This window comes from Vanessa atalanta, chromosome 7 (genome assembly GCF_905147765.1).
Source record: "Vanessa atalanta chromosome 7, ilVanAtal1.2, whole genome shotgun sequence".
NCBI lineage: Eukaryota > Metazoa > Arthropoda > Insecta > Lepidoptera > Nymphalidae > Vanessa > Vanessa atalanta.
The window spans coordinates 437,433-559,328 of record NC_061877.1 but is presented as its reverse complement, the minus strand read 5'-3'; the positions used below and the strand labels follow the sequence as shown (position 1 = coordinate 559,328).

Genomic DNA, 121,896 nt, shown 5'->3' with positions numbered 1-121,896 from the left:
GAAATTGTTATAATTTCTTATTTTGCCAATGTTTATACCAATAGTGACCAATAAAAAACATGTGGTCCATCATTAGAGTACACTATTTATATTACCGAGTTTTATTAACAATAAATCCATTACATTATAATGCTAAACCTACTTTCCGCTCCAATATTATACAAATCCATTAATATATTAACCTTAGCTACATGTAATAAACAAAGGAATATAATATAAAACTATATCTTTTAGTTTAAAATAAGAATAATTCGCAGACTAGTTTATACTTGACCTTATAGTTTCGCAAGCGATATCGAGCCTTCCCCCAACCGACCACGCCACCACACTCGCTCAAACAACGTCACACGGCACGCACGAAGCGTTACCAGTAAACATGTTTCCAAATCCGTTCGACAGAAAACATTCAACAATAAGACAAGTGTTCGACAGATTTTTAGACGGGAACAGGAGTGTGCATAAAAATGCATTGTCAAGAAAAGATAGCAAGTGTAGCAACAATTCGTCTTGTTCGAATTCGTCAAATTCGAGTCGTAAAATTTTCGGTGGATTTTCGATTCGCTTCAAGTGAATCCGTTTTTGTTCGTCGTAAACCTGGTCCGAAATGTATTTCGCAACTAAACTTTTGGTAAGTCTTATTATAATATTTTTATTATATATAATTCTAGTGTATATTAATAGTCTATTTCAATGTGTTTTTTATCTTCGAATAATAATAATAATATCACTACAATTAGGTATTAATGATCGTTTTTATAGCGTTTTCAAGTATGATTATTTTGAACATATATTTAGTATAGACTTAAGTGTAACTATTCTATAAGGGCGAACAATAAACTTAAAGTAAAAAAAGCGCCTAATCGAAAAGTAATATGCAACATTTACTAAATAAAATTATAACATTTAATAAATAAAGTACAAATATTAGTATTATAGTATAAAGCGGTTCTTTAGCTATACAATGTTTTGTCTTGCTCTTACAAATATTAAATTACTGATGGTAGAAAGAGTAAGTAATTTATGCGCTATACAACGTTTATTACTAAGACCGATAATGTTTTTAAGTTATAAAGTATATACGAATCAAAAGGGCGTATACGATTTTCAACTCTATAAACTCGTACTGAACGTCGTATGTTAACTTTGTCTGTGATTGTTATTTCGTGATTATGGTGTAAATAAATAGTCATTATTGTTAGTATGTATATTCGTGTCCTGTCAACTCCGCTCGCCTAAACGAGGAGTATCTAAAGCCTATTCCAACCACAATAGGACAAAAGCCAAATAAACAACGCTTGATTTCAAAATGGCGCGATATCATTGGTCGAGAGCTGCAACAATCTGTGATAGTGATTATGAATTTGCGAAAAAAATAGGTTTTGAACGTCGACTTGAATTAGTAGTATATGGATAATTGTAATGTTATTCCTATGAAAATGATATTTCTATGAAATTATCAAAAATCGGTATGATCAATGTCACCGTGTGGTCACTGTTGTGCGAGCATATGGGCCACCTGATGGTAAGTGGTCACCACCGCCCATAGACAAAGCCGCTGTAAGAAATATTAACCATTCCTTACATCACCTATGCGCCACCAACCTTGGGAACTAAGATGTTATGTCCCTTGTGCCTGTGATTACACTGGCTCACTCACCCTTCTAACCGGAACACAACAATACAGTGTACTGTTATTTGGCGGTAGAATATCTGATGAGTGGGTGGTACCTACCCAGACGGGCTTGCACAAAGCCCTACCACCAAGTAAATTATAATAAAACTCATCCATTAATTCGCACGAACTAATTTTTTTACTAAATCTCCAAAATTTTAAATGTAAAACATTTGTATCCATAAGGTTGTAAAAATATTAGTATATGTATTTGACAACACTTTGTGAATGAATTGAGCCGAGATAGCCCAGTGGTTAGAACGCGTGGATCTTAACCGATGATTACGGATTCAAACCCAGGCAAGCACCACTGAATTTTCATGTGCTTAATTTGTGTTCATCATCTCGTACTCGGCGGTAAAGGAAAACATCGTGAGGAAACCTGCATGTGTCTTATTTCAACGTAATTCTGCTACATGTGAATTCCACCAACCTGCATTGGAGCAGCGTGGTGGAATATGCTCCAAAACCTACCTCTCAAAGGGAGAGCAGCAGTGGGAAATTTACAGGTTGTTAATGTACATATGTAATGTTGTCAATGAATCGTTCTTTGTAAATTAAATGAACTCCCGACTATTTCTTCATGATATTGATAATTGTTATTTGTAAACAGTTACAAATACTAGAACATTCGCTAAGTTTCGTTCACCCGTTCTCCTAGGCCCGGATATTTCTTTTTCCGCACTGGTTGTAGTTTTTACTTTATATACCAGTAACTAACTGTGATGCTGTCTTATTGAATAAATTTGTTTTTGATTTTATCAACTATACATTTCCATTGACATCAAGTTTATAATAATTTGCTGAATCATATTAGTCGTCGTATATGTTTAGCTTAATTTAAATCCCATCAAAAACATAAATGTAAAAATGAGAGCCAAGTTAAATATTATGATATATACCTTGGTTGTTGACTTCAACGACAAAAGAAGTGAGATCTAAATTTGTGCCAAGTTAAATAGTCCTTTCTGAAATTTATTTATAACTACATAAATATCATTTCTTCTTATAACTTGGGATAATATATTGTTGCCTAAGGTCTGACTTGGCTAGTTCCCATATACGAATTATATTATAGCCTTCGTAAGTTCTAAGCCTTTACAAATGAATTATAAACACAAATTAAGCATGCAAATATTCAATAGTACTTGTCTAGATATGAACTCGCAATATCTGGTTAAGATTCATGTTTTCTAGTGACTGGACCATCGCAGCTCTTAATGTACGTTAATACTAACTAAGCAATACTGAGCTGTCCTCCATTCTATTAGATGTTCTGAATTATAATTTGTTATTCTAAACACAAACTACAAGTTGTGTTTATAAGCATATAAGAACTAGCCAAGTCAGACCTTAGGCAACAATATATTATCCCAAGTTATAAGAAGAAATGATATTTATGTAGTTATAAATAAATTTCAGAAAGGACTATTTAACTTGGCACAAATTTAGATCTCACTTCTTTTGTCGTTGAAGTCAACAACCAAGGTATATATCATAATATTTAACTTGGCTCTCATTTTTACATTTATGTTTTTGATGGGATATCACTACTTTTTGTATATAAATTATTAGTAGGTACTTATTAATAACAAAATTAATACCAAATGGTTTTTGTTAAGCTATTCTATTTTCCTACGTTTACGGGGTAAAATTGTCTTTTTTTTTATACGTTCTTATTTTTCTTGTAGGTACCTCTGAAATGTTCGAGTGAATTGCCCATTCAGTGTCCGGATTTTTTTTACGCGTTTTCTGTTTATACTTAATTTGGCCAAGTAGGGGTGGTAATACGTGCGCAGACGGTTGTACTCTACAATAGAGTTCTCTTGTGTTTTAATTTGACTTGGACCTAAATTGATAAGATGTACTCCATCTAAGGTTTTAACTCTGGAGAGGCCAACGTAAGCCTGCTCTTTACTTAATATAGAGGAGCCTATGTCGAAAAGAGCACCGTCAAGGCGAAGGCCTTGTGATTTGTGTATAGTAGTAGAATATGCTAAGCAAATAGAGAATTGTTTCTTTTGAACATATCTGTACATTACTTAATATCTGTAACTTGGTTTGGCTTCTAGTTCGCAAATTAAATTATGTTTAAATTGAATTGTTATTTTACGTGCACTATTGCTGTTGTCGACGTCCTCAATGTACTTTCTCTATTTTTCCATTGGACCCATTCACCAGTCCTTTGCTGACATCAGCATGCTCGCTCGATACTGTTCTTCCAAGCAATAAGGATCCCCGTTTGTAGCGCTAGAGTACAAACTTAAGTCATTCCTGTTACGATATACATACTCTACTACAGTCTCACGAAACCTATTTTATTGTTGTATACTAGTATACTCAAACAAAATATATGCAGTCGAATAGACTAGGCAGCTTCCATCGGAAGGCATTGAAATAATTCTTATGAGCGTGGTTGCCACTCGCTCAGACATGTCCGCGTTAAGGTTTAATCGCAACGCTCCTTTCCCGCTGCTCTGGCGTCGCATCGCGCGCCGTGTACCGAAATGCCTATTATTATTATTTTTTTAAGTATAATGATTTTGCACCATTGATGTGCGCTAAATGCCAGTTAATAACGTAATAAATACGAAAGTCGGCTATACTCATAAGTACTAAAACGGAAATATTTGGATTTAAAAAACTTAAGGGTGGTATTCAACTTGTTATATATTCACGTGAAGACCTTAAAATCCACATTAAGACGGGCTGTCATAAGTTTTGATTGCTGGTTCTTACATCATTTTTTTTATTACAGTTATTATAGGATTATAGGAACTAAGTATATATTAAGTGTTCCTAAGAGACCCAATAAATGAAAAATTATAATAAAATGATAAAAAATTACCAGTTTCAGATTTTTTCCTTTATATTGGCCTAATTATCTACCTGCATGCCAAATTTGAACTTTCTAGGTCACCTGGAAGTAGGATATAGTTTTGATCTATAGGTCAGTCAGTGATAAAAATGACGATTTTTAGACGTTAATATCTAAATAACCATTTGAGATGCGTTTATGAAATTTGGAACACATATGTATCTCGCGAGTCTCAATATATGAGCAAATTTGACACATTTATGTCAAATAGTTTTTGAGTTATGAGGAGGTCAAAAGTGGCTCCAAATGGTTCGTGTAATATTACACACGGTGCTGCACGCCAGTTCTGCTATACTAGAACTTGGCTGACACGCTACCGCGTGTCTAGATTTAATGCAAATGATAAAATAATCATATAAACTGTACTAAAAAAGTTGTTTTTTTTTTTAATGTCTATGTAACAAAGCTACTGTACCGATATACATAAAATCAGAAGAAGATGCAGAGTGCTCGGAGTTTCTAACCTAGCCAACTGCGTAAAATATAACATTATATTCTGTCCCGTTGATAATAATAATCATTAATGAGCCGCTAAATTTTATCGACCACACGGAGCCTTACTCAAAATAATTTAAAAACTTAGTGGTCCTTGCCCGTATTACCATTTTTTTTTATACAACCAACAACTAAAATTAACAGCCATAAAGAGCATCATGTTGGGTTTTGAAAACCAACTTGGTAGCTGAATGGTATACCTATTTGGAATCATAGTTACAAATATTGATTGATTGAATTTTGGTTTGTTTTTTGTAGACTAAACAAAAATGTATTTTTTTATATAAAATATATTTTTATTTATTTGTGTTATTACTTTGTATCTAAAACAACCTTTTTGATATTTACTTTAGAAGCTTAATCCGAGGTTTAATTCCTTGACTGGGTAAATCACAACAAGCCTTTAATACATTTCTATCAGGAATTTATTTTTGAATCTATTTCGAACATTTTTTTCGCTTATGTATATTCTATTTACGTTGAAGTGACTTTTCGTGTTCAGATTAAGTTTGATATATTGACATGACTGTTCAATGGCTTGTATTAAATAGCTCCGACGGATTACAATTATTCAAGAATATAGTATTTTAGCTGTAGCTCATAGTAGTTAAGAATTAATTATTAAGAACAATAATTTTATTAATAGAACATTTGTTAATTTCCTATAAATAAAACAAAAAATAATAGAAGACACGATCTAAGAATTATATATCCTCGTCTGCTATTTGAAGATGACAAAGATTATATGTTAGTTTAAACAACAGTACTCAGTATTGTTCTGTTCCGATTTGAAGGGTGAGTCAGTGTAACTACACGCACAAGGGCCATAATAACTTCGTTCCCAAGGTTGGTGGCGTATTGGCAATGTCGTTACATTAATATTTCTTAAAGCGCCATTGTCTACGGGCGGTGGTGCCCACTTACCATCAGGTGGCCTATATGCCAACTTATAAAATAAAAAAAAACTGTGAGTATCTATTTTTGAACGAACTCCCCGATTTTTTTTTATGAAAATCGAACATCAGTAGAGAGAAATACAAAAAATCCACTCGCTGTGTTGTCTACTTTCCCATTCATAGTATTATGAAGTTGCCTGACAAAAATAGATCCACAGACGTTAATAATATACCCAAAAGCCTGTCACAACAGTTACTTCGATATAAACGATATAATCGCCTTTTATTCCTGGAATGAAAATGTCGTGTCCCCATGAACTAGATTGCTCCAGCAATTACTCGCCCAACCTTTAAAAGTTATGACGCTCAAATTATTGATTCCCCGGGGAAATTGTGTTATATACAATTAAATATACGTTAATATATATTTATACTATACTATTTACAAGCTGCTCTACTTTAAACGTTACTGCTCCGGCCTCTTATGTCGAAACGGGATGTTGTACAAAATAAAACTTTTCTCAATATACGAGCAGACTTACGCAAAAAGAACTATTTCAAAACGGACTAATATTGATCCTAAGACCAGCTCGTTCAAACAAACTCTAATATCTAATTAAAATCTTTAAATCAATAATAATAATAATAATAACAATTGTTTTGTTTTTGTTTTTGGGAATAAATTCGTTAAATCTAAATGTATACATACATTCGTCCGTATATTTTTGCCTAAACGGAATATTTCATAGACATAAATTAGTTAAAGTAGTTCATAAATTTGGCAACAATTTTTCAAGTAGAACTCGGCAAGTTTCAACTTATTTTGTAATACGGCATTTTATATGACATGGCATAGTAATAATATATATGTTAAAACTTCCATGCCGACTTGTATATTATACTAGTGTCCAATAAGTTGTTCAAATGCGACCATTATCGTTGCGGAAAAACTCAATTACAGTTTTTTTTTTTTTAATGACAACATCTAAAGTCGCCTCTATAACTGCCAATTACTGGGGACCTCTTATAGGTTTAACCACTTTTGTACTGAACTATTGTCGTTTTATATGATATATGCCAAGTTTCGCTTGTTGAATTTTATCTTAATAAAATACAAATCAAAATTGATTTTAATAAACCTTCTCGAGTAAAGAATATGTTAATATGTTGTAATGGCAACAGGACAAACGTTACATACAACATTTCGCCAGATTAATATTTTGCTGCGCAATTTGTAGGTCAATGTAAAGGTACGAGTTTATAACCTTCGTTAATTCATTACTTATAGCATCTGCTGCTGGTTATATTTAAAAAGGTCAGTGCACTCACATTTAAAGACACGAGACTTGTTATCAAGAGTGACCTCTGCCATTGTCTTACTTTCGTGAAAAAACCAACTTATCTCGACTTGACCCCTGTCATGGCTGTATGGTGCAATACTTTTGCCTTTTTCCGAGAGAGAAAAAAAAAACATATTTAAAAGAAGGATTCAAAATATTGACAGAATAATTCTCAGAAACAAAAGCGGCTCGCAACATATTTAAACTTTTTCCATTAAATATCGCAAATATTTGTTAAAAATTTTTGTTCAATCATACTGTGTATTATATGTGTTTAGTACAAGTAGCGTGTTGTTAGCTCTTAATGTCAGCCTAGTTCGAAAGGAAATTGTTAGTTCCGCTGCTTTCTTGGCGAACGCTGTTATAACAGTAATAGATACATGAAAAATTGTGATGTCAGTTTTGTAAGTCTTTTTAAGGTTCATGGAAAAGGAATAAAGTTATAATTATTTTTTTATAAAAATGGAACAATACATATATTAGTGGAGTTCAATAATTAATACGTGTGTAACTGGCAGTTAAATTCCTTAACCGTAACTGAAACCAATAAAAAAAATATTTATAAAAAAATTGTTTTTCATAGTATTACTACTACTACTTGAAGAGAGTAGCTGATTGTATTTACCACATAAAAGCCTACAAATAACACCAAATAAATATCTTGTAATTTTTTTTTACAATTTCTAAATATCCAGTATCATTATCCGAAACTATCCGGAACAATCGGATAATCCGAAATAATTTCTTATCCGTAAACGTATCTGAAACTGGTAAAATATTTTTCATATAACCACAACCATATCCAACTATGAAATGACATATCCATAACATCCCTAGTAATGTGTATGACAATGAACTTTTCCTGAACGACTGGATAGATTTTTATGAAATTTGTATAATTGGTACTGCTATAAATATAATTCTTATTCAATCCGTACAAAGTCGGAACGGGCAGTTAAATTAAAAATATCATTTACATTTTACTAACAGTATTTAAAACGGGATATTTACCATGTTTTTTATTTTTATTTGGTGGAGATATTACGCGATGTTTCGAAAAGTATATAATAAAAAATGCATGAGGCGAATGGGAGATGTATTATCACTAAGTACGAGTAAGGAAATTACTTTGCATGACGCCGATTGTAACATAATATTATATGGGAAAAAATTTATAAAATAATTTAAAAAAAAATATATCCGTGTGAAATCGTGTCTGGCAAAATATAACAATAGTAAATGCCGCTAGTATTCTTGCAATCAATGAACGCGGTCATGATTTATATAGAAACTCTTTTAATGCTTATTTGTATATTTAAGGAAATAATGTTAATGCGACTTATGTAAATAATAATAATATTTGTAAAATTATTTTATAATCAGCTGGCGTCGTTGGACTTGTAGTTTATAAGGCTGTACTTAGACGCTATCGTCCTGAATTCAAATGCTGAGTCAGAATAGTAAAATCAAGGAGGGTTTTCTATTATTATGAAATTTTCAGTATGTCATTGTTTGAAATTTGCAGTATTGTTGTCCACGGCCTCGGAAAAGGTCAGCTCTCTTTGTCTCTTTGTCATTTCAGATTGCCGTCCTGTTTACGATTTATGAGAGGCGGTTAATAAAGAGGTCACCTTTTAGCGGACAACAAATTTAAAGGATAGCAGTAATAGTATAATGTATTTTTCTTAATTTAATAATACAAAAAAAATATCATGAATTCTTTGCCTGTAAAAGAAAACTAAACGGCTAAGCCTTACTTGTTGTATTTACTTTGAAGATATATATATATTCAATAAAAATTTATTAATTTTATCTGATTGTGAAATTATTTGATTAAAATGTAGTTTTTTTTTTATTAAATATATTTCGCCCATTATAGGCAAGAAGATATATTGACATTGTATTAATTTTTATAGCAATATTATTATATATTGAAAGAAACCTAATTATTTAAACTATATGTTAAAATAGTATCATTTAACAATAATAATTACGTTCAATTAAATTACAATAAAATTAACTCTTTTTATATTATAAGGAAAAAAATTAAAATTAATTCATACTAAAACATTGATAGCAAAATATATTATTGAATTGATTTTTAAAACAAAAAAGGTTTGGATGTCAATCTGGCCGTAACAACATACATGGAGCTCTTAATCCAAGTCTTAATCCTGGTTGAAAACAATAACAAAATATTTTTCATCTTTAAATGGATTCATAATCCATGTTACAAAAATTGCATTTTTTTGACGCTCGGTCTTAAAACATATTTAATATTTTATTCAACTTCAAAGAAGAAGGTTATCGATTTAACCTAATTTTTTTTTGTACATCTAGTTTATCAATTTAGCCTATATTTTTATAAGAAGACGTATCGCAAAATTAACGACGATTGTGGTATTTTATTGAATAAGTACCATTTATAAAGACGGTCCCATTTAAATTAAATGGACGTAATCCATTGACATACAGGAGTGTAAATGGATTGTTTCCGTGTGGAGCGAGAGTCACGACGGTATGTGTGTGTGTGAGTCTATTAGTTTATAATTTCACCAATTGTAAACTAAATTGAATCCTTCTTTGTTGAATAAGAAGATTTGAAGAAAATTCTAATTAGGTCAACATAGCCAAAATTCCATTCTTATTAGAGAAATCAGGGAGTTAGTGATTTGATATATTCTTAATAAAATATAATAGGTATTAAAAATGCATAAGATTAAATAAAAACACGATACGGAAACCAATTGACTTGAATAGTATAAACAATTAAAGTCGTTTTACGGCACAGCGTAAATAATTTATTCTCTAAATACAAAGAGTCAAGGAGATAGTTAAATATTTGCGGTCATCTCCAACGGAATATAAACTTTAAATTGTGTTCATATAACCTATATTTTTAATTTAATTACCGTTTGTCACAGCATTTTCTTATGTAAGGCAGATTTATAATTATACTCTAATAGTTTCTATTATTTATGAGTAATTTATTTTTTCCTTGCAACAGCTTGTAATCAATAACGTCTAAATATTTAAATAAATGAAAATAGCTGTAAAGCTAAAAAGCGCTTTAAAGAGCAATAATTAGTAAGATTATAACATAATTACTGATGACCTTAACACGTCAATTACATCCTGTTCACAATTGCGTGACAAAAAATACTTATGTAACTATAATACAGATTAATTATTAAATTATTATTATTAATAATTATTAATATCCTTCGTTCGATCGATGAGATCTATTAATATGTTTTTTTTATAAATAAGTGAGATTAATTGCATTTGCCTCATACCTAAGTGATATATGAGCCGAGATGGCCCAGTGGTTAGAACGCGTGCATCTTAACCGATGATTTCGGGTGCAAAATCAGGCAGGAACCACTGAATTTTCATGTGCTTAATTTGTGTTTATAATTCATCTCGTGCTCGGCGGTGAAGGAAAACATCGTCAGGAAACCTGCATGTGTCTAATTTCAACGAAATTCTGCCACATGTGTATTTCACCAACCCGCATTGGAGCAGCGTGGTGGAATATGCTCCAAACCTTCTCCTCAAAGGGAGAGGAGGCCTTTAGCCCATCAGTGGGAAAAATTTACAGGTTGCTAATGCATACCTAAGTTTACAATCATTAAAATTAACAAGTTTTTTTAAAAATTAACTTCAACTGTTGAGTTCAAGAAACCTGAAAAAAAAGTTGGATGAATCAACGGAATTACGATAGCGCGTCGATAGCTTATAATCGTGTAAGTGATTGCCGCACAAAGAAGAATAAATCATTATATATGTATATATAGATAAATAATATAAAAACAAGTCACTGACACAAAGTCCTGATTCAATCTGACGACCTCCGTGAATAGTGTGTACACCGGTTTTCATGGATACGCCACTCCGAGGTCCCGGGTTCGATTCACGACCGAGTCCATGTAGAAAAAGATCATTAGTTTTCTATGTTGTCTTGGGTCTGGGTGTTTGTGGTACTGTCGTTACTTCTGATATTCCATAACACAAGTGCTTTAGCTACTTACATTGGGATCAGAGTAATGTATGTGATGTTTTCCAATATTTATTTACAGGTTCAGGACTTTTCTTGTAATATTAGTTCAAAACAAAAGACTCGTCACGAATCAGACTGGTGGTTGGGTTTCGTGCTGGTCCGTCTGTGGTGACAGGTTCCCCCCACTCACTAATTATATTAGTTATTGTACCGCCAAACAGCAATTATAGATTGATGAACTTAAGTTTTAATCGCGATTGAAACAAATTTGTGACAGTCACAAACCAAAGAAAAAATATTCCATATTAAAATAGGCTCATATGACTATTTCTCAATAGTTATTGTACCTAGTTTAATTTTATGTATATCTAGTTTGGAATGTAGATTAAAACAAGAGGAATACGTAATACATTTTCTACTACACTTTCACAAACATATTTTATGAATTACAAACATAAAAAGGTCATTCGAACCTTCGTGAATTAATAAAACGTAACTGAATTCTAACAAGGACTGTTGACTAACTTCCTTTCGTGGCTCAACTGTTGTTTTTCGCTAGAATTTTCTAGAACCCAATTTAATAATTTACGTTTAGGCCTTTTACTTGATCATTTTTAATTCGTTTCAATATATTTTTGATGCGATCTTATCTGTTATAATGATACTCGTTTAAGGAGACAGTTAAATATAAACTTTTAAAGAAAAAACTTGCATTTCTAATTTACGTGGGTTATATTTGTGTATGTTAGGTGACCACCTGATCATATGTCAACTCCACTCATAGCCTTTGATCTAAAATAAATAGACACCGCTTTTGCCTTTTCAATGCTCCAAATGCGAGATATCACGTCCCTTATTTATTTGATTAGACTTAAACAACGAATGACTGACGAGCACGAGATGGTTTACAAGCACAAATTAAATACATAAAAATTCAGTAGTACTTCTTCAGATTTGAACCCGTTTTCTTAGGTCTGAAGTCACGTGTTTCATTTAAAGTTTAACACTGTTAAGCTGTGTAATGAAATCTTTATAAATAAAAAAAAATGCACAACGATCTTTATATAAATAGTTTAGTATCTTGTCTGCTATGACCAACCAATTTTCTGGTTTATTTTTGCTAGCATTTGAAAAGAAGTACTACTACTTCAACTATATAGTAATTTAGTTCATTGTTAGCGTTTAGAGCATTTGATAGACGTCGTTAAAATCGATTTTCGACGAACGCTAGTTTTAATAAAATAACGCTAAGCGTTTCATAGTTGTTAAAAAAATAATTAATATATCGTCTATATATAAAGACGTTAGGGCAATGAACTCGAGTCTTGCTTGGTTGCACCGATAACTGGTCTGAAACGCATGCAATAGGCCGACTGTCGAAACTATACTTTCTCGTGTTTTATATGCTCCGGAAGATCTGCCCTTGGTAACTTAATACGTAACACCACACCTGACTACTAAATAGTACGAAATATTTTCATCGTTACTACATTTCTTCTTATACAATTATGATTACGAAAATGAGTTGCTTATATATATAACCGTTTTGATTCCTACCACAGATAACATGAGAATTTTATTCGTAAATGTTTTTCTATTTTTAAAAGTTTGAATTACGAATTTTCGAACGTGTTATTTTATAAATTAACATTTAGAATGTCATTCGAACATGAAATAAACTTAAATATAATCATTAAATGTTATATGTACCTTATCGGGTAGCGTGCGTTAATTGACGACGTAAATTTCACGTTCCAAAAATCGTATAGCATCGGAATAATTATTAAATTATTATTAGATTTTAGATACACACACTGATGCCTTTTTTAATCTGTTAAACTGTTCTTGTATAAGTATTTCTTCCTCGATTTTCAACTTTGAACTTCAATGTTACGTCTATGAACCAATCGCTTAATAAAAGCCGTTATCTGAATATAAATCACAAAATTTTGCAGCTCAAACCGCACGATTACAACATGGCTTGCGATCGTATTTACCGCTTGTCTGAATGAGCTCTTATAGCATGCAATTGCAATTATTGATAATAAATATTTTATCTCATGTGTGCGGAAGTGCTACCCTTGGATACGAGGAGCTGATAGAGCCAGATTGATTAAAGTTTATTAAGTTCGTCAGGACGCAGCCAATTACTGTAATATAATTATTATACGCACAAATCATTAGCATTCATTATTCATTTTGCAATATCGAAGATACAGATGAAACTTTAAACTACGGAAATTTTATGCATTTAATTAAATTCAAGGCTTAAAGAGAGCGAAATCCGAAAAGCAATGTTGTTCGGTGAGAATTGCATTTGTCATTCGATTTTCGACCCAATCGTGTAAAATTAATAATAGACGAACGATATTCGTCCTACTGACCGATTTGTATAGTCCGACCGACGCCACAGAACGTATTATAGTGTACAAGTATTCCCTCGCTCTACTAAGGAGTCGTCCATTCATTACGTGATGTTTATTAAACACTTTTTATACCTCACCGCGCCCCCTTCTCCCTTGTATTATTTCGATTTTTTCCGAACCACATCTTCCTCGCGTGATTACTGGACTAAAAAGAGATCAGACGAGCATTAGAGATGTATCCAGGACATGCGAGTGTAAACATTGCCGACTATAACTATTACGAAATTCTCAACGAAAGAAACCCGATAACTTTTTGTTGGTAACCCTGGGTTTTAATTCAGGACTTTGAATCTGTGACCTTACACTCTAGCCACTAGAAACACAAGGCAGGCAATGTTAACATTCATTATTGCAGTCAATGTCGCATGTCTAACGATTGTGTCCATGTGGAGTAAATTTTGTTCTTACAGCTCCGCTGCACTATGAATGCTCAAATAAAACCACAATTAAACAAGCAGTGACAATGTTAAAGTAAACTCTAAATCAATATCAATAACGCTTCAGATTGTTCGAAAAAATACACCTTCCGTCTTACGTGTTTGAGATTAAATTACGTAGTATACAAATTATTTATCAATGAGTTAGAATTAATGAACCTTGCCTTACAAGCAAAAATTTTGAGAGGTCAACGGAGGGCACTAATCCAAATAGATACACTGGTTATAAACAAAGTAATTATATTCGAGGTTTACTAAACGCAAGCATGTATATCTCCTAGAAAATGTAATTTGTTGTGTGTATTAAATAATCGTTCTGCGTTGTGATCTCTTTCGGATTGCTTCCGGCCAAGCTTTTTACAGCGCCTTTGTCTATGGGCGGTGGTGACCACTTACCATCAGGTGGCCCATGTGCTCGTCCGCCAACCAATGACATAAAAAAAAAAAAAATCTTGCAATTTCTCAGCTGAACACAAGACACTGTTATGCAAGAATTTCTTAGGTGGTTGAGCCTCGTGCAAGCCCGTGTTGGTAGCTACCACCCACTCATCAGATATTCTACCGCCAAACAGCAATACTTAGTATTGTTATGTTCCGTTTCGAAGGGGGAATGAGCCAGTATAACAACGAGTACACTTTAACAACTTCATAGCTGAGGTTGATGGACTGACGAAAGAAATCGTTAAAAAATATTATGCATAGTGACACTTTGTCCACGTATCTATTGTATAAAATAGGGCAAGTATCTGCGAAATCACAATGACAATATTCCCCGATTCTGAGAACCCGACGGGACGGTTATATACGCCAGGAGAGCGGTGAGCTGGGCCCGCGCCTTTTCTTACCTCTCATGAGATGAAAGTGCAACAAACATACACTGCCTGGCTCTACTCAGTCTGTCAAAACTTCAATATTTTTTAGTGACCATATTAATACACTATATTAACCCAGTGCTTCAGGGTCTATGGCTTGATTTTCTAGCCAGTAGACTAACCAGGTAGTCGATGTACCCACTACACATCACTGCGTACTATAGAATTAAATAACCATGTTACTAAAACTTAGGTTTCGCTTCCGCTACGGTACCACTTGATCATCAGCTACCCACCAACTGGTGGCACATTTTTTCTAAACTTAGAATAAGTAATAATTATTCCTCTTCTTCTAAGCGATGAATAATTTAATTCGTTATAGTAATTCGATCAAGAATTGAAAAACTATTATTTAATGACATTTTTTGCCCATACGATCGAGGTTGCCCTTCAATGGAGACATGCTAGCATTCGCCACCATAACTGGCTTTCATGATTCGTACAGCATTTTTTTTAATCTTATATATCTGATGTTATGTCCTCAGAGCCAATAGTTCAAATAAAAATACAGCTTATTTTAATTATGCTCTTATTTTCAGGTACGTGAAATAATAAACCAGGCACAGGTGATGTCAAAGAAAAGAAATAACGGAGAATCGACCGTTATGAAAATCGGCGTCTTAAGATACTCACCGTCAAATAACGGTAAGGGGGACGGTATTTAAAACCTCCTTGGTTAGGTAAGGCATTATGAAATTGACTTCGACCATGTTGGTACCAAACCGTTATAACCGACGTTTTCTTTAAAGTGATTACCAAAAATGTTTGATTAATTGTAATCTCAATATGAACGTTTTATTAAATATCTGTGGAAATTGATAAATAAGTAAATAAAGCAAGGAAAATTGTGTATCGAATCAGTCTGTCAGTCAGTCACTATTTATAAGTAAAGGACAAAACTCGATATGACAAACAAATAACAATGTAAAGTGTTAATAAAGGTTAATTGAAAATGATATGGTTTATTATTGAACTATTTTTATACAATAAAGACATGTTAAATTTACTTATAATACGTATATTACTCATAAGTAAGCAATTTAGAGTATTAGTTTATTAAGCTGTATTCACACTGTCTTAGTTCATTGACAATCATTTTATAAATTTGGAATCGTGATCCGAGAGTAATTTCTACTCAAATAGCCAATGTGGATGTGCCATAGACAATAATTATATTTTTGTTTCATTTTCAATCAATCTTGCTGTATGTCCGTGGATACAAATTCAACTGTCAGAAATAGTTCTTCCATCTTTATAAACGTAATTCTTCTGTAGGGTTCGTGTATCTGTACGTATTGTGTTATTCAGTGGGAAGCAAATGAAGTTCTCATTTTGCCCGGACGAAGTCGGGATGAGACGCTAGTTTTTATATAATCTGATTCTTTTGTATATGATGTAATGTTATTTTTAAAATGCCATTCAAAGCTTTAAATAGATTTAAATATGTTTATTATTTTTCCAACATAATAAAGTGGTTTTTTTTTTATCATCAACTTTGTTTTATTTTACATTGAATATATTTTAGCATGTTCTACCATTATAAATTTTACAACTTCTTATGACATGAGAAACTAATTATAAAAGTCATTAAAATTAATTATTAACTTTTTTTTTATTGCTCTTTATAATTATAACATATTATAAATATAATAAATTATGTTATTATATATGATTGAACCCTAAGAATAGACATAGGTTTCACCTTTAATACCTAAAACATACGCCTTAAAAGGCTGAAGTCGCGGGCGAAAGCTAAAATATATTTGAAACTGTCGGTGGCCCACTGCTGGACTATATAGCCTCCTCTTCCTTCTGAGGAAAAGGTTTTTGGAGCTTATTTGCACCACTCGTCGGATCGTTCTTGCTAGAACTAAAATAAAATATATCAGATTTTAATGCCCAGCGAACACAGGTGACTTCTTATGTATTCAATTTTAATTTAATCTTGAAATTTGTTGTGAGTTATTTTTTTTATTGTTGATTAGAATAACATTTTTACACTTGGCATTTGAACGAATATCTTTAGATATTTATCAATGTATGCGAATTATTCTTACAAACAAACCTACCATTTTAAATGTTATCTGTCATGTCAACAATTTTTAACACAAATTAGAATAGAAGGTACTTGCAAAGGTTTCGACCCAAATATCATGTGCATCAACAAAGTTGCTGTTGCTGTATGCTATAGGAAAACATCGTCAAGAGATCCGGTTTGGATGGTGTTGGAATAAGGAGATTTATCTAGCTGTGATTAATGTATATCAACTATCAGGTATAATACTATAAATAAATTCTTATGAGTGATGTTGTTAAACATCCTACAAACTTACTTAAGATTTGAGCTGTGGAATACAAAACGTTTTTACAAATCCAGTTCATAGTTCAAGATATCTCTTTAGATTTATTGTATTAATATTATTGTAAAGTATATTTAGAATGAAATCAAAGCTGTGTAGATATTAACCAAAGGTACTTGCGAATCTGCACTGGACACGATATCATATGTAATTATGTCATAATTTATACAAAATATTAGCCGATGTGCTCCAGTGGTTAAAATACGTGACTTTGAGGTCAAAAGGACAGTAGTACTGAAATTGAATGCGCCTAATTAGTGGTTGTAATGCATCCTGCGCTCGGCGCTAAAGAAAAACATCGTGAGGATACCTACATGTGTCGGAACAGTCGGGTGTAATAACCCAATAACCTTTATATTAGAATTATATGTTACTTTATATAATATGCACCAGGGGGTGAAGTACTACCCGTCCGAATTAAGAAGCAACTACAATACAAATTACTAATACAATTACTTAACATAAGTGTTTATTCATAGATACATTTATTTCAGCAAGTTGTAAATCAGCGCCAAACAAATCGAAATTAATAAACGAAAAATCGATTTAAGCCCTATGTATTTAAGCACAAGGTCTAATTTTGCTTAGAAGTTGAAATCGAGTCGCAATATACTGGATTGTATTGCGTACGAAACGATGCAAGCCTTACCTTGATATCTTGAGCCAAATATGCAATTTGTTTTAAATTATTACTTGTTTAGACATTGACTGCGTTTACGTATTTATTAGCTGAGATGGCCCAGTGGTTGGAACTAGTGTATTATATTCGATTATTGCGGGTTTAAAATCCAGGAAAAATGTAGTTGTGTACTAATTTTTTATGAGCTCTATTTGTGCTTGTAACACATCTCTTATACATCGTGGCGAAACCTGCTGTCTGTATGTCTCATTATCCAGTATCCTGTTCCTCCACCTTCTTCTTATAGAAAGTGGAGGACTATGTGGATAAGTCCGATTTGGCAATGTTTACATTTACTTTACTTACCATATTTATATATTTTTTAGTTTTTATTCCACTAAGAAGTTTAAAGCATCCAAAAATAATGATTGATGCTACGGTACAGTATACTGTCCTCTTGACCGTATTTCGGCAACCTCAAAGACCTGCGTATACACATACAAGAACGTGTTGTATAACAGTGTAATAGTGTGCGTGCAAACACAGACGTACTCTATATTAGAAAATGAGATGGCTCTGAAGAAACGTGCTAATAGCTTGTCCGTACAGCAAAACTGAATTATAAAGAGGAAGTCAGACATCCGACTTCAGATGGCGCTATTTGCAAATTTTCTGTTATTCAAATTAATGCATTACACTTACTAAAAGTGTAAACCTTGGCTAATGTAGCGCTTGACAAGTTATGACAATTTTATTTCTAACGTTTCGATGTACATTTTTTGGGATGCAGGCCTTTTGATCCTTCCCATATGAGAACCAATAGCATTACGATCTTTTCGATGTACAGATTAACAGAGCGAATTGTAGAAGGCCAGATTAAGCATATTGCTCCTTTACCCTTTTGGACTGTTATTGAAATATTCGTAATGACGTTATTCTTTGTGTTTGATATAATGTAATGAATGTTTCTACTTAATAAGAAAGGTATTCTATCTCTAAATCAAACAGGAGAAATATTTATCCCAACAACTATATTAACAACGAATTTTATTTCGCAATTTATACCCTGCCTAGGGACCCCAAGTCGATTCTGATCTGATAATCTACGATGCCATATAGATAATCCGGCCTGAACGATACACCATAGAATAAAATTCCCACATAGAACTCTCTAGAAAACTAATTTAATTTTAAATTTATCCACAAAAATATATAGTTAGTATTGCCAACTTAAACAGGAATCAGTTAATTAAAAATTATAGGAACATGTAAAAAAATTACAAATGTACAAATTAATTAATTATTTGAACAATTATTAAGCTTAAGAAATGGAAATACAAATTAATACTAACATCACTAAAATGAATTTACAACAAGCTGAGAGGTTCTAATGACTAGAATATTGGGATATTGACGTGGAGTCAAACGAGTGAAATTATGATGTACTAAATTAGTGTTTATAATAGGTAATTTTGTGCTCGACGGGTTAATCGCGAGAAAAACTTTTTGAATGAAATTTTGACATGTATATCCAACAATCTGCGTGATGAAGCATTTTGAAACTTACTCCTAGTTTCAAAACCTAAAAAGAAGAGGACTTACTTTACTTTTATATATACATACAATTAACCTTAATATTTTACTTTTTAAAAGTTCACGATTGTTCACACTTTATAATTAATAGCGATAAAATGTATGATTTTTTTTTTTCTTCAGATTATCATTACCATATTTTTGCACATATGTATAGTAGCACATACATGGGTATATATATACAATGGACACCAAACTCAGTCGTACGTTTTGAACATCATACTGCTATCGCTATTTGTGAAAAAAAAAACTAAAGAAAAATGTCTGTAATTAGATAATTAGATTTTTTTATCCTCTTTTGTCGTGCTTGAAAGTAAGGCCGAATCGTATGCCGTGACGGTTAACGACAAACGCTCTCTTGGGCTGTCAAGGACGATCTCGGCCAACGCTCTCTACTCCCATTTTGTACGTATTGTGTATACTATATACTTCGTTGCTATATTATTGGTATAAAAATAAGAAAATAATATTTATTTATTTTATAATGAATTCTTTCTTTGATCATAAATTACGTAAACAATTGCTGAGCGTCCCGTGTAAAGCAGTTGAGTAAATTGGAGTCATCACCCATTAAAAACTTTAAAAAATCAGAAAATATTTCCTAAAGCGTTTTATATATACTCGCAAGGTACAGACACTCAGACCTTGACATTTTACTAATCGCACCAGAAGAAGTTTTCTTATAAAAAAATTAACGCCTCCACACCAGCTACAAAAATCAAATCGTCAGTGGAAAGAAACAACCGTTAAAGCTCCAAAATGACACTATTGGAAAATGAGAATTAAATTAGAAACTTTAAGCCTTCATTTCCTACGTACCACTTTGGGCGCTTCAGCTCTTCTTCCACTCCACTGACGATATAATAGGAGCAATTGTGTTTCAAATTGTCGTTTCATAATGTAACACCAGTTCATATATTGCACACCAATATTTTAAATAAATAAAACGATATTATGAATAAATTATAGCGGTAGGCATAAGACGTCGCTGTCTTCATTATAACATTTATTTACGTATAAGAATTACACATGTCTTAGTTGATTGCACACCTTGAGGAAGAGATGATAGGCTCCAGGCTGTTTCAAAAAAAAAAAAAAATTTATTGCTATTGTATGAAAAAAAAATACATTTCAAAAAATCCCGCTGAATTTCTTTCGCAGGTTCTTCTCAGGTCCGAGGTGTTAATTTCCGAACCGGTGCAGTGGTAGTTTTTTGACTATCAATAAGCAAGTGTAACATTTCTATATTACATAAAGGATTTTTACTTTGACTTTTTTACGTACATAAAATAACATTGAAAACAGCTGACAGTTTGACTTTCACCGATTTAAAAAAAGAATAAGGTTCTCAATTCGGTTGTTTTTTTATGTTACTTCAGACCTCCGCCATTTATGAACAGATTCAGATAATCCGTTTCTTGCTCAGGAGGGTATATTGCCATTTATATTTGACGTTAAAATTGTATTTTGTTATTTTCTAATTAGCTTAATAACAAAAATAACAGAATGTCTACTATTACGCTGTTTTGATAATATTGACGGCTGCACTTATAATAAAACAAAATGTTTTTTCTCTCGATATCAACGGATTCAATTCTAATTTCTAGCTCAGCACCACTTATGTTTTCCGAATTTCGTATCTAGACGGCAATTATGGCATATTACTTTAGAGTAACGTAGTACTTGCTAATATTCAGGTAGGAGATTTGAATTTATTTTTATTCTTTTATACTGACGCAATTTTTTTATTTAATAGATGGAAAATAATAACTACTGAGTTTTTTGCCTATTAAAAGCGATACAATCAACATTCCTACGAGAGCTACGTGTATTTAATATAATATTCTATAATTACGGTTGAGAAGTTCTAGCCTATTTGAATAAAGTATAGATATATATTTTTTTAAGTTTAACAAAAATCTAATATCGTCGAAGTATAGCCGAACGGTTGAAAATGAACATATCTCCTTAAAAATATTATAAAAAAATACATTTAAAATGGTTTATATTCTCCTTATCTTTAGGTAATCTATTAATATATAGTTTGTTTGTTTAAAGGTGCTAATTTCTGAAAATACCTATTTAAAAAAATGCACAGGCAGCATGTTTATTGAAAAAGATAAATAAATAAATATTCGATTTACATCACGCTCCGACCGACGGACACGAAGCAGAGAGAACTACACGAAACATTTTTTATCTATGTATTTCTATCATTATTATTTTATATGCTATTGCCCATTTATATTGTATTTGTTATCTGTGGAAATTTAATTGGCATATTTAGTTGATGTTTTATTATGTTTAAGAAAGTATTTTTTTTTGTTTTTCTTGAGTATAAAATAACAACATGAATGAATGCTTGGATATATAATATAAATATCCTTATGAGTTTTTCTTTCAGAGTTCGAAATCAACTGGAGAGGAAATGATATACCGGAAAGTTAATAATTAGGAAAAAGTACGAAAACAAAAAGGTTATCTTCCGAACTCCAAACTACAATTGGCTTAAGACTTTCGCGTTACATTCATTGGTTACATTTGGCGCCCATTTTTGTTTATCAGGATATTTTTATTGTATTTTTTTTTTGTAACTTGTAACCTTAGGTCAATGGTATCAAGTATCACAAATTCAGTAGATACATCCTTTCTGGGGCATTGTATTTGTTTCTTAAACATGATTCCCTAGTTATTGAAACGTAGCCTATCCACGAAATTAAATGTTATGTTAAAACGAATGTATTACCATATATGAAATAAGTCTAAAGTGATTTTATTTTCTTTTGTGGCTATAAAAAAATATAATTGGAGATGCCGGGGATCGAACCCGGGGCCTTTCACATGCAAAGCGAACGCTCTACCACTGAGCTACATCCCCGTTTAATGGTTGAATGAAATTTTAATATCAAAATTGTATTAATAAGAATTAAATGTTGTATAATATGATCACTGAATGGGATGGGCCTGTACCATAAGGTTCGGGTTTTACCTTACTTTTTTACTTTACGTAATGATTGGCAAATGGACAACCTGATGATAAGTGGTTAACACTGGCCGTAGGCATTGGTCCTGTAAGAAATATTAACCAATCCATACACCGACCAATACGCCAACATTAAAAGAAGCTAAGATATGTCTATTGTACCTGTTACCCTTGAAGGCGGGACACATCAATACTAAATATTACAGTTTGGTAGTAGTTTTGATAAGAGGGTGCTACCTACCTAGACGGGCTTGCACAAAACCCTGTCACCAAGTAGGTACTTTCAATCACGCAAATTTCAGCAGTACAGTGCAGTACAATACTTTCAAACAACAGACAAAATATGGTAGTTGAAGCCTTGGGTCTTGGATTTGAATTCTAACTATTATTGTCGGATGCGTTTGTGTTTGTGAAAATTTCCCAGTCTCGTATTTGAGATTGACCGCCGCGCCGCGACGAAAACTCGGTCAGGACATATTAATTACATACACAGATACAAGTACTGAGAGCCGAGATGGCCCAGAGGTTAGAACGCGTGCATTTTAACCGATAATTGCGTGTGCAAACCCAGGCAAGCAACACTGAATTTTTATGTGCTTAATTTGTGTTTATAATTCATTTCGTGATCGGCGGTGAAGGAAAACATCGTGTGTCTATTTTTAACGAAATTCTGCCACAGAACCGCATTGGAGCATGGTGGAATGTGCTCCATACCTTCTCCTCAAAGGAGGTGGAGGCCTTAGCCCAGCAGTATGAAATTTTCAGGCTGTGAATGTAGACAAATACTCTTTACTGTACAACACATTAAGTAAAAACCATTGCAAATGAAGAGGTAAAGTTCACACATTAATTACGTATACAAAACGATACACTTTTAATCGTCTCATCATTATTTATTCATTACAACCAATTATCAATTTAAATATAACGACATACAAATAAAGAGTAAATGAATTCAGATATATTCAAGTGATGTACAATATTTACATTGTATTACCAGCAAAGGAGTGACCCAGTGTAATTACTGAGGACAGAAATAAAACATTTAAGGTCACGTGAGAGGAACAATAATATGATTTTAAAACTATTATTTCGTGAAAATATGTTTTGGTGTTATAACTATACTTGAAAATATTTAATCTATAAGGATGCTATTTATTGATTTAACGAATTATTTAATATTAAAAAATATCATAGAAATTAATTTTATAAAATAATTTTATACTTGAAAAATAAACTGGTTTCATGAATTCGACCCTATTTAATTTCGCACTACTACTAATGAATCATAATTAATCAAAATTCTGACGCCCTAATATCAACTAAAACCATCCACTTCCGCTATATAATCCTAAATACCACAAAGACTAATATAACCATGGCACACTACTAAATTAACAAAAGACAAACTTCAAGTCAATGAAGAAGTAATTGTCGTAGCCTTTTTGACATCAATAAGCAAACCAAAAATTCAGATAATGATTCTGACAATACAAAATTAAACTTATAATAAAATGGTAAAACAATGGCGCGGACAGCACGTGTGTGGAGAAATTATAATACATTACAAGAAAAAAACAACATTAAATACAAAAGGAAATCGCCCGTTTTCGCTATACTTCCGCAACTGGTCACTCAAGTCTATAAAATAAAGAAACAGCCTATTGATCTACCGGTTTTACCTCCTCCCTTTTTAAGGAGAAGTTTAATCTATTAAGTAACCTATAAACTTTACCCTGTTAAGAAAATAGCTTTTCCCTTTAAGAGGAAAAGATAAGTGTTACACCGGAAACACATGGCAGAATTACATGCGGCATGCAGTTTCCTGATGATATTTTCCTCTACCGCCAAAAACGTGATGAATTTCGAATACAAATTAATAAACAAAGAAACTTATTGATCAATTGCACCTTTAGAATTAGGTGTTGACATCATAAATAAATACACATTATATCAAATCAAATAAAAAAAAAAACAAAATATACTTTATTCAAGTAGGCTTTTATAAGCTAACACCGTTCGTCATTTATCGTCATTTAACAAACTATTTTAAGTAAAGATACCACTGGTTCGGAATGTAGATTCTACCTAGAAGAAGCGGCAAGAAAATACAGTCATGTTAGTTAAATACAATAATTAAACCTTGTTTATTTATGACGTTCAAATACATCGGGACTTGGTGGCGGCGTATTGTGCTCTGGTTCAGTACCAGCCAATCATCATGTATTCTATTGCCAAGCAGGAATACTTAGCATTATTGTGTTCCGGTTTGAAGGTTAAGTGACCCAGTGTAAGCACAGGCACAAGAGACATAACATCTTAACTCCCGGTTGGTGATATGGGCAATGATTAATATTTCTAGCAGTATCAACAGTGGTTACCACTTACCATCGGGTGGCCTATTGCCAATCGGCTTACGAATATCATCAAAAAAATACTAGTATTAAAATTAAACACGTCACGATAAACGCATAATATTTCCAATAATTCGACTCATTAATACTTTTAAACATAACCTTAAAACTGATGATGAGAGTCCTTCAGAAAAACCGTCTTAACAACTATATAGAAACTGTTACCGGAATGTTTCATGTCTCTAGGTCGAATAAATGAATCAATATTTCGATTTATGTTTTTCATAACTTACACGTCGTTATCTTGAAGGCAAACCCTACATTACAAGTGTATCATACCGTGCTTGGAATTGGTAATGGCCGTATAAACTCAGAAGGCGATTTTATGTCAATCGTATGATAATTATTATGTATATACGTCTTTCTGTACAACCAATTCAAGGTTAATATTGAAAAAATAACGAGATGCTCTTTGAATGGGAGATGGTCAGACAACTCCTGTTTTTGTTTAAAACAAAAATAGGAGGTGGAGGAGGAATACCATGTGGTAGGGTACCACTTCGTGGGTGCGTATTACTTACAATTCAATTATCTTAAATTAAACTAGTTGAAGAGTGCGCTAGGGCAATTACAGGCAAATGAGATATGACTTCTTAAACCCAATGATTGAAATCTCATTAACAGTGTAAGGAATGTTTTATATAGTTCATTCGAACAAAGATAATGGGTGAAAATGACCACTCACCATCAAGTCATTACATATGATCAACTATCGCAGTATAATCATTTATAAAAAAGCGTAAATGAAAAATTATAATTGCAAAACTTTACTAATAAGCGATTCTTTCTATCAACAGACAGAAACCTATTAAATTTTTAACACTGGCAATACATACTACAATAGTATAATATATAGTAATTTATAGTATAATATCCTCCTCGAAGCCTCGCACTTCACTCTTGGTCACAATATTGTCTTTAAGCGGCTTAGTACTATAGAAATACACTAATTATTTACAAAAAATAGCCGTAAAATATAATGGCCGTTATTAAAAAACAGATAATTAAGAGTTATGCTTGCTTAAATTAGTATAAAAAAAATCATTATTTAGATATTTTTTTCTTTAAGTATTTTATTCATGTTCATTCTTTAAGTAACATTATTTCAAATTACTAGAAGCGATAGAAAACAGTACATTATTATATTAAAAATTAAATCATCAAGTTAAATAAAGCAAAATTAGAAAAAAAAAACTTATTTAATTTCATAAATAAATATATCACATTACGGAACTAATATATATAAATATAAAAAAACTAATTATTAAACATCTATTTTACGATTTTTACGAGTATTTCCGGATAACCACTTAGATGTTTCGTGGCAAATAAATTCTTTGAATAATATATCGAAACTTTGAAATATATAACTAATACGCTTCTTGACTCTAGTTTGTGACCTCTTGCGACTATACATAAATTAAATTATTAATTAAAACTAACAAAAAAAAAGGAACATACTTCACTGATTTTTAAATTATTAATTTATTGCTGGGGATTAAGATTGGCCAGTCATTAACAAACATGAATATTAATTATTTGATCACAGGTTCAGATGCGAGAAAGCAATCTTCAAACAAATCTTCACAATTAGAGAAAATCTTCAATGTCAGAATCATTTGCCAGCTTTTTTTACATCTAGGAAGACTAAATTGAATAATAGCTTGCATACTTTAATAATGATTATTGAATTGATTATTCGTATCGTATTTAATAATAAGCGGATACAGTTAATTTAAAAATGCATGTTAACTCAAAGTATTCCACTCGTTACGCTCCCCACTTCCATGAACTGACCTTAGGTTTAAGTTTCACGAGTTAATAAATAATATGTAAGGAAGTTATTTATAGTTAAATATAGGTTTAAGTATTTAAATAACCATTGTATCTACAAGTTCATATTGTTATGGAAAAAGAAGCATATTTCTATACGAACATTTTTTTTTATATTATTAATTTAACACAGATTCAGAATAGATTCAACTAAGAAACCGGCTAGAAACTTAGTAAATCCTTTAAGAATTATAGTAGAGCTGCTATAGTATATCTTGCATAAAGAAACGTAAGTATAGTATTTTATAATTACAAAATGCTCCGTTTTCTTCTTCTCTCGATTATCGACAGCTGATGACAGAAAGAGAAAAAGTTACTTTATAATTAAAACTTCAGTAAGGTCATAAGTAATCTTTTATCGAATCGGCATTGCCCGTTTAAATTTATGAAGTGGAAAAAAAAGGTATGTTGCGTGATTTTGTTATAAAATCATGCATGCCCCAGTAAGGGTTTATTGACCTTGTTGAGTCGTAAACATTATCTTCTATATTTACTGTCAAAATGATTTGGAGGCGATAGTAATTGTTATTGCTAAGTCTGTGCATTCTAAAGCCAATTATAGAACTCGTTTAAGTACCACTCTCTCATCAATTGTAATACCAGCAACATGCAATCATTTGTATTACTGTATTTCGGTTTGAAGTGTGCGTATGGACAAAAGACACAAGAATATAACACATTATCACTGACATTGGCGCATTAAGAAATATGAACCATTACATACATCGACAATGCGTAGCCAAATTTAGGAACGAATATGTTATGTCCCTTATGCCGGTAGTTACACAGACGGGCTTATACAAAGTTTATTTACGCTGTCAAAAAAACAATAATAAAATTATTTTAATAAACTAGCTGAACCTGCGGCTATACCAGCGCGAAATTTATAAAACACAAACTTCCAACTCCCGTTTTGCCCCCTTAGGGGTGGAGTTTCGTAAAATCCGTACTAAGCGGATTTCTACACTATATAACCTACCTGCCAAATTTTAAGTTTGTAGGTGTTATCGTTTCTGAGATTTCGTGATTAATCATTGAGTGGTATTTCGCTTTTACATATAAAGATTAGGAGATCTTTATTTGTAGTGCTTGTGAAAATATTAGATACAAAACCAATATACAAAAAATATATATCAAAAGATGTATCTCCTATTGTAATAGGTTTTAGTATATAATATTATTATGTCAGTGAATCCGCTTGGCAGTTTCCCCCGCTTTTAATTTAGACTGTGGACGTGATAAACATGATTTTCAACTTATGTATAAATATATGCCAAGTTATATTCATGGTATTTTAAAATAAGCTAACAATAGAACACTTGTGTCATCTCTTATTTACATCAGTCTGGTAAATGTTTACTCGTCTTTTTCCCAATCGTCATCACATTGTCTAATAAAAAACGCTTAAGCCACGTAACTGTGAACCTTGTGAAGTGATAATTGGTAAAGAGTCAATAGTGTCAATCCTATAAACAGCCTCTAAAATAAACGAAATTGGACGAGAAAATAACAATTTGAATTTTATATTGTATACCCAAAGTCCTGGGTGCAAATTAATAGTAAAGCAACAGCTGAACGACAGTTTATAACCAGCAAAGATCCGGGCAATGACGAAATCATAAGAGAACTGCGTAAACCAGGCGGGACCATATTATTAAAGCCATAACCTTTAATAAGTACACTGTCTAAATAGTGCTTTGATTTACATTCCCCAAAACTAATCAGAACTCATAAAATGCATAAATTAAAAATCACATTCACAATCGTCATAAATGTAAGTAAATATTGACCGCCTCTTTAAAGGAATCTTCCGTTATCGTGAACACCAATAAACGTCTTGGGTAAAACCGTATCGAGTTTGCATGAATGATTGTTATGATTCTCGCTCGTGAGTGACCACAGCGAAGGTCGTGCAAAGGTAAACATTTTAGTACCACGGAAAGTGCGTTTTATTTTTTTTTAAATTATGTGTTGCTACATTTGCATAGATAACATATGTATATTGTACACCTTGTGTAAAACCGATCAAGCGCGAGTCGGATTCTTAAATCTTACTTAATTTCTTCTCATCAAACCGACTTCGCTTTCGCTCGTCAAATAAAGACTTTTTTCTAAAAAATCACACCTCGTATTTGATACAGATTAATTAATTATTTAAGTGCTATATATAACTGATATAATTTTGTGTTCCGGTTTGAAAGAGTGAGTCAGTGTACTTATAGGTACTTAGTTCCCATGTTTGATAGCGCGTTGGATATATAAGGAATGGTTAATATTTCTGATTAATAGCGTAAGCCAATCTTTGTTCCAGTGATTATGGGATGATGGCTGCACATAAAGAATCAGTTATGGTATCAATTTGAAGAGCTCTAGCCGTGAGCAAAAATTAAAGACGATTCTTGATTACAAAATACTAAAGAATTAATTTTAGTCAGCAGAAAATATATATATAATATAAAGAGCGGTGCTACGGCTTTATATATATAAAAAAAAAATGAAGTAAATTATTTGACATTAAAAATTTCATTTAAATAAAGTTTCATCATTTTGGCGCCAGTGACTTAAAGTTTACAATGAAATGGAATCAAAACAAAACCTGTCATAGGTTTCGAAATTCCTAAAAAATCTTTTGAACTAACGCGAAGTATTTCTGATAGTGCTAATGTCTATGGGCCATGGTGACCACTTACCATCAGGCATTTGTCTGTCCCACAACATATGTCATAATAAAGTTGGAGTGGTGCGGCAGCGAAACATACGACCAAAAATTAATTTTAAAAAAAAATTGGGACAAATTTTTGAATAGGAAAAAACGAAAGTAAAGGTTGTTTGTTATTTCAGCGACAATGTTGACCTTAAAACACAATTATATAACACAATGACCTTCGTAAAACCGAAAAATCTACTTTGATTTAAAGCTACACACACGAAATACTTTGTAGTCTAAATAAATGTTATAGAACTTCCGAAAACATAGATAGCGCTTATTTATTCTTCTCCGAAGCTATCATCTAACAATTAAATAAGTATATAACTTCTTTAAATGAAATAAATTGTAAACAAATCGTGTATAAACAGGAAGTGCTAATAGTCAAAAGATTCGTTTATTGCAATTATAATACTAATGTTTCGAAATATTCGACCGTGACCTTGGGCGGACTTCCTGGGTCCACATATAAAAGATACTAAGTGTCCGATGTCATACATTACAGGTTTTAAGCTATTCTCGTTTATAGGTGAAATGATTACCTATGTATATGTAACGATTAATATGCGGAAAACAAGTTCTGTTCTAACCTAACAAAACGCAGTTTAAAGAATTGATAAATATTTAACTATAATTTAAGAATTTATTTCGTATTGTTATCATATATGATATCATAAATGGCACAAAAAGCTGTGCTGTTGCCACTTGCTAGCATTATTAAAAAAAAAAAAAGCAACCACCGCTGCAAAGTTGGTAATCTAATGGCGTGTGCCGTGCATATACATAGGTGAAACGGCTTCGTTTGAGTACCGCTACGCTCGGCAGGTGGGTTGGCAATCGCAGTAACTTGATCATAGTACTCAAAAAGTACGCTGCTGCCCATTCTCCGGTAAATATTCCTTCGGGACGACTTTAACGCAATCATGGTAAATGTATCATAGAAAAACATTGATTGACCATGCATTAACGAGGTAACATGAGCGCGATAGGAGTGTCCCTGCAAATTTAAATTTAAACACAGAAAAAAAATTACAAAACTATTTATAGCTTAACCTTATTACGTTCAATATATTTACATAGAAATTTACAAAATGAAATTCTATTTGTTATCAGACATAATTATTTTTATACTTCAACTCTAATTCAAAGACTACCTACAGGTAAATTGAAATTGAAGAATCAATCAAATGTCAAATTTCCGCAGGTTCGTCTTGATCCAGGATGCAAGAGGTGTAAAAGTACCGAGCGCAGCACCACCGATGATGGTGAAGTCTTCGAAGAAAAAATCGGTGAACAGGTTTCTTAAAATCTTTTGTGCAGATTATCTTCAGCACTTAGTATGAAAATTAACTAAGTATAAACATAGTTAATCATGTTTTCTTCTTAAAAGTTTTGGGGTCAATGGCACCGCATGCTGCAACAACAGCAAAATCCGATTATCCTTCACTTATATTTGTAATTCTAACGATGAAAGGTTTATGACAAGACTCTCCTCTTGAGACTGTAAACAACATAGTAAGTATTATGTATCTGTGTAGTTATCATGATCAATAAAATACCTAAGAAATTTATTAATTATGAAACACCCAACCACACAAAACGGTCTTCGCATCAGTACATTGTTTCAAGCATTTGCTTCATTTGACTTCCATTTTACGATACCAGTTTTCTCGCAATTTACTTTTGAGAGTTCGAAAACAAATCACCCTGTATTTTTTTTTATTGCTTAAAATTGTTAAGTGTTGAAATGATGTGTTAGGTTATTAGTTATATACCCAGAATTTGTTTACTGTGATACTCAAAGATTTTTCCCTTGACTAGAGTCTATAAATTATAAGCTTCCTTCCTGGTCCTGTAGTTTTTAATTAAATTATACTGTCTACTTCCGAGTTCCGACGGAAGACACTTGACAGTTGACTGGCAGTCAGAAACTTAATACCTATTTTTATATCTTATGACGCCTGAGGCAACAGTGCAAATTGGGGTGATCTAAGCTAACATCGTCTTTAGAACGATGAAGGTCAATGGAATTTTAAGGAAAATATAATAAAACAATTGAAGACACAAGTGGATGAAGATGATATGTTACATTTTGTAAACATTTAATTTGATGTCATCACCTTCATCTATAACATAAACATAAATTTTAATCACGTATTTCTTCAATTATATGGCTATTCTTAGTTAAAAAGTCTAATTAATAAGCAACACTATTCCTATGATATGATTTTTCACTTAAACGTATAAAAATCTTAGTATATATTATAATTATTATAATGTGTATTTAATAAAAAGGTGCTTTAAATTTTTAATGTCAATTGTCACGTTACGCCATCTTTCGGTGTTAACCGAAACAACCGAATGTTACGATTTGTTATTTTTTTGTTTTTTCTTTGCTTGGATTGTATTTTGTAGATTCCATTGTGATAATAAATTGTGTTGTGGATGAGGTCAATTTTTTATATCACTTATAGTTTACATAGCTATCGAGAGAATTTATCTCGACTAGCTATAATACGAAATCAAAAATTTGTATAGCTGTAAATAAAATTACAATAAAATAATATTTGTTAAATGCAAATTCAATTCAATTCATTCCAAATTACATGATTCCTGATTATTATGTTATTTGCGTTTATCACAATAAGAAAACAAACGATGTACGAAATTAAATCTTGAAAAAAAACAACCTTACTTGTATCCGCCTTACTAAAAGGAGAGGAAAATTAACTATTTTAAATAAATTCTACCAACAATAAATATCGTAACTTATAAAATAATTACCTACTGTTTTATTAATATGGACCATACTAACAGGAACGGATTTTGTTCAAATGTAAAATTTTTGGTGACCAAACTTAAATAATAACATTATCTAGATTTCAGTACCTAAGTTTTCACATGCTTTAAGTAATTACACAACCTTAATATTAATTAATACTTAGTTGCTTAACTTATTTTATTAAAACGCAATTGATTTATTATGATTTAATCATACTAATATTACATTTAAATAGTTTAAAAAACAATTGTGTTACTTTCGATATGTGATAATGCTGTAATAATTATTATTATAAGGTATAAAATTATATTTATGCCTATAAAGGGCGAAATGTTTTAGATACATATACTACACCTAGCACTATAGTTACACTAGGGGAACAATTATCTTCCAAAAATGTATAATTAAAAACAGAATATTATAATAGTATTTCTTTATAAATAAGCCATTTTGTTTTTAATGTTAATAAAAGCTTTATATAGGCGCCAATTTTTGTGCCTAACGGCAAAGGAAAAGGTTGCGTCTGATACTTTAAATGATTATTATTATTATTATTAATTTTGAGATAAAACAATTTTGAATGTTATTCTGCTACATTTAATACCAACAATATGCAATACAAAAGTGGTCTGTTAAAAGTTTTAGGTCAACACCTTAAACACTATTGGAACATTACATATTGGGCCCATGTTATTTTAACAGCAACAATGCCGGTTCAATAAAAATCATTTTGGGCTTTCATTTGTTTATTACCTTAGTACATCAATCATATCTTAGAATGAGTTATCTAGTTTTTTAAAATATATTTTAATGGTATATCGACACAAAAAAAAATTAACCAAAGCAACAATATGGAATAATGATTGTTTGCAGAATGTACATCAGACATAAAATTAGATTCATAATCACCATTGATCATTATGACTCTGCTCTGCAACTACACATTAAGTTAAAACACTTGTTAATTGCAATATTCAATTATTTATCCTTACATTTTATTAACAGGTTACCCTGATGACTTCCATTTTAACTTGGTACAAAGAGATTAGTTATGAATACCCGAGACTCAATGATCTATGGTGATTACATTAACCATACTTATGCTGTTTACAATATCAGAAATTATATTCTAATAATTCTTGTAAAATTTCAATCTGTACAAATAGGCACAACTCTTATTATTACCGAGAGCCATATAACCACTGTGAGGTGAAAAGTTTACTGCCTCGACATGTTGCAAATTTTGATTTGGGAAATTTTGGAATACATGATATGAAGGTATGTGTACAAGCTTAACTGCATTCGGTAGGTAGCTTGATGACATTGATAAGATCTCCGACGTAGGATTAAAACTAAGATTTGTTATTTTAGTTGTAAGATTTGAAATTGTTTTAAGCGGCAATGGTTCTCTTGTAGTTAAATTATTTGTTTCATATATATTAACAATTCCTTCACCGCTTCCGGTGGCTAAAAGCTGCCCACAGTCGCTCATTGTTATACAGGATGCTGTAACACAGCCATTGTCATAAAACTTCTGAACTGACCTATATGTTGATAGATCCCACACTGTAACTTCTCCTTGAACACCATAACAATACAGTAATTCAGAATGATGGCTAAATATCAATGATTCAACATTCATATTGTGTTTCAATGATCTCAACAGTTCTTTAGACTTTGCACAAATTATAAATACTTCGTCCAAGCCATCACTAACAGCTATATATTTGCCATCCGGAGATAACTTAAATAATTTGGGTTTCTTTATTGCTTTTGGTAACTGAACTAATTTAGGTTCAGCTTTAACAAGATTGTAAACACAGTAGTTGTGTTGCAATTTTGATGCAATAAATGCCTCTGAGCCATCGGGTGTAAACTGAGCTGTCGTAACCTTCCATTTATTTAAATTAAAGCTATGTAGTTTGTTATTGACATCACCGCCAATAGAGAAGAGTGAAACAATACCAGATTGCCCAGCTACGAGTACAACACTGATCTTAGGATGAAAAACAACAGTAGAAATTCGTGGACCTTCGTTACCAGTCTCTGAATTAACTTTCGGAAATGTTTTGAATTCTAGATTATCTTTTCGAAGGCCTTTTGATTTTTGTTTCTGCAAATGGCCTACAGTGCGAAGTATTTCTTCTGACTTTTTCTTGTCGCTAGATGCATTTGATACTTTAGCCCAACTTGGAGTCCCTATCAACGTTTCATATTTTGTTTTAAGTTTCTGAACATAAAGAGCTTTGCTCTTTGTCCCAGGAATAATATCAACACCGAACTGGTCATCATCGTCGTCAATCCATGCGGGTTTCAAATCCAAATCGTTTTCAGTTTTCACAGACGTTGAGAGATTGTCAACGAATTTTTTGGATTTATTAAACAACAACGATGACAACCTGAAATTTATTAATAATAGAATATTAATGTAAGTCGGTAACATCATAGTTCATTAGTTATTTTTTCATGACGGCAATAGAGAAAAATAAAAACAATCAAATTACCTGCTTTCTTCGTCATCTAAATCTTTAACTTTGCGTTTCATTGTAACGTATATTTATATTTTAAAAAGATAATAATAAAAACAGAATTAGTATATTCAATTCGTAACAATAAGTTATAACCTAAAACACATAATTGACACACTCAAGAATAACATTCACACACATTCTGCTTTGAAGTTTGAATTGACACTTACAATAGTATTGCCATTTGACAGTCATTATTCTCTGAATATATAATATAGTATGTATAAACAAAGTAACATTGAACAGATTTTGGTCACTGTAACAATTAGTACCGTAACCATTTAATTCAACTAAATGTTATGTAATATGATCATAATTTTAACAAAGTAAACTAAACCTACACATAAAATAAGTACTTTCATCTTTTTACATTGCTTCAACAGGCGAATTATTTATGAAAAAAAGTACTAAGGAAGTTCAGATTTATTAGGAAAGTTTGAGTTTGTTAATAGGTCAAATTTATACGATAAATTACTAAAATCTATCTTTTTATTTTGCATTGCAATTAAAATAAAGTATAAGTCATAAATGTCGTAATGTAAAAGATAATAAAATATTAGACATTTTTTTAAATTCACGTATCATATGATCATTGTCAAAATATAATAATTAATACTTTATTAAATGATTTATTAATTCTATCAAATTTTAAAATTATATATTTTCCATTCATGTATACGTTTGAGATAAATACGGTTCTTAAATGTTATCATTCCTTAATATATTATTTGTTCGAATTTGCACTATCGTCTACATAAACACATTTATTATTTTCATGTGTATTAATATTCTTAATAAAATATAGTTGAAAATTTTCAGCCACCACATAGGCTACCGAAAAACCTATAAATATTGTATTCTTAGCTTTAATGTCGATAAAGCAGTTCAAATGCATTTTAGTTCGCGTTGTTGCCGTCTTAAAGAAGCAAAACACTTTTTTGTTTTTTATCCCTGTCTCTCCCGATGTAGTTTCATTATAGCCAGTACTTAAAGTAGAAACAGTAAATTTAACCAATCAGATGTAGGACAGCAACAATATTTACAGGATTTTATTGGTTATTTTATCTGTACTAGGTAGCCATAACTTTATTATAACCCAACTGATCGTAAAGCTTATAGAGGAACATTCAGAAGAAATAGTTTTAACTACCTTTAACTGTTAGTCGTATATCATAGCTGGGGTGATTTCATTCGTTGTTCTTCACAGTGTTTCACTTTGATGGCATCGCATTGCGAATCCCAGATTTTTTTTTGTGTTTTTAGTGTTAATGAAAAACAATAATTTGTGTTATAGTATTAAAAACGACAGACAAAAAGAATATTATAAAGTTCGTGGAACTTGTCTTACATTAAAGATGAAGAAAATATTTTTCATTTTGTGACCTTTTTACATTTGCAAGTGTCAATATGGATTCTAAATGATTTAAAATACAGTAGTGAAAAGTGATTCTAAACGTTTTATGACCTATTTTTTTATACAATGGGGCCGAAAAAGGCTCCACCATAAAACTATTAGACCCTGTTTGTTTTGCCCGCCATAAAACAATTAAGATAAGATTGATGACATTAATGCACAAGAAACGAATAATCGAGGATGGTGCAGTGGTTCTGGAACAAAGTGAGGGCATCGAGCGATGATCGGAGGGTGGATAGCGATGCAAGGTGGGATCACTTTTCGTCTGCTGGTACATCGGCAGATTATCGGTTGGTCGCGTTCAGCTAGTAATCGGGTGGCTTATGTGGCGTGTGATGTGTGTACGAGATGTCCGGCAAGCCGGCGAGTGTGGCCGCGCCGCGAGCGGGCGTGGCTGGCGCGCCGCGCGTGCTGGTGTACGTGGCGGAGGCGCGCCAGCTAGAGGCGGCCGCCGCGGGCCCAGACCCGCCGCCGCAGACCCATCCACCGCTTGACACGCTCTACCTCCACGACAACGTGTCTCAGCATCTCGCTCTCCCCAGAAACACGCTCTATCGACAGCAAATTGAACAAAACGACCAAGGAAGCACACCTGGTACAGTTTACTATAAGCCATTTAATGATTCTGAAGCCAAACTAAATTCTTTCGAGTCATCAGAGAACATCACAGCACACCGGGACGAATATTTCACTGCTACACAATCTTATCTGAAGGAGAATTGTATGAGAAATGATGATAATAAGGCTATTGATAGGCCGAGCAGTACAGCTGTGAAGACGGACTGTGAGAATCCCGACTGGAGTAACTTAGATTCATACAATGTTAGGTTACCGTTGCAGATAGGAGAGTTAAGTGCATACCAGACAAGATGTGGTCCTGTGAGTGATAATATGCCATCTATGTTACCAATAGGAGTGCATGGTCAGGCCCAGTTCAATGATAATGGTGTGGTGCAAAGTGGTGATAATGAAGGAATGAACACCGGTGAGCGAGAGCTATCTGTAGGGAAGAGTTTTGTGAACTACCAGTTGTTAGAACAAAGTGTGTCACATCAATCTATTGTGAATCAGAGCATAAATATACTGAATCAGCAAATCGGTGTGAGTAGGTCGATAGTTAGTGAAGGAGATGGTGGTAGTGCACCACAGCTTGTCCGGACAGCTGACGGTGTGGTGCTGGCAGTGCTGCCATCGTCTGTACTTCCTCAGTCATCAGAGACGCCTGACGTGAGGAATGTGCATAGTGAATTTCCACAAACAATAACTGTGCCCCTTGGTTGGAGAAGAATTGTAAATGGTTCATCAGTTCTCTATATCAGGTATGTATCTTGCAATATTCTTAAAAATGTTTATATTTTCACAGGTAACTTTTAATTAAACTATTTGTTAACCAAAACATAATGTTTAGTTACTGAATGTTTTAAGTAAATTTAAACATTATTATGATTTATCAAATAAACCATAGTCCATTCCAAAAAAAAAAATTTTTTTATATAATTAAAAAAAAACTTTTTTTTATTACTTATAGTGGACAATATTCTCAAGTACATTAAAAAGTTACTAAAATACACATTTCTTATGGCAATAGACAAATGCTAACAATTATATTTTACAACATAAATAATTTATAAATCTGTAATAAATGTCCTATGTTTGTTTATATTATGTAAAATTTTAATATTACCCAAGAGTCTGAAGTTTAAAAGGAAAAATCTTAATTTTTTACTTATTAAACTTTAATGTATATATTTACTATTATAATATAAAATTTGACATTAGTATCATAATTAATTACTTAATCATGTAATACAGTCCTCTGACATTAATTACCTAATGCAATAGAACCAATTATATAATAACAACATTATATTATTTATGAATATATAACCATGATATAAATATATAAATGATATGACTTTGTGTATAAAAATCTCTTTATTTTTCTTACTATTTGAATCAATCTCATGAGCTATGACCTCAGATTTATTCCACAAATATGACCAATGAATATGAATTTTTAACCATGAATTATACCATAATCATTCTTCAACAAGCTTCATTTATAAACATAAACAGCTTAAAAGTATATAAAAAAATATAATATGCTTTTAAGTATGTTTCACATTGTCAATAGTGAATGAGAATTATTGACTGACTCCTAGTTGCAATACATAAGACTAGTTTGTTGTCTTGTGAAGAAAAATACTATTTTAGATAAATCCTAGATAGAGAAATAGTTTAAATAAATTCCAAGATAAAGCCAGGTTATAAAGGAAAATGTTCTGTCATTTAATACTAGTTTTATCTTAAGCAAATTAAACACAGACTAATCAACCAATAAATTAATTATTTTTTATGTATCATGATACACATAATATCTAACATAAAATCGAGATTTTAATCGATACAAATTATAATTAATAAATGTCACAAAATATCTTAAAAGTTGAAAACAAGTATGTAGGAATTTTAGTAATAGAGTTTATAATTAATAAATCTGATATCCATAATACAATTATAACATCCACTAGAATCTGATTATAATAAAAGAAATTATGGCATATAAATTAATCAATTAATTTTCAATAAAATTATTAGATGGTATTGATAATTTATAAATCGATAATGAAGTACCAGGAGAGCATACAGACGAAAGAGGTTGAGATCGCGCGTTTACGTTAAATCAATCCGGCACAAGTGGACAAACCAGTCGGGCAGCTGTGCGGACGTAGGTACTGGCGCAAGTGACAAGAGATGTAATTTTTAACTGTAATCCTGTTATCTAAAACTATAATGAATGCTAAGATTTACTCCGATAACGTTTTATGTTATATAATAAAGCAATTAAATAAATAAAAAAGATGTTCGAATCAATAAAAATGATAATTATCATGAAAAAATGATTATCTCAAACGTTCACGTTTTTAAATTGTAATGATTATCACTTCGGTTTTTTGTTCGAGATGTACAGACTCATGCTACGATGGCGACTTTATTCGCGAATGAAACGAGAATCGAGTGTATTTGAAATCGTTTTCGTTTTGTTTAATATAAGAGTACAACATTTTATACAAACAGCCAACCGACCGTAACAGGAACGAGCTCATTTGAAAAAGATTATCCTCCCACTATTTGATGTGCTTACGTTTATTTTGTCTACTTGTTTGGTAAATTAGATTTAACTCGCATGATTATATTCACATTGTTAAATGATAATATGTTTGGATTTATAGTAATAGGTATCGTTAGTGGTATTATCGTTTTATTTAAATTTATGTACCAAGTCTCGCATGGGGCATTCTAGCGAGATTCCATTGTAGGTCGCAGAGCTCATTACATTGCTCTTATCTGTCATTGGCAGCACAATGCTTTGTCGAACAATACTGTTACTCGCGCATCTTGGGCGGTGTATAATGCCTTAAATCTAAATGTAAAGTAGAGTAGGTATTTGGGAGGATATTTCTTTAAGTAGAACGTTTGAATTACGGCCCCATCGCAAATAGATTCGAGTGCTTTTTTAGATTGTGTATTGGTCTGAGAATTAATTCAGATTTGTCCTTATTGTTAAATGAATATATTTTTCGCGTTATTATAAGTACCATTAAAGAGTACGCCCGAACCCTTAAAGACATTTTATTCCAGAAGATACAAGAAAGAAAGAAATGGATTGAATAATGAGTGGTAGGAACGTGCAATAACACATAATCTAAATTCCGATGTACAATAGGAAAATCCGATATATATTCAGTTATATATTTTTATTATACTTTACAAGCAGTTTGTAAGAAACGACAAAGTATTTCCCTGTCGTTCATCGCACAGCTGTTCGACAGCGAGGAATTCTTTTAAGTTATCTTTTATCTTATTTGCTTCCACTAACCAATTGATTTATAGTCCGAATAATAAGCCGAGGTCGCTTCTTTTAAATTTGGGATTTATTAAACTCTATGGAGTTTTGGCATCTTTTGTAACGTCATACAATCGTGAGGTTTGGTATTCAGAAACCACACGGGGCATCAATTGTTTCGACGTATTCGATGGGCGTCACCGGGCATTCTGATCCGATTTACAATTCGTTCCGACTTTCTTTACAAAAGTCACAATGGGTCTCGTTCGTAATTTCATTGCGTTTGTCGCTGCTCACCGCCCGCCGTGTGAACATTTTCAAATTTCTTTGTTTTTGCGCAAAATAGGCAATTGTGATTTCTTTATACTTTGTCTAGAGCGTACTTTTGCATTTGTTCTTTATTTCGTTGAAGTATTAGTATCTGCATGATGTATGGGCTCGAGTATGCTAACGGTATTGTCCAATTTTTTTTAAAACGTAGCGGTTCAATTACGTCACTCTCTGAATTTATGGCACATCGCTGTCACAAATCACGTGGAATGTCACTAAGTCGAGATAAAGTATAAAGTAAAAGGAACGAGTACAAAAATCCTAACAAAGAAATTTTACGTAAGTAATATACACTTTTTTTAGTCGCCTATTGTATTTTCTTTAAGAAATTCGAGCTTTACCTGCGGTCGTTAGAAGCCGATAAAACTTTACAATGTTCCTAATTTGAGATTTACGGTCTTCGCTCTTGATGAATGGCTATTGTGAAATGCAATATAATGAAAAAACAAAGTCCAATTAAATTCAGAACACTTTGTTCAAAATAATGTTGTTCTTCTTTTTAACTTTAACCTTTTGATATGCCATGATTGTATAGTGTACTGTGGTATTACATAAACGCTTCAATACGGCTTTGGGAACACGGACTCAAATTGATGCTAAGACTATCTTGATGGATACTTTGATATTTTGGTTGATTTTGCTGATAAATAATCATCGATAGCGATGTTTGTCCTCATCAGATGTAAGAATGACTTGAATGAAATACCTATTGTTTATTCGAACAGCGAGAGGACGAAAGCCAAATAAACAACATTTAACATAGAATTGAAAATGTATACGTCAGCTTGAATTGAGCTTGAATAATCTATAATATTTATTAAGGATTTTCGAAATTGCGTTTTAAACATTGACGACGCTGTTATCGAAACTTTGGAAGTAAAATTAAAGTAGATAAAAGTAGTTAAGTGGATTGATGTTGTACAAATTATAATAAATACATATCAATCAAGAATTACTAGTGTACAATATAGCTGAGCTATTAGCAAATCGTGTGTAATACGTGAATCTAAGGTTTGTTTGTCTTTATTTCTTCATCGATGGGAATAGACTACAGATGTGTACTGCTGCTGATAATTTAACTAAGGTGCTGTACAAATTGGGTCAGATTTACTTTTTAATTTATTTATTATATAGAATACAGATATGGTCCAGTGAATAGAACACTTGTCTGTACTCGTGCTTAACTATTCTCATTAATTAACATCTCGAACGCTGATGTAAAGAATAACATCGTTAGGAAAATATGAGGGGTTTTGATGAAATTGTTGGATAAAATTAACCTCATTAATATTTATTATGTAGATTTTATCAATTACATAATTTATGATAATTATGATATTGATTTACTAGCTTATGATCTAATTTTAATTTTAACATAAAATTAAAATGTTTTATTGGGCAAAGTTAAAGAGTTGCGGAATTTTATTACTGAAACATTTACTTTGCTCCAGTAAGGACTTATCAACAGCACGAAGTCGAAACTTCCCTACACATTGTAAAGGGTTCCATTAAATTACATTTCGCGATTTAAAATTATATCCCGATTTGTAATATATACATATAAATATTGGACAACATCACATACATTACTCTGATCCCAATGTAAGTAGCTAAAGCACTTGTGTTATGGAAATCAGAAGTAACGGCGGTACCACAAACACCCAGACCCAAGGCAACATAGAAAACTAATAAACTTTTTGTACATTGACTCGGCCAGGCATCGAACCCGGGACCTCGGAGTGGCGTACCCATGAAAACCGGTATACACACTACTCGACCACGGAGTCGTCATATATATATAGGACTGGACTGGACCTCGTCTGCGGTTCCGTATCGTAGGTTTAGTTGTAAAAAGTGTGTGCTTCCTTAAAGTTTAAGCTTGCCTCATGCCAAATTTGATCAAATTCGATTCAGTGTTTAGCCGTGAAAGCGTAATAGACAGACAGTTACTTTCTCATTGATAATATGAATGTAGATCACACCTAGTATATATTATTATGCCATACTTGTACTGTTGATTATTGTCAAGGACTTTGTATCGAGTTATAAAACAATAAACCATTTGAAACCAATAAAATACGTATCTAGTTTGCTTATAAATTTTATAATATATAATAAAAGTGTGCCCAAGGTCAACGACGCAATTGTGAACGGCTATAAATATACCGAGTACTTTCAAGGTCTTAAATATTCGTTATACTTTTAATTTTTTTACGAGATGTTTATATTTTAGAGATAATTCAATCTAAAAATATATTTTTTTTAAATATCTAACACACATTCCATGTTTATTTGAGTGGTTAATATTGAATATTATTATTATAGGTCGGATGTAGCTTATCAAGATTGTGATAGTAAAGGAATCTGCGAATACGTTTTTTTAAAGTTAATAATCAAAGACCTTTGTTGCTGTCTGTTATGGTCAACTTTGATTAAATATCCTTTGATAATAGTTTAATAGTTACGTAGTACTTTCTTTTTCGCATAAAGCGGTAGGCCGACTACCGGTGAGAGCTTAGCTGCAGAACGACAACTTTAGGCTAATGTACCACTGTTGTTTTCCTAAACCTAGGTTGATTTTTTGGTTCTTGATTTGAACCTTGCGGTCTCGTCTCTAACATGTTAGCCACTAAACCAACGAGACAATTGTTTGTAGCGAAAAGTAGTAAGTAAACAATAGGTGATTAGTAACCAATCACTTATTGTTTTTTGGTCATAAATTAAATATAAAAAAACTTTATTGGGTGTTATAGATTCTTGTTTACTTTTTCTTATCATTTTATTAAATAACTGGTTGGGATCGTCTAATTGAATTGATCGTATCAAAATTTGAGATATATTTATGACTGGCGAGAATTTACCCGGCATACATTGTAATGCCTGGTCACCTTTTCTACATTGATACTTTATCAGACCCCTCGCAATAGCTACTCCTAGTCCAGATATTCAACTCGAATCTTTTCATATAATGAGAACAATAACCTTGAGTTAGTTTATTTTATTTAAGTTCAAAATTTAGAATACATTGAATTATAATTCAAATTTCGAATAATTCATCAAACTTGTTCAGAGTTTAATTTATAATGTACAGTGTTTAATCGTTCAAAATAAAAGATTAGTAGTGTAATAAGATCATATGCGCGTTGACCTCTGTCGCTGCTCAGACACGGAAATAATACAAGTTACGTAAGACAGTCGAACGTTTTTTATTGCCGCATATAATGAGGCACACTGCCCACGCTGGGTGGAGACTGGGACCCGAGCAGTTTAACAAATATACGATACGAGTATTTCGTTACGCCTGTTCGTCTTGATAATTGAACTTTTGTTTGTGGTGATTATTAAAGCGCGTTTTGTAATTTTATTACCATTTATATTTGTGTATTGTATACAAGCTGACCAGCATACCATGAGATAAATCACTAAGAATTGCGCTTAATTACTCCGCGTGTTATTTCATTAATTTATTAATATCTCTTAATTTTTATAAAACGTATTGTTCGCCCGCGACTTTTCTTGCGTTTTAGGGGTTGCTTATCTAGGTATGAAAAGTATGTCTGCGGAGACTTGAGAGTTTGGAGAACTTGGAGTTCAAGCTTGCTTCGTACCAAATATTTTTAAATTCCGGTTCAGTGGTTTGCTCCTGAAAGACCAACAGATAGACAGTTACTTTCGCATTTATAATATTAGTATAGATGAGTATAGATATTTGTTTCATATTTAAAACATACGTATAGTTACTGCAGTTTAATTTGTATGTTGGTAATATCGTTTCGGTCGAATTGAAAGCACCCGGATCGATAATGTTAGATATAAAATGTCTACATTAATATAATGAACAAAAAAACGCCCCAAAACTAAAATTTTAAATAATATACAGGTTGATATAATTAATTCGATTAACTGCTTCTGCGTGAAACCGTAAAAATCAATCGAATTAAATGCACCTCTATTATATTTATATGATTTCGTTTATCTTGTAAGCGATTTTTCTCGGTCATTGATTACAGATTGATTTATTCTTATCTCATGAATTCCAAGTTATGTTAATAACGATATACATTTAATTGACGAGATGAGTTTATTAGTATTTTACGTTTTGGTTTCCGTTAAGTGTATTGTTTTTGCAAACTTCGAAATTGTTTTTACAAATAAACTAAAACGTATGCGAATTTTGTCCTTTTTACTTCGTGTTAATCGATATTAAGTTTCGATACGGACGCTTAAATATCAAATATGCGGTCAATGATATCATTTCGTTTTTGTTTTGAAATATAAGTAGGTACTTTGTTTAGTACAATATCTTGTGTAAATTGTAATAGATGTACATAGACTTACACGTTAAAATTGGACCAGTAGTTACAATAATATTTACAAGATCGGAGTAAACACAGGAAAAAAGAATCGGTGAATTGTCAATCGGATTCGTGTGGCTTTTGTACCATTGAAATCATTAACATCGAGAAAATGTCGATAACACAACAAGGGCACATTATTAAAACAAAAGCTTAAGCAAACTTGCAATCTCACGCTCGATGCGAATGCATAAAAATAATTCTGAGACAAAAACAAGCCTCATTTTTTCATATGCTTAAACCAGCACCGTAATTCAGCAACAGTGACCATTCTCAAGAGACTAGCCACTGCTGGACTTATTATAGTGTACAAGTGTGTACAGTAGGTACAGGTGCACTATCTATTGTCTCACTCTAATAATCCGATGGGACGGCGGAACCGACACGACCGGAATGAGTTCAGGCGCAGGACCAACGGCTTTACGCGCTTTCCGATCACGGTAGTGTAAACACACCAATTACTAGACTGCGGACTGCGGCCTGCTACTGAGAATTTATTAACAGAACAAACGAAATAACTTTTTTTTATTCTGCTGTTGGACCGTTTCGGTTTGAGGATCTGTGGCTTTATAAGTTAGACACTATACTAGATCAAATGTAAACGTAATAATGAATTAATATATAATTTATTGTTCATGGTTGACAAACTAATCGACAAGCGAATAGATTTGCGGTAGCGTTTTGGTTTTAGTTAATCGCGATTGAACGGATAACGCCAAACTGATTAAATCTAAATTGCCTTTATATAGCATGCAACGAATGTTAGTTGGTACTATGTTTAATAATTTATATATTTGAAACGTAATAATTAAAAAAGTTATTTTACGTTACCGTTAATATGAGGCTTAATAAATGTATTATATACTTTATTGTTGTCGTGTCGTTTTGAGTTTCCCTTTTTTATATCAGGTATAGATCGTGGCTTCGCCTAGGTCTTTAGGATGTGGTCGTAGGTTATTAGTAAAATAGTAGCCTGTCCTATCAAGCAAGATTAGCCGTGAAAGCATAACAGACAGAAAGACAGAGTTGCTTTCGCATTTATAATATTAATAGAGATCAATTGATCTCTATTCTTATTTTATTTTTTAAGCCTAAAAAAAAATTATTATATTTAAAGACTCAAGTTGACTGAAGAGCCGAGATGGCCCAGTGGCTAGAACGCGTGCATCTTAACCGATGATTTCGGGTTCAAACCCAGGCAGGCACCACTGAAATTTCATGTGCTTAATTTGTGTTTATAATTCATCTCGTGCTCGGCGGTGAAGGAAAACATCGTGAGGAAACCTGCAAGTGTCTAATTTCAACGAAATTCTGCCACATGTGTATTCCGCCAACCCGCATTGGAACAGCGTGGTGGAATATGCTCCAAACCTTCTCCTCAAAGAGGAGGCCTTTATCCCAGCAGTGGGACATTTACGGGCTGCTAATGCTAAAAAAGTTGACTGATCTTTACATTATTCGAATACTCCTTATTTACATATCGAGACAACTACGCCATTCTTATTAGTCTACAGACTTTCGTCTTAATGATATTTCGAGTTGACAGTTTGTGTCATATGTTTTGATCTTTTACGATGCCATGATATTCTTATTAATAATTAAATGATCTATATAGGTATCAATTTAATTGCAAGGTTGCATTGCTATTTAATAATGATCATCACATCGATACGTGTTTGCGTCTTTATAACACAGCTGTGAGATAACGATGCTTACGTTAAGCCATAAATTGTATTTGTAACCGTCTTGGGTTTGTGAGAATTATAAAAAAAAACGTATAAAATGAGCAAGCTTTCTTATATCACAACCAAAATTGTATGCAAAATTTCAGCTCAATTGGTTGGAACGGGTTTGAAATTCAGTACCAAGATTGACTCATGCATACTAACATATGAAGATAAATAAAACTTTATAAAACTAATAATAGCCAATAGCTATCAAATACAACATCGGTACACAATCGGTAACAATACTAATATTATATTAGCTTAATGCAGAACATCTTGTCTCTGCGTGTGTAGCCGCCATTAATCATGTATCGCATAACAAAGACTGACAAATAAACACTCAATGTAATGTCAAGTTACAATGTGAGTCTGCCGGATGCTTCGTGCTCACATGGGCTGCAGACGGAGAGAACAAAACGAAACGTGTGCTCTCGATTCGTTCCCACAGACGTTGCTAAGAGGATCGAGTCAAGGCTATTAAGCGAATCTAACGAAATGTATTTACGTTTTACAATGTGGACATGCGTTCAGGCCTCGGGGCCGGACGCGTTCGATACCGGCCACCGTTCCGACGAGTGGCAGGTGCTCGCTGAAGACCTGAACTTGACTAGACGACATTTCGTGTGTCGTTCTCGGTACGGTTTTCGCATTAATTAATTTTAATTTCAGAGCTAAGATGAGTTGTATACACCATACACATGTCAGTGTAGACATGTTGAAAAAACTACTACACATATATATATCTTGGGTATTTAATTATTCTGAACGTTCTAAAACCAGTATTTATCATAAAGGGCTTTAGTCTTTTTAATAGGTTAGCATTTCGATAAAAACAATTGAGAATAGCTCGTGAATGTATGTATGAATCTTTTGTTTTATTTCTAATATATATCGTTGAGTATAATTAGCAAATCGGTGCAAGCAGGTAGCTTGCGCAGCTCGTGTGCCTCTTGTAGGCCATTCACCCGCTACTACGATAACTGACGTGTTTATTAGATACGTACTAACCGTGTTGCTGCGGTTATTACTGGCAATTTGATATTTGACAAAATTGAGGACACGACAGTTAAATTACAAATGATATATATCGAGATGGAATAAATAAGTCACATTGACTTTAAGAATACGGAACAACGAAAAAAAAAAATTAATTTGATAACAGTTACTTAAAAACAAATTCTTATACCGCATGCTTTAGATTCGTCAAGTTACAATATTAAATTAAATGTAAAGCTACTAACTACTCGGAATGTAGATAATACTAAAAGGAACAAGCAAAAAGCCCAGTAGATTCTCCTTTCCAACATTGATAAACATTAACATTATTATTGCAAGCTTGTACATGAAGAAACGAAGTTACTTATTACCTTGTATTATTTAACAATGCAACCTTATAAAGCCAATAGGGTGTAGGGACGTTTCGTAACACGATAATCGGTAAATAGGGTAAACGTAACAACAGGATTTATTTCCCCTTCGTATTGAATACATTATTTGTGGTGTCACATTGATTGTGTATTGACTGACAATTGAACGCTTAAGGGGATTTGTCGACGAGATGTTACGACAACGTTGATGCACTTTTGAGTGACGTGCCATCTCTATTGTCCGCCATCTATACAAATGTGTTCTCTTTAGTAGCTTAATCTGAACTATTATGTCCTTTTATTTATGTTTATATTGTGTGCTTCGTGCAACTCCGTCTGAATTGGTATCGCCCACTCATCTCCTATTCTACCGCTAAACAGTCCTACTTAGTACGGTCGTGTTGCAGTCGGTAGGGTGAGTGAGGCAGTGTAATTCCCAATTCCCAGGTTTGGTGGCACTTTTTTAGTAAATATTTCTTTCAGTGCTAATGTCTGGTCGAAGAAATATTGAGGAAAACCTTAGAAAAGTAAATTGTACTTTATATTATTTCTGAAACATTAAAGTTAGTATTTTAACGGTTTCCCATAACAATAAGCGACTATTTTTTTGGCTTCTAAGGATGTTTATTTTAAATAAGAATAACGAATGCTTGTGGCATAACAGACGTGATAAGATAAACACTTGATAATCACAGCGTAGGTAATGGCGCCTATGAATGTCTTAAATTAGTGACGTATGTACGTAATGAGGTTAAACCTGTATAAACATTGCTCGCTTAACATGGGCCGATTTGGAAAAGTGTTAGAGACTTGATTTTAGAGCATGTTTCATTTGTCCCCCCGAGGGATTAAAAAATGAAGTTTTTTTCTCGAGTATTCGAAGGAGATTAGAGCCAGTGTTAGGTTCCGAAGTTGTTGAGGTATTAACGGTGTATGGAATTGTTTTATATTTCCTATACTAGCTTTACAAAATATTTGCTTTGTGCCTTTTAAAATAAATGGTAATAAAAAACTTAACAGTAAAATAGTCGTACAATCACCTGTTAATCTACGCTTTTTTTTGACGACTTATATACGATTTTTTTTGACGACTATCTTTTTCTCTCGTATGTTTTCCTCGTGTGTAAATAAAGGTATCATTCTTACCCATATGGACAGACTTTATATTAGGTAGTTTTTTGTCTCTATATAATTTATGTTATCCTACCGGATGTTTGATTCAATGATACCACAACTTATTACATGATTTAAAACGTCAAATCGATTAAAATTTTATATATTTTTTAATTCCACGACGATATTAATAAAACGATACGTTAAATGTTTTTATCCTGCGATATTTAGAAGATAAAATACCTGTTTCTTATGCAAAAATGTTTGTCGTGAGACGAAATAGACCTTCTGACCTTTAGCACAATAGTCGCGACGTCCGTTGAATAGACTAAAGTCGGTATGTAAACGCGGTTACCGCAAATTATTACGTAATGAGGATATTTAATTTGAATATTGCATGTTTATCGAATAAGCGATATGATACAACATATATCAATAAAGTAATTATTTTACAATGCGATTGCGTATTGAGTCACGTAAGGGTTTCCCGATGTGACTCACTACGCAATCGTACAAATAATATGAGAACACGGCCGAGTCACACGCGACTAGTCATTTACTTTTAGGTTTTACGGTCGGGGCTATTTTGCTCTGATAGGAAATGCAGTCGTTGGACGCCGATAAGAATCGTTAATTTTGTACCGGCTATGCAAAAACATGTTTATGGACGATAAAAGTGGGATTTAGTTTAACGCGTGTCGACTGTCGACTGTTAAACTTTTGTTTAATATTCTAACTTTAAAATGACATTTTGTTACTTCGGTTCCGGGGTAGGTAACCCGTATTAAATAATGAAATTCATGTTTAGAATATCGAATGCTTGTGTGGCTGTTGTTTGTTTGTTATCATACAAAAATTGTACGTTAAATAAAAAAAAAATAATGTTATTTAAATGGATTTTTTTAGTTCTATAAAGATTAATATCAAATATAAATTCACTAATTCGAGAAATGAAGTAGAACTCATACTGCTAATATTTTTTTGTTAGCAAAAGTAATTGTTATGAAGGGAGAATATACGTTAAACCTCTTTTTTCTCCGACCTGTGTATTGCCGTTGGCCCTAATGACCTCTACAGCGTCACATGGAGGCAATCTCTTATACTAAAGCAGACCTTCGCGTAAATGCTCTCAGTATACAATTTTAACTCATTCGAATGAATAGGTAAGAAAGCATACACAAAACGAGGATTTTTTTTATTTTTATATACTTAGGAAACCTAACAGACCTCCTGCCTGTACATAAAACAATAGCCATGGTGATCAGTTGACGATATAAAGTTGATGTACTGTAATGTCATATTATACCTTTCTCAAAAAAATTCATATCATATATACCAACTATCATGATAGATTAGTCCGATAGTGTCTAAGTCTATTTCCTTAAACATATATATACGAACATCTATTTGACATGTAACGTGTATAATAAAAGCAATATCTACACACGAACATCTAATTAATAAAACGACTGATCGAGATTCAATAAATTATAAGCATGTATCCATTTTATGTTTGCAAATTAAATTTAATTCATTTATTACGTAATATCTTCATCAATAACGACGTCACCGATGTATTATGTAAATAACTCGTTCCTGATATTCAAATTGATAATCCCCCTCCATTAGGGCGACGCGCCATTTGATATCTGTTTAGTATTATCTGTCTGTAAATTATTCATCTTTCAACCATGCTTAGTAGAAAATAAAAATGTATATTTTATAAATGCTTAATTTATTTTAATATTAAATTATGATTACTGACTATTGTTTTTGTTGCTTTCTTCGAATGGCAAATCGATGTTGACAGAAAGAGATACGTATATGCATATCAGTGTCTCTCGCAAAATATTGTAAAGGTAAACGGAAATAAGTGAATTATGTTGGTATTTTTTGGCACCGATTTCTATACTGATATTATAAATGCGAAAGTAACTCTTGTCTGTTTGTTGCTCTTTCACGACCAAACCACTTAACCATTATTATTAAGGCATGAGGTTGAACTTGAACCCACGAATTATATATTAAATAAGGGTACATCGATTTTTCAAAATATTGGTCAATTAATTAAAAAATAAATACTTCTTATAAAGACACGTTTTAATAATTAAAATACTTTACATTTATTTCATACTTATTCCTTTTACAGCTCGACCTTTATGTAAAGATAGGTCCTATAAATAATAAAGTGAACCATTTAAAGTAAATTACCATATATTATCCAATTTTTCGTCATCATACGATTTATTAAACAAAACTAAACAAGGGCAAGCAACATTCGAATGCGATCAAGTTTTACATAATTTGTCCAAAATATCGAGAATCGTCGTTCCATTGTTGAATAAACAATTCTCGACTTTATTCTTCACGTGTAACGATCTGGTCGAATTGGTTGGGTTCATTTAAGACCGGTGATGGTATATCGATGCGTCGGTTAGGCGCGCGAGCTACAAATTGAGCTTGTATTTATTCATGCGAAGGGGACAAGGTTGATATGGGTCGGGGTCGTACGATAAAGGACGTTAGTCGGCCCATCAAAGAACTCGTACCACTGTCTAAAGTTCCGATGCGAATATCAATCAGCAAATATGTCACATTCGCTCTGATAATGTTGTTAGAACCTTTTAAGTAATTGTTTTGACACAGTCGTTACAGATTTGGGATGTGTTGATCATTAAGTCTGAAGAGGTTGATTCAGGTAATTTTCCTGATTTAAGTAATACAATTTTAGCGCGCTATGCTTTGTATTTATTTATTTAGAAACGAAGAAACTTCTCGATTAACTCTAGTTGTAACATAAAGTAAATTTTCAATAACAATCTTATCCATAATTTTATATGGATATCTTATAAATCTCGATCTGTTTTAATACATGTATGGCAGTTGAATTGGCCGAGTGCCAAAGTATTTTAGCCATTATATGCCTAGCCCATGGAACACAAAGGAAATGAGATCAATCACCGAGCACGTAGCTCTACATCTTTTTTATATGTCCATTACATGACAGCGGCAGGTCGAATGTTATTTGTTTTCTGGACAAATGTTATTAACTTATTTCGTAGGTAGCGATTCTAATGGTCATACTGTTTCGTTTGTCTTGTCTATTATTTGTGGGGTAATTCATACAAATTAATTCTAACTGAATTTGTATTTGTTTAATCTTATATTGTTAATGGTCCACAAACCCATTACGTAGCTTAGCGTGTTAATCAGAATAACATTCCTCGGAAATAGCGACATAGCTTTCAAAATTTGCAGATTCAAGTTGTAATCAGCTCGTCTCGTATGCCAAAGGATCAATGGCCGTTAGAGCGAGTGAGTCCTAGAGTAGAGATCGCGGATCGGCAAACGCAGCGTAGTATCCTTTAAGTAGATTAACCTGAAAAAGGTGATGGAACCCGAGAAACGAAAACGATATGGCGTGTTTAGGAAGCGTCCTAATTCCAGCAAGTGACTATGATTTACTAAGTGATGATGATGAATGGAATATCATCATTATATTTATTGTCTTATATATAGCGTTACCGTATACTCAATTTTCTATTTCAAGTTACTAGGAGTAAAGTTATTTTCTCAAAGACAGTTGAAAGTAAAAAAAAAATAATTAAGAAATTACCTACCGATCCAATCATTATCAAATCTCTTTTGAAAAGGTTAATAAGCTGATAGCAAATTACCTAGCGTGTTCAATCAAACTTGGCTTGACAAGCGTTGAAGAACGTTCCTCTAAACAATTGTCATGCCAGACGAAAAATCAAGGCAGGACAGAGAACAAGAAAGAATCGAGAGAGACAGTTATAATAACACTCCTATTCCATTAAAGCCAACAACACGTCGTTTAGCAGTTAAGTGCGCCTGTGTAATATGTTATTGTGTTAGAATTATTTACACTGAGAAGAGATACCATATACGCGTAGAACGGTGCCAAGAATGTTTGATGATAGGTATTTTATTAGCATATCTAGAATTTACACCCAATTAAATAATTTCACTTCGATCTGAATTGTGATTGGTCAATGGCAATGACGCGATAGACGACCAATCGTCATTCATTATTTAGTCGGATTAGTTAATCTAACTTTGACAATCGTTTTAGAATGTGGAGGTAAATTTAATTAAGACGAATTTGTACGAAGTCTTTGTTCTCATATACTTAATTATATTATCTAAAACCGTCTTATATGTCTATGAGACTTTGTAATTAGTGATTGGATTTACACTTAATGGATGTCAAATTAAAAACTACGATGTCGAAAATTTGTGCGCTTAAAAACTTCGACTATAAACATTAAAGAAATGATTTAAAAAAAAAAACGGTTTGACAAAAATTACGACTTTGATGATACTATAATATAGTATTGCGGCGTAAGTGAATATGTCATTATTTGGGTCTTTATTTTTTGTACATTTGCATACCAAGCTATCGTAATCATTAAATAATTTGTAAGTAGGTTATAAAATTATATTTATATTCCGTTATCAATAATTAAAGTTATTTATATTTTTAATTGAAACATTGTTGCAATCTTGGCTTGTTACCGACTTAAGAAAGTTTTGTATATTATTATTAAAAACACAATTAAACTATTTACATTTTTTAAATTTTTATACTAGTTGTTGCTCGTGAATTCTCTCGCATTTTAGGAATGGGTCGTCAGATTTGTGAATAACATTAGCCTATGTCCTCGAGATTCATGTTCGCTTTACATCAGATTTTTTTATATTTGATTCTGAAGTTTGTCTGTGAATAATATTTGTATAGATATTCGCCTTTTTTAATGACGTATAATGTATTCTGGTATTTGAGAAGTATTTCTATGTTAGGTTGAATATAAATATGAATTTAATTTGACTCGTAATAACACAATAAAACCTTAAATAAATTTTCATTATATTCGATTAAGGAGTATCTCCAGCCACAAAACTATGAGATATATAGATCGATATCATAGATGTGGATCAAATTACATCGACGACGGAATTAAGCAAATATAAATTTATTATATTTGCTTAATTCCGTCGGATCTGTTAAGATTATAAGATATAATTGTAATTACACTTGCGACGTTAATGGTTTCACGATAACGCTAACTTATTGTTACTTAAATGGGTAAATAGTTATTCTACCTGAGTAATAAATAATACCCGATGAGTTAGACGAGCGTAAAGAAAACGCGTTTTAAAAAAATCGCGTGCTTCAATCCGGGCACGCATCAAATGTTTATGTTCTTTCTGTTTATAATTGATCTTAATCTTGATGTTGAAAAAAAAAAAATTCAGGAAACATGTATGTGTGTCAGATTAGAATCTGCCGCATGCATTTATTTGGTAGGGATTTGTGCAAGCCCGCCTGGGTACGTGCTACCCATACATCAGATATTCAGTAGCAATGCTTACTAGGAGACTTTCACACGTGTGGGTCGAGTATTTCATTGATTTTTTGTGGTTTGGTAAAACAACCTAAGAAATTGTATTAGAGTTAATTGGGCCCTATGAACTTAATATATTAGCCTGTAGCCTAGTAGCGTGTTAGCGGAATCTATGGTCTCGTGTTCGCGACCCGACATATTTTATTTATTTATTTTTAATATATTTGTATCAATATTGCGTAAAATTATTACTTGGTATTGTTGTGTTCCGGTTTCAAGGATTGTCGGAGCATTGGCGATGTATGGAATGGTTAATATTTCTCACAACGCTGTGTCTTTGGGCGGATGTGACCACTTACCATCAGATAGCCCAATTGCCCGTCTGCGTACCTATTAAAAAAAAAACATATGTATCAATTTTAAATATCGAATTCTATACGTCTTGTGCTCTCAACGAACGAATACGTTTCGCCGAGGCCCGCTAGAACGGTTTCGACATGCATTGCATCATATTCACAATTTGTGAAGATACTCGCGGCCTCTTTAACAGGTGGTCTGTCGTATCTTTGCTATTATTAGATGTAATAACAGCTTGCAACTTAATCTTATGTTAATGTTAGTAAATATGTGTTGAACCAGTAATTTTCCATTCGATTGATGTAATTTATTCACGCTAATTGTACGCATGGAATAAGATCAACACGAGAGTGTTTAATAAATATGCTATTTTATTGACTCCACTTACCTCCGCCGGCTAGTTCTTGTAATGGTATGAAAATGTAGCCCGTTCGTGTTATGTGTGTATGTGTATCGTGTAACTAATTCGCTTTAATCCGCTATGATAACATTCGCCACCTACTAATTATTCGCTACGTATAATACGTATCTTGTCGGTAATTGATGTTTTGTTACATAATTGTTAAAGTATCAAATTCATGTTACTATTGAATATAAAAGCATTATACGATTATTGAATGTCATATTAAAAACTAGCAAATATTTAGGTATTTATATAGAGAAATAAAAAAAAAATTGATATGTGGAAAACTAACTATAAACAATAAATAAATAACAAAAAAAAACAAGATGTCCAAAAATCACGGTTTTTTTAATTATAGTGTTGCAAGTTGCGACGCATGTTATAGGTATAGACTTTGGTAACTTGCCTGAATAAATATACCTACAAAAAAGTAAGAAATATAAACCAAATGCCTCTTCTTTTAAGACGGTTTGGAGTTCACTGTGCACTTGCTGTTTTCCACGCTGTTCTAATGTGGGTGGTTACACTTTTTTGATTATCATACGCTACGTGAAGGTTTCACGAGGAACAAAAGATAAATAAACATAGATTCATTCAGTATTGCTTTGCACTCAGTATCATGGGATAAGATTCGTGTCTTGTACTCACAGGACCATTACTGCTTAGTATACATATTATCGTTAAAAAAAATACAATCTACGTGACTCGTAATGAAACAAACCAAACGAGCCCAAAGTCAGAGTGGTTTATAATTAATTATTATGATAGTAATCTAATAGTTTTATCCTATATTTACCTCTAGGGTCTCGTCAGATCAGCTCAATGATGAAATGATTGTTAGTCATAATGTAATTAAAAAAATTATATGAGAATTGTGACAATTTTAAACCATAGAAAAGTGCAAGTCAAAAGTCTTGTTAGATATGATATTGAATTTTTCTTACAATCAAGTCAATTTGTGAAGCTGATGGAGAGCGTGTTTAATGTATAATCTGATGACCTAAGGATCGCTACGCTGAGTTTCATTGAAATGGGTTTAGTGGCTTACGTACCACGCGTACCTAACCTAATACGATAATAAAGTTACATACATAAGTACTCTATACAATGTATATTTCGAACCGGTGGTATCTTCGCATTTAATCTCGTAATGAAGATTGAAAAGTTCTCGTAAGAGCCAACTTGAATTATTTATATTTTCTTATCATCTTATATACAACATAATGATACCAAAATATATTTTAAATATTACTGTTAGTTGTTCAAATTATACAAACAAATTTTTAAAAATAATATTACATTATACTAGTATTTAATTGTGTACTTGCAATGAATCTCGAACAATAATCACCACCAGAACTATTGATAAATTTCTATAAATAAGTGATTTCTCGTACGTTACGCATAATAACCATGAATGTGCAAATATAAAAGTCGATCGCTATTAAGTAACGTAGGTAACGTTTGGAAATATTGAAAAAAAAAATACATATGTATGCATCACTATTGGGCAAAAGCTCTCCTCTCCGTTCAAGGAGAACTTTTTGGAACATGTTTTGCATCGACATCATTTCATCCGACACATGCAGGTTTCCTACCTGACCTGGATGTAAGACTTCACCGCCAAGCTGATTTACAAACAAATAAAGCCAAGTTGTGTTTGGGCGAATTTATATTCATTATCTTCGGTTAAGATTCACGTGTACACAAGCCACATAAAAAATTTATATATAATGTTGTCTTAGATTTTCGCGATTATTACACATCGAAATAAAACTTTTAAAATGTTCGTTCGTTCGCAGACTCAGTGTGCCCGTGACCACGAACACTGCAAAGTGCTCGAAACGTCGGGATGTTAAAATAATTAATATACGCGATTAAATCCGTTAAAAACTAGTTTTATTTCAAAGTTATATATATATATATATATATATACATATTTAAAGTATGAATAGTTAATGACGTGAAAGTCTATCCGCCATCCATAAAGAGTCAAATGAGTATTAATATTAATATACAGACAGTCTAGGTATCGTTCTAAACATCAAGGACATCAGTCGACAGATGTTCGTAATTGCTTAAGCATTTCTTGTCGGCGCCGTTTTCTTGGAAACGTCTCTTTGAATCATCGTTTTCAATAGTTCATTATTCCTATTTTGGACGGACGATTCCTGCGAATCACCAGGAAAAACTAGCGATTATTTCTATTCCATTAGATTCGATACGGGAAATATAGCGTATCTTTTAAATGACTTCGTTTAACTTCCACGAGCTGATATTATTATAACTTAATATTAAAAACCTAAAAGGGTCGAATTGCGTGACTTAACGGGTAAATTGATTTAAGTAATATGAATTAATTTATCCAAAAACGATACCGTAATAACATGCTTATTTAGTCAGCGGTATTTCGTTTCATACAACTCATACACGTTATTTATGTTAAAAAGTTATAAATTACCCGTGTTTGGCGGAAACTAAGCGATACAACGCGTGCAAGGTGTAAAAGGGTTCGTGTGCTAAGTAATTATTATCGGCAGCTGTCTATGTACACGCTCCCCCAAACGTTTCATGCGATGCAAAAAGCAAATTTCGCCGCGCACTGGCTGACCGACCGCGAACACGCATATATAGTGGTCAAAGCCGCATAGGCCTCGAAAGAAAAAAAAAAAAACAAACAGAATCAAAAAAAGCAAACAAATCCCTTTTTTGTGGTCGCGGCTCACGTTTACCGCGTGTTCCAGACCGTGAACAATCACCGTGAATTATCATGTGAGGCGTTTATGAAAGAGGCTGTTGTAAAGCGAAGCGAGTACTTACGCTGACAAGGTATGTTCTGTCATCGTAAAGGGATTGTGTTGTTTGCAAATTAGAGTTAATAGCTCCGCGAGGTGTGGCACATCTAGATAAAGATTGTTCACGGAATAATTCCTTTGCGATTACTCATACTGTAATCAGAACAGTATCCAATTTTTTATTAATCCTTACAGACAGAAAGAACGTTAATTAAAAATCTGTAAATATTCCACTTCTGGGCAAAACATCACTATTCTTGAGAAGAAGCCTTGAAGCTATTAATGGAGATATTTCATCACGCTGCTCAAAAGCGGGTTAGTGGACCCATGTGGCAGGTCCATCTGTTTTAGCTATTGGGCAATCTCGGCTCAGGAGTAATAAAAGTAAAAAAGGAAATACTTTTGTATGTGTTAAAAACGTAGAAGATAAAGTCAAATAGGGTTCGGAAATCAATTAACTGTTGTAGAGTCACTTGGCAGCAGTCAGTTGATCACAGGACGCAGCGAACATGGATGACTAGAAGCCTGCATCGTTCCCTTTTAGCAAATACCCTTTCAATCGCTTACACGAGTCACTGCACCTCACCCTCCCCAGTTCACTATATTAATTAGAATCTACATCTACTATGTCCAATATAATGAAATGTTTATTATAGATGTATTACTAGCTTGTAAGTGGAGCAGAGCTTATTGAATGCACTATTTAAATGTTAGTTAATTTAGCTCGAACAATGTACAGTACAAGTATAAGTATGACTATCGTCAGTGTACATCCAATACTGGATAAGTATTTTTAGAAACGTCAACAAGACGAATTGTTAATTGTCTCGTCTTTCACATCAACGTGAACGGTTAAAAATAATACGATTCTCGTTTGTTTTGTTTTGTTTTTTTATCCGTATCGCTGTAGACGTTTAAAAAATATACTGTCTCAAAAGTAAATGCTATAAAATCATACCGGATAAATGTCAAGTTACATTATGATAAAATAAGTCGTCCTTTTTAAATCAGCAAGGAGAAGCTTGCTTGGCTTAATGTCAGTTATTATCATTCTTTTTATAAATGGTATGCTTTATAATAATAACTTGATAATTTACACTTTATTATACTTGTAACCGCAATGACAAGTTTTTGTTGCATAATTATAATAACACAGGCAACGGGTATTATCGTCTTTGTATTTTTTTTTCGTTTTTTAAATTTGTATAATGTTTTTATTTGTCTTCGTTACTTATTGAATCCAATTCTGTTGTATCTTGATGTGCTTCATCTGTTGGTGTGACTGTGAGAGTAAGCCATAACGTATCGAGACGGCCATCAGGATGCTCTGCCGACGCTCCTTTCCCTGCTGCTGCTTCGTTTACTTCGTTGCTGTATATTATTATAATTATATGACAAATCTATGTATTATATGAATGAAATTCCTATGCTTTATTTAAAGGTCTAATTGCCACATTTTTTTTTGAATAAAAATGTCTCCAAATTATGTAAGGAAAGTAATATTGATATTATTAACTCGTAAGCGCAATGTCATGCGAAGAAAATTTTTCCAGACGTCCCGAAAAGTATTTTTTCTTTTCGACTTTAAAGTGGGATACGTTCTGGCCGATAAAATTCCTTTTGAAATATTTATCGTGACTTGGGTATGTAATGGTACACGATTTTCACTAAGTCTGCAAAAAAGGCGGCCGCGTCGGAATTCGCAATCACGTAATCTCGATTCTCTTATTTGATCGACTCACTTAAAACACGTTTCAAATTAAAAAATAACTGTGATGTAAGACAATTTGCCTTTACGTTTATTATTATCACTTTTTTCTTGTGTTTGAACTAATTTATGTATGTTTTATTTAATTGATTTAAATGATGTATAAATTTGAATCGATTTTGTTTCGGTTTTATTTCAGTTAACTATAGGTTCCACTTTCGTAATTCATCTTCTAAATAATTTATGTCTGTGTTATTTCTAATTATTACTACTCTATTAAAGTTTGATTGTGATTTCTATAAATACGACGTAATGATAGTCCATCTTGTATTGTGATGTCTAGTAAGACATGTGGCGCTAATCCTTTATCCCCGCCTTTTAATTAACTCTGTCTAGTTCTATTAGGTCTTTGTTCTCATTTGATAAAGTCATTTACGATTGAAATATATTCATTCAATATCAGATTCGTCTTTTAATTGAATGTCTGTACAAATATATTATGAACATTTAATATTACTTTCTCTTAACGTTTAGCTTAGAAGTTAATTATTGAGTTTCATTATAAGTTACTGATATTATCTTTATTAATTGATAAAATAATAAGTAATTTTGCCGTTGGTGATCTATCAAGTGTATGTATATGTGTTGTATGAACTCTTTTCAGGGTTCGTATAACTTTCAATAGGTTTATTATTAATTCAAGCGCAACTAAGTAAACGGAATGTTTTTCTTCCAGTCCCAGTGGAACAGCGTTGAGTAACCTAGCCCAGCTCCGGGAGTACTTGCAAACGACGGGTACATGTAAGTGCGGCCTGCCCTGCCCTCTGAGACCGGAGACAGCCTTTAGTTTCGATTCTAAGGTAATATTTATTTATTTTCAACGTTTGACAAACGCCTTTATATTTAAGATAGCGATTGTGTTTTATTTTATATCGATTCCATTCGTAATTTAATCGATATCAAAAGTGATTAAGTAAGTCACTCGCTAATACTAAAAATGAAAAGTTTATGATGTATCAACTATTCGGTGATTTTTTTTATATTTAATTTATTGTGCACATCTACATAACCCGATAGTTGAAGTTCATAATAATTCATTCGCGTAAAACCGTTAGAAAATTTTACATTACGAAAAAAATGGTATGTTACTTTGAAAAAGGAGTAAAAATGGCAACTTAAGATTAGTGGACTCTACCTTAGATTTGTCTATGTTTTTTTTATGTCAAAAACTGTAGTTAAAGCCATTGAGCGATGTCGTATACAATTTGAGGCCGTGGCACAATACATATACAATCGATGGAACGGGAAAACGACAAGTGGAGACGTAGCCTTTAATACTAGTTAGCTCGTTGAGTCAGTCAACTTTTTTCGCTATGGGAATGATTTGGCAGAAGCCGGTTGCAGATAATAATACTTTTTGTAGCCGCATTGACGATCTCTCTGAACGCAAATGTGTCGTTTATAACCATTTGTGAATGTTTATGGTACGGTTTAAACAAAAAGTGGTACATTATGGTAATAATGTTATCGATATTAAATCCATCTTTAGTGTTTTTTTTTATCGTCCAATGTTATGATTAATGGATGACAATGTTAATAAAATCATTCTCAATGTAAACCTGTTTATCATGAATTAATAGATTGTTCTGATATCTCTTGAACATGGCATTTTAATATTTACGTAATGATCAATTGCGTCGCTTATGTGTCATTTCATAGAGTGTTTATAAGACTTTTTTAAATCTCGATGCGTGAGTACCAGTAATTAGTAGAAGCGAGACAGATAAATGGGCCATCTGAGTATAAGTGGTCACTACCGCCACTTGACATTGACGCCTACAAACTTGGGAACGAAGATGTTATGTCCCTTGTGCCTGTAGTTATCCTGGCTTACTCACCCTAGAAACGGGAATACAACCACTATGTATTACTGTTTGTGTGGAAGTTAGCGTATTTAAATGTATGCGTGATATCTTCGTGCCCATATCTGTATCATAGTTTTATGTTTAATTTATCTATTCGATAATTTGAATCTCCATAGATGTGGTGCCCGTGCCATTTGTGTATCTATATTATCATTATGTACTATTTGAATTTATTAGTTGGTCTGTCTGTAATCTGCATATTGTATAATTCATCATCGACAATCGATGTTTCTAGATTCAATTTGATTACGATATACTCATCATATATTTGATCTTTTTTTTTTAATTTATTTTTAGGCACAATAACCATAACACATATTAAAAATTTACAACTATGTTACATTTGAATAATTTCTTCACAAAATTTGCTTAAATACTTATTGTACATATTTTTGATTAACTAAACAGTTTAATAACTAATACGATATTTTAGAATCTAAATAATACTTTAAATGAAAAATTTAAATTCGAATCGAAATAGTTGCCAAATCATAGGTATATGGCTCCTGCAGCATGTCTATACGTTACGAGTAATATATAATCTTAACAGCCAATATCCGCAATATCCGTTATGTTTCGTAAAAGTTGATCTGTCGACAGCAAAGTTTCGACCTTAATACAATAATCTATTCGTAATAAATGGCATGTAATTAGAGTTGATTCGTCAGAACGGCCGTGATTACTCTCGTTCTCAATGGATAAACAAATATTTTTCCTTCTCGTTTCTAGCTCTCGTTAATTTACCTTTTTTCGACGTAAACCTTACAATTATCGTGTCTTGTATTCGTTCCAATTAACGCGGACAAGTAAATGAAGATTTGATTAAAAAAATACGTTATTGAGTCGTGCGAGTGGCGGGTTTAATTGTACAAACGAATGCGACAATAAACTACGTCTTATCTTTAATGTTTAATTTGTTATAAAATTAATTGGAAAGTTATTTCAATTTATTATTTTTTTCTAGTATTTTTGTGTCGGCCACATCGTTATGACGCTAAATTAAATAAAAACGGCTCTAAGTCTAAGATTAATTCAGTCTGAGAGACTCATTAACAAATTCGTATAATTTAATTGCCGAAATACTCGAAGGTTTACTAAGAATAGATTGAAAAGCACCAATATTTATTGATATATTTATATTGAAATATTGATTTTCTTTTTTTGGATGTTGTGTAAACCATCAATTAATATGTATATTGTTAGTGTACTTATTAAATAAAATAAAAATAAAATAAAATATTCATAAAAATAAATTAACTTCTTATTTTAGCGTTTTTCTCAAACTGTGGTTACGAACACATGCCAGTAACAAGTGTGAACATCTTCTAATCTTCACAAAATTTCAAAATAGTTGGTAAACGATTAAAAATTATTGGAACCGTTCAATGAATGATTTTGTATTGGTTTGAATCATTTATAAAATTATCAGACTGTAACTGTCCGGCTGCAAGGCAAGTATTTCTTTTGAAGGAAAATATTTGGAGTTTATTCCACCAACCTGCTCAGGTGAATATTCAATTAACTGCCTAGCCATTCAATTAAAGGCAAATTTATATTAGAAACGGAAGATATATTGGATTAATGTATTGCCTGCGACAGAAATACCATGGGGCAAAATTTCTTAACCGAATTTCTAAATGTGACTAACAAACGAATCAAGCGCCTGAAAATGTAATGGGGCATGCCTGAATTTGAACCCTTGGTTTTCAGTTAAGATACAAGCGTTCCTCACTGGCCCATCTTGGTTCTTAAACAATTATACAATGCAACGAATTCTCCGTTCCACGAAACGACGATGTAGAAAAAAGGAAAGAAAACAAGTGTCGGTTTATTTTTCGATACATTTATAGGCGACATCAGCGAACCAGTGGACAAAAGATCGTAATTAATGCCCATAAATGTTTTTGGTGCTATCGGTATTTAGTCGGATCGGTTTCGAACTGGTTCCCCATCTGTGACGTACGACGTCACCGTCGGATATGAGTAATGTTAACAATGTGGTTCGATGTGAAAGCAAACATGTTTCGAATTATTTAGCTCAGACGTTCGGTATTGTTTCGTGTCGTCTCTGTATGCTGACTGGTGTAGATTAGTATGATTTTATTTGTCTGCTTTTATTGAAATTTCTACTGTTTGTGTGTGTGTGTGTGTATGTGTGCATGTGTCGTGTGTCAAGATAATCAATGGAGATGAGATTTTTCAAGTATTCTTGCACTAGTTATAGTATTACAGGACATTTATTGCTACCGAAATATTTATTATTTTTGTATTCAGTTTTTTTTTTTATTCCCAACTAGTCGTCCGAGTCTCCATTCCCGTTATAGGGGTTGGTTAACAGGTGTTGGACAAAAATTTATCTTGTATCCTTCCTTGGAGTTTAATCTCGCTTAATAGCAAATTCAACTATGACACTATTCAATTCAAATACCAGTTACTTTCGCATATATAATATTATGTTCAATACTAGCCGTATTTTACATCTTAAGAACATGAATAGAACCAATTCTATGCCTATTCATCCCAAGAAGAATTTCGAAAAATCCTAAAAAATTTACCGTTTCCATAACATTTATCGTTGTCGTTCTTTGCTCTTTTCAATATTACCCCAACAAACAAACAAAAATAGGAAAATTATCATTGGTACCTGGCAAGAGCAGTATTGACTTAATAGAAATAGTTACTAATTTTATTCATTTATTTAGATTTAAATGATTATACGAAAATATTTAACGTGTATCAATTACGTAGGTGTCGTTGATTGGTTATATGTAAAAAATATTCTCATATCGATTGCAATAATTAAATATTTAGTAACATAATATGACCTTCGCACTTGAATCAGAAATATTAGCTAATATTCACCTTCACAGACGTCTGTTGACTTAATAATATTGCTCTATAGTTTTCGTGTACTTTTGCAATTTTTTAATGGCACAACTCCGCTTTGAATCCAGGTCTAGTTAGCCACTAGTCTATAAAGACAGTAAATGTTATATATAAAAGTATGTTAAAATCGGTGTTTAAAATCTCGCTTCGCTAGTTTCGTACAAGTAAAGCTAATACAAGTATGTTATTTTTTTATCTCAAGTTATTCATCGAAGGTCATTTTTTCGCAACGAAAGTATTATTAAGTAACCGTATACTTAGGTTAATGAAATGTGCATCTAAAGTGCGTAAAAATATATTTTAAAACAAGCAGGTTTTTGTAAACATGATTCGTGTCTCTGTCGTCTGTTGACAAGTTTACCCTTATCATAAAAATGCATCGCCATCTGAAACAAACGTGTAAATTCTAACCACGTGTTAGAATTTAAACACAGTGATTCTAATACATTAACTAAATAAAATAAGAAAAAATTGTAAGTCATGTGTTTACAAGTAGTACATAGGCGGCCAGCTATTGTGGCATATAATAACTATTCTCAATGATATTTATCTTAGTGATTTATTTACCAATAACTTATTTCTATAATTCATTAATATTAATAATTTCGTTAATCTTTATAGTAATAAATTACGCTATGAAGAATAATTTAACCTTACTAGTTCGTATACTGACTTCCTATTATTATTGTATAAAGAAGGTAGGACGCGCTAAAAGAAAACATTCGACTGTTTTAATAATTCCTGGCACAACGTTACGCTCTCCGAATATTATAAATTGATGTGTACCAATTATTGGACTGTGTATTATTTTCATAAAACTCAGAAAACCCTTACAATTATTAACACATATAAAAACTCATCAATTCATATTAATGGGACCGAAGTCTAGGGTAAAGATTATATAAAATTAATTAATACATTTTATTTATATTATTATAATGTCCGGCCTACTCAAAGTACGGTTCGGGTTGAGTTCGTCAACGTTTCGTCGCGTGATGTGCGTCATTCAATATTGAAACGAATAAAATCGATAATCTGTTATATCACCAATAAATACATTTCGTTATGCAAACGAATAACATAAACTGGTTTGAATATTTCATCATTCATTATTTAATAAACGAATGAATGATTTGATTTCTTTTATATATAACATCTTTATGATAATAGGAGTAGCGATGACGAGGCGATTGTTCCAGATCGTATGTGACGTCACAATGTCAAATGTGCCCCTATATGACGAAATGATATGATTCCTGATTTATTCATTTATACTACGTATCTGTTCTTGTTGTCTGAAATTAAGGGGTTTAGTACTCCGTCATATTTTTTTAAATAATTAAATATATGTATATAAATATCATGATTTAAATCAGTACCGAGCGAAGCGATCTATATTGAATGGTATCGCACTTCCCACGTCTTTACAAAATCTATTATTTAAACATGCAATGTTTGCTACTTGGTTTAGTTTAAATCTTGCGAACTTAATTAGGCCCATTTTCTCTTATACTGTAATGGATATAAAACGTTTTATACAAGAGTCAGGTCTTGTTTAACATAAAAAATCTAATGATTTTTTATGTTAAGAGTCAGGTCTTGTTTAACATAAAAATCTAATGATTTTTTATGTTAAACAAGACCTGACTCTTCTGCCCTGATTGGCTCCAGACGAAGGAACACCGAAAACTTCAACAGTCGTAGGTTGGTCGCCATAGATACAATATTGTACAAAATAACTAACTAAAATGTACTTGCTCGTAAATATGTTTTTCACATTGCAATTTTTTATCGTAACTAATATTATCGATGTGAGTAAGACGAGTTTGTTTATTTATTTATTTGTAACGTTACGTCTTAACTACCCAATTGATCATCATTTAATTTGATAACACGTTGACATTAACGAAGAACGAATAGAAAAGATCATACTACCATACATACATACCATCTGTGCCCCCATAAGAATTAAACCCGTAACAAAATTACCGGAATGATGGTGAAAACCGCATCAAAATCCAACGTGTACCTTAGAAGAATTCATAGGTTGGGGTCGTACTGTTTAAAGGTTTATTATCGTCACTATCATCATTATAAGCACTTTACCATTATGACGTCAAACATGTGACGACCTTTCGTACGGTCTCTAGGTATTATAATTAATTTATAACTAATTGTAACGTGAAAGTTAAGCTCTGAAGTCACGGAACGTCATTAAATTTTTTTAAAGTTTTTCTCTTAAATAAATTAATAAAATAAATTGGTGTAATTAATTTTTAAAAATTTATAATAAAATTAAATAAACTATTTGTTTTGTTACAAAGATATATATTTAATGGATACAGAAAAAAAATATCATGGTGCGTGATATAAGTTATTAAATTGCGATATCAGATGCTAGATATAGTAGCGTTATTAGTTGTGACTAATTAAGAAATTAATTAGTTATCTAATTGACTATCATCGTCAAGGTAATTGATCGAGTTATGACGTTATAGGTTCAAATGGATAGGTAATTAGGAAATATGACCGTGAATTAGATATATGCAATGTTATTGAATTTAATTAAACTATTAATATATCTATATTAATAAATGAGGAGAGTAATAAAACCACCGAGCTGCTCCACTGCGAGACGTAATAGGTTTCCTCGCGATGTTTTCTTTTATCGCCGAGAAAGAGATGCATTATTAACTCAAACCGTGTTATGTAGAATCATTTTCGCTTGCTAGTATTTGACCCGTGAATTTAATTCACGTGTTCTCTCATTGATTTGTCTGGTACCACCCGCTCACCACATATAGTACCGCAAAATAGCAATACTCAGTGTTGCCGTATTCCGGTTGAGTGAGTGAGTGAGCCAGTGTAATACACAATACCTTAGTTGCCAAGTTTGGTGGCCCATTGGCGATGTAAGGAATGGTTAATATTTCTTACAGGGCCAATGTCTATGGGCGGTGTTTACTACTAACCGTGAGGTCGCCTATTTGCAATCATCCGCCTATTCATATTATTACAAAAAAAATACTTCTATGTCAATCAATATTCGTAATAAATAAACCAAATAAAATCTATTAAATATTTCGTTTGATTCACGACGTACGATTTCAACGACAGGGCATCGTCGAAATTATTCTATGTAGTTATTCAGAGCACACCCATTGCCTAACAAGTGAGTCGTTATAGCTTGCCCCACTTTGTGTTTACAGTGGGTTCTCTCTTTGCAACGCGTACGAGTTTTATTTGCTTTGATAATCTCGTGAAAAACATGTTTAGAACCCTTCAATTTTTAATGTTGTTTAATTTTATTAAGTCTCAGCTCTTCGAGTGGTCTGCTAGAAAGTTTTATAATTATATTTCATATATAAATGATTGCAGATTTTATTTTGTTCATGAATTGTTTAAATATTGGATATATGTGTATGTGTTCTTTAGTTATACACTTCCTTATATTATTTAGTGGTAACGTACATACATAACGTCTAAATGTATTTATTGTAATTGAATCCATACAAGTTAAAGTCACTGTTATCTATAAACATTTCGGTTCATTGAAATAATGACTTAACATTAAAATGTGCGCCCGAAACTGAAGTTTACATTCGACTGACTTTATAGACAGTCGGTAAGTTCCCGACTGTAAAGGCTATGTCGCATGCAGTAGAAATTTGCATGCAACTAAAATTCTCTCTCGTTCGTTCGTGCGATTCAATAAAGGTGACGCTGACGCTTACCTAGTCGCTTGCTTCGGACAAGTTAATTCTGTCAAAGCTCTGCGACCTCCTCGCCTTGCCTTTGTGTGCACTTGAAATGTACAAATTGCACCGCGTCCCGGAGGGGGAGGTCGGTGCACTCCACGACGCCCCGCACGCCCCCTCTCATCGATTCCTCTTTGTTTAGAGCATTCGTCTTGAGATGCACTCGTCGAGATCTCGATTTCACATTCAGCAACATCGATTCGATTCACTGGTATCTCTTCCGATCTTGTCGTTGATGGATTGAATTCCGTGGATGCGACTCGGTGCTTTGCAGTTAAGATTCAAATCAAAACCTGAAGCGTATGCGAGTATTATTATTCAATCTTTAATGTTATTAATTATTTATTGTACTAAAATCAGAGAAATCTTAATCTAAAATATGGTTTTAATACTATAAAAACTATTACCAAAGGAAAAACATTAATAAAAAAATTAGTTGTATTACAAAATTATAAAGATCTCTTAATTATGTAATTTCATCAGTCACTACAACTTATATTGTATTCTAACGAGTCATTTATTTATCTCATGTCAGTGAACCTTGTTTGTTTAAGAAATAAACTCTTAAACCGTAAACATATCATGCGTAATTTATTCACTTGGTGTGGTTCAAACTATAATTTCATTTTTAAACCAGTTCTACTCATAAAATTGTGCAATTTTTGGTGCGCGTGACGATACGATCTAGTACGCTAATGTACTTAGTGATTTGTTCAAAATCGAAGCAAAAAGTTCGAGAATGGTTTTAATTTTTTTTTAAATTGTATTGATGATGTCATGTTATCATAAAATATATACTTGCAAACTAATTTATTCATTGAACACAATTTTGATACCATAAAGATGTAAAATGTGTTAGTTTTGTATGTAGGGTAGCAAATGATTGAATTCTAAAGAATTTACGCTGGTAGAAAGCTAAATAATTTCTAAATGCTGGATATAAATTATATTTATATCATATTATTGACATAATATAGATAGAAATAATTTCATAACTCTTCAAAAGATCGTAATTAAACTGAAATTAAAAAAAAAGTGGACTAATAATATTTAAGGTTATGAAGTACATGAAGTTTTACTTATGCATAGAATAATAACAAATATTCATTTACATATGCTCAATAAATTGATACAATTTTGACGATCTATGTCTCGTTAAGTATTCAAGTATGTTTTAATGTTATTTTGTTATATATTTGCCATACACAAAAAATCGAGAAATATTCTTTGAAAAAAACACAAGTTCATCGCAAATTAGTCGTCGCATCCGCGTTCAAATTTGAAAGCAAATAAAATGATCGGTTGTAAAATATCGAGATTCTCATTTCATTATTAAAAAAGTATTTAAATGTTATGGAATTTACTTAATATGATTATTATTCCATAATTTATTCTTTAACCATAAACTGATGAAGTAATGGAATAATAAAAGATTTTTTTCTTAAAAAAAAATAAAAATACTTTTCTTCTATAAATTATTTATATTTTATTATGAATTACAACTGCGAAGGTAGTATTAAACTCATATATATAGTACGTTATAATTTTACTTAAAACATACTAGAAAGATTGTCTTGCTAGATAAAATGCTTATAATGCAATATTGTACAAGGAATTAGTCAAAATACTAAACTTTAACAATTCAGATCTTGGTGATCTAAATATAATTTGTCATTTAAGTTTTTGATGCGACATCAATCATCAACAATAACTTAACTTTTGAAGAATATCTTTTATGTAATTAAATAATTATCCTATTACAATCTCCACTTAGTATAAAACCAAGCTGCTTCCCGCCGTCTGTACGTTTAGATCTTTAAAACTACGCAACGGATTTTAATGCACTTTTCATTAATAAACCGAGTTATTACATGTATTAAACACACAACATAAATTATATATATATTTTTTTATTGAAAACAATATTCATGAACGTCCAACTAACGTTAGTTGTCGGCGGATATGATCAACATAGTACATATAAAAATATATTATTAAATATAATATGAACATAAAAGTACTGTATCATATACTTACTGAGTGTTTATATTCAAGAATTTATTCCATCGATTTTGTCGTGGTGGGATGGTCGTGAGGCAGTCGTTGATCCAACTGTCGGCGATATCATCTCAGCAACACGTTCAAATGCTTGGACGTTTATGGACCATTACATTATTGTTTACGACGAACGATTCTATGCCTTATGCAATACTTATACAATAAACACATCGTAAATAGTGTCAGATCTTTTGTATATTTTTTTGCAAAGTCTCCGAGTCGTGATTCGCCTACAACTCAAGTCTATTCCAATGGCAGGAGGACTAAAGATAAGTAAACAATTTAGACCTTGAATTGATATGATGTAATCGTTCGACATCGAGAATAATGTATGGTGTTCATCCTGGATTCGTTAAAGACATTTGAATATCGACGAAGTGTTAACGAGATGGCCCAAACCCAGGCACCGCTGAATTTGTGTTTATAATTCATCTCGTGCTCGACGGTGAAGGAAACCTGCATGTGTCTAATTTCACCGAAATTCTGCCACATGTGAGTCCACCGTCCCGCATTAGGGCAGCGTGGAGGAATATGCTCCTCACCTTCTCCTTAAAAAAGGAGAGGAGGCTTTAGCCCAACATTGAGAAATTTACAGGCATTGGCAGATACTACATGTTGAAATGGTAATCGGAATTTTGGGTTTAAATTAAAGCGGATGCAAGTAGTTAAGTGAAACAGTGTTTTATTATAAGTAAAGATATATTAACCTAGAAATATTTATATCCATGTAAAATGTAAATCTAGGTTTTGTTTTTCTCTACTGCTGCTGCAATTGGAACACACTGTTCTGTACACTTGTAATTTCAATGATTGCTATCGACGATTGTTCCGTATTGTTGCCGTGGCATTTCTTCGTTGCAGATTAAAGGTCTCGTGTTTCCGCGTGGCGACGTGTTTTCGAGTGACATTTAACAAATTGTTCGAGGTCAATCGTTTTTGATTGTTGTTGAATTTTAAACAAATATATAATATCTAGGTCTATGAAATTTTCTTTGTTTTCGTAGTGTTGTCTTCCGGGTCGTTTTCTTGATGATGCTATTAAAGTAATATGTACCTAAATCCGAGTATATTGTTAATCTGTTAATGTTCTACCGAACAATAATTAGTTAAATTTTATTGAATTACAAATTCAACGAATTACGGAAAAAGGTTTTATATAAATTTAAAAATAAACTCAATATGATTCTGAATTTGATAAGAATCTGTACACGTATTTTTCTTCTAGTAGTAGATATTACCATCGATATACAATGTTAGTAGAAGTATGGCATATTTTACTCCGACGTGCGGTAAGAATGCGCAGAATATTTGCCATTATTTAATACAAATATTCCCCAAAAACCTAACTTTAACCGACTGATATCTTTTTGGTTTGAACTTAGTAATTTTTTGTTCGAATATGCCATTCACAGTGACTCTTAAATTTTGCGTTATTGTATATAAATAATTAACTTGCAGAATAGCGCAACTCGTTCGTTTAAATAAGTAAGTGTATTGCTTAGAACGAGTATTTAAGACGTTTAAATTGGTTTCTAAACTGTCGATGGCAACTTTCACGTGTAAGGTGAAAGTGCCGACCGAGCAGAATACGATGGACCACAAAGACATATATTTGTTTTATTACAGTCCCTAAGTTGCAAGGAATAGAGACCACGCATGGGTCCACGTAAAGTGGTGTGTCCTTAACGTTACGATCAGATATCAAGTCTTGTTTGAAATAATAACGTTGAAGATCGTGTACATTTCCGTTTTTAACTATACAAGTATCGTCTGTTACCTTTACCTGAGGGGGGTTTTCACTAAAATAATTGGCTGTTTAGGTGTTTGCAACGTTTGAAATTCGAAAGGAAATCTAGAATATTTGTACAATATTGTTTTAATATTTCTGGACAATTTAAGTTAGTTACACATAGACGGTCACGACTCAAAGACTACGATGTTTTTTGTTATATAGACATGAGATTTATTACGAAAATATGATTTTAATACTTTTTGTTAAATTCAAGTCAAGTGATTAATTGATGTAGGTAGTTTATTTTATTTAGCTTATCTTTGGGTTTTACCTTACTCAGTATATTGTTATCGTAGTGGATTATGAATTTATTAATTCGACACATATTACAATTGAAACGATTTTATGGAGTATTACTTAAAATGTTTCCGTAAATATAAACAATATATAAAGAATTAATCTTATGTTTAATTTATGTGTAAATGTTTTATGATTATACACTAGCATAGAAATTCAAGTTCGTCGCGTCAAAAGGTGAAACCGTGAATCTCAACTAATAATTAAATAGTACGATATATACTTTTTTTATTGTTATATTTGTATTTCATGAGTTTCCTGTTCCTTATCTTTAATTTGTATTTGTTATTTTAGCTTGACTGTATATTTTTGTTACCAGACAGCATCACAGTTTAAGTTTTAGGATTTTTTATAGACATCTGGTATTCATATGCAATATAAATATGAGTTAGTGGATTCCAGGCAACATCTTCATAAATTCGAGTGTTATTCGTATTTTTAAGATACTGGATTTTATATACTAAAATCTCTGAAACGTCTATCTTTTGGTATAAGAATTATTTATACCAATTTGGTATTCTAAATTTTTCAGTCTAGCGTTCCAAAAAACGTCTCTTTAATAAGTATAGAAGATAATAATCAATAAGTATTCTTTCAAATAAATCATACTTTCTCCGTAGAGCGTGAAGCTAGCGAATGGTCGAATGCGGAACAAGCCGGTCGTTAATTCCAATATTGCTCATCCGCTTACATAAATTGATACTTTCATCTTTTGTTTCATGATTTTTATCATCTTCGTATTCCTTTTAAGAATTAAATATTTAAATTGGTCTCTTTTTGAGATTTCGCCATTTCGAAATGTTGAATAAATAAAATATAATATTGCAAATGACGCGATTTACCCCCCTATGATACTTGAACGAAATTTTATTAAATTAAATAAATAAATTGTAGTAATTAGATATAACAATAATAGTTATAAAAGAAATGGTATTCTTGAAGTGTAGCTTCGAAATAATAATCAAAATTCTAGCTAGATGATATTATCTAACCATAAAAGTCTAACGTATATTTGCTACTAGTTATTATATCCACACGAAGTTAATATATGCACTAATTTAAATAATTGCTATTATTTGAAGTGTTACGAATTGTATCAACATGAATGATAATTTTCAATGTTTAAATTTAAACAACGTTAGAATAAATATACTTTCTAAATTTCGTCGGGTGTGAATACAATCGAAGTAAAGGTGTTTTCATACAATTTAGAAGGCGTTTGTTACACAAGTTAACACGCCACACATGCCGCAATAAACAGCGCTCGGAGACAGTTGGCGCGACATGCTTCGGCAAGCCGATGGCGCGATAGGGGCCGAGGCGGCTTAGGCTACACCTTTGTTTATTGACCATTGTGAGATCTACCGATGGCCGAATAGAATGGAGTCATACACAACAATGAGCCATATCGCATGCGAAACTGTGAACGGCTCCTTGAGATACTATACAATGGAATCATGTCTCGGGGAACGATATTCTAATTCCGTTATTTATTCTGAATCATGATGGAATAGGTCCGGAAAGTTTTCACTGTTATTCGTTTGTTGATTTGACTCGAGGAAAACGACAGACTTTAACAGCTTTTCGGTTTATTAATTTAAATTTAATGTTAATTATAATACGAAGAACCAAGAGTATTATGAATAAGATAATTTTCTATGTCATCGATAGGCGGACAGGAAATTGAATCAAGTGTGGGTAGGTGATAGCCACTACCCATATGAAAAAAAGTTTGGGAGCTATTACCAGTTGATTATCATATATATATATATGGTACATTCAGTCATTTCCTCCTTCCTTAGCTTGCGTCTACACCGTGAAAGTAGTAACTGTTAAATTTCAAGTCAATCGGACCTTTTTTCTCGAAATTCTTGTGATGAGTGGCATATTGATTAAAAGGATAATAACTAATATATTTTGTTGTCGCTTCTTCCCGATGAAATCTATATTCCGGCCCGGTTATATGATTCGATCCTGTAAAATGACTACTCAAATTCCTAATGTTATCTACTTAAACAAAGTAGGTAAGGTAATTTGCCATTTTTTTTATGATTACACGAAGTTTTAATTAATTAAATTAAAGACAATATTTTGTATTTTTTTCCTTATCAAAAACCGACTGCAAATACAGATGTATAACTGATTTGATATCGATATAATATATTAAAATGAAGCTATAAATAGTCGCTTATGTTGTTGAGTGTAAGTCAATGTTATTTCAATGTTAGCTTACATTCGTTTTGTTGATGTTCCGAAAATTTCGCTCAGAAACGATCGCTATTTCCTCTTTTTTTTCGAAGAACATTTAGTGGGCGAATGTGTTTGTCGAGACTCGACCTGAATAAAGATTACCGGAGGGGAAAGTCGAAGCTCTGCGGCCACTTATCTTTCGACAACAAGATAATTACTCATGCAGTTTGTGGTAACATATATAAACCTCGTATTAGCGCCCCTTCACACTTAAACATTTACACACGAGTGTATAATTAAATGGACACATTGGAGTTGTGTACCCTCTTCGTGCTGAGTAATAACATACGTACATATAAATTCTCTTATTGTTAACGCGACGTAATATTTTGAAATTATTTTAAATTGAAGTTTTTTTTTTTTTCAAAAGGTACTTTATCGCATATTCTCATTTCGTGAGCACACCATACGTTATTACAGTATAAGCCAAGTATGAATCGCTTAACGAACTTTGGGCGGCCGGTCTGCCTCGCCTCCCTCCGCGAGCGTGGGGGCCGCACACGCATACAGCACGGACAAGTTTGGCACCAATAAATGTCACCATTAATTAGTGAAGAGCGCTTGACGACGAGTCAGACAAATTGCACAACATTCATCATCGCATAAAGTCGATATGAGTGAATTCCTGAATTCATTGAAAAAATTCTTAACGAAATTGTCACTTGCTTTTTTATTTTTTTATTTTATGCGGACGCTGCCTACTGTCGGCCAGACATATTAAATTTTCAATGAAAGATTATTAATTTTGATAACAATGTTGTTATGAAGTATAACATGGGCTAGTTTTTACTAATACTAAATTCCCACTTTCAATTGTCATGTTGATAGAAAGGACTATTTTTAGTTGGATATTTACTGTAGTATTATTTTTGCATAACATATCAGAAATAAGGCACAGAGTAGAGAAAGACTTACATCGCAGAGTAGCAAAGTACACAAATTATACCAATAAGCTGACAATTTTATAATACCTGTTACAATTAAATATGAATGTAATAAAATGTATTTTTTTTTTATTTGAAAGTTACCTAGTAATTACGGTAATCGGTAACCTTCGCTCATCGACACTGGATCTGTAAGAAGTATAAATGACTTCCTTACGTCCTCGCTTTACTATTTATCTTATGTCGGTGATTGCACTGGCTCAATCGCTCTAATTTCATCAGTAACAAGCTAGCTATATTTTTCGTTACCGACGTTAATAATTATTCGTCTGTTACGTTCGTTTTTAGCAGGCGCTCAACAAAATATATGCCAGTTGATTTATGATACGATAAATATTTATAGTTATATTATACGGGATTATTATTATTAATGAACGAACGACGGACACTGCAAACAATGACGTGGATTTGTGACGTTAATTTGACCGGTGAATCAATTTGTAGATGAAACTACGAAACAGAAAACAATGAATTATTCAGGGACGAAACGTACCTATTAATTAGTGGATGGTCATTAGATTGTCATGCTCGGAGCGGGGAGTGCCGCCGCTGTCCTGCAACGTCCATCAACCTGATTGTTTCTATATAATGACCGGGATTACATAACGTCGAACGCAAATACTTTACGAATCTCATTCTTATTACCTTAAATTTAAGAGCTATAATGTTCATTAACAAAAATTTAATTCCTATATCATTATGGTCTATGTTTTAAGAAACGACTATTCGAGTATGCTATCAATAAACAACTTTAATTAATTTCTACTTAATTAATATTAGTAGCTTCGAAGTTACCATTAATGTTAAAGGTGTTTGTCTTTACATCTCATTAATTTTATTGATGACTCAAAAGAGTTTTTATAGCTAGAGATGAGATTCAATGCATAAATTCGATTGTCTAATCAGCAAATGTAATTATTTATTTGGTCAATGTAATTTATGAACGTAAATTCGACGCTTGTTGAGACAGACATTGTCTTTTAAGTATTACGAGGACGTTGTCGGCGTTTACGTAATAGGAATTAGGAAGGCATATCGTTAGTGCTAATGCAAAAGGTCGTATGTAAATATTTTGTTCCAATTAACTTTGAACTTAAAAGACGTAAAAATAGTAGAGTAAATCCTGACCTCGTTTTTAATTTTATTTGTTTGTAATTCATTTCTCGTGAAAATTATTTTGCAATAACAATGAACCAATAAATAAATACTTCAGAAATGCTACAAATTGAAACTTGGCAGGGACGTATATTATACAAAGACTCGCGTCTGTCTAACCCAGATAACGAATATGACCGTATTTATTAATTTGTCTCGGCGTTCTAGAAAACAGTAACACATCGAACGAATCGATCAGACGAAGTTCGCGATATATTTTGTATGTAAATGTAACCGTTCAGCGTGACCCATTTGTTTAATTCAATAAACGTTTACGACTTTATTCATTTGGCTGAATGTGTTGAAGTTAAAGGTTAAATGTGTGAGGACCTCTTGATCAATATTTAGGCAAATACTTTCTCAGCGCATAAATTACTTTACATAGCAACTATTCTGAATATCTATGTAGTAGAGTTTCTGGCTGTTGCGATGTCTATCAAGAAATAATTTCAGTTTTGGTTTTTAAAAAAAAATCAAATCAATACCAGTAAGCTTTCTATGTTTAGTGTTTCGATCAGCTGAGTATCTGTAAGCACTCACTTTATCTCTTTCTCGTTTATTGTTGATATGAACTATATTGATATGTCTGACTTGCCTTGCCGCGTTGGTCTAATGGGTAACTATAGGGCCACAAGCCTTAGACGGGGGACAAACCCTTCCCAGTTGTCCTCCCAACATGGAGCCCGGATGTTAGTGGAGTATTCACTCCCGTACCTCGGAAAGCATGTAAATCCGTTGGTCCTGTGCCTGAACTCTTCCCCGTTGCCGTTCCATTGGATTATGAGAGTTATGGAATTGTGAGTGCGCCTGTGATTGGGTACACACTTGTGCACTATAACATGTCCTGCGGCGATGGCCGGTCTCCCTTCAGATTGACCGGTGTGACCGAAATGGGTAGGATGACCTAATCCTCACAATGATACGCCATTTTGATTTGATGTTAGAGGCATTATCACTAATCACTTTCTGATATTTGCGAACTTGTTTTGAGTTGAGTTTCGGGTTTGTTCTTACACAATAGTTCTACTTATTCTATAAGTAATTGTGTGATACTATTATTTATATATTCATAAGGACTGACAGCTATTTTGTTGTCTAACATTTTCATTTAATTTAATTTCATTTCATTCATTTGTTATCATATTTAGGTTTAAAATGCGACAGGATATAAATATAAATGTGTCTAATAAATGATTAAAGTACCTGATTGAGAGTAACATTCGTTTGTTTATAGTATTCAATTTAGTAACTACTAATATATTTAAAATGTCAAAGAATACTATACGGATAAATATATCGAGGTCTTTGATCATTTGCGTTGTCTGAGTTTTTTTAAGTATTTTTTTCTACGTGCCTCGCGGTTTCATTTATGTAAAATTTTAGATTAACGCCGTGTCGATGTATGAATTATCTTTCCTTAATAATCTAACTGATATCAAATCGATAGCTATTGATACAAGCGTGTTAAAACAATTCAATTATTGTATTGTTGCAAATTAAGAATGTGAGTAAAGAAATATATATTGTTACCAACACGATCGCTCATGGAGCCTTAAATGAACATAATATATAGACATATATATTTTAAACCGGTATGCGATAAAATGATAGCGTACTTATTCTTCGATAAAAATAGCTTAGCATGAGGCAAACAAACGCCGAAGTAGCGTCGTCCCTCTCCAACCTCTCCCGTATTTAAACCATTTTTGGTACGAATGAAAAAAATACCATAAATATATGTTCACTCTAACTTGTCACCTCGTTGACATTTAAATAGAGACGTATTAAATTCCCTTATTCTACATGATTACTTTGCAACGGTTAAATATAATAACTACAATGTTACGGTAACGTTGCTAAAAAAACAAACATTAAAATAAAATTCCAGCTCATTAAATGCTTACAAGAAAGTGAAGTCCAATAAACCTCAACATCAGCTTCCTGTCAGTTGATTTTAAAAGAATAAGTGGTAAGTAGTTTTTTATATTACGATTATGTAATTGTCGACTTTATAATATCGATGTAAGGGCTATATTCGAATGCGTTACATTTTCATAATGCGACTGAATCTCACTGCAGTGTTGTGTTTTTAATTCTTGTACTTTTTGAACTTTGCAAATAAAAAAAACGTTTCCTCGTCTTTGATTATCGCGCTGCGGTCAACGAACCCTCGTTTCATAAGGTTTCGTAGATGCTTGAACCCTTATAAGTACATCATATTTTTATCGTCGTGTGCTACATTTTCTGAGAAGTTTTTAACCTTTAGGGGAAAGGAGTTTCATTTTGTTTTCATGTAAAGTCAGCTTATGACCCTTGTGTTTGTTTACCTTTTTCCGTCCACCGGAGCTCTTTATAATAATTATTGTCGTGTGGTATAAATAACGTTTGAGTATTAAACATAACTCGGATTAAATCTGAGCGTGGTTATATGTAAATTTATTACTGATTAAATGTTCCTTTTTTAAATTCGATTCAAATCTTAAATAATAAAAGGAATTTGACAGACTTAGGTACCGTCTGTTAGAGATGAACTCTTTTTGAGAATGCTGGTGGGTTTCTTCCGAAACAATTCGTTTCCAAAATAATTCGTTTGTCCGTTTGGCCGCTGACGACTACGGTTGGTGTTGGAGTGGTTCTATTCTGTTATATTTTACCAGGCACTCACATCGTGACCAATTTACTTTACAGTGCACTTTATTATATAAGAGTTGACTATTATCCGCTTCCGTAAAAGGCTGCCCTGCACCAATAACTATTCAAAATTAACTAATTTCACAGTGATCAGAATTTCAGAATCTGAAGTTAAGTGTCATAAATTATGTAATTACTAAAAACATATAAATTACATAGTCGACGATACGATTGTTGTTATAATACTTATAACATTATTTTATTGATACTATGCTCTGACGCTATTCTCTGTGATGTTAAGCCGTTTCGTAATTAACCAATATATTATTTTAATGTTTAAATAAGTTATATTTAAGTATTAAAAATGTGTCCAGTGCGACTGTCGCTCCAAACCCACTATGACGTTTATTTTCAACACCGAGTCGATTGATAGATCAATTTGTTTTCACTACGATTTTTAAAGTTAAAATGTTGATACATATTTTGTTGTTAGTAATGTGTTATTGTTTATGTAGGTATTTTATCGTTATGTATTCATTGCCATTGTTATAACAAATACAAGCCTTTTGTGTATAAACTAAAATAGCGTTAAATTGAGCCTCGCAATCGTTTTCGTTTCTATACTTACGTCAAAGAATATCTCCTTTGAGTGATGTCTAGTAAAACACGTATTATTTAGTTAGTTTGGAATTTATACTAATGTGCAGCAATATTTAATACATTAACGATTAATGAAAATATATTACTAAGTATGCGATTGTAAATAAGTATCGTTACTATCCGGCCGAATTAAAAATGTACATCATCTTTATCCATAAACTAGCGAAACGCCCCGCCTTCGCACGGGTGCAAATAATTATTAAAGAAAATGATATGATATAAATATAATTTATACCCCACAGCACATTTATCGGCACAAATATCGGTTACCTTTTAATAAAGTTATTTGTATAGATATATACATTTGCAAATACAAAAAGCATCGCGTCGTTTCAACATACGAGTGTTGGGATAAGTAAGTAATAATGAAGTAGGGAGGCGTAAACATGCGGTGTGTTAACCGCAATAGCGTTAAAGTGAGCCTCGCAATCGAAAAGTGCAGTCAGCGTTTATGTCGGCATTGTCTAAACGTAACTCAAAAACACATGTCATCTGACCTCAAATTAACAAATTAGGGACTCGACATTTAAACAGTTACCTAAACATTTTTAGATAGCTATTATATGCTTTTGAATTTAACTTCTTACAAAGATTTCGCTGTCTTTATTATGGTCATTGTATTGTATGGTTAATACATTATGATGATCTTATTTGAATGCAACGATTTTGTATTTAACTTTTTGGGCGACGCGTTTCCATCCCTAATATTGCTTTAATTATTATTTATTTTCACTGATATTCTTTTGACTTTTGAAAGTCATAAAGTTTTGTAATCCTTAAATAAGTGACTTAAGTATGTTAACTCGTTGAAATATTACATGGATTAAAGTGTAAAGGTCGGTTTTATGAAACAAAATTGACTGTACAAAGTCACAATGGCCGTGTAAACGTTTGAGTGTATGCCCAGTGGAATTCGGGTCCGGTGCAGAATGTTTGATGTCATATAATACAGCGAGTACGTTGTTGTTTAGCTGTGTCAGTAAATGCCGTGGCAATTTGTGTGTGCAGCCATGCAAGAGGGGCGGCCATCCGTAATGAATGTCGAACGCAATCACACTTCCACCGGTGCATCTGCGTATCGACTTTATTGAATGGATTTTATTAATCTTATGTAATGAATTTGATGACGAGGCTATTACGTTTTTATATATATTGTGTGTCGATTATTTTATCTTTATAATTAACTTTCGTTAGTATGTTAAGTCGCAACTGCCGGAGAACACGACCGTGAAATGTCTGTAAGTGATAAGCGACATTGACTATAATAAAATTAATAGCTGTCCGTCCAGCCACCGTACTGGTTAAGCTTAAGGTTTTAAGAAGTTTCCAAAAATTCTTTCTTAGCAAGTGTCTAATTCGCCATAGAAAATTTAAATTCGCTAAATTTTAAGACAATCGGACCTTCGGAGTTTCGGAAATCTCTTGATGTCTGGTATTTCGTTTATGAACGTATATATTTACATATATATTCGAGGATAACACTATTATATAGCGTATCGTTTGATACGCTGTCGCTTTGTTTGTCTTTGACGCTGTGGTTGTCAAAATTTCACGAGTGCGGTTCTTAATACGATAAAAAAAGTTTTTATAAGTTGATGTTAATAATAAATACAATTGACAGTCACACTCAGAGAGATTTAATGGTTAATCTCCTTAGTATAAACTTTACTAGTATAATTGGAGGAAAGTAGGTCTTTATGCAGGCCTGGCCTGTTTGGATTCCCCACTCGCTTACCAGTTATTCAACAGCCAAACAGAAATATGTTGTGTTCTGATTTGAACGATGAATAATTCAGTTTTTAATAGGTCCATGGGACATAACACTTTAGAATTTTAGATCCCTAAGCTGGAGGCGCGTTGACAATGTAAAAATATTTACTTTCCAGTTCCTAAGTGGCCATACTATCGGGTTGTCCAGTTGCCCCGTTTCTTTATCTAAAATAAATTATAATAAAAAAAAAAGATTTATACAGAATTTTCAGCGTACGATAAGTTTTCATCGTCGTTAAGTCGTTTATAGTACGAAATAAGCTAAGCTTAGAATTGCTCTGCCGAGACCAATTATTAAGAAATTTGCGTTATTAATGTTAATTTAAACGTAGATTACATCATGTTTTATTACTTTAAAAGCAATTTGTACGCAATTAATCTTGAAAATAAGACGTAAATAACGGTTACTAAAGTAATCTAAGGAATTAGAAAATTATTATTTACAGTTGTATTTGTAATACAAGTACGTACTTAATCTTGTTCGAGATATATACCTATTGTTTGTTTGATAAATGATCGTTCTTGTATCGAAGCAACGACTGAACCTTAAATGCCAGCTATAACTAGTTTTAATATTTACAAGGCAACTAATGTTTAATAAAGCCGAGATGGCCCAGTGGTTACGACAAATAAATCTTAACTGATTTTCAGCTAAAGTTCAAATCCGGAAAAAAGCACTGAAATTAATTTGTGTTAATAATAATATGTACCTATGCAAATTTAATAAAAATACGAAAATTTAAAAATTTAGTACACCTACGTATAAAAATGTGAAAGATGTAAAACTTGATTTAGGTACTTATCAAATAGGGAAATCGATAGTTCCAGTTGAGTAAGGTGAATTTCTTAGCCAAACTGTTGACGCTGAAAAGGGCTATTCGCGCCATCAATGACCTAGGAGCTAAATAATCATTGAAACATTAATTTAAAGAGCTTAATATATTAAATATTGCATATATATTCTGTAATGTTATGTTAAAAAATATTAATGATTTTCTGAGAAAATGTGATACTTATAACATTTATACAAGTAACAAGCATAAACCTATTAAACTTTCTCGACTGCATATAGTCAATAACTTGTATATGGTTTTACAACAGAATCCCAGAAAACGATCAAATGCCTCTGTTGCCAAATTAAAAAAAAATTATTAAACATTACTATATGTGTGAATATGCATCGATCGCCTCTAAATATGTCAATCATTTGTTCTCAGGTTGTGAGCAAGCCGTATCAAGTGGCTGCGGGCGCCGAGTTGACCAAGTTGTGTAACCACAAACGGAAACTTCTGGCGTCGCTGCAGTCGCGCGTCCAGTCGCCCGTCACGCCGCCCCCACAGGCAATCGACCAGAAGAAAGGTAAACATAGATTTAACGCCATGTTAACTACATAACATTTAACGAAGCTACCGTGGATATTGAGGTTAAAATAATATTTAAAATATTACCAAGAGACATGCGATAAAATGATCCTATATGATATTACAATTTCTCACTCGCATCACAAATAAAAAATATACAAAAGGCATGTATGTTATAAATGCGAAAGGAAATGTGTCTGTCTCTTTGATATCTCATCACGACTAAACCACTGAATCGATCGTAATGTCATATGACGTTGTGGTAACCAGTGGGACCTGCATAAAGCCATACAATAAAACACGAAAAAAAAAATGGACACGCCGTAATCTGCACGAAACAGTTAATGCATGTGTAAAGATAATAAATATATCCGTTTGAAAGATTAACTACTGATTTCGTTGTCGGTTCTTCTCTGTACATTCACCGTTGGTTTTAGTTTTACATTGTATTTGTCATTTTGTAAAAATTTTCAAGTATCTTCTGTTACAAAGCCTCTTTAAATAAAGTTGTAATTTGAATTTATTTGACGTCTGCGAAATTTATATACTTTTTATGTTTATAAATGCATTACAATCAGTATTAATTGATATCCAATATTTGTGCCTGTATAGAAGACGCTATAACAAAATAATTTTAATTATATCGTGAAGAAAGCAATGGCCAGTTGGTCGTTGAACGTTGGTCGTTGGTCGTTTGTGGCCTGATTTAATCCTTTGTAAATATTTCTAACAGCCTATCCTTTGTTGTATAATCCATAATAATTCAATATAATATGATACGGTCAATTATAATTTTGACTGTTCTGCATGAACATTTTACTGTTTCGAGCTAAAAGTCTACTGATTTTTTTTCTTTTGATTTCATCCACGTCAGACTGTCTAGTCTTTTCTACAGGTGCAATCTCTATTACGTCATATTCGTAGTTCGATGTGAAGACGATCAGAAACGTCCGGAGAGATATCGGTCGCAGAATAAACAGTATGTGTGAACCATGTAACTGACAACTACCCAACTCCGAGTTGCCTCTAAGAAAAATCGAATAACTTTTCTTTGACCCATTAAAAGCAAGCTACTACCAAACAATTTCAAAACTATGCTACTGATCTACCTTATGTATTATTTCAACTCGTAACATCAAAGAAAATAATGAAAAGTTACCAGAATACTTTGAGGAAAGTATTTTACGGAATATTTTACTAACAAAGAATTTCCAAGAAAGAATTTCGAGAGATAAAATAAATTTATGAGTTATTTCTTTATATTTTCATTTACTTGATTAAATAGGGATTATATAGGATAATATACTAAATTCCTATCGAAATAACTATAAAGCTAATATTTATATTGATTCACTGCTAGTAAAATTGCGTCTAAATTGGTAACACTTACTCGTTCTGACAATTTCGTGGGTCTAAAAGCCTACCTTAAATGGCCGTATATACCGAGGTTCTAGGCGGGATGGAAAAAAAGGTAATCGGGTTTATCTGTCGAGTAATTATTTTTTCATAGCCATCGGGTGACTCGTATTATTAGACATTATTTACAAAAATCACCTTTTCTTTTCTGATAAGAAAGCCAGAGAATATCAAGGGATAAAATGCAAGCTGGTTGATACATTCGCAGCATTTTATTATCTAACACATGTATGTTTCCTCACGTTCATAGCAGAGCACGAAATAAATGGTCAACGTGACCAATGGAAACATTTGAGTAAGGAATCTTTTGATCTTTCCATCCACCTTATAGCCTCTGGGGAGATCTTGGCTCAATAATTATAACGAACGTTAAAATATAATAGTGTATTAAGAGCATTTAAGTAACCGTTCTGGACTTGACAGACTAATTAAATAGATGATGTGACGGAGTTTGTCTTCGGTCTCGATAGAGTATTTATGTTAATTGGATTTCAGAAACGATTAATATAAGGCTTTGAAGACTAATCTATTCCTGGGTAAAATGCTAGGTAAATCTATAATGATACTTGCGGTTTTTTATTTGGAGGAGGTTTAATTATAAATTATTACTAAATAAGTAGCTTATTCTTAAAGCTTTCGATATCGACGTTACAAGCGTGAATTTCGTTACGCGGGAGATTTTACATTCTTGACGTTTGTCATAAATAGTGACATAGTACAAAAATATGCATTTGAAATAGCTTAATAACAGCGCGGTAGGGATGATAAAACAAAAAGATAGTTTTCATGTAAATTTAAAAATTAAATTTAGATCGTTATAAATTAATTAGAATATAGTTATTGTGCAAAGACAGTAATGCAACTTATATGATTTAATATATAGACGAAGAAAACAGTTCAGTACAATTTTCTCCTCTTGCTGCAAACCGATTTTTATTTTCTAGCTGACGAGACTTAATATCAATATCAAAATCGAAAAATGAGTTGGAAAAGGCAACACTAGTAATTTAGAAGCTACTGCTAGAAATGTACGAATACAAATTACGTCCGAAATAAAAACGAATCATACGCTAGATTCTAGTATCTGTAATAATTGCCGTTCCATAGAATTAGGCGAGTGAGGAAACAGAGAGCTATGTTTGCGCACACGCTTGGGCATTTTAATATGTCATGCGATGTTGGCCGGTCTCCCTTGAGATTAGCCACCGTGACCACAATCGTCACCATCTATAATAATTATATTAATTTGTAAGCGACAAAAGTGTCTCGCCCGCCCTAATGTTCGAATTAAAAGCCTTTATCGTACCATCGAACGCTCGGGCCGGGAACTTGAGACTGACGGTTAGCGAAATGTATGCGTTTCGTATGAAAAAGTTATTAATATCAACTAACAGTAGTATGTATTCGAAAGTCTGTTAGTTTGTTTGACATTTCACGCAGCAACGGTGCAGAGGATTGACGTGGATTTTTGCATGTATATTGTTTATCAGTAAGAGTGACTGCGAGTTTGATTTTGGAAAGTACGCTGCATATTTAATATTTTTATTTAACGTTGTCTATTAGGATGGCAAAGTAGATGAAATAAGTGAATTTTATTAGAAGTTCGTTGGTTCGAATCCGAATAAGCAGCTATTATGTAATTTGTGTTCATAATTTGTTTCGTCTGTATTTGGCGGTTAGTAATTAATCGTAACATCGTATAAGGGCAATCAAAACCTCGTAACGTAACCCTGCGTTTATCGGATTAAATCCGAATATTGTGTGTTTGAACGTGTATGTACATCCATCAACTCGCCAAACGTGGAGGAATAAACTCTGAGGTTTTCTTTTTGTTTATGGTTACGAGACCGTTTGAAAAAAGTGTTACTGAAACGATCTCGTTTACTATTAAGAATGGTGATAGTGCGATTAACAGCTTCGATACAGTTAAAAATAGCGTACAAAAATGTTGCTCGCTTAGTTGTTTAAGTACATCATAATGCTAACTTAAAAAAAAAAATACATCCAATAGATCTACTTTGTAATGTTGTTAAACTCTTTATATAGTCATGTGTATCGCATAAATAAACTCTTACGAGTCCCATACGTGAAGACATTTAATGATACCGTAACGCGAATAATGTATGTCTATATAAATGTGGAATCGGTTACGTAATGCGCTAGAAAGCGCTCTTCAATCTTATTACGTAACAGAGTCGAACAATGCCTTTCGAAGTATAGAACGATGCGTTGTTTGACTTTAGTTCGTACGTTATTATCCTCTTAGCGGACGGGCTGGCGTTCCGGTGCAATCTCCGTACTCATCCCTCTTTCATCCAATTACATGAGTGTGAACCCAATGGGATTAGTACGGGATACGAGCGGTGCCTTCGATAGCACACCGTGTTATGCCTGTTACCGTTCCGTTTACAATATCATTGATTTGTTGTCTATTACTTGTTCGTTATTAGTTCGACGTTCTTATTTTAAATTCTAATTTAACGTAAAAATATATAAATAAAATGACATTTGTATTTAATGATCCTAGATAATCGTGTATGAAAAACAAAGACAGCCCATTTAGTGACACAGATAAAAAAAAAAAAACCTCCAAAAGTAACCTGGGAAACGTTCAAAGTTAAATTGCCATCTATTTTTAAGAGAGGCAACACTGAAAAGTGGTAGCCGGGAAGAGTTGTTCCTTGTAACAAAGAGGGTAGAGCGATCTCTTTGTTGTTAAGTGGCGGAGGGTGGGCGGCAGTGGCTTGAATAGGTGGGCAAGTACTACGTCATCCGTCCGGGTGTAACAACCTGCAACGCCCGACACCCCGCACCCGTAACTATACCACCCGTGTTTTTATTCACTTATGCTAATTTCACTATATTGTCGCATCCACTATAAAGATTAACTTGACCCTTTACGGTAATCTACTATATATATGACCTTACAGATCTTTTATATACCAACCTTAGCTGAGTCAATTAGTAAATTATTTTTTGTTTTTATGTCAAAAATACATTAAATATATAAAGCATATTTTAATCAAGAATTTGTTGATTTGATAATATTTGTTGATTTTCGTTGGACGTTAATTAATTTAATTCTATATAATTAATAAATGTGTTTTCATTGATGTAGGTATAACGGCTGAATTTCTTGTCGGTTCTTCGGGGTAGATTCTATCGGTAGTCAATTTAAATACAAACTAATATCTTAAAATGTCAATATATTATTTAATACATAATATTTTTTTCTATGCATTTTGATAATGGTACATCGATAATTGATTTTTTCAATTATATCTACAGAATTCAAATTTGTGTCATTTTTCGATATTTACTTTTATTTTGTACCTATCGCATATTTTATTGTGAATGTATTTTTTTGTAGATAACAAGTATTTATTGACATCTAAACTCTAGATAATGTGTTACTACATATAATATACATTGAACATGATTATTATTGTGATTTTGTTTTTCCAATTTACGTTCCGTCTATGATACAAACCTTCCCGCGTCGAGTTTTACGCGGACTAAGATTAAACTTAACACCGCACCCTCTTTTTCTTATGACAATTTAACTGCCTACATAACAAGTCTTAGATAATATTTTTTTAAGATTTTATGAATCACGTGATTAAGCAAGTTTCGGATAATAATTTATTTACACACCATAAAAATACGAACTTGCTTCAAAGAAAAATCTTCTGCTTATATTTTGTTAATAGTGTATATGGTATACAATATCAACAAAATAACTATTTATGTTTGATGTATGAAAAAAAACTGAGTAAGCCTTATTAAAATATTTATGTCGTAAGGAAATAACGATAAGATTTTGATTGTATTTCAGAAAATACGTAACGACATAATTCGGTTTGCGTAAAGCGAATGACACCTCTATGTTAGAAACATCAAGGTACATTTTTATATTAACATACAAAAATAGACGAGTAAAATTTTCGAGAAACAAGAGCGAGTTGACATTATTTGTAAAGCTTATAACCAATTCAGACCGAAGAAGACGAAGACTGACAACTTCAAGTAACTCCGCCGTACTTTCATGTATAAGTGCTTTTTGACTTTACAGACCGTAGTCATGTCATTTTTAAATAAAATATATCGTATGAATAAACCTCTTTGAAAGAAACATGACAGTAATAGTATAGACACGAGGAGAAAAGGTAAACTTAGAACACCTAGTTTCCGACTTAGCCGTGTCAATACATCCTTCCTGGCGCACGGTATTCTTTTCTATAATAAGATGTCGCAGTTATATTTAACTTGGTCTATTAATAAATATTATTTGTTATTGTGTCGATAAACATTTTGCGTGTCAAATAAATAAATAAAAACATATAAAATCTCTTTTGTCTTGCTTTTAGTTGACCAGTCTTTATGATTTGGATTTGGTTGTCGAAACTTAGGTTTTTCCGTAACCTTTTTTGTGCATAGTTTTTGAGTCGTCTCAGTATGATACTAGGGAATAATAAATGCAGTCTCAATTGTATGATGTCGACGAGTTTGTAAAACGACCCGAACATTACCTCCGCTTTACTGAAACGCCGTGCTGTTTAAATAGAGAGCGAGACGTGGAAGCTAACTCGCAGAACCATTCATGAAGCTTTAAAGAAAATATAAAACTAAAGAAAGTCAAAGACCTCGAAACGTAACGTAGTTTTATTCTTTTAATGTTCCTGGACCGATTTAATTAATAACTTTGAAGGTTTTTTATTGATATCGTTATACCCAACGCCACACGTATGTTTTAACCTAATAGATCGATTAGAAATTTCTAATAAGTGTTTGGGGGTGAGTGAGCCGGTGTAACTACAGACACGAGGGATACAAAATGTCAGTCTCCAAGGTTGGAGGTGCATTGCTGATATAAATAATTATAATATATAATATAAAATACTTCGGTACCAATCTATGAACGCTAATGACTACATACTAGGTGACCTATTTGCCAGTAGGCCTTGATACCTATGCAAAAAAAGATAGTAATGCGTACAAATTAACTGTAACGTATCTTTTTGTATTATAATAAACATCTCTCTCTCTCTCTCTCTAAAGCATACAAATAAACGTTCACAACAGAACATAAACCCATATTATGCCGTGTGAAATAAAGACGGATAACCAGTAAGATGTATATTTGTACTTATATACAATATAGATATATCTATATATTATATATATCCTTATAAAAAAACAATTCGTATCGGCATGTATAGACAAAATCTTTTAGAGAAATAGTTTTCAAACTCGTCAGTGCTAGGTGTACAATAATGATCTTCGTCTTGTTATATCAAGATCATAAGGTCATAACAAGATCGGATTTCGACGCGTTCAATTTGCTTAGAAAATTATTAACATTGCATTTTTTGATTTATTTATTATTAATTTACTGCCTATATTGTTAAATGGATGATATGAGAACTCTTAAATATTTTTTCCAAATCATAATAATTGTTTCATGTAATGTTACGCAATTGAATGTCGATGCGACAAAATTAGCGTTCAATACTTACATAGTGCGCCTGCTTAGTGCCCGTTAAACGGTAATATGTGTATGTAGATACTATGCAACATTGTAATAACCGATACCAACGGCAGGCGAAGGTGATACGGGAGATAAAAATCCTTGTCATTTGTTTTATTCAAACTTATCTATGTTTTCTTAGTTTGCATATTTAATTCCATATGTTAATATACTAGTTCCTAATGTAGTTATTTCGATTCGTGCTCAGCGCGTTGCAGTCTCAACTGAATTGTTTATTCAGAAAGCAAGGCAGTAAGGCAATTATGTATCCGTTTATTTCAGTTCGCTCTTGTGTCGTTATTTAATTAATGTCGACGATGAAAACTGAAAATAAATTGGCTAAAGAACGTGTGTCTTTCTATTGGTCAGTTTTATTTATTATTATATTATATTTTTCAACTGAAAGTAAATTGATTGCCAATCATAGACACTGGTGCTGTAAGCAATATATACTACTTCCTGTATCATTAGAGTGCTAAAAGAGGGATCTCTCGAATGTTTAGTCCTTTGTGTTTGTGTGCAATAAAAAAATTACACACTAAGACACTGAAACACAACGTAATGCCGTTTGTCAGCAGGAATGCAACATCCACCCACATAATTCAGTGCCATGTCTAAATCAGTAATATTTTTTTTTAATAGATTGAATTTAATAGTTAATTTGTGGATAGATAGAAAACTAAAAATATAATATTAAAGTATCGTATACTACGGCAAGAATGCTAACTTAATTAGTTTCATTATGGTGCAGTAAAAATTAATTTTCGATGTCTCTCAAAACTTATACGTTTAGAAAAACTTATGATATATCGATGATCGAATAATTGCCCCGTTCTAGTGGCTGGCCTGCACGGGTGTAGACTGTAGTCCCCGGACCATTGCTCGACCAGGAATTCGTTACGAGAATATTAGGAAAAATATTAGGTTTTTTATCATGGATCACTCAATAACAGGACGTAGTTAGAAAGTATACACCCGTGGCTCGGAAAGCATGTAAAGTCGGTCGTGTCGGTGCCGTCCCCTCTGGCTCCGAGAGTGAGGGATTAGAGAGTGCAACTGTGCTTGCGCGCGCGACTGTAGTATCCTATCTCCTGCGTGGTTGGCTCCGTCGTGTCTCCGTCGAGTATGCCCGCCGTGACCGACAGTGGTTAGGAGGATATTTTAAATTAATAGTATCTATTGACAATAAAATCAAGTTGAAATAACCTTTTTTTATATATATACTTATACATATATATTTTTTTCAACATTTAAATTATTTATATTCCTGTTTGAAACGGCAATATTTCGAGGCGATCGTTTCATTTCCAAGGTTTTTCACCCCGTATGAAATTTTTAGTTCTATAAACTATTTATTAAAGTTAAATTAAAATTAAAGCTACCCCCGATTTGAAATAAAGATTGTACCGAGAAGAATCGACAAGGTAATTAAACATAATTTAATTATTGTAAACCCTGTATGCAAATCAACGAATGCTAACTCCACTGAACTTGATACCTTTTCGCATTATGATAATGGTATAAAGAAAGATGTTTAATGTGGCGCAAGGACGATATTTTCTTAATGGATGCTATATGAATTATTGGAAGCTATGACGAAAATACGTGCAAGGTTCAATGTTTACATTTTTGTCAACTTTTAGATCATTTTTATTTAATGTATTAGCGCCAGTTATGATCGGAATATTTCGCTAATGTCACGAATAACAGACAGGCAAGTCAGTTCGACTACTTACTTACTAGCAGTACTTTGTTATATATAGTCCACTTTTTAATTAATGATGTCCAGATTTTATGGCAGCCCAGTTAATTTTTCTTTTATTATGAATTGTTTTTTTTTTTTTAAATAAATGCAATTGGATTTAGGGCTTTTGCATGCCCGTCTCAGTACTACCTATTCATAACCTTCTACCACCAAACAGCAATACGAGCCAGTGTAACTACAGGTACAAGGGACGGCATCTTAAAGATTGGTTAATATTGGTAGTGATCAATAAGCTATCGGATGGCCTAATAGCCGTAGTCTAAAGTATTTTAGACTATAAAATGGTAACGCAACTAAAATAATTTTTTTTACATTCTTAGTAGCTTAACTTAATATTTGTTTATATATTTAGTATAAATTAGATACGATACGAGGTCGGTTATAATAAACACGTTAAAAGAGAAAGCTTTCCCGCGCGTGACATAAATAGACTATTATGTGTTTATAAAACTTGTAGACTAACTATTTATTCAGCTCAAGTGAGCAAGTTTTTATTGCTTTTTTTATACACGGGAATATTACTTCAAGTAGCCTACCCGGTTCCTTTCTCTGAGTTTTTTTCCTTTTATGTTATACGATATTATGTCAATGGCTCTAAAAGGCACTAAGAGTCACTCTATTACGTTAACCCGTTCTGAATAAATGCGTATGATGTACGGAGGGAATCCCTTTGTTATCTATTATTACTATATTACTTTATTATACAGGTGATCTTTGAAATAATATTATTTTATAGGAATAAACCTTGTTATCGTGCTATATCATAAAGTATGCCAGGGAAGATAAAAACGGTACGATGACGTAATACCATCTCCAAGTCTTAAAATCGCTTATCATAAAAGGATCTTACGGCCCATAAAAATATGCTAAAGAATGTTACGTAAAGTATCGCTAAATTGCTACTAACGTACATTAAAAAGCATAGCCGAAGCCGAAAGGAGATTACCGGTCGGAGTGGACAAATCGGGAAGTATACACGGCGAGCCGCAGGATTGCGTAATTACCGTAAAGGAAGTGGGCCGTTTAGGCAAACAAAAACGTCGGCGACTCGATCAGCGGCAGAACAAAGGCGGGCGTAATTTGAAACAATCGGCGGTGGTGCAGGGCGGCGTGGGCGCGCACCCCGTCGACTATTGATCTGACTCGCGCCACCCAACTCCCTGCACCCTGGCGCCTCGGCGACCACCCCCCGCCCCCGGGCTCCGCATACAACTCGTATTTTAATTGCAAATCTGCCAGATAATGCGCAAATAGATAACGCCATTATACCCGGCTCGCTTATTATTTAGCGCTATCGAATTACGATTCTTTTTAACTTTTCTTATTGATTGTATCGTCTCGACGTTTATGGGGAACTGGATTGTTTTAAATGTAAGATCAGTTTACATTTTTAATACGTTTTAACTTCTTGCTAATAACAATAAACTATTTAAAGTTGCTTTTATTACTCTATTAGGCATTGGAAAAGTTAACATACTTTTTTTTTATTTTTATAAATACATATATTATAATGACTTTTTAATACGTTTCATTTTATTTAGACAAAGTTTTAAATATTTCTCTTATATTTTTTCTAAATAAATACAAATGAGTAGAGAGTGGGAGTTAATCATAAAACAATTGTTTTGTAATGTATTTACTTGCCTCAAAAGCTTTTGTCGATTAGAGCCACAGCGCTATTTTATTGAAAGGGTTACGTCATAATGGCGAATTTTCACTGCGGCTGCGGTATTACACGCCCTCTGAGGTCTTTATGAAGCTGTTAATTAGTCAATGTTGTTGTTTTAGAGTATTTACCTTCGGTATAACTGGATTATGAAAATCTACTTAACACTAATAAATGTTTTGAACTAATTTAAAGTTTATTATATACTTTGACCTTTTGTACGAATGAGTTCACGTTTATTAACAAACGATTAGTGTAATTACCGACTGGAACTTCATCCGAGCTGACAATCAACATCGTAACGCCGAAAATACATTAACATAACGATTTAAAATGTCATTAAGTCGAACCGAAACTGTTATTATATTCCGTGCAATTTACTCGAGTACAATGTTAAAGATGTTATCTTCATTATGTATATTAAGGCGATGTTTACTGAAATGCGTCATTTAATGAGAAGGACAAAGTTGTCATCAAAAGTCTTGCATTGTCTGAATCTGTTGGGACGTCTAGAGAACGGTTTAAAGTCATACGGTCGCTCGCCTCTCGACCTTTCTCTGTGTTCAATAGTTTATGTGAAGAGATTGGACATTACGAGAGCATTTCTTTTACGATATTAGATTTTTTTTATTGTAAATTATATTTATTAGTAAATGTTAATATATTTTGGATCGAATGAGATATTTTGAATTGTTTCAAATTATAGCAGTTACAATAACCACTATTTTGTTTCTTTTTTCAGGGGCTGTACCAGAAACTAAGAAGAAAATGAAGAAACGTCCCGGATACGTGCCGACTATGAGCGTGTCACAAATGATGGTGCAAAGGGATAGACCCCTCAACGAGTTCAAGGTACATGTTCGTTACGTATTCATAGCCGCGATAAGACTTGAACTCTTGCCAAGAACTTACCGCGCAGACATTTTTTATTACCTATATCGGTTGCGAATACGAATTTCCATAATTTTGTGATTTTTATTATTTATACCGTATGATGTAGAACTTTATTCTGGATTTGCTTTTTATAGTTTTTTTAAGAGGATTATTAAAATATCTATTTATCAAGTTACTCATTTGTTTTTTAATTATTTTTTCAGCCTGACGTCGATCAAAAGAGGACGGCGTCTCCGGGCGCTATGACACAACGATCCAGCAATATGCAGCATTGTTTGCCGTATTCGCAACAGAACATGTCAAACGTAGTACAAGAAGATATAAAACAAGAAACTCTTGTGCAAAGAAGCTCTCACTATCTCACTGTTAGTAGTGGTTGGATAACTCAACACCCAGAGAACATTGAATCTGGGCAGAAACATAACCCACAAATGCCAGGTCCTTTGAGTAACCCTCTCAATATGGGACTCCCAGTCCTTGGAACGAATGGACAAGTCATAGGTGTCAATACTGGTTACAATAAGCATTCTAATAATGCGAAAAATACATTAAACCTAACGCCGCATGTAATAGAACAAGAGCATAAGGAAGAAGAAAATGATCTGCAGACCAATAAACAAACTCCTAAGGAAGAAGAATCACAAATATTTTGTGGCTTAAACCAACCCCTTACACCTGAAGTTATGCAAAAGATAAACGAACAGCAGCAAATATTCATTCAAAGAAACCAGAAACAGATTGAAGTTATGAAGGGGTACAAGACACAGATATCAGATAATTTAAATCAGAGCAAGCCGCCGATGCAAAGCCAATATGTTCCTCAAGGTCAATTGGTAATACAAAACGGAACTGTCGTCAAAACGAATTCTGCAAAAACTCCCCCATGGCAAGTCAAAAGAAACGACTCAAATACTCCAAACTCTATGCCATGTCCGAGCCCAAAGTTACAAAAAGTCGAAAACTTCGATTATGATGACACCAATATGAATACAATGGACGAATCTTCATCCTCTGCAGGTTCTTACTCCGGTAACGAACAAATTTTAAATCCAGTTATGTGCTCGCGGGTACCGCCCCTACCGCAACACTACAATATGATGGGCCAACAATGGCCTAGTGTTGAACTCAAGAAAAGAACTAAAAGTAACAACAAAACACCCAAGAAAAAGTCAATTCCAAGTGATAAACCAATTATGTTTGGAAACAATGGTATGAGACAAATGCCAGAACCAAAGGGAAAATCCTGTGATGACGGCTCGAGGAATACGGTTCCGTCGTTTATGGATGATCCCAATGGCTATTTAGCACAACAAACAGTTTTGCTAAATAACACCATATCTAGACAAGTAGGAATTAATACGCGATATAATGTTAGTCAATTTGAAAATACTGGCAGTACGTTTAACTCAACGAATCAATCTGATAAACTTTGTAAGCCCATGAACAGGCCCGGTGAGCCTATGAATGTTTTTCGAAATAATATTGTACCAAATTCTTCACCATCGCCAAACAACATTCCCGATAGTAGTCTCGTCCCTGAAAAGAGTGCCGAAAACACAATTCCACCTTGCTGTAAAGGGTGCAACGTTTCATATAAAGGAAACTGTTCCGATACATCAGATACAAGAACGAAATATTTAAAACAACACGCCAATGTTTATGGATTAGAATTGGAAAGTGGTGTGGCCACATCTAGTCCGAAACATGGATTCGACGATAATCCTGTAACATCTTCAACATACATTGAGCGAAATCTCATGTTGAACGACAACTGTGGGCCGATCCAAGCTGGCATTGTAAGCACCAGTAACGTGTCTCCTAACGACACGTTACAACCGCCCGAGCCTTCGCCGACTTTATCTAGTAGCTCTCGGAACACGGACACTCCTCACAGTAGTGGCAGTATTCCTCAACTACAGAATAATTGTACATTCCCCGTACCGAGCCCGGCCTATTCTAATCCAAGTTCGAGTAGGGATAACTTTAACAGTAACCCCTCCACACCCGGCAGTAGTCACACATATCCATACAGCTCGCCCGGGCCGCCCATCAGCCAGGCTATCTCTGGCAATCAAGTGATGCATTTCATATCAAATCATAATGTTAACAAAAATCTCATGGAAGTGGATAACATATCAATGGTAGGAGTCAAACCGGGCCTGAGAAATCAGCAAGAGTTGTTTAGGTTAGAATCTAAGAAGAGAATAGAAAACACAATGCCAGGATACTGTCCACCGCCACATCTGGGAGGGGGTCCGGCGCATTCGCTGATACAGGCTTGTTATATACAGACATTTGTAACTACAATGGCGAGCGGATTTTCCGTTACTCGAGATACTGTAACGTCGGTTCTCGCAGGAAAAGCTAATACTGCAACTACCTCTATTAACGCATCACAAGCTAACTTTGTTAGGCCTCCTCCGCCGCCTAGTGTGAACATGGCCACGACTTACGCTATACCGAATAACCAACCTGATCCATTCTTGAATTCTGTCAATTTACCGACTAGTTATCCCTTACACATCGCCGGTACGACCGCTCAGAACATGATAACGAAGTCTCCACTTGAAATGGTTCAGAATGTTATCAGTAGTTTGCCATCGAAACCTGAAACGAGCAATGCACAACCGACGTCGATCATTCAGAGAAGATCCTGCTCGAATACTCCGGGACAAATTCTAATTTCTTCAACCGGACAAATAATCGTGTCCAACAATCAAATGCCGCCGCCTCCTCCAAAAAATACAACTGCCCTGTCGCCGATAGGGTCAAATGCGGTGACCAACGTAACCACATCTGTGACTCAAGTCGTTCCCGCCGTTGGAGGAGTGCAACCAATGGTAAATCAACCGACGGTAGTGGTCAATACATTGCAGACGCCATTCGTCATTCAGCCCCCGATGATGACTGTCGAGGGGCAAGTTGTACAACAAAACACCGTGCTGCCGCAAATAGTAACCGGCGGAATAGTTTCTGGGCAGCAAACAACCGATAGTTCGAGACAGATCGAAGTTAAGAACGGCCAGGGCTTCGTTCAAGGCGTTGCTATGCTCTCACCAGAAAGCCTAAAGAAAAGAAGTAAGAAAAAGAAGAATCAAACACCTAACATAACCAACGTATTGCAAATTGCAGCACCGCAACAGAACCCCAACAGCCTCATGGTGCACCACTCCTCACCGCAGCATAATTCTAGTCCGCAGTTTTCACCTCGTGGATTCCAGCTGTCTCCCACTAACAACATATCCCCGACGCCGATGCTGCAGGCGCTGACCATCGTCCCCGGCAAGTCGGGCGCGCCGGCGCACATCGTGATGAACGGCCAAGGGAACACTAATAACTTCGGGTCGCAACAAATCATAGCTAATACTTCGCCCTCACAACAGATTAATTTACTACAGCCCGTGAATCTAATTAACAATGCGAGCAATGTCATGTCGAACTTCCCAGCCTTTCAGCAGTTCATCTTGCCGAATCTCGGCGGAATGGTCATGACTGCAGACGGAACGGCCATCATTCAAGATAATTCTACAGGAATGCCAATGCAGCTACAATTGCAGACCGTCAACGGCCAAAACGTATTGACGCCGGTGCAGAACCCCGGCCTGTTCACCGCGGGTACCAACAGCGGAGTAGTAATCAGAGCTCAAAATCAACAGGGCAAGATTATACAATCGCAGCACAGTCCAGGCGCCCAATTTCTCTCTCCGAACAGTCAAGTCATGGTCAACAGCCCTAACTTCAACGGTCAACTGAGTCCACTGCTCGCCAATCTGAGCCCCACGAACGTCACGTTCAATACGAGCCCACAGATGAGGTCGGGAAACGTCCAAACTCAGGAGTTCATACAGACAAATCAGCTCGGCCAGACGCTGATGGTCCCGCTGTCCCCCAAGCAAGTTCCCATATCCGCGACGAGCAACAGGGCCAACTCCACGTTCGTCCAGAACACGACCATCGTGCAGCAGCAGACGACGCTCGTGTCCAACTCCCACAACGCGCAGATGTCGTCGATGAACCTCCAGGGGGGAAACTCCAGACTGAGCATAGACCCCAACGTCCTGCTCGGCCAGAAGTCGACGACGAACCCGAAGAGGTTCGGCCGGCCGCCCGGGGAGGGCGGCGCCGCCGAGTTCAAGGACGACGGGGGCCTCGGCCCCTTCGAGCGGCCGGCCGAGGACGACGGGGGCGAGGCCCCCGACGGCTACGGCGTGCGGCACTCCGTGTCCACGCAGACGCTGGGCCAGCGCGGCGGGAAGTCCCCCAGCACGGCGGCCGGCTCGCCGCCCGACACCACGACGCTCAGCCCGCTGGGCGCGCTGGACGCGGGCAGCCCGCGCCGCCGCGCCGCGCCCGCGCCCCCCGCGCCGCCCGCGCCCCCCGCCGCCGACACCACCACGCGCTCGCCCGAGCCCGACGCGCTCGCCTCGGTACGCGCTCTTCTCTTCGCTACTCGCTACTCGCTACTCGCTACTCGCTAATGTCGTATCGATCGGAAGAATTGCTTACTCTCTTAAATTACACATTTTGGAATTTTACAATCGAACGCCATACTCGGGTGCGCCACACGAGACGTAGACATTTGACACGAGAATGGACCGATTATATCTTCTTTCGGAACCGGACGTCCTGATGCCGGAAGTGGTCACCCTCCCCGCGTAGATAGAGCGCTAGGCGTCGTGTGGTGGCGGCACCCCGTTGACGAGTCGTGTGTTGGCAGGCCATGGTGCAGTGCGTGTCGAGCAGCGAGCAGGACATGGCGGAGGCGCGCGAGCGCTGGGCGGAGCGCCCCGACGCCGACTCGCACCGTGAGTACCCCTCGCGCCGGCAGCCTCGACTCTCTGTCCGTGTTCGGCTCGTATATAATGCCCGCTCGGTTCGATGGCATCGAATCGTTTGTTATCGATTAAACGCTGCTCTATTCACTATATGACGATTAGAAGTACGTTCTATGTCTTTTATTTTATTTTATGAATAGGAATGTGAAATTAGGCTATCCGATGTAAATGATCACCTTCTCCCTGAATATTTCTTACATTATCATTTGCAGACAATAACGGGTCTAAAAAGTTCTGTATGTTGTTCTTCTAAATATTCGGACTCACCATTCAGGTGTTGTTGTGGGCCGGTAGAATAACTGCCAAATGGGTTATACTTGGGTACACGGACCGGACGGATCTGTACAAATAACAAAAATTGAATTCCATAAATTACCAATATAATTAAAAAAAATATAATTAATATAATTTTATCCCTTGATGTTTTCAGATATGATATCAAACATACAATTGATGCGTCTTAATCGAGCTCACAATCCTGTGGAGTCCAGTGAAATGCAATACCACCAAAACATGAACTCGTCCAGTAACAGCCAACACGTTTTGCCGATGACGTCGAGTCTCTACGATCGACCTCAGAGCTATAAGAGGAAAAATGACTTCGGCGACGGTTCCACGTACAGGAATGACAAAATTATGCGGACTAATTACGGGATGGTGCACGGCTTGCCGAAAGACTACGACGCTATGGCCGGCAACCCAGATAAACAGCAAGTGAGACGTTTCTCTCCTTCAGGGAGTAACTCTGAAAGTTCCAACGTTCAGAAAGTCTTTGACAGACATTTAGGTTCCGGGGACGGTGAGTATATTTCTCTTGTCTAACTTGTCTACGACGCTTTAACTCTTTGCTGCTTATCCAACTGCATATAAATGTGGGACCGCTACTCATCGGCTTTCCTGATACTTTACACACCTTCACGATTTTACTAAAAAAATATTCCGAATATTTAAGTTTGGTGGCCGATTCGTTCGGCCAGTACAGATGTTCGTTTTAATTAAACTGAGCACACTATTCTTGTTCCCTTACTCCATTCTAAATTTTGCTTAATTCTACTAATATGTACAGAAACCATCTCACGCTTTAGTCACAGCTAACAAAATTCTAAATTGATGTAATGTTGTGTCTTGTATTGGTTTTCGATTGTCGTACGCCAGCGATCACACAAAATTGAATTCGATGCGTTAAGCTGCGTTTTCACCAAAGGAAAATTGGCAACTTTTGTGTTGTCAACGAGCAAGTAGCACTTGTATAATTTCTGTGGAGAATCGCAAAAGTTGTTAACAGAGAAATTGTCAATTATTTTAGTGGAAACGCAACCATTAGATGATTCTATCACCGGAGACGGTTCTATTGATGTGTATTATGGTATATTTCAGCTTCTACGTAATGCGATATATTGGTCATTGGTTTTCTTTTGGTTGGGTTAATACAAGATACAGCTGTTTATAAAGGGTGTACTGGAAACTAATCAGAACGCGATGTGCGGCGTTCGACCGCTCTCACGATGGCTTTCTGTCGCTTTCCATTGCACCATTCCCGAAGTAACAAAATTGGCTCACACATTGGGACTCCATTACTAACGCATCATTGTAAAGCCATCATTCTATCTGTTCATCGTTGTAAGTAAAGCACATTTTCATATTACTGTAACCTTCTTTTGGCCGAGGGAATGAATACTTTGTAACGTCTCAGATATTTGTCACTACTTTGTTCGGTCGAAAATTGCAATATTTTTGGACAAAATCTAACCTATTCGCTGTGCCCGGTCTATGAATATAGATATTTCAGATATATTCTATCGATAGTTTTTACTGGGAATATTTATGTATTTTTTTCCTCGGTCACACCTCTAATGTCTAAGATTGCATACAGATGATTTGTAAAAACATTGTTTTTGTAAATTACTGTTTCTAATCACACCTCCGGCAATCGTCGAGCTTATATTAAAATGTAATCGCTCCTAGCTTGTGCAATATTTTTAAATAAAATAAAACAACCCGACTACCTTCAAATACTACGACCTAATCATCCCCGTATGCCTAAGATCTTTGAACGTAACCTAACGTCCCACCGACGCGTCTCCCCACCTCGGGCGGCGCTCGCGAGAGTGCCTCGAGGCGGCGGTCGGCGGGAGCGCCGCTAAGCTGTCGGTTCGGTCGTAGATTCCAAGAGCTCGGAGGAGGCGGACGGGGCCGAGGCGGAGGGGGCGGCCGAGGGGGCGGAGCGCGTGCGGCGGTTCGCCGTGGGGGACCTGGTGTGGGGGCCCGTGCGCGGCCACGCGTCGTGGCCCGGCAAGCTGCAGGCGCGCCTGTCGGGCGGCGCGTGGCGCGTGCGCTGGTTCGGGCGCGGCGCGGGCGCGGCCGAGCACCGCGCGCTGCTCACGCTCAGCGAGGGGCTCGAGGCGCACCACGCCGCGCGCACGCGCCACCGCAAGTGAGCGCCCGCACACGCACACACACACGCACACACGCACACCTCGACTTAACCCAACCCAAAGACAACCCACGCTCGATGACCTGTGAGACCTCGTTGGCTTCTCCCCGTGCGACCGGTGCTTGCCGCCTGCCTTCCGAGACTCGAACTCACGGCGTGTCTTTCTTTCCGAGCAGGAGCAGAAAACTGAACACCCTCCTCGAGAACGCGATCCAGGAGGCGATGGCGGAGTTGGATAAGAAGTCCGACCAGAGGCGGGCTTCGAGCGAGGATCGGGACGAGGTCCCCCTGGAGGAGATCACCGAGACGCCCCGGCGCAGCAGGGCTCACGGTAAAGTGAGGAGCAAGCACAGGAGGAACCCGGCGAAGCTCGACTCTGCGCGCTTGAGGAGCTCTCGATGACGGACTCCACCCGACTGGAAGAGTTCCAGAGGAAACCATTGCTATCTGTAGAGATTTTGAACGATTAGTGTCGGACATTAAAGTTTTCTTACGTCAATGAAATAGTATATAATAAATATGATATCTTTCAGCATATATGATACAATAAGAAGTTTTAAAATACATAAATCTTAATAAAATTTCGTACAATTAAATAAGGTTATCGTTTTTGAATATCGTACTAGAGGGTTTCCCTTGCTACATAATCGATAACGATTATTAAACAATAGATTTTTCTTATTACTAAATAGGAACATATTTATCTAGCTTATACAACTAAATATAAACGTCAGTAGCAGAATTTTTATTCCCGGGAATTTTCTCCGCTGGTCACACTCGGAGCAACAGTCCAGAGTAACGAGTCTATGTAAATATTTAAGATTTCGGTGTTTTAAAAAAATAATAATTGATAGAAATTTTAGCAGCTAGTTATAGACGTGATTTAATCACTAATATACTTATTAGGTTAAGACGATAAACTTTACGAGTTGAACATCAGTCATCGGTTACAGGTGAAGAGATTGTCTATACGTTATGCATATAATATGAAATTTAAATTCACTTAGTGTCAAACGTCCCCTCACATAGTGACGGATGTTTCTCAGTATGTAAAAATATTCGGCGATTTAAGGTTTGTTCACCGTGTCTCTGGGTACTAGATATCAATTCGTAAGGTGTGCCGTTTTCCTCTCGGTGTGTAGGAAAGAAACGGCGGTTAGGACGTTTGTCGAATTGGTGTCAGTCTCGAGAGGCGGGTTCCACTAGCCCCATCCCTGCGTCAATGAGGGTACTTTAGGGTATTTTATCACAATTTTCATCGACATTTTGTACAATGTTAGTAACGTGTAAATTAAATAAGAGTGTGCTATATATATTGTGTACATTTTTACGTTTTGTTAGAAAATAAAAACATGATTTCTAGTCAAAATATTGAGCATATTAAATTGTAGATAACGCGGATGAGATAATTGACAATAAACGGGCCTCAAGACCTACTTTTTACATTAATAAATGCAGTATTTATTTACTTTCGGACAGTATAATTGTTTGCTATAATGTTTAAAGTACTTTTGTTAATATAAAAGACTCAATAGTTTTAAGGTTGATGTTGCTGGAACTGTCGAAACGATGGCAACATTGCGGTTCGAGTTCGTATAAAACGGTGCGCATATCATTCGTACTTGTTGAGAATGTTTATAAGTGTTGCTATATCAAAGTCAATGCAATGTCCGGTCGGCCGGTGGTGATGACTGCATTTTAACCGACTTACAAAGGAGATGATATATGATGAACTATAAGTCTTAAATGAAATATTTTTATTTTTGATATTTAATACTTTGAATAAAGAAATTTCATTTGAGATATAATTAAATCTCAATTTAATATATTTTGAAGTAGATTATAGTTTTTTTTTTTTTTGTTAAAAAAGTTATTATTTTAACACATTTTATACATACGATACTAAATATAATATTTATACCAATAATTAAGGCCTATACGCGTTGTTAGTAGATATAGATTCCATGACATTTTAAAATGTATCAAACATTAGGCCATAAATGTCATCGAATGAGAACAAAATTTTTATTGATTGTGATAAATATATTTGAATATCGATTTTAAACGTACATTCGAGATTTAGATATATACCGTAAGCTGATATTAAACGTTCATCACACGACTGTACCTCGGGAAATTTAACTATTCCTCACTCTAAGTGTCGCTATGACTTAAGCTTCGGTTTTCGGTACAAGGGAGTTTTTAATTTTAAACATTTCTAAAATGCTTTTTAATCACAATAAATAATATTATATAGATAATAAAATTGAATGTTTCTTTCTAAAAAATCGTAGCTAGATTGATTAGATCATGTCACGCATGGATAATTTTTTATAGATAATTTGTTGTCGATGGTCGTTGTTAGAGGATATTTACTTGTAAAATTAATTTATAACGTATCGAGCTCGACGACGGCTTACTGTTTTTATTTACATGTAACTTAGATTCCACTTACGACATGATTAGTTGTTATATTGTTTATTGAAATCGTAATAACGCTCCGATGAGGTATTATGTAAATATTATTGTAACTGTAGTTATGTATAGTATTGTATTTCAATGAAATTAATGTTTTATAGACTAATAACTGTACAACATAAGATTATTTATTTGTTTTGATGTGTACATATTTTTTTTTTCAATAAAATGTACCTGTTTTTAATTTATGATTTGATTTTTTATTCCACTATTTTTAATCTGTGCAGTGAAGGAGTGCCGCAGACAAAGCTTGGTTGACATTGAGCCGTCCCTGATTGAATAGTAGAAGTGTATGATTGTTTGTGCCTTGCTGGTCTTGTGGCTAATTTGTATGATTGCAGTTTCTAAGTTATGAGGTTTGAATACCGGGTCGGGCCAATAAAAGTTATTACATATTTTGTCAAGAAATTCAGTTGCAGCCTGCTTAGTTAAAATGTGCATCTCATGTGCATCGTATCACATTGCACTGTGAAATGGGCAACTAATATATTATAGTAGTACTTGACATGGCATGTTTATCCTAACACCAACCACCATTCCAAAGAACATCTGGAGGGGTGTGTTTTCGTAGTTGACCTGGCTCGACTGGGCGTTAGTCGTTACCGATAAATATTCCGCGCGCAGCTCGCACCCGTGAACCCTCAAACTCAAACGTCTAGTTAATTTGTAGTGAAAATAGGTTGAATGAATTTCCAGTAATAATAAAAATTTGGGGCCTGGCAGAGCGAATTTTCGAGAGAAATTATCTATATATATCACCCAATCATCAAATATTCTATTGCCATATAGCAAGTAACCCAGTGTACAAAGGACACATCTTATTTCCCAAGGTTGGTGGCGCTTTGGCGATATAAAGAATGGTTAATATCTTTTAGAGTCATTGTCTTTGGGCGGTGGTGACAACTTACCATCAGAGCTACTTTATGCTGATAATTTGTTCGTCCGACAACCTATAATACAAAAAAATAGGGTGATGCTGAAAATTATCCAGGGCATCCCTGGACACGACAAAAACTATGACATATCTTGGAAGAACAGGACGGTTTTTGTTATTACATTAGCGTTATGAGTAACGACAGTAATTGGATTATTTCATCCAAAGAAATATGAATATAAGGCCACACGCCACACTTATGTATAATATTAGTTTGACATAAAAATAATAATACTTATTATACTAATAAAATAAGGTGCCTCTTCGCCTGGGTATTTTTGTTTGAATTAAGTAGGGTCAAGGAGAGGATGTGAGTATATTTTATATGGGCTTATGTATAAGCGATATATTTTTGTTTCCTGTAATATATTCAAAATGTTTTACGTTATTCATAAAGGCTCTTAGACAAGAATTTTAGAGTCGTAATTTCACCTGTTCGCAATGTAACTAATTTCTACCGAAAAGAATCGGAAATAAACTTATTAGAACATATGTGGAATATAGTAAAGTATAATGAATAATTTATTCATTAATATATCTTGTTTAACATTTATCTTTAGTCTTTAGATTACCAATAGCCCGAACAAATCGTCTTTAAGAATGAATTAATACCATTCATTCAAAGAAAATAATTAACTTTTTTTATGTCGGAAGTAATATTATGTATTATAGTAGCAATTTCGGTTTCTAGGAGCCTACATACATTCAATACAAAATAGTTTAATATTAAGATATAATTTCCTTATATATTTCCTTCCTATAACTTATGACGTCACAAATCTAAGTGGATTTAGAAGAATTTAGCTGTATAATAAATTATTCTTATTAGAAGAAGGGTGTAAGGTGCAAAACGAGATTCGATTCCCAAAATAAAGAACATTGGAGAAAGAACAATCAGCGTATTCTAGATATTTATATTACTATACCTCGTTGATCTAGTAGCTAGCTTGGACTGTTGATGATGGTTTTTCCAATATCGTCGGTTGTGTAGGAAGAGAAGAGAAGACAAAGACAAACATTATAGTGGGGCAAAAATAAAAAAACTAAATCAAGAGTGATTACAAATTCCCGGCAGTGCGAATCGAGACGTCTTTTTTTTAATACATAAAAAAAACTGTCACATTAATTATTGGCTATTAAATAATTAAGGTAGCAACGTTTTTGACAAATCAACAAAAAGTCACGTCGTTTCGCACTACCATACCGGGAATTTGTTGCTTCACTGTAATATTCCGAGCGCTCCATCTGTCTTTTATTTTATAATGAGACTTAGGTACTTATTGAATCATTACGATATTTTGCTCTTACGAGGATTTTAAAAAGATGTTTTTATTTATTTAAAATCGAATACTTGTACTCAAAGTTAATAAATAATTAGCATTATTATAATGAAGTTTGCTCCATTATTCAATAAAGCTTAGCAGCGTATTACCTACATACAATTAACCTGTCTAATCATGCAGAGACGGGCAAATTATGACAACGCTATAGTAAGGTATAACTCAGTAATCTAGTATAAATTAGCATGACATAACTTCGATCAGATATTGTCTCGATAATAATTTGGCTAGTCGCCAAAATATATATCATGCTTAATTACCCAGCACTTGTTATCGAAATGGTTCATTATCATTATTAAACTGTTCAATTTTCATAATATTATAGCTACTTACTAAATGAATGCTGACAAATATTTTACAAATAAATATGTATATTGAAATGCGTGGCAGTAAATACGAGGTGACACGCGTGTGAATAAACGAATGAGAAAACATTCTCCTGAAGGTCGTTTATTCTGATTTCACGCATTTCACATTATCAGGAATTGTGTGTAAAATTCGAGACTACAAACAACAATCGGAAGATCCCACGCCGAATGTTTCTTATTTCTGCCAGAGTAGGGTTGCTAGACACTACAATATAAATTCTGGATTCAATATTATATTAAGCCTTATACTTTAATATTGAAGCACACACATTACATAAATCGGTTATAAAAAAATATATTTATAGGCTAAGATTTCTTTTAATTGTACGATTCTACAATGACTCGCTCTCATTACGAGGGCTGCGTGCAAGTAAATGCATTACACTGACCAAAAACCAACGAGGCCAGTCCCAAAACAGATCCAGCTCAATGTGGGCTCCTGGCAACCCTACGCCGAGTCACTTAGCTACGTAAATAGAAACAGACGTCATTCTTCTTCTTTACGCGCGTCGAGGCTGAAAAGAATGACAAACGAGTTAAAAGAATAATGGAAAGTAAATGAAAACAGCAAAATCGCTTTTGTCAACCATTGCTCCTTTTATAGTCGACATTCGAAGACGCTCTCACACGCCGCCCAAGTTATAATGACTTCTGCGACAACCGGACTATTATGGAAGCGTAAATATTGAATATTCTATATAAATACTTGTTTGGAAAAGCTTTTGATTTGTATTGAATTATATCGATATGTCGTTTATTGTTAAAAACTTTTTCAAGAGTCTTTGTAAATGTTGATTCGAGTTTGATTACTTTGTAAGATGTTTGCTGAAAAAACATTAAGTAGATTTAACTGTTAGCACATTATAACAGCGTAACAATAGCTATATTTTATATACTAACTTTAACCCGTAGATTCACCTGCTTGTGAGGGGGTTGTTTGAGCAAGTGTTAGGTAGCCAGTAGGTAGATAGTTAAGACGACCTGTGAAAAAATTAATTGCGAGCTTATGTAACAAACTTTAAACTATAACAATAAGATTATTCAAGTACTATTATTAAAGTATATATATTCATGGAGAAAAAAAATTGCAGCTACTTAAGTATGCTAGTCTAGGTCGCAATTCAGTCATATTTTTTATTATTAGTACCGTGTTTTAACTAAAGCCACCTGTTTTTAAATTTCGTATTTGTAGGTATTTTATTTTGGTAGGTAATTTTACTTACTAAGGTTTATCCTTTCACACCTACAAATCGAAATAAAATAGAAAGTACCGTAATAGAACCAGATAGATGTTCAAAATGACATTATGCATATTAAGTACTAGGTGTCGCCCGCGGCAGGTGTTAAGCATAAAAAGTAGCTTATCAAAATTCATCAATTTCGGTTCAGAAGTTCGGCGTTAAAAAGCAACAGACATTCAGAGTTACTTTCATATTCACAATATTAGTAAAGATTTCGTAAAATCACAGTTTAAGTTAGTTAAATCATTATAATCACAGTATAATCTCGCCTAGCAATCTTCGCTTTTACGGCGGTACGCGGGCAGCCTACTTACTTACCGTACTTTCGAGAGCCGAGATGGGCCAGTGGTTAGAACGCGTGCATCTTAACCTATGATTTCGTGTTTAAACCCAGGCAAGCACCACTGGATTTTCATACTAGATCTCTTGCAGTCAACGGTATGATTGGGATTAATTTATATTTAAAAATTAATAAATAAAAGTGGTCATAAAAGGTTACCGACAGCTGTAAGAAATATTAACCATTCTTTACATTGCCATGCTCCACCAACCTTGGGGACTAACATATTCCTTATGCCTATAGTTACTGGCTCACTCACAAGAATATCTGATGAGTGGGTGGTATCTACCCCAGACGGGCTTGCGCAAAAATAAAGTCGCGAACAACGCACTTGCTGTTGGTTGCATCATTTCGCAGATGCGCTCTCGCGCCTGATTTAAATTGGAAATTGTGTCGATTCCGGATAACAGTAAATTATTTCAACGTCTCACCGAGTCTGCGTGTTATAGAAAAATAAAGGGGAGGAACACATTAGCAAACAAAGTTATAAGATTTGTTTTTAAATTAAAATATTACAAAATTACCATTTTAAATGTAATATAATCTCATTTAATCGTAATTATTGTAAATGTAATCTTTGATTATCTATATGGCTAGATAGGATGTCAAAGATGAGAACGCGTACAATTAAAAAGTGCCCAACACTAAGTACTCGCACACAAGTAAATTTAACGTTTGACAAGCGTAGGTGTCACGCACACCAAGAAAATAAGGTTGACTCGTTTGTTTTATTTATTGTATGTTGCAGTGCGACACACATCCATGCGTATAATCTAAGATTATAATATACACCAACGAGTTATTATAAAATTTAATACCCTAATATAACATTAATAAATCATTCGACTTCAGAAGAGATTTGTCATTCAACTTCACTTCATAAAAGCATTGAGGTTCTATCATCAACATCAAAGCAGTAATCAATGAAACCTTACAAATTAATGCTTACAGCTATAGTTTATGCAGACTTTGATTCGCTTCTCGTTATCTGTTTTCGGATTTGTGATGGTTAACAAATAAAAACGAGATTTTGGATATACAAATTAGCGGCTTACCCGCCGCCGGCGATTTATTTAAACGACCAATAAATATTCAAGAGTAATTTACTGCTTCCAATAAAGGGCTAAATATTTTATACGCCCAATATCTCAATAACATTTTATCTACACGCGCGTAAACATGAATGCGTAGACAATTTTCAATTGAATAATATAATTTAGGAGTTTAACTAAATCAAAATATACTTTATTCAAGTAGGCATTTACAAGCACTTTGGAATCGTCATTTAATAAACTATAAGTGAAGCTATCAACGGTTTAGAATGCAGATTCTAACGAGAAAAACCGACATGAAACACAGTAAGTATTTACTCTTTTCAACATTTAAAAAAACAAAGTCATGTTAGTTAAATACAATTATATACCTATGTATATAATACATCCAGCCTGAGAGTCAACAAGGATTAGCCTAATCTTTTATTGAATAATATGGCCTCTTTATCAATGTATTTTTTAATTAAACTAACTGCAACTTGGCGTTATAAGCTTATTCTTGTTGTTACTGTTTATGAAGATATACATACATTATTTTACAAGAATTACTGTAATAAATCTTTTCTTAAATAACTTGTTTTAATATTCATTTAATTGGTCATTAATTTGATTGATTCCTTTTTGCCATCTATTTAAGTCGGCGTTTTTTGTTTTTAATCGTACAAGACACGGATCACAGCTGACGTCACTTTGGTAGCATTAACAATTTGTCGTTGGACACTGAAATTCTGCTCCGCCCGTACCAAATAAATTTGCAAAAAAGTTGTAATTACAAATATAGGTTTTCACGGAAAAATATTTTATTTACATTAAGAAATCAATGATTTTATCTTTCAAGATTAAATTATTATTGTTCTTTAGTTCCATTGGAATTAAATAAATCAAATATAAGTAAGTATTTTAGCATCATATGTATATGGCATAGAAAAATTGATTTGCATTCTAAACGACATGTATTAAAATACACTCATTTCTTTACCCACTACATTGTCTAATTGTGATTCTAACAAATTTTAAAGTTTTAGGATTAACCTGTATTTCGCCTATTAAGTGAACTGTATTATTTTATTTAAAAAAGACTTTAACCGTAGAATTCTAAGTTTATCTCTATTTGTTCTAAAATAGTCGTAAAATATGGCAAGCCGGGGTTAAGGAAATCTTGCCCAGATTTATGTTAAGATTATAGAAAATGCGACATTTATACTTCGAACGAAGGAAAATCAAATTGAATGTGCCCTTACAGTAAAAACAATCTTTGATATAAATCTCTGGATTCATCTCGGGTATAAACGTAAAAACGACGCCAATTGAAACGTATATAGAAAAAGTGTGAATATACGAACTTAGTCCGATATACACATTTTACAAAGCTCACGTATCAACTATAGATACGAATTTTACACTTCACTGCTACTCAGCGTCGTCAGTCGGAGCTAACTTCAGGGTCGGTAATCTATTGTGATGCACCCTGGTCATTGGCAGAAGCTACTCTTGTTATGCTTATTTTTTATAAGTCTACGTTGTGATATTGGAAAAATAAACATATGATCATGTGATCGGCATGGGCGATTTCACAGGCATATGTACTGTACGATGTTATCCTGATGCCTTTAAATATTCACTATTTTATATATTTTACATTTATTTATATTATACGTATTAATATATTTATAAATAATGAAAACGACAATTCCAAGTATAGGAACAACATTATATTACATTTTTTTGATAATTTTCGTGCATTCATTTCGCGCGATACATTATCGTGCGGTAAAATTGTCGTAGACGTAAAGGACTCGATACTGATTTCGTTATATATTAATTAAAATATAACTTAGTTATCTACACCATCATTATGTATATTGTATATACACAATTAAGGATCAACGACGCTGTACACCTGAAGTAAATATAAACTCATACCACCTAAGTCTCCGACTTCGCAATGTCAATAAATCCTTCCTTGATATATTTTTTCAGGTGTTGTTAATTTAGCCAAATCATAAATTAATACAAATCTTATAATAAAAGTAATTATTAATAAATACAAGACTATATGAGTGTAAAACAAAGTAAAGTTAGTATTAGCAAATATCCGGGCAGGATATATAAAAGTCGAATTATATTTTATTAACATTTCCGTTATTGAGGAAAAGAGTATCCAGTGGGAATATATAATCTTGCCGGTCTTATATCAATACGGAACTGTGTGTAACAACCAAGAAATATATTAACAAACAGATTTTACGAGGTCACGGTAAGTGTCGTTGATGGTGGAGAGCAATTATCTACACAAGGGCACGTTTAATCAACAGCGAACTGAGTATCTTGGAGTAGGTTAATGTATCTGTTTAAATCTTACACTCACGATTTATGAGGAATATTATTTATTTACATTTACGAAGTACTAACTAACGTTGTATTGTTTTGGAAATTATACTTGGTGGTATGGCTTTGTACCCCTTCTGGGTAAGTACCACCCACTAAACACAATCTCTACCGCAATATTAATTATTGTTGTAGTCCGGTTTCATGCTGATTTTAAGTAGTCTTACTTGTCATTGCAGGGTTGGTTTTAAGGTTAAAAGTAGATTAAATATATTTCTAGTTTAACAAATAATTCTTACTAATGCAAATTGATAAAAATAATAAAACTGAAAGATTTAAGCAATTCTTTACTTGGAGGTAGGGGGTGCAAGTCCGTCTGGGTAGGTACCACCCACTCATTAGATATTCTACCTCTAAATAGTACTCTGTATTGTTGTGTTCCGGCTAGAATGGTTAGTGAGCCACTGTAATCATAGGCACAAGGGACATAACATCTTAGTCCCCAAGGTCCAATGGTTAATATTTCTTACAGCGCCGTTGTCTATGGGCGGTGGTGATATAAAAACAAATCTTTATCGATGTAATAGATTTTTGTTGTTTCAATTTTAGTGACACTAGCAAATATCGAAAGGAAAATCGATAAAAACTAAATAAAAATATATTAAGCAATCGTCTGCGATCAGTCTACGAAGAGCCTAAATAAAAATTGATGCTTTCAGAAAAATGTTTGAGTTCCAAGTTAAGGGTTTATCCGCTGCGAGCGATTTATTCAAACGAGCAATAAATATTCAGGAGTAATTAACCGCTGGCGTCGATACCACGCTGAATATTTTCGCCAGTCGACGCGCTACGGCCGCTTTAAGCCCTACAAAGGTGGATTAACAGTTATTGAGTCGCACAAATTTTTTTGTCAATTCAAAGCGATACAAATGCAGGAATCGAAGATATGTCCAAGTAATAATTAAGAATCAAAATTAAGTTTTCGACATTTTTTAAATTTCTCGAACATAACTACCGAATTTTAAGAAATATTTTTGTGAAAATTATTAAAGAAAACGATGTTAGTTTTGTGACATAAAATTGTATATTAAAACAAATATTTTAAATTTGACAGAAGAAGAATATTTTTTTAAAATATAAATTCAAAAATAAATATAAATCAATGCAATGAACCTCCTTTTTTTGACAATTTAAATTTTTTTTTTGAAAATTTGACAATTTAAATAAAAATAAAAATAGTTTTAACTAAACACCGAATTATTTACGAACGAAACGTAATCTTGTAATGCATTGCAATATAGAGAATGATATTAAAAAACATCGAGTCGATACAAGATTGTATTCACACTTACGACTTTGTTTGTTACGCTTTTACGCGTGAACCAATCATCATGGATTTTTGCGTACCAATTCAAACGGGAAATCATGAACGAAAACCAGTAGTAGATAAAAGAGAATGGAAAAACTAAGTATTCATTCATTTCTATACATAAATAATATAATATTGCATTATACTAAATATATATATGTATATCCTATATATTTATTTAATCTATGTTATAATAATATATATCTTTGAAAACTTTATATTTTGATATTAAAATAGATTGTTTTGAGTATCAAGTTTTAATTGAACGCACTTTAAATTCTTATATTTACCATTACATATCGTATGACTTCGTTCCGGGCTGTTTTTACGGCTACAATGGAGTTTATGTGGTTTTAAGTCGTCAATCCCTCGGCCACGGAATTACGACTCTATTTAAAGTCAATCGCTGTGAATATTTATGTTGTAATATAATTTTATTATTTGACACTTTATGGCGTGACATTCGCTTTTTGTTACTTATTTTTGCATTTTCTCTCTTTACTGATCATGTATCTCACGGTTCATGCGTCAATAAATGAATACTTTATACAAACAATCTTCTATACTAAAATTACAAATACAAAATACATAATTCTGCCTGTTTGTTTCGCTTTTACAGCTGAGTTTCTAAGTTGATTTTGATGAAAGTTAAGAAGCCTTTTCTGCCTCGCACAACCACTCTGTGGAACCAGCTTTCGCCGGCGGTTTTTCCGAACCGATACGACTTGGGAACCTTCAAGAAAAGAGCGTACTCTTTCCTGAAAGGCCGGCAACGCACCTGCAAGCCCCCCGGTGTTGCAGATGTCCATGGGCGGTGGTAGTCACTTTCCATCAGGTGAGCCTCCTGCTCGTTCGCCACCTTATGACATAAAAAAAAAAAAAAAGAAGCAAGATTAACTCCAAATGACAGACAAAGGTTACTTTTTTACAGATAAAGAGTTTCTAACCGGTTCTTCAAGCATTTTTTCATAAGCTGATTACCGATTTCCCGTGCGAAGTTGCGGGTACTGTTAGTAATTCATATTTGCACTATAATGCATTTTTGCTAAATATTTTTCGATTTGATTTTTTTTTAGTTTGATAGGTGACTTGGTGTAGTGTGTTAGCCGTGATTAAGAGAATTGTTCATCTCCTAGAAGATCATCAACAATCAATCATATTTTCTATTTCTGATATGAATTTCTCCTGGTCTGATTGATTCCAAATTTAGCATCCTTTGACGTCATTGATATTACAATAACATCACCCTGACCTAACGCAGCATCATCTGGATATAGCAGGATACGTAATTTGTCACCCTACAGAAGAAAATATTATTATTTGCAAGTGTGAGATAATTATTATTTTACAAGATATTATTTAAAGTAAGTCTATGTACTGATTGACTTACTAGTCAAAACTTGCAATAGAAATTTAAACCAAATACATCAAACGATTTAGCTGAAACTCGTTCCCAAGGTTGGTGGCGCATTGGCGATGTAAGGAAGGATTAAAATTTCTTACGGCGCTAATGTCTATGGTTAGTGGAGACTAGTACGGTTAGTGGACATTAGTGGAGAGCTGTATAGTATAATTTAAATTGTATATACTTATTATTATTTAAATAATGTGTAATAATATTTAACATATATTAAAAAGGAAACGATGTCTATACTATTAAACATAGTGATATAGTGAATGTTAGGGACCTATTTGTTTATGCAAAATAACATTTGACATTACACGTCCTAATTAGTTAACCACACTTGTGACTGTAATAAATCCATTAAATGAATTCCCCCACAAAACCACAAACCTTTTTTCTATATTCTAGTTGCGGCAATACCAGTATAGATAATATAATTATTGACGAAATATTTGGTTAGAATATTAAAGCCCTTTTAAATATAGGTGAATGATATTTTATGAATTTTCCTATTTAATGACAAAATTGCTTGCTCATATACGAGCATTTTTAACGTTTTATTTTATTTTCTTTCTTTAATTTGGAAGGGACGCATAGTATATGGAGATGTAATTCACGAAAATTGTCCACGTCAAATTATCGTTTGGTTATTACAAATATAATTCAATTCGTATTCGCTTTTGTTAATCATCTCACGCACACTAGTACTGGGTCGTTCTGTTATACAGCCTTAGGACATCTTGTGGGCCCGAGCGTCATCTTTAGTTCCTATATCTACAATAATTTCGTAATAGTAATTATAAATTAAAAAATGTTATCTTATCAACGTGTGTTTATACAATATGAGCACAATAAGATATATTTTTCACGATTTTAATACGGTATTCGATCAAATGTGAAATTCACAAGTGTCTGCATTTAAGTAGACTAATATTTTAAGTAATTGTAAGTTAAGTGGAAAGTAATAACATTTATGTTATGTTATAGTTTTAAGTTTTAACGTAAGATCTTCATAATATTGTACTTCACTAACTTTACCACGATTTTTTCTTATGGTTTGAGGACTTATTACATTTGATATGAAAACAATATAGCCGTCCATATAATTCCATCGAAATAATTTTCCTCGTAATTTTACCAAAATTGTAGCAATCTTTGTTATGATAATCGGAAACAATTGTTATTCTGGAACACGTGATCAATCAAGTTAATTCAAACAATAGCGTTATTATTTATTCAGATAACAATATTGGCAGGATACCTTAATTAAAATTGATCGATGAATTTGATATGTAACTTTTCGTATTTTTAATTTGTAAGGTTAAAATGTTATTTTTATAATAACTTTAGATATATACAACTGTGTATGAATTATCTTTTAAACCCATCAATCACAACAAGCCCGACCGTAGGTAGTGTACTTACAATCTGAGAAAATTGTAAGTACTTATCCTCCTAGATTATAAGAGACTTTTTGGGGTGTCTCATCGATTGTCCAAGATTCCTGATTTTAGCAGCCTTTGCGGCCTGTATTAAAACGAGCATGATTTTGAGTTCACTTTTTATATATCTTCTTGATATATTCTCCTCACAGTATCTTAAAGGTGGGCTGGAAGAGACTTCTTTATGAAATACATTTGAACATTTTTATTTTCTTATATACCTAGTTAAGTTTATTACATAAAAATAAATTTGCATGAAATTAAGAGGTTTCAAACAAAAGAACTTCAAAAGTATCGACGTATCCGTTATCGGTGAATGATCTCTGTTAATCGTGCAATTTTCTGTCCTAAACAGAACCAGTATGAAACCCGATGGCATCGTAAGTGACGATTGAGAGACTTTGGAATACCCGTTGGTATCAGTTCAGCTCTAAAAAGATTTGAATCAGTTGGCCCTAAAATATGTCAAGTCCTTCGGGATGGGGGCGAGCGAATGATGATGGTGCCTACATATTTTTTTATCCATTCGTTATATATTTAACATTTTAAAAGCTATTGTTGTATATTTAGTATAAATTAGACGCTTAACACATAAGTGATTTAATTATGTTTTTTTTTTCGTTGTGTTTTAAGGCGAGGTCCTTTGACACGTCCCGGCTAACTGACATATACGATTAAATAACTGATGAGTGTATTTTAATGTCGCCTCTAAATCTAATAGTACCTAATAATTCTTGGAGCAATATTAAATAATATTCGATTAGAATTTATCTTATTTAACAGTGTTGGTCCGTGATTTAGTTACAGGCGTAACTCAGGCAAACCATTTGGGTTTTATTAACATACATATTAGTCTATATCTTATATATTATTATCTCATATAAAGATTATATATTTTTTAGTGTAAGAGGACATATAGACTGCTATAGAATAGCTCTACGAGAGGGGATTTTCTCGCGGCTCACATTATCTTGAATATCACTCGCTAAGGATATTGCGATCAAATCTGTAGATCTAAATTGTCTCTATTATAAAACTGGTACGTGAATATATTTCTTGTTAAAAATGGTACATTGAAGTGTCATATTCTGTCAACCGAAAATCAGCTTTAAGGTGCATTCGAAAATTTATTTTGAGTGCCTTCATTTAATTGGCCGCATATATATACCAGTGTATTCAACTCATTGGTGTAAACTTACAATATATTGCGACTTCGGACTCGGCCACTATTTCATCTCATACAGAATAAAGAAGGATAACAATGTCGAGGCAACCTGTGGGTATCGGACTTTAGCCCAACAGTGAAATACAGCATTAGCAGCCTGTAAATTTTCCCACTGCTGGGCTAAAGGCCTCCTCTCCCTTTGAGGAGAAGGTTTGGAGCATATTCCACCACGCTGCTCCAATGCACCTGAAAATTCAGTGGTGCCTGCCTGGGTTTGAACCCGAAATCATCGGTTAAGACGAGCCAAGATAGCCCAGTGGTTAGAACGAGTGAAATACAGGCTGTTACTGTAAATTTACAATTTTACAATTTATTGTGATATTAATTGAAAAATCTGACATTGCACAATTATAATGTTGTTTCTGGGTTTTTGTATCAGTCAGTAGCGAATTCCTCATTTATAGAGTGAAGGATCGAGATTTAGTTTGTTTACAATCACTTCCGCTTGTCGGCTCGAAGTTTGTTGTGTCACTTGCGCGAAGTGTGTTGTTGACTGCCTTATGAACCAAATTTTCCTGGTATTTGTTTTACAATAAACATTGTTTTAACGCATTAATTGGCAAAAACTGGCAAACATACTTAGTAGTTAGTTTCGTATTTAGCATCTGATATTGTATTAAATAAAACGACTGTACATTCGTACCAATTGTTCAAGTGTTTTGTGAATTGACGCTTTAGGTATAATCGGTTTGTATCTCCTAAGTTAAAGGAAAATGAGAATAGGTTTTCGAAAAGCAAAGACCGTATGTTTGAAAATCGCTCGGGTTATGAATCGCCGCAGGCAAATTGTAAAATACCTCGTCATTTTGTAATAGTTTACGTAACACAAATTATGATGCACGCGCCGTCTACAAAGCGCCATGGCAAATTGTACGAACCAGTTCTGTTTTGTACCACCTGTGGCTTCGAATATTGCAATAGTTTCTGAAAATGTTATTGAAAACGATGGATTTAAAGACATCAAATAGATAATATTTAATTTAAATCCGAAATAGTGAAATAGACGAAGGCAAAAAAAGGTTCCGCACTTTTTTCTTTTTTTGATATTCTAAATATTGTTGGAAATATATTGTAAATGTTTATTATGCGGATTCATTTATTTCCAGGTAAACTTAAGGATGAACAGTAGTTTATGTGGTGATACAGTCTTAAGCAGTCCGGTTAGGCCACCCATTCATCAAATATTCTACCGCCAAACAACTATGCTTAGTATTTTTTGTGTTTAAAGGGTAAATGATCCAAGGGACATAACCCATTAGTACCCAAGATTGGTAAGCGATGGTTTATATTTCTTAGAGCACTAATGTCGATAATACGATTAAAAGAATCGTCAGTTCGCCTTCGGCATTTTAAAAACCGACACATTCACTATTTAAAATCTCTCTAAAATAAAATAAGAACAGACAATTGAACTTGAAAAGTATAAATAATATCAAACACACGTGTGCGCAAAAAACTTAAAGAGACTTTCTCAAATGTGGAAAAATTACTGGACAAATTAAACAAAACCAGCTAACAGCCAGTTTCTCAAAGTATGAAGCTAAATTCTCTTCAAACGATTTTTAATTGCTCTCCCATCAAACGTATATAAATAACAGAAATGGCTTAGTTAGTAATAGTAAATTAATGTTCATGTATGTTTTTTGTGAATTCATCTCGTGCTCGGCACTGAAGGCAAATATCGTGAGGTTATGTTTATCTAAACCGTATAATATACCGGAATAAGCCCCTAGTGTTATTATTTTACTTAAAACGTTGAAGCTAATAGAATAAACTAATTAACCATAACAATATACATATCATACAATAAGCGCGTTATAAAGAGAATTTATTATAAAGAAATAATGTTATCCCGTAAAATAAACTAGAAAATATTATAATACAATATTTCCTACAAAGGAGTCCGGTGCTGTTCGTATTTTTCATTGCTTCAGAGTATGATTTCTCTCCAGCATTATCATATATATTATTTCTTTAAAATACCAAAGATCTAAAGTAAGTAAATGAAATAAAACCAATTCACAAATTGCTTTTCTCTGTAGTTCAGTAAAAACGGCCATTAGATAAATTGCATCCGTATTCAAACACAGTTGTAGTGTTGAACGACTGCCGGAGATCGCCTCAAGATCCATCGCTTACGTGACCCGACTGTCTGCAATTTAGTGATGGGTTTCGCTTCTTTGAAACATGAAAAGACTATTAAAAATTATAAAATAATACATTTGTCTATTAATTTTTATAAAATATACATAATTGTTTTTTTTACTGGTAATATTTGTAAATAAGTATTCTTATTAACTATTCCATAACTTACGCAAATTTACCCATTTTAATTTACGACCACCTATTTTAATGTGATTGGACTTTGTCTCTTGATGCAAATTAATGCAATTTTAGGTATCATTATGATTTAGCATTAGGTTAGGAGTTAGAGAGTATAGTTCCTGTTCGAGAACTTCAAATATTCTTACTGGTTTTATCAATTGAAAACATGGGCAAATACGAGTAGGACCCCATCCACACTTTATAAAACAACAAATGTTATGATCAAAATTATAACTTATTTTACTTCAATAATTTTTTAAATAATTGAATCTCCACCGTACAGCACTAGGTTTCTTGTAGTATATATTTATATTCAGTTTCGTTTCGTAAGCCAATTACGTCAATAAGAGCGCATTGTGAATGTGTACTTTCGTCCTTTTAATTTTTTAAAATTGTTATTTAATTTGTGGATGACACCTAAAGTATATCATGGCATACTGAAAGAAAAAGATTGGAACAGAAAAAGCTGAAGTTGGCAAAGATGCAAGTTGATTTATTTAATTATTAGGTTTGCTAGCAGTTGTTACATTTTGATGATACAATTTATTAATTTACGTACTAATTACTTTCTAAATGTACAACTATATTAAAGCAAACACGACATGTACGATTAATATATACAATCTGTTTAAGTGGTTCTAATTTGACAAAAATGTAAAAAATGATCACATGGTAGGAAAAATTAATAATATTACAATTATAACAATTAAAATAAAGTTAAAACGATTTCTTACAATTTAAAATACATTGGTTATTTAGATTACAATATCATCAATTTAATAATAGGTTAACAGTATTCGACAATCAATCTAGTCAACACTTAGTCTAATCATAAAATACAACAATAAAAATTTATAATATCTTAAAATTAAATTATATTATGGCATGCATTGATAACGAAAACAATTAAGTTGATTTTTTGTGCGAAATTTCGTGTCACTATCGATGGGGACAGAAGAGGAAAACCACGAGTTGAGCTGATAAAGATCTAAATTAGAGGAATTAATATCTTAACACGCTTTACCACGGGTGCCTTCAAAAATTCCAAAATTTCCGCTTTCTGTTTTATAAATAGAACCTAATGTAGCTGAATCAATAGAGAGTCGAATTCAGTTAGTTTGTTACCGAGTGTATCAGCATTAACAACGGCCTTACAATCGATTTTTATTGCATCTCCAAGAAGACATTCTAAGCTACTTAATTTGTGCTGCAGTAGTACCATTGATTTTAATTATAGTAACCTAACTTTGTAGGATAGACATATGAGGTGTATCACATGTAAGGGATTGCTACATGCATCTGAACTTGATTTGATGTTATTTTCTTTTATAACCGTCCTTTGGCTGGAAAATGCTTTGTGCCTTTTCAATTAAATTAAAAATAATATGACACATTCATGATTCAAATTGTAAGCTCTTGTTACGTATGGTACAAAGATACATAGATCTTTTCACTTTCAAAGGCTCGCCCGTCCACGTTCGAATATTATTGGCGTGCATTTGTATGAGTGACGCTCATCTTAGTGTGCGTGAAACGACTTAGAGTAAAGACAGAAAAACAAATTCAAATAAGATTATTTTTGACAAATTAATATTTTGTTAATAAAATAATTATTAAAAAAATACTAATTTTAACGAATAGATCTACGCCAAATAACATTTTATAACTAAGATTAAACATTATAAAAAAGTATGGATATTTTTTTTTTTGTAGTAAAAGTAAAGCTAATTCCACACAGAGGCACGAGGAACAGTTAGTATTATTAATATAAGTAATCAGCATTAAGCTACTTAGGATGTTAACTTGCTACGGCGGTGGACTAAGTTCTTAGAACAGTCTATTCTGTGTAATCTAATCCTCATGTAATTACCTTGTCACCTCTCGGGAGGTTCCTCCGCAATATAATCTTCGAAGCTGCCTTTGGATTATAATAAATTGTTATTATAATATTCATGTATTTAATAATACATTCAAGTCGATTACTGTAAAATATTACAATTTATTTTATATCGTGATACCAGAGATTTTATAATCATAAATAAATAATTAGACCGCATTTTCTAACAACAGTTAAGAAAGTTTTAACAGAACTTCTTCAAAGTAAAACGGTTATTCTCTCTCAAAGTATTGCCTTTTTAATATAATTAAATAAAATTGAAGATTCCCCTGTGAGATTGTACAGCATCGACAGAAGCCAGTGGGTTGGTGTAACAAATGTGCGAGATAAATGCGGGTGCAACATTACCGGTCTGGTGCGGTGGTGATTACGGAGGATTGCAATTTCTCAGCGCCACCCCTGCCATGATTTATGACATTACGATTTTTCAACATCTATAACTAAGATTTATAATAACTGCCTAAAACTTGTCGTGTCTCCCTTTTTATAAATCTGCAAGGCATGGGCG

At 33.4% G+C, this 121,896-nt stretch overlaps 2 protein-coding genes, 1 long non-coding RNA gene and 1 other non-coding gene across 7 annotated transcripts; 2 read left to right on the top strand and 2 right to left on the bottom strand.

The window, feature by feature from the left end:
• The first annotated feature begins 342 nt into the window (after positions 1–342).
• LOC125065246 lies at positions 343–15,972 on the top strand. The gene is made up of 2 exons (XR_007119608.1): positions 343–628; positions 15,556–15,972. It is a non-coding gene; the product is annotated as an uncharacterized LOC125065246 (long non-coding RNA).
• A 6,422-nt stretch (positions 15,973–22,394) lies between these two features.
• Positions 22,395–22,466, bottom strand: Trnaa-ugc. Its single transcript has one exon. It is a non-coding gene; the product is annotated as a tRNA-Ala (tRNA).
• Positions 22,467–32,552: 10,086 nt separating this feature from the next.
• Positions 32,553–34,982, bottom strand: LOC125065383 (U3 small nucleolar RNA-associated protein 18 homolog). The gene is made up of 2 exons (XM_047672949.1): positions 34,812–34,982; positions 32,553–34,706 (listed from the first exon to the last, which is right to left on the bottom strand). The coding sequence occupies exons 1-2, from the start codon at positions 34,850–34,852 to the stop codon at positions 33,437–33,439; spliced, it is 1,311 nt and encodes a 436-aa protein (XP_047528905.1). The 5' UTR covers positions 34,853–34,982; the 3' UTR covers positions 32,553–33,436.
• Positions 34,983–36,027: 1,045 nt separating this feature from the next.
• LOC125065468 lies at positions 36,028–104,202 on the top strand. 4 transcript variants are annotated; one of them, XM_047673057.1, is made up of 9 exons: positions 36,028–37,568; positions 60,357–60,480; positions 82,964–83,105; positions 94,224–94,333; positions 94,579–98,802; positions 99,093–99,180; positions 99,641–100,009; positions 101,374–101,644; positions 101,821–104,202. In XM_047673057.1, exons 1-9 carry the CDS (start codon positions 36,598–36,600, stop codon positions 102,044–102,046), a joined length of 6,525 nt encoding a protein of 2,174 aa, XP_047529013.1. In that variant the 5' UTR covers positions 36,028–36,597; the 3' UTR covers positions 102,047–104,202. The 4 variants fall into 4 exon arrangements, with proteins under 4 accessions (XP_047529013.1, XP_047529014.1, XP_047529016.1 ...); XM_047673058.1 differs by lacking the exon at positions 101,374–101,644 and having other exon boundaries at positions 101,821–101,962; XM_047673060.1 differs by lacking the exons at positions 101,374–101,644; positions 101,821–104,202 and adding an exon at positions 101,256–101,364.
• The last annotated feature ends 17,694 nt before the right edge of the window (positions 104,203–121,896 follow it).

Bases quoted from the DNA above. Each gene is read 5' to 3' on its own strand.
- LOC125065383 (XM_047672949.1), bottom strand. From the start codon at position 34,852: ATGAAACGCAAAGTTAAAGATTTAGATGACGAAGAAAGCAG. The intron at 34,707-34,811 runs GTAATTTGATTG...AATAAATTTCAG, and splicing joins TTAGATGACGAAGAAAGCAG to GTTGTCATCGTTGTTGTTTA.
- LOC125065468 (XM_047673057.1), top strand. From the start codon at position 36,598: ATGTCCGGCAAGCCGGCGAGTGTGGCCGCGCCGCGAGCGGGCGTGGCT. The intron at 94,334-94,578 runs GTACATGTTCGT...TTATTTTTTCAG, and splicing joins GACCCCTCAACGAGTTCAAG to CCTGACGTCGATCAAAAGAG. The intron at 100,010-101,373 runs GTGAGTATATTT...GTTCGGTCGTAG, and splicing joins ACATTTAGGTTCCGGGGACG to ATTCCAAGAGCTCGGAGGAG.